At 41.6% G+C, this 144179-nt stretch overlaps 1 protein-coding gene across 4 annotated transcripts; it reads left to right on the top strand.

Moving 5' to 3' along the window:
- The first annotated feature begins 37522 nt into the window (after positions 1-37522).
- On the top strand, positions 37523-137459 carry ADGRF5 (adhesion G protein-coupled receptor F5). Of its 4 annotated transcripts, XM_036024193.1 has the most exons (23): positions 65022-65345; positions 80777-80902; positions 87238-87292; positions 95201-95371; positions 98151-98327; positions 98457-98563; positions 100428-100486; positions 101268-101410; positions 104651-104872; positions 105830-106033; positions 113675-113845; positions 115686-115805; positions 115956-116168; positions 118208-118420; positions 120123-120278; positions 122142-122350; positions 124499-124678; positions 126454-127845; positions 129100-129141; positions 129231-129290; positions 131886-131970; positions 133158-133224; positions 133851-133935. In XM_036024193.1, exons 2-22 carry the CDS (start codon positions 80801-80803, stop codon positions 133220-133222), a joined length of 4146 nt encoding a protein of 1381 aa, XP_035880086.1. In that variant the 5' UTR covers positions 65022-65345; positions 80777-80800; the 3' UTR covers positions 133223-133224; positions 133851-133935. The 4 variants fall into 4 exon arrangements, with proteins under 4 accessions (XP_035880085.1, XP_035880086.1, XP_028365369.1 ...); XM_036024192.1 differs by lacking the exons at positions 65022-65345; positions 133158-133224 and adding an exon at positions 37523-37761 and having other exon boundaries at positions 133851-137459; XM_028509568.2 differs by lacking the exon at positions 133158-133224 and having other exon boundaries at positions 133851-137459.
- The last annotated feature ends 6720 nt before the right edge of the window (positions 137460-144179 follow it).

Below are 144179 nucleotides of genomic sequence, written 5' to 3'. Positions count from 1 at the left end.
AACAAGTTAAAAAAACACAAAACCTTATTGGATGTTGTGCATGGAAAGCATGAGGGCATGAGGGGAAGAAAAAAAGTAAAAATGGAGAGAAAAAAATAATTTATATTTCTACTGTTACTGAAAGCATGTTGTGGAGAAATTACAAAGGGTTTTATATTTCTAGAAGGAAAACAAAGTGCAGACAGTAAGGATTACTGTTGGAAGGCTATTGAGCTTCCTTTTTTCCTGAAGGGCTTATGAGAACACATAAGGGAAAAAGAGATGTGTACTGAGGAGAATCTCTTTAATTTCTTCTATTTGTTTGAAGTAGAACTTCAAGGTAGAAGGGGTGGAAAGCATGAGGGGAGAGTGCCACTTTCAGAAAAAATTGAAATATCACAGTTACCCCTAATTATGGGATAAAGAATAGAACGTATGCTCCTTTTTATTTTTATCATATGAAATGACATCTAGATTCATTCCATTTTTTCTTAGTTGGAACATTTTTTCCTCCTGAATATGTACTAGAATTCCTGGGACAGTTCCTTTCTTTGTTTTAGTTGAAACTAAATCAAGGGTTTGACTAGATTTGAGGCCATTATGCACAATAAACTCTACCACACCTAGTCATCTTCAGAGTGCACAGATGAGGCAGGAAAAATAAATACCTGGCTTGTTTGTAAAGGGCTGAACACATTTGTGACCTTTAACATTGGTAGTCATGCAAACTTTGGAATGAGCGATCACACTTCATGTCTCTATGCCTGGGCAGGGAGCGGTTGGGCTTAGAAAAGCACATTGCCCTCACACACTTCTGAAGGGAAGAAAACATTCCTTGAGTTCTTTCACCTTTACTCTAATGGGGAAATGGGCTTGTATTTTCAGCAAACACCACTGGAGACCAACTCATTCAGGAAAACAAACACAGCATTAGCTCTGCAGGTCTCTGAAATGGTTCTGCTGGGAAGGGTATGAGCCTGGGTCTCACTTGGGGCCTTTCCAAGATTCATTCATCTACCAAACAAAAATCTGTTTGGTGCCTCCCAATGCACCAGGTACTGTTCTAAGTATTGGGGAACAAGGTGCACCAGACAGATGAGATTCCTGCCCATATGGAACCTATGTGTCTCTCACCCATCATGCATGTCCCTGTGGTTACAAACCCATCACAAGTCTACAGCTTTTCAGCTTGCCCAGTCAGTTGCTTTTTCCTCTCTCCTGACCTTTGCTATCTTTTGAGGTGGAATTTTTATTTTTTCGGACTACTTAGGTCCTGTCAATAAATAACTTGGTAGTCATCTACTTTTATTATCTAGTTCACTCCTCCTCCTCCCCCCTCAAAAGAAAACAAACATCATTCACCATGTTGTTTCACTCACCTTGAAAGCCCACCACTCTCTCTTCCCCATTTGCAAATCTCCCTGGTTACTCAAGGTTCAGGTGGCATCTTATGTCCTGCACTAAAGACATTCCTGCTGTTCCTGCCTCCATCAACTCCCTTCTCCTCTGGACCTTGTAGTACTTAAGTAGCCACTAAAGTCATATAGGAAGGTATTTACTGCATACCTATTCTATTGTTTGCTGTTTTTCATCTCCAGTCTTGTTTCACCTACCAGATTATGTATTTCTTGCCAGTGAAGACTGTGCTTTATTCTTTGATGGTAGCTAGCTCATTGGCATTAAACTTGAATAGGAATGTATACATTTGAAATATACCTTTTATTTTTTATTTTTTTCTTATACACCTTCCTTCCTTTCTCTCTTTCTCTCTCCCCCTCTCTCTCCCCCCCCCTCTGTCCCTCTCTCCCTCCCTCTTTCTCTTTCTTTCTTTCTTTCTTTCTTTCTTTCTTTCTTTCTTTCTTTCTTTCTTTCTTTCTTTCTTTCTTTCTTTCTTTCTTTCTCTTGTTGTTCAAAGTACATTTGTTTCCATTTTCACCCCAAAACACCACCCATCTCCACCCCCTACCCTCAAACCCATGCCCTTTGGCTTTGTCCATGTGTCCTTCATACATGTTCCTTGGTGCCCCCCACCCATTTTCCCATGTTATCCCTCTCCCTCCTCCTCTCTGATTACTGTCAGATTGTTCTTTATTTCAATATGTCTGGTTGTATTTTGCTTATTTTTTTTGTTTTGTTTTGTTTTTTGTTTTGTTGATTAGGTTCCACTTATAGGTGAGATCAAATTGTATTTCTCTTTCACCACTTGGTCTGTTTCACTTAGCATAATGCTCTCTGTCTCCACCCATGCTGTTGCAAAGGATAGGAACTTCTTCTTCTTTTCTGCTGTGTTATATTCCATTGTGTAAATGTATTATAGTTTTTTGAGCAACTCATTTACTAATGGGTACTTAGGTTGCTTCCAGCACTTGGCTATTAATTGTGCTGCTATGGATATTGGGATACATAGACTCTTTTGAACTAGTGTTTCAGGATCCTTAGGGTACAATCCCAATAATGGTATTGCTGGGTCAAATGGCAGTTCCATTTTTAGTTTTCTGAGGAAATTCCATATTGTTTTCCATAGTGATTGCACCCATCTGCAATCACACCAACAGTGTACTAGGGTTCCTTTTTCTCCACATCCTCTCCAACACTTGTTGTCTGTTGATTTGTTTATGATGGCCATTCTCACTGGTGTGAAGTGGTATCTCACTGTGGTTTTAATTTGCATCTCTCTGATGGCTAGTGATGTTGAGCATCTTTTCATATGTCTTTGGGCCCTTTGTATGTCCTGCTTGCAGAAGTGTCTGTTCAAATCTTTTGCCCATTTTTCATTGGGTTGTTTCTCTTCTAGAGTGGAGTCATGTGAGTTTATGTATTGTGGAGGTTAGACCCTTGCCTGAGGTAACATTTGCAAATATATTTTCTTATATGGTTGGTTCTCTTTTGATTTTAATGCTGTTTTCTTTAGCTGTGCAGAAGCTTTTTATTTTGATGAGATCCCATTTGTTTATTCTTTCCTTTATGTCTCTTGCTCTATGGGACATATCAGTGAAAATATTGTGGTGTGCAATATATGAGATTTTCTTGCCTGTGTTCTCCTCTATGACTTTTATGGTGTTGTGACATATTTAAGTCTTTATCCATGTTGAATTTATTTTTGTGTATGGTGTAAGTCAGTGGTCAAGATTTATTTTTTTGCATGTAGCTGTCCAGATCTCCCAACGTCATTTGTTGAAGAGGCTATTTTTACTCCATTTTATGCTTCTGTCCCCTTTGTCGAATATTAATTGACCATAAAGACTTGGGTTTATTTCTGGGCTCTCTATTCTGTTCCATTGGTCTCTGTGTTAGTTCTTATGCAAGTACCAGGCTGTTTTGATTATAATGGCCTTGTAATGTAGTTTGATATCAAGTATTGTGATCCCTCTTACTTTGTTCTTTTTTCTCAAAGTTGCTGAGACTATTCAGGGTCATTTATGGCTCCATATAAATTTCTGAAATGTTTCTTCTATATCTGTGAAGTATGTCGTTGGTATTTTAATAAGGATTGCATCAAATCTATAAATTGGTAATATGGACATTTCAGTGATGTTGATTCTTCCAATCCATGAACATGGTATATGCTTCCATTTATTTTTGTCTTCCTTAATTTCTTTCTTCAGTGTTGTGTAGTTTTCTGAGTATAGATAGGTCTTTCACCTTCTTGGTAAGGTTTATTCCTAGGTACTTTATTTTTCTTGTTGCTATAGCAAATGGAATTTTTTTCTTGATTTCTGATTCTGATCTTTCATTGTTGATGTATAACAATGCCTTTGATATCTGAATATTGACTTTGAACCTTGCTGTTTTGCCAAATTTGCTTATTAGGTCAACTAGTTTTGGGGTGGAGTCTATAGGGTTTTCTATGCATACTATCATATCATCTGCAAACAGTGACAGTTTTACTCCCTCTTTTCCAATTTGAAATACACCTTTTCATATGTTACTTTAAAAACTTTTAATCATTGAATTATGTTCTGAGTCATTCATATATTCATTTAACATATTCTGAGTTCTTATTATGTCCAAAACAATGTGGTGCTGTGGGGGATAGAAAGGAAGCTGAAAACACAACATATGCCCTTGAGGGGTTCATTTTCTCTTACATGAACCAAGAAAAGCCAAAAATGATCAATAATTTCGATGTTAAAAATAACACCATGTTGTAATTCTTGGCTTCAGTTATTATAAATTGCTTGTGTGAATATATGTTTGTGGATGTGCACTCGTTAATATGTATGGTGTGTATTAAATTTGGTTTATGAGAGGAAAGTTCAGTTATGCAATATTTTAGAGAACTTTTATATTATGCTAAAATTGTCCACAGGAGAGCTAGACATCTGAGTAAAAGCTAAAAAAGATTCAGTTGATCATCCAGTTGTTGAAAATGTGGATAGGAAACCACCAGAAGATTCACCTTTATTTTCTTAAGAGTTACCAATTAATTTTTGAACTACTTCTAAGTCATCACTTGTTAACAGACATTTTCCTCTTCATGCAATTTGAAACATGGGTATGGCTCTGCTCAAAACAGCCTTCTATATCATTCATTTGTATTCTTGGTATAAGATAAAAGTAGCTCTGGATGTGATAGAGAAAATGTGGTTGGAGGCAATGAGGACATTAAGGCCCATTCATTTAATATGATTTTGAACATGGTCTGTCCATAAAAAGACCCGCCATTGTTAATATAATGAGAACATTTGTGTGATATCGATATAATCTGGTAGCCAAGGAGAGTAGATTGGAATGTGCATGTGTGAACAATGACAACTTCACTATACTAGTCAGTGGGGACAGTAGACCTGCAGGGTGAGTATGTATACCATGTGGCTGTCACATTCAAAATGACTGAGAAAGTAGAGCAACAAATCTGCATCAAATTTTGTGTTAAGCTTGATGTTCCCCTGCAGGAACTGTTCAGATGATTCAGAAGGCTGCAGCTATGGGCAAGTGGTGACTGGCAGCTTCATCACAACAACGTGCTCACTCATGTATCAGGCCTCATCCAGTGTTTTTTTGCAAAACATCAAATCACCCAGGTGATTCAGCCTCCTGTGACTCCTGGATTTTCCCAAAACTAAAATCACCATTGAAAAGGAAGAGATTTCAGATCATTGATGAGATTCAGGGAAATATGATGAAGCAGCTGATGGTGTTTGGGAGAACTGTGTGAGGTCCCAAGGTGCCCACTTTGAAGAGAACTGAGGCATCATTGTCCTGCATCTTTTTCAGTGAATGTCTCTATTTTTCATATTACATGACTAGATACCTTCTGGACAGAACTTGTATAGACCTCAACACACCATGATCCAGAGCCACTCACAATCTCCCTGTTTTTCTTTTAAACAGATTAATGAGCACTTCGAGTAGCTTTTTGGTATTTCCTCTTCTCATTTCTCTCCATTGTTCTCCAAGCCCTTTAGGATAAGCCAAAATAAAATGCATTTCCTTCTTGGGGGTTGTTTGGTCTGTGAGACCTGCATGTGTGTACACTACCTGGCTTGAAAGTAGACAGATCTCCTCCATGCCCCTGGGCTTTGAATGGAGCAAAAAGGTGGGGTTTGTTTTTTCACTTAGTAATAACAATGCTGACTTATGGAGAACTTGAGAAAATACTTAAAGCTGCATCAACAACATCTGACTTACATGTTATACAGAGCAGCTGTGAGTGTTATTAAAATGAAGCCAAAGTCAACTTTTATGGGTCCTAGGACCAAATAACATTGGGGGTTGAGACAGATTCAGAGTCCAAGGGGATGGGGAGTAACATTTTATTTCCCTGAGATATGCTGCTGATTTGTTTCTGTGTTTTTATAATCTTTTTTTCTGATGTTACAGGATTTTCCATTTTGCATGTATACCTGCACATATTTAAAATATTTATAATGTATTCTTTCATTCAATCAATCATTTATTTTGATGGAAAAGAGATCATGTTTTATTTTGTCCTTGTTCGTTTTGCTTTAACAACAATTGGCAAAGCCAGAAATGGTTCCAGGTAAATACTGCAAAATCACTGAAGTTTAAGTGTGGAAACGTTGGAATTGCCTTAGATGTTTCCTTTAGATGTCTGTCCTGACATCCTAATATCTTGAATAGCAATGTAATGTGCCTTTTGAGTATGAGAGTTGAAAGGGGAGCAAGTGCTCAAATTCCAAAGTAAATAAAAGGGAAAAAAGGTAACTAGGATTTTGAGTTCATAAAGTGACAGATACCTGAGTCCAAATCCTAGTACCACACCCTGGGATCTATCTGTGGCCTGGAAGGACCCAAGGAGAAAGGAGAGTCCTGTGGTGAATGCCCTGTCCTATGGCTCCAGCTACAGTAAAACTCTCCATTGATTTTCTAAGTTTCTAGGTAGGAACATGCCGGAACACTTTCGATTTTCATGGGTGAGAGGGCACCTTTGTCATATATGGTAGCTTACCCTTTATATGTTTCTGTCACCAGATTCCCAGTGCTCTGAGTATAAGATCACATGGCTCACTCATCTGTATGGCTCTATTTCTACTCTTTCTAGCACAAATTCCATTAGGTTTGTTCAATGAAATTAGGAATGAAAGAATACATTTAATAAGCAGAGAAACAAGAGGATTCTTACTGAGAAACTATTCTTTCTACAACTGACTTTCGAAGGTGAATTTTAATTATTTAATGTTAACCCTTACTACAAGCCTACTTTAGGGATAAAGGTGATAGGAAGGAAGGAGAAGCCTCTGTTTTTCTGTAAGAAAATGCAGAACCTGAATGAGAATAAAAAATGCACTTCATAGAAAATAATCTGGACAATTGAGAACATCATTAAAGCAGAAGAATGTAAATATATCACTTGTTAGCTAAAACATGTCACACACACATGCATACACTCATAATTTAAAAGGTATATATAAAACTTCATTCTATTGTACAAATTTTCCCGTGACATAAGTCGGTTTCAAAACAATTTTAGTGAGCTTCATGCTCTTCCATCACTGTATTGTAATAAATATATTTAACCCATCTCTCACTTGGGGAGCTCTGTAGTAAAGAATTAATCTTACTCAAAGAGAAATTTGGCCCTTACCTTTGGCTACTGGAAAGTTATTCTCTTGGCTTTGGGGACATCCTGCCTGATAAAGTGTCTTTATTTACCTTAGGGTCTTGTGCCACACTAGACAGTCAGACAATGGGATTGACAGAGGGGCTTTGGGCCACACAGCATCTACTCTACGTCCAGAGGGGTGTAGGATGTGACATACAGGCACACAGTCAACCATATCTGTGTGATTGAACCTCAGTGAAAATCTGGACACCCAAGAATCCAGTAACCTTCTCAGGTTCGTGATACTCTGTGCATATTGTCACACATTGTTACCAGGGGATTTCATGTTACCCGTGATTCTACTGGGCAAGGACAATGAAAACTCCATGTTTAGAATTTTCTGGGACTCTGCCCTATGCACATCTTCCCTTGCCCCATTTTAACTTGCATTCTTTCATTTAATAAATTATAACCAAAAGTATAAGAGTTCTCAGTGAGCTCTTTGAGTATTTCCAGTGAATTATCAAACCTGGGGGTGTCCTTGCGAATCCCCAAGCTCTACAGTGGGCATTAGAAGTCAGGGTGGTTTTATGAACTGTACTTTCTGACTTCACTGGAGCATTAATTAATTTCCCTTTATTCTCAGTTATAAATGATTTTTAAACAAAAAATAGCATTTAGTAGAATAAAGAACAAACTACATTAAGTATACATTATTCGTAATAAGCATTAAATGTGCTTAAATGTGTTAAAGTATGGCTCATAGGATGAAAAAAATAAGGGAAATTATTTAAATTTTTATAATGTAAATAATATAGTAACAGAGTATTCACATCTGTATGTATCTTTGATCATTTCCTCTTATTAAATTGATTGAAGTAGGGTTAATGAATTAAAAGGTCTGGACATCAAGCTTGAAAGGTGGGCAACATTTGTGTGTGCAGCATGAGACAAGGGCAAGGAGGGAAGAGCCTTCTGGTGGGCCAAAGAGAAGAGGCAAGTGCATGGAGGTGGGGGCATGTAGATACACTTTTCTGGAGGTCAGTGAGAATGATCTGGGATGAACAAAATGAAATCTTGGACACGTAAGTATTTGAGGAAATGGATTATGAAGGTAAATTTCATTATGAAGGTAAAATCATCCAAGATACGTACAGGCCTGCAAAGTAGGAGATATTAAGTTTCTTGAGCTTTCTATAATGCTAGATGCCATTGCACTTCATTCCACAGAGGATCTGAAAGAGGTGAAACCCCTATACAAGTTTGAATTTAAAAGTCAGTCATTCCAGAGCATCCAGAGCACAGGTGGCAAACACAAGGCCTGAGGGCCAAATCCAGCCCTGCACCTTGTTTAATCCAGCCTGGCACCTTGTTTCTACCTGGCAGTGGTACTGAGCTCTCGCTTAACTGTTAAGGAGTAGCTACGTTTATACAGTCCTAAAATTACATTCAGCTTTTTGAAGGCAGCCACAGGGCTGATGTGGCCCCCAATGAAAATGAGTTTGACACCCCTGATCCAGAGGAAATAGGTGGCAAGCAGATCATGTGTCATATGGGCAGAGTCTTAACTCAGAGACTTCTTAATATAAGAGTACTAAGAATTAAAAAAAATTTATAATTCTTACACACAATTTGAAACAATGCTAGGCTTTCTTCTGAAAAATGATATGAGGTATATTAACACCTTTATCCTCACCTGAGGACATTTTTTTCATTGCTTTTAGAAAGAAAGGAAGAAAGAGGGAAAGGGAGAGAAACATCGATGCAAGAGAGAAACATTGATTGGTTGCTTCTCAAATGTGCTTGGACCAGGGATCATAAGTGTCTGAACCTGGGTCGCATGTGCCTGTGCCTGGACTGGGGATCGAACTCCACAGCCTTTCAGTTATGGGACAACTGTCCAACCAACTGGGCCACACCTGCCAGGGCTGTGTTAACACTTTTAATGGAAACTTCCAGCTAGCTCCCCAGCTCCCAGGATAGGCTTTTGCACATAGTGAATACCTGATAAATGCTATATCACTTAATAAATGGAGGTGGATGGGTGGATGGATGGAAACTATTACCCAGCTTGTAGACCTAGTATCAGGGAGAAAATATTCACCTTCTGAAAGTACAGCTTTCAAATACTGTGAGATTTCCAAAGATTCTTTTCTAGATACTTTGGAAAGATTGATAAAATTACTACTGCATTTGAAAGAAATTGCTCAATGGGCCTGGAAAAAAAAAGGAAAAAGGTGTGTGGCTTTCCAACAATTTTGGTTCATCCTCAGGGGTGATATAGGCCTGTTCACTGCCAGTGTAGCTCATGAGACAATTCTGCTGAGTACCCCTATCAGGGCTGGCTTCACAGGTGTGTGAACTGTGAGGTGCCCAGGGTCCTACATTCCGAAGAACCCATGCTTCATTTAATGCTCTGCCATCACTGTCTTGAAGTCTTTGAACAAGGAGCCCTGTTTGGATTTTGCACTGGGCTCTGCACCAGGTCCTGGCTTCTACTCAGAGGTGATCTTCCAAAAGCTTTATTGATAAAAGCAATTGAAAAGCTGTCAATAGTGGCTAAATTGTTAATAAGCACTTCAAAATTTCTATAATCATCTGGAGAAATAGGATCTTACCAGAGCAGTTTTCTTTACTCAGATTAACACTTCAAAACCCTCTAAAGGTTTGTTTTATTTGTTTGTTTTGGTCTCTTCCCTGCCTTCTCTCTTAGTATCTGAATGACTTTCACTGTGTTCTTATCTAGGTCTGCCTTTCCCTTTCTTCCTTCTTAGCTCTTTTACTTTTCTTTTTTTCAAATATATTTCATTGATTATGCTATTACAGTTGTCCCATTTTTCCTCCCCTTTATTTACCCTCTGCCCTGTACCCCCCTCCCACCAGCATTCCCGTCCCTTATTTCATGTCCTTGGCCGTACATATAAGTTCTTTAGCTTCTCCATTTCCCATACTATTCTCAACCTCCCCCTGTCTACTTTGTACCTACCATTTATGCTTGTTATACCCTGTACCTTTTCCCATATTCTCCCTCTCCCCACTGATAACCTTCCATATTTTCTCTATTTCTGTGAATCTGCTACTATACTAGTTGTGTGCTTAGTTCATTTTTGTTTTTGTTTTTTTAGGTTTGGTTCTTGATAGCTGTGAGTTTGTCATTTTACTGTTCACGTTTTTGATCTTCAATAAGACCTTTAACATTTCATATAATAAGGACTTGATGATGATGAAGTCCTTTAACTTAACCTTATCTGGGAAGCACTTTATCTGCCCTTCCATTCTACATGATAGTTTTGCTGGAGAGAGTAATCTTGGATGTAGGTCCTTGCCTTTCATGACTTTGAATACCTTTTTCCAGGCCCTTCTTGCCTGCAAGATTTCTTTTGAGAAATCAGCTGATAGTCTTAGGGGAACTCCTTTGCATGTAACTGTCTCATTTTTTTCTTGGTGCTTTTAAGATTCTCTCCTTATCTTTCATCTTGGCTAATGTAATTATGATATGCCGTGGTGTATGCTTCCTTGGATCCATCTTTTTTGGGACTCTCTGAGCTTACTGGACTTCCTGGAAGTCTATTTCCTTTGCCAGATTGGGGAAGTTCTCCTTCATTATTTTTTCAAATAAGTTTTCCATTTCTTGCTCTTCCTCTTCTCCTTCTGGCCATCCCTATGATTCAGATATTGGAACATTTAAAGTTGTCCTTAAGGTTCCTAAGCCTCTCTTCATTTTTTGAATTTTTGTTTCTTCATTTTCTTCTGTTTGAATGTTTCTTTCTTCCTTCTGGTCCAACTGTTGATTTGAGTCCCAGTTTTCTTCCTTCACCGTTGGTTCCCTGTGCATTTTCCTTTATTTCACTTTTTATGGCCTTCATTTCTTCCTTCATTTTGCTACCAAACTCAATCATTCCTGTGAACATCCTGATTACCAGTGTTTTGAACTGTGCATCTGACAGGTTGGCTATCTCTTCATCACTTAGTTGTCTTTTTTTCTGGAGCTTTGATCTCTTCTTTCCCTTGGTCCATATATATTTATTTTTTGTCTTGTCATGCCAGTTATGTAGTAAGGGTGGAGCCTTAGGTATTGCCTGGGTGGGGCAACCCAGGTCACTGAGTTATGGCCTCATATGTGGGGAAGGGGTCAGAGAGGGATCAATGCTGATTGCTCAGCTCTCAGCTGGCTTTCAGATACTTCCTCTGTTACCCACAAGCAAATTGAGTCCTTCTGGTGCTGATTCCTGGGTGGGTGGGTTTGTGTATGTTCTAGGACCCTGTGGGTCTCTCCAATGAACTCTTCTGTGAGGCTAGGAGTTTCTCCTACTGACTCAATTCCCACAGGATTTTTCAGTCAGAGGTTTTGAGGCTTTATTTCCCTGCAAGTTTTCTTTTGAGAAATCAGCTAAGAGTCTTAGGGGAACTTCTTTGTATGTAACTGTCTCCTGTTCTCTTGCTGCTGCACTGGAACCCTGAGCTGGAACCCTGGGTTGCAGTGTCTGTCTTGCTCCCCAGTTGTTCCTCCCAGTTTACCTGCACTCAAATGTTGGACCACCCACTCTACCAGCTGCCACCTCTCCTGGTCTGCCAGCCACCACCTTGCCACGAGTCCTCTCCACCCAGCTGCCCATCTCCAGCCCTCCTACTGGTCTGAATGAATGTTTCTTCTTTAATACCTTGGTTGTCGGACTTCCATACAGTTCAATTTTCTGGTAGTTCTCATTGTTTTTTGTTTTTAAATTTGTTGTCCTTCTTTAGGTTGTGCAAAGAGGCAAAGTATATCTACCTACACCTACATCTTGGCCAGAAGTCCTTAGCTCCTTTACTTTTCTTTTTCTCTTCTCTATCTTTATGCTTTCAGAGTTCATTCTTCTCTTTACTATAGTGATAAAAGTACTTAATTATAACTTTGAATTTATTAAAAGAAAGTATTAATGTTTATTTATTCCTCACTTAAGGATGATTTTATTAATTTTAGAAGTAAAGAGAGAGATAGAAGCATCAATTGGTTGTCTCCCATATGCATTCCAACTGGGGATTGAACTGACAACCTACATATGTGCCCTGGCTGAGGATTGAACCTCAAACTTTTGGTGTACAGGATGATGCTCCAACCAACTGGCCCACCCAGCCAGTGTTCTCATTTTATTTTTTAAATAAGTAAGTTAGTATTCTATATTTTTATGATTCCACAAAAACTTTAATTATAATATTTTATCATATGACATTCAGCTAAATTTTTTCCCCTTAAATTTGGGACCTGAACTAAAAGAAAAGGAAAACAAAAACAAGCAAATATAACAACAATAAATATTGAAAACAAGCTAAACAATCTCATAATTCTTGAAAAAGATGTTTCATTTTAGACCCCCAAATACAGACTTTTCTAGAGGAATATATTTGTTAGGGGAAACATGCATATTGTCTCTTTGTATATTGGTTCATATCTTACCTCTTTTGGAAAGAAAAATATGTAATGAATGTGTTATTAGATACATATCAGTATTCTATCACTTCATAACACAGTACCACAAATTTAGCAGATCAAACCAATACCCATTTATTAACTCATATTTTCAATGTCTGAAGTCTGGCTTCACAATGCAGGTTTCTCTACTCAGGCTGATACCAAGATCAAGGTGTCAGCTGGATGCAGCCTCATGTTCTTTGAAGGAAAAGTTGCTATTTTCCTGCTGTCTGGTGTCTGGGGACTACTCAATACCAGAAGCTATTTTAATTCCTTGCTGGCCAGGCTCCCTCCACTCACATTCAGCTCTGATTTTATCTTCTCTTCCAAGCTGAAGAAAACTCTCTGTTTTTAAGGAATTCATGCATTAGGTTAGGTGCACTGGAAAATCTTTCTATCTTAAGGTTGGCCTGTGTTAAATAACCTAATCACAGGAGTTAACACGAGGGAGTAGAGATCATAGTGGCCACCTTAGAATTTAGTCTACCACAGGACAGACCAGGACCTGTTGAGAGAAGGACCCCAGAGACAAACGTACAAGGGCTGGCAGCGTAAACCAGAGACTCTCAAAGCACAGTCCAGTTATCAGAGTTCCTGAGAAGTCTGTAAGGCCCAAATCAAAATAACATTAAGATGTAAGTTGCCTTTTTTATTCTTGTTTTTGCACATGTGCACAGTGAGGCTTTCTAGTGAGGCTGCATGGCATGTGTGAGAGCAGCTCAGATGGAATATGGAAGCAACTATGAGGCCTAGCTGTCTAGCTGTCTTCTGTTACAGATAATACAGAGTTTGCAAAAATGTAAAATGATGCCACCTTGGCCACTCAATTTGTTTTTGTTTTGTAAAGCATAATTATTTTTTTACAAAAATGTTATTTTATTAACATGTAATAGGTTTATTATTGCCATTTAGAATAAATTATTAAATATAGTTTTAAAAATGTCTAACTTAATTCCTAATATGGCTAATACTGTATTTATAAATGTTAACAGTATAATAATATAACATAAACACAAAGAATAAAGAGTTCCTGAGACGAACACATGTGAGAAACACTAGTGTTAACAAAAGAAATGTTCTGAGCAAAACTTAGTAGGAAAAAATGCATTTTATCACATCGTAGTATTTGGATTGATAGACTTTTTTTTTGCACTGTTAGCACTATGGAGAAAAATGCTCATTCAATTGAGTTTTCCAGAACAGTGACTTATTAAATACTTCCCCACCTGATGGGACAGACAATAAAAATGTCATCAGCAAACTATACTCTTCCTGGAAGTTGAAACCCTGAGATCCAAGAAGACATGGCTGGGAGCACATTTCAAATGCAGATCAAGTTTAAAATGCTTCTTCTTTGTGCTCCTAAGTAACCAGGGTGAAACACATCCTTTTCTCAAGCATGGTGTCCCTAACAAAGATCTCAGTCTCCTCTCTTGTTTTCATGATCAGCTGTCTCTCACTTGAATTTATTTCAAAGGATTTGAGTAGTGATAGCCAAATGAGTGCTAGGTGCAGATTACAACTGCCTTGTATAAAAAGTTTCATAGCCTCATGGTTCCCAGTTTCCATTAAGAATAACAGCATGGTTCAAACACCAGTTCTGTCGCTTACTAACTGCACGTGTTGACTTTGGGCAGTATTTGACTTCTCTAAGATGCAATTAAAATATGCACATTCACACCCGTCTTAAAAAGCCATTATGAACACAAAATAAGAAAATGTATGTGAAGTACTTAACACAGTGGCTGGTACATACTATATTAGAACCATTAAATCATAACAATTAATATTAAAAGAATACACAGAGCAACATTTTTCAGTTTTTGTTCAAAAGTATGTCATTCCAACCTGCAGGAAACATACTCTTAGCATGTTTCAAAAAAACAAAACTAAGTATTATGCCTCTAAATCTCTTTAAAAACTAAATAATAAATATAACAATAATACTAAAAATATAGAGCACTTACTATGTGCTAAAAAGTGATCTAAGCACTTTACATATATTAACTCATTTAACCCTCACAATAGTTCCACAGGGAGGTGTACAATTCTTATCCTCATTTTATAGAAGAGGAAACCGAGGCAAGGAGAGGTTGAGAAACTTGCCCAATAGATCACATGCAGAAGTGGGTTTCACCTGGTAGGCCTCCTTCTTTGTTTCTGCCTATAGAATTCAGTCTACAATCTTGGTTTTACTTTCTTCCCAGGTAGAAAAGACTTTCTGAGGTCAAGGCCTGTGCCTTACATGAAGGTGTAGTGGACACTATTTGTTCTTGAATAATTGGCTTTATCTTGATGCTACATTTAGATTTTAGTTTAGGATAAAATTTTGACTTCTGAAGAAATATACTTACTAGTCCCAATAAATGATTATGTAGCCTAAGTTTGAAAATCTTTTAAGTTTCCCCTCATGCTTTGTCCATATGTTTCCCATGACCCTCACCACTCTACTGTACTTCAAGTTTATTCCACCTTGGAAGTTACTTACCATCATGAGGCACAGTCCTCTCTTTTTCAATGATCTTTTTCATGGTCTCATTTCCCATTAACTTTGGTTTTTCTATGTCTGTTGAACCAGACAATCACCAGCACCCAAACAACAGCTGACATTTCTTCTGAAATAAAAGCATCTGAATCTATCCTTCAGACAGAAAACACGGTTCTTATGTTTTCAATTGCATGTGACTAGTCTTAAAATGAAGGCCTAGTTCTCTTTGTTTGCTGCCCTATTTCTTTTCAAATATCCCCCAGAAAATCTGAATGACTGGTCATGGCCTCCTTAAAGTAATTTTGCTTTTCCTAGTCCTTGAAAATTAGGCCATGAGATTTGGTGACACTAGCTTCCTCTAACAGCAAGGTCCCAGGATGCTGGCCCATGAAGCATTGGAATAATCCAGTTTCATCCGAAGTGGCATAGCCTCCTATGGAAGCCTTGATCTGGGGCACAGGGGCTGTATTGCTGAGGTTAAGGCTGAGTACGAAGGTTCTTTTGTGACTTTTTAACCAAACAGCAGAAGGCCCAGTTTTTATAATGGGATTTTAGGACTTGGCTTTTTGTTGTGTTTTCTTCCCTTTCTCTGTAAATAGCGTTATTTATCCTGGGCTCAAAGCACTTGCTTGTTTGCTCTAATCAATCAATTTGAAATTAGGTAAATGAGAGAGTTGATGTGGGATGCCTTTGTCATTCTCAAAAGAGTGTGTTACCAGCCGACTTGTCTTTAGGCAGGCAAAGGAGTAAAATGTCTAAATTACCCCTTGTCTTTTATTTTTCTTCCAATTGAAATCATACTAAAGTCATCTCACTTGCATTTTTCCCCTTCACGGTTCAATGGCTAGCAGGAGGACTACCTTCACCAGAATGCCAGCCATTTGTATCAACATGTACACGTGAGTACAGTGAAAATAAATAATAGTCAAAATTAACTTTGAAAAATCCCTTAGTAAGGTATAGATAGCTATGTAAGTACCATACTGACAGGTCAGACTTGAGACAGACATGACATATTGTCACTTAATAAGTCCAACATGATCCATGGTTTCTCGGGGTTGGAAGTGTCCTGGTTGGTATCAGATGACAAAGCTGACTTGCATCTAGGGGCTATGTAATAGGAGTCTTGTGTATCTCAATCCTAAAAACATACCTGGTGTGGCAAGAGTCACTGTCAATGTGAGAGGAACATGGGCACTAAGCCCATGTGAGGAAATAATGGACTCAAATCTCCCTTCTCCAGCAGTACCCTGAATATTTGTGGAAACTGGGACAAAATACAAATAAAGCCTTACATAGTCTATAAATTTTGAAATTATAAGTCAAGTAAGTAAACTGTTAAATAAAATGCATTTCATCCTTTTTTTCTTAATCAATAGACTTTCACAGTGGCCTGGAAGAGCAATTTCAGATCATGAATTTTTCAGACTCCTTGTAATTTTGTGCCAGAATGTGGCAGTGCCAAGAGGTTACTCTCCAGCTACACCTCTCCTCAGAGGGCCAAAGGGACAGCTCCATTCAGAGCCCATGCCCCCTCCTCTAGACTTCACCTAACAACTCCCTGCTAGAGGCTCCAATCTGGTTTTCTAGGACTGTGTAGGCATTGTCCTTGGAATGGACTGTACCACTGGTATGCACACCTCTAACCCCAAAGGATGACCCAGTGGTGGTTGTTTGTAGGCCCTGTGGGTAGAATTTAGATGGACTGACCCTCCCATAAAGATGTCCATACCCCTATGCATGAGACCCCTTGTGGTGCAGGTGGGGCCAGGAGTGGATGCATCTAATGTGGGAGGTTGGACAAGGCTCATTTCACTCAGATCCAGCTGTGGTCCTGCCCATCTCTGACTTAGTAGGAGAACTATGTTGGTTGAGTAAGGTGGCAGGCAGAATCCCCTCAACTGTTTTTCTCTAGCTTAATTCCTCTGCTGACGGTGTATAGTTGAATCAGCTTAACTTTAGCAGTTAAGTGTGTTATGACTAGGTTGAGAGCAAAAGAAGTGGTGTAGGTGGAGTCTGGGGTATATGGAAAGGGGGAGAATTCAACTTATTTCCAGATTCTGAGGATGGAATGTTTTCCACCCTCACACCCTATGGAGGAAAATTTAGTAGTGAATGGAGGCATCTGTGATTCCTTTCTGGTATTAAACACCAAACAGGATCCCCCTTTTATATTCACTGTCTCAGCAAATGTTCCCATCATTGGCCTTTTCAGGCCCTCTAGACAACTCTGGCATTATCTTCAACTCCTTCCTCTTCTACACATGCTTTCTCCCAACTAGTCTACTAGCAAATCTTTTTTACTGCCTAAATATTTCTTATATCTCCCCTCCTTATCCCCAGTTCAGAGAAGAACACTGGAGGTTAGTGGTATAAAGCCTGCCATGATTTAAGGCCAGGGTTCTCGCACCTAGGGCTAGTGGTTACCAGTAATTCCCAAGGTGGTCAAAGAGTGTAGAACAGTTCAAGGTTATAATGTTCTTGCTTTGTTCCATTGCTTTTTACAGGTGTGTTATACTGTTGTTTCTGCAAATATTTTGTATTATGTCAGAACTGTGTGTGATGTGGTCAAGTATAATTCACACAAGATAATAATTGACTGTAGACATTTTAGCTTTTCATTTTATACTTAAAATTATACACAATGCTGTTTGAAAACCTCCTTCCCTCAAACTAAGAATGGTGAATAAGAAAAAATAATTTTCCTTTCCAAATTTTTAGAGATCCCAATGTACCCATGAATTTACTCCTTCACAGCTTTCCTTTCTGAGACTGATGCATACATGAAAGATCAATTTTGCGTAGGTCACATTCATTTTTCCCAAAGGCTTGAGTAAATATTTGCCTTAATGTTTCAGAAGAATAGGAACAAAGTGTTGAAATAAATGTATCATTTATCTTCAATGTGAATTGTCCTAGTAAATCTCAAAATGTTTGCTTTCTTGAGGCAGGTACTTCTCAGTTTTGTCAGGTAATCCACACCTTATCAGGAGGTGTCTGTACTTTGGGGGGAAATAAAAGCAATGGAGGAAATACCTACATTGGTGAAATAAGAATGATATTATGAGGAATTAATTATCTCCCAATAACATGTCATATTTATGGATTGGCAAGAAGATTAGCTTTAGGGGAAAAGCTACTCCCACTTTTCCCAGGCTCAAGCTTTGTGCTTTCCTTTCTCCTTCCAGGGGACAGAATGTCCCTCAGCATGGAAACAAGCAGACCAGGTAGCCAAGTATCTGAGAACATCCTCATTTGAACAAACAGGAACAAACATGTTTAGAGAGAGTTTCTCCTGTTTGGTGCTGTGGTTCTGGTTGAGATTTTTCAAATAGAAGGTTTGCAAACAGATATGTTCCACAATCCCCCACCCCTGAAATGGCAGGAGCCATTCATTTTTCTGCAGGTGTTTTTCACTCATGAAAACTGAAAGACCTGTTCCCGAATCAGCAGTCAGATTGTTACCCCTGTGTGTACTCGTCCAGAGTCGTTGTCTCCCCAAACTGGCCCCAGGCATAACTGTGTATATCACTATGAGATCCTTGAAGTAGACATGGAACTTGTCTATATATCTAAAGTTGTGAATTATTGTGCAATTTCCATCCTCAGTGAGCTATGTGTCTTAAAACCAGTCATTCCCACTTTCTGAGGTCCAGTTTCCCTACCTATGAGGCAAGAAAAGTTGAACTAGATTAGGCTCATCAAGTATATTGTACACGTGCTGTCCTTTCTTCTTCCATATGCTTGGCAGACACAGCTAATCAGTCCATTGCTGATCTCACTCTTAGTTATGCTTGAATTTTTATTACAACCTGTCTCAATTAAATTGTTTAGGCAGCTATTGCCAACTGAGATAATTGAGTAGACTTGGTATGTTTAACCTATTGGTTATGTAACCAATTTATTGGTTACATGGTATGTAACCTATTTATTACTTCAATACTAATTATTGTCTAAGGATCTTTTCCAGTCCAGGATTCTTTGTTGTTGTTGTTAACAGAATGAATCTTTGGAAAATTTTTAGTGTATTCTCTAAGATTCTTAGTGTATTCCTTAAATAAAAGAAATAGTACAAAAAGTACAGACAATAAAAAATGTTAGCTTTGCCCCAGCTGGTGTGGCTCTGTGGACTGAGTGCTGGCTTGCAAACTAAAGGGCCAGTTGATTCCCAGTCAGGGCACATGCCTGGGTTGTGGGCCAGGTCCCCAGTAGGGGGCACTTGAGAGGCAACCACACACTGATGTTTCATTCTCTTTCTCCCTCCTTTCCCCGCTCTGAAAATAAATAAATGAAACACTAAAAAAACTGTTAACTCAGTAGATAGATGGATAGAATTCCCACTTTTCCATCTACCAAGCAATTTTGTTCTCTGAAAATTAGTTTAATAATACCTGACTTGATTAACATACAGACACTCTGAGTGTCACAGGTGGCCACAGGTAACCAGGTTCTTGGTGATCAGGACAAAGAATTGAACCAAACACCCACAGTTTATAGTACAGAACATGGGAGCATGCCAGCTCCAAGCAGAGATTGACTTCATGGGCTGGAGGGACTGTATTCTTATAGGGCAGAACCTTCCTGGCTAGTTTTGGTGGGCTTTTACTGCACATGTACAAGTAGTTGTATTACTTTAAAGCTACTGCACATATGGTCTCTCATGATTTTCCCTGATTGGCTGCCAGGGAAGGGGGTCCCACAATGTTACCCCTTTCTCCTGGGGTCCCCCTGTACTAGGTTTGCCTTTCCCATCACCAGAGAATTATAGTTCTCCATGTTGGAGATTGGTGAAAAGGAAATGAATTATTTATTCAAGTTATACAGACTTAAGAGTAATGACAATGTATTCATCAAAATCCCAAAGTCTCTTAAAACACCCACAAACACACACAGTCCTTCCTTCCCCCTTTGCCCAGTCTGGGGTAGTGTATCTTAGGAAAAGAAATAGAAGTCCATGGCTCAGGCAGCTCCTGGTTTTTCCCAGTAATCTGTGCTCAGCTGGTAGACCTCCCTCGGTTCCTGGCACTATCAGCTGTATTGCTGGGATCTCCAGTTCTTATTCCAAAACCATATGGCACCTTTTTTTGGCCCACCAGCAAGCGTCCTTTCACCCCTTTCCTTCCTGCAGCATCTCTCCTGCATTCTTCCGAACTGCTAAGAGAGAGCTCTGCATCACTGCTACATCTTGCTTTCCAGCTTCCTAAGCTGTGTGGTAAAAGGAGGCCCAAAGCCATGTGATTCTCCCCTGCCAAAGCTGCTTGGTGGTTCTCTGCCAAAGCCGTGTGGTGATTCTTTGCTAAAGCTGCATGGTGAGTGTTGTCATGGCTGCTGCACCTGGGTTTAAATCCCAGTGCTAATCTTCCTCTGCAGCCCCATTTCGGACTCCTCACCCAATCAGCTATACTTGCCAGCACTCCTGTAGTTTCCAGCTTTTCTGGGATGCCATAGTAAGTCCGGGCAGGCATGGCCCCATGGCATGGAGCCAATCATGTCCAAGCCCTTACACAAGCTCTGTAACCAGGGGGAGTTGCCTGCCAGTTACATCTTGGGTGGAAGTCACTCCCTTCTCCCTGGTTCAAAGCATGGCCACAGCTATTTAACATATCCATGAAAACAGTTAAAGGTTATAGATATGTTAAGTGACTGTTCTAGAGGTTATCTGCAAAACTGTTGCTATGAAAAACAACTCAATGGCCCTGTTCTATGTATCCCATCCCCCAGCTTAGACTTGTGGGGGTAAGCACATCCCATATTTTTAATATTTCCTGGACACCCTGAGTTCTGAACCCCATTACAAATCCTTCTTTTGGGGGTCTCCTGGCTGTACCCTCTTACATGAGCATCCTATGTATATTGAAATATTTGGGAGCTGTTAAATGAGATAGAATTATAAGGTATTACTGTTATCTTGTCAATGTCCTTAGGTATGGAAGACTGATAAACCCTGTCAGGGCAAATCAGGAATATGTTATTTGTTTCTTTTCCCTTTTTGTAATGCTGAAGGAAAGACAATTCAGGTTATATCTGCTATATGATGCTTCCTAACCCTTACTACCACCATGCTACATTTGGGTAAAAAGAGTTTGTGCACAGATCTACAATCTGAGTCATTACTCATACAATGGGAAGCTGTACAAAAAGATTGCCTTTAATTCCTCAAAGGAAGTTCTATTGGAGCCATAAATGGCTGGATAGTCAAGACAAAGAAAACTTTTAATGAAAAGCTCAATCTGCATAGGTATTCAAGTTTGCTTATTTAGAGAGGAGGTGTCCACACATCCTTGTTTAATATAGTTCGGCAAACGTTTAGTGATACTGTCTGTGTGTATGGTATCATGTTAGGGATAAAAGGGAGATGAAGAATAGAGAGAACAAAACAGCCTACAAGAAGCTCAGTTTAGTAAAGGGAATAAGAGAAGTAATTGGACAACAACAAAGCAAGAATATTCTTCCCAGAGCAACTAGAAGATTCAAAGAGGAAGATATCTTCTGGTTGGGAGGTTTAGGTGAGCTTCACGGAAGAGGAAGTGACTGAGCTTGACTTTGAAGAGAGTGTAGGATACCCACAAATGAAAATCAGACGGAGATTTGGGAAAATGAATGTGGTACCAGTGAGTGGTTTGACTTGAGCAGGAGAGAACCTGAGAGAAGGGTGTTTAATTTGGAAACCTATTTAAAAGTCAAGGCATGAAGTAGCGAGGGCCCAAACTAGGGCAGTGTAGTAGATACTGAAAAGCAGAGGACAAATGGGAGAGACACTGCTGGGGGAAGACTGTCAGGGACTTGGCAGCTGACACCTCTCATAAGGTGAAGGAGAAGAATGAGTCAGAGAGCTCACCAGGTATGCCGCCCGAGGGACCAAAGAAATGGCCGTGCAGTTAGCCAAAGGGCTAAACCCAGAAAAGGGGGCTTCGTTTACACATTTGAAATAGGCTGAAATTCCAGCATCTCGGGCAAAATAATTTTTAAAAAGGAGCTCTGATCTTTGTAAATAAGCAGAACTGCCATTGTAAAAACTTGTAACTTTTGCCTTAGTCCATGATAATTTGAATGGTATGATAAAGGGCTTTTATCTTCCAAATATAGTTCTTTGCATATCTAAACATTGGGCCGGATCCCAACATACCCAATTAGAAATGCTCTTTAAATTTTTATTTACAGCCATCTTTGCATGAATGTTTCTGGATATTTAAAAAAATAAAATAAAACCTTTGCCTTCTATCTAATTGTTTTTTATATCATAAGTTCAAAGACAAAGTGTCTTGATATTGCTAATGTGTGTTTTATTGTACAACCTATTTTCAAGATCAACTTTGGTTAATGAAGATGTGTGTAACTGGAAACCCTTAGGCGCTCAATAAAAAGAGCATAAATGATGTGCCGAAAAAGGAAGTAATAAATAGTAGTTATTAGAACTGAAAAAAAGGCTGAGTAAATGGAAAATATTTGATAATATTTAATCACAGAAATAGAACATTGGACATTGGGTGATATTATTAAAAGAACAATATTGTATCCAATAATTATCTGAGCATAATAATGTTGTAGCAATAACAGAACAATATTTATAGAAAACAATGGAAAATTTCTAGGTTAAGAAGAAAGGATTTTGAAATTTGGTGCTCAAGTGGCCTAGTATATTAAAAAACACAGATAAAAATAATGAAACAAATGATCACTATCTAGAATGGAAACATTTAAAAGGGGTTTTAAATTATGAGTAACAAAATAAGAATATTTAATACATAATATCTTTAAATGTGCATATTTTAGGTCACCTGGATTATGCTAGTGATAAATGTGTCCTTGTAAACCTGCATTTATCACACAAATTATTAAAAACTATTAGATGAAGAAAGAAGTCAAAATTTATAAATGTGTTATAATTTTTAACATCTTTTACAAAAAGTAAGAGTTTTTAATTTTATGAAAAGCTGAAGAACAATCTCCAATTTTAAGGACTGATTTAAAATTTTGTTGAGAATTGTGCTCAGGTTAAAACACACACACACACACACATACAAGCCAGACAACTCAACACATAGGGTCTGGCAGAAGTAACGTCTGTGCGAGTGTGGTTTGTAGGGTAATGATATGGGTGTAATAATTTACAGTTTTAATTTGAATAATATTTCACTTAACATGTCATATGGTGTGCTTGAGTGTGATATTGTTATGTTACAGAATTACATACTTATGATTTTGTAATAAAAGGTTTTGTAATAAAAAAGGAATGTTATTTGTGCCAGACCCCGTAGTTTGATTTTCTTAGCAGGTGACAAGGCACAAACTTGTGAAAAACAATGGCATTCTATGGACCAGTTTAAAGGTTATGTTATTGTTCATCTCTATTAAAAGATGGAAAGCTGAAGACACCAACATCAAATTTGGCCATGTGGGCATTCCTGTACATGTCACAGCAATGCTGACTGAATGCTGTTTAAAGCAGCAGGATTCCTTTCAGACAAGACAAGGAGAGTTAAGTGAAACAACAGAAGAGCTTCAAAAACCAGCAAACTGGCGTTCAGCAGAGAAATTAAATTTGAACATGAGTTGCCCATGTTATTTTGCTATTTGGAATGCACATTGTTTATTTGATATAAACAGGCAAAATATAAAAAGAAAAGATCAGAGTTTGGCCATTTCACTTATAAATGGTCACAAATGTTTTTAGAATTTTTTTAAAAGTGTTTTTGTAAATCAAAAGAAACTTCATGTGACCTGTATAGCAAAGTGACATTCCAGAAAAATATAAATTAATTAGGACAAGGAAACAAAAATGTGTGCATAATATAAATAAGATTCATGTACAAATAATTCCAGAATACATTTCTTTCAGGGTGATCTTCTGGTGATTATGAATCATGGTATGTTCTCTGTTAAAGAGAGATTTGAAAAATACAGCAACATGGTGCTATTTTCAATTTTCTTTATACACTGTCAGCTTTGAAAAACTTAAAAGAAAATTTAAAAATATATGGTTCTAAATTTTGCTTTAAGTTAAAAGATGTAATTTTTAACATCTTTTTCAAAAAGTAAGAGTTAAAAAATCTCAATATATAGCATATAGACATGATTAAAATATCATAGTATTTTCTATGATACATTTAATTTATCATGTCATTGTATTATAATATTTGAGCAAGATATGGAAAATATATGCTTATTTCTCAGTCTAAATATTTCTTTAAACATTTATTGATAATTGTAGTCGCTACTTTACCACTACAGAGCAAAATTTCTCCTAATTTAAATTAATTTATGACATGGATAGGGAACTGAAAAATTAAAGATTTTATCTTCAGTTGGTAGGGTTAAGTGATTAATACCTGTGGAAAGATGTTATTTCAGGAACTGGAGTGAATAATCACGTGACTCCAGGAGGTTGACAAGCAATTCAATGTTTGTGCCCCAGGGAGTCTGCAAGCCCTGGAGATGGTATCTAAAGCATTGTGTTCCAGAGAGGAAACACTGGTGATGCAGATAAAGAATTGTTGATCAGCAGATAAAGAAATATCAAGAAAACTGCAGGACTGCAACTCTTATCCAATTACTTTCCTTCCAAACTCCTTACCTACCCTTTCCTTCTCCTTAAAAAAAGGTCAGCTTGAGATGAGATGTTAAGATGCTTTTTGACATGACAAAACCAGTCTTCTCAGATCGCTGGCGTCTGAATAAAGCACCTGTAAAGATTCAATCCTTTTCTGTCCTTGGTTCCTGTAGTGACAGGCAGCATGAACGTTGAGTCAGGAAGGTTGTCTAAGTTGACAATATATCAACAGAACTAATCTTGATTATAACAACATAATTAGTAATTTTGTAGAAATTAAGGCAAGAAAAAAGATTTTATGAAATATAAAATTTACAAAATACATATTTCTTTATTTTTTTAATCATCTGAACTTCACTGACTGGTCAAGAGAACACCAGAAATGGGCAATAATAACTACTTTAAGTCAGTTTGTTCTATATGGCAGATGAAAGTTATCATGATGGTAAAAATAAAAGTAGTGAAGAGAACTACTACTACCCAGGAATAGTGAAGCCAAAAGTTTTCGAGTAAAATTGCAAAGTGACTGTGAAACCGGAAAGGTGACATTACTGCTGCCTGTCACTGCCCAGCCAATAAGTAGAGAAAAGGATTGAATCTTTGTGGGTGCTTTATTTAGATGCTGGTGATGTGAGATGATGGTGCATTATGTACCCTAAAACCTGTTTTAACCTTTTATTTCAAGCTGACATTGTTATAAGGAGAAGAAAAGGGTAAGTAAAGGATTTGGGAAAAGTTTAATCAGATAAGAGTTCCAGTATGGTGGTTTTCCCAGTACTTTTTTATCTGCTGATCAACAATTATTTATCTGCCTCAAGGACATCCCTTCCTTGGAACACAATGGGGCACAAAGATTGAATTGCATGTTGACCTCCTGGAGTCACACAGGTCATGCATTCCAGTTCCTGGAATAACATCTTTCCACATACATTAATCACTGAAGTCACAGGTGGCAAATATTAGGCACATGCAGGATGAATCTGACCCTCCACCTTATTTTATCTGGCCTGGCACCTTGTTTCTACCTGGTGGCAGTGCTGAGCTCTCACTTAACTGTTAAGGAGTAGTTACATTTATACAGCCCTGAAATTACATTCAGCCCTTTGAAACAACAGCAAGGCTAATGTAGCCCCTGGTGAAATTGCGTTTGACACCTCTGACTTAAGCTTATCAACTGTTACTAAGGCTAAAAGCTTTACCTCTTTATTTTTATTTTTTAATTGTATTTTATTGATTATGCTATTACAGTTGTTCTGATCTTATCCCCCGTTATTTCCCCTATACCCAGCAAACCCCACTCCCTCAGACAATGCCCCCACCATTGTTCATGTCCATGGGTCAGGCATCTAAATTCTTTGGCTACTCCCTTTCTTATATTGTACTTTACAACCTCATGGCTATTCTGTAACTACCTATTTGTACTTTTTAATCCCCTCACCTCTTCACCCATTCCTCCACACTTCCCTCCCACCTGGCAACCACCAAAACACTCTCTGTATCCATTATTCAGTCTCTGTTCTTCTTGTTTGCTAAGTTTGTTTTTTAGATTCAATTGCTGATAGGTATGTCTTACTGCCATTTTATTGTTCATAGTTTTGATCTTCTTTTCTTAAATAAGTCCCTTTAACATTTCTTATAATAATGGTTTTCTAATAATGAATTTCTTTAGGTTTCTCTTGTCTAGGAAGCTCTCTATCTGCCCTTTCATTCTAAATGATAGCTTTGCTGGGTAGAGCAATCTTGGCTGTAGGTCTCTGCTTTTCATGACTTTGAATATTTCTTGCTAATCTCTTGTAGCCTGAAAAGTTTCTTCTGAGAAACGACTGACAGTCTGATGAAAACTCCCCTGTAGGTAACTTACTGCTTTCCTCTTGCTGTTTTTAAGATTCTGTCTTTATCTTTAACCTTTGGCATTTGAATTATGATGTGTCTTGCAGTGGGCCTCTTCATACCCATCTTGTTTGGGACTCTCTGTGCTTCCTGGACTTGTATGTCTTATTTCCTTCACCAAATTAGGGAAGTTCTCTTTCATTATTTTTTCTTTCTCAAATTCTTGTTCTTTCTTTTTCAAATTTCTTGTTCTTTCTTTTCTCCTTCTGGCATCCCTATGATGCAAATGTTGGGCTTCTTGAAGTTGTCCCTGAAGCTGCTTATACTACCCTCATGTTTTTTATTCTTTTTTCTTATTGTTCTCATTGGCTGGTTTTTGCTTCCTTATGTTCTATAGCTTTGATTTGACTCTTGGCTTCGTCTACTGTACTGTTAATTCCTTGTAAATTGTTCTTTATTTCAATTAGTATATCCTTCATTTCTGACTGGATCTTTTTATGCTGTTGAAGTCCTCACTAAGTTCCTTGAGCATCCTTATAACCAGTGTTTTGAACTTTGCATCTGACAGATTGCTTATCTCCATTTCATTTAAGTCTTTTTCTGGAGTTTGATCAGTTTTTTCATCTGGGCCATGTTTCTTTGTCTCCTCCTTTTGGAGCCTCCCTGTGCTTGTTTCTATGTATTAGGTAGAGCTTCTATAACTCCATGTCTTGGTAGTGTGGCTTAATGTTAGTATGTATCCTGTAGGGTCTAGGGGCACGGCCTTCCTTATCACCCAAGCTATGTACTCAAGGTGTGCCCTCCATGTGGGCTGTGTACTCCTTCCTCTTGTAGATGAGCCTTAGTTGCTGTTGGTAGATTAATGGGAGGTATTTACCTAGGCCTGTCAGCTGCAAGGATTGGCTGTGACCACTGACCACCAACTTCCATCATACAGGGAGGATCAGCTATGCAGGGGCAGGATGGTGGGGCTCTGACATGGTCTGTATCTGTCAATTGGATTTGCTGGCCCTGGGGTTTCCTGGGTGTTTGAGACCAAGGTCAGCCCTCACCTATGTTTTTCCCAGGGCCACCTTGCCTGAGCTATAAAGCAGTCTGAGATAGCTACTACTTGTTCTGGGCTGGAGATTCCTAGGCAAAGCCAAATTGTGAATCTAGGCTGGCTGTTGCTAGAGTGGGCCTGGGGCACACTGTGGCCAGCTGTTGCTTGTTTGATAGGTTTTAGGAAATTGTGAAGCATGAACCAAGATCAGCCATTCATATGGAAAAGCCAGTTGGGTGGGCCCATAAGTTGGGTGGAGCAGAGTCTCTGAGGAGCTCCAAAGCAAGTCAAATAGTGTTAGCCAGATTTATAGAGTCTCAGTAATGGCACCAGCTTGCTGAGTCTGGGTGCAGTGTTTAGGAGAGGGACAATGGCCTCTGTTTGCCTTGATGCCAGACACTTCAGTTTCTCCCTGTATACTACTGGTGCCTTTTCAAGCTGCTACCCTGGTTCTGGAACTCAGAGGCGGTGAGTCTGAGTAGGTGAGTCTGTATGTGGGTTCTTTAGGAGGAACTGCTTGGGGGTCCAAAAGTTCCTTCCACTGACTCAATCCCCACTGATTTTTATAGCTAGAAGTTGTGGGGACTTATCTTCCTGGCACTGGAACCCTGGACTGGGGGGCCTGGTGTGGGGCTGGAGTCCTTACTCTCGTGGTATCCATCTCCAATTTTTATCTACCACATGTGGGTGAGGCACCAACCCATTTATACTGGTATCCCTCCTACCAGTCTGGGTGGATGTGGTTTCTTTAATTCCATAGTTGTCAGACTTCCATTCAAGTCTATTTCTGATGGTTCTGAGTGATGGTTGTTCTATATTTTAGTTGTAATTTTGACATGGTTGTGCAAATTGGTGAGCCATGTCTGCCTCTACCACCATCTTGATGGAAACCTCTCAATTTTTAGCTCTTGAGTTCCCCTATCAACTAGATTTATCTCCCCAGAATATTCATACCATCCCTCTGTTTAAACCAAATATCAGACTTCAGTGTAAAAAACTTTTTTAATCCAAAATTATTGAATTTTCTTCATAATTTTTATGGATTATAATTATTTTTTGTGCTTTTCTTTGCATCTGAACAAATTATGTAGGCAGTGTGGATTGTTTCAGGAAGCTACTGGTTCATATATTTAGTAACTGTTTCTGTAATTCATTTATTCAGTATTTATTATGAGAGCCAAAAAGTGGCTTTATATTTTGAAAACACAGGTAAGTGACCATGACAAAGTTATATAACCTCTCTGAACTTTAGTTCAGTATTTTTTAATGAAAGATAGAAGTCCTCATACTCACCTTTCGAATTGAGTGAAATGCCATTCAACTTAGCATTGTATCTAGTACATGCCGAGTCCTCCATAAAGGATAGCAAATATTGTTATTATTTTAGGAATTTTGTTTTTCTTAAAAAAATACTGCATTCTCAAATAAATGACTATGTTTTGGAATAGCGTTTTATTGTGATTTCTGCCTAATCCTCACATCTATCCTATTTCTATCCGATATGGCAGTATGGGGAGGACAGTTGAGATAACAGTAGGTAGTAATTCTTTTCAAATTACATTAAACTTGTATTCAAACTCTCAAGGAGGTCAACATTCTGAGTGTTTCTAAACTTAAATAGTTATGAAATTATGAAGTGCTGAAACTGTGGGCTGCTTGGGTCTCAGTGCTGGGAACAAACCTGAGATGCCACCTGGCAGAGGACTGTCACGTCATGGGTGGTGTTGGCAGATTTGCTTCCTGAGGTGGCTGTGGATGGTTAGGAATAAAGCATGGCAAATGCAGAAGTTTCTTTGTGATTGTCAGTGAGGAATAAAGAACATGTTTTTATTAATAAATTCCAGTTGATTGGTAGAATTAATAGCTGGGAAAATTACTGTTTCTGAGAGAAGAAGTGACAGCTTATTGACACAGAGAGAATGGAAGTCATCTCCTGGGAACGAACAATGATAAACCAGAGGAAGTGGTTTCAACTAAGTGCTGCCCACGCCCTGGTGTAAGGATTCAGTCCAGGGAGACCTCGATGGCAGCTTATTTTTCCTACATTTCTCATTCTAGAAAAAAGGAGTTGGGAGAGAATACCTCACGTCATTTCCTAAGATGTTAATTTTTACATAATACATTTTGTAATCTAGGTCTTAGTAACAGGCAATGCATTTTGGAAATGCTAGTACAGAGCTTTCAAGATCTTGCTTAATTTCACTGCTGTGCCCTTTTCTATCTCCCAGCTTGAGGTCATCTGCAACTATGAGTTACAGGCTGTCTAAGTTTTCCCAGTCATTGACAGAAATCAGTCTTCCCTTCTTTTTATCCACCCTAAAAGTCCTTGTCCTCATGCCTTTTATCATTCTTTCATTAATTTATTTATTCAATAAGTATGTGGCAAAGAGAGATACAAAGCTGAGATGCTTAGAACATAGTATGAAAGTAAAATGTGCTTCTATCAGGAAGCTAAGATATACACATATGAAGAAGAAAAATAAAATATTGCTATTTAAAGGGAGTAGCACAAAGATAGATGCTTATTTAAAAAGATATCTCACTTGGGTCATTTTGGAGGTAGAAGATGAAACCTCCTGGCCATTTGGATGAGTGAGTACAAAACAAGAAAAGAGATGAATTTTTCTGCATCCGGAAGTGAGAAGAATTAGGAATTTACACAGCAGTGAGAAGATGGGACCCAGAAGTGAGGGAGAGGGACAAATGGGGCTCTGGGAAGGAAGCAGAGACCAAGCATGTGATGTAGGTGGAAGCTTCAAGAGAACAGTGGCTGGAAAACTTCCCTGTGGAGTGGTGGCAGGGAGACATAACGAGAATGATTTCAGTGATCAATATAAATTGTTTTTTGAGCTTTAATGCAATTACCTTCTTCCTTTTCTCAGATTCAAAAGAAAGTCCATTTCCCCCACCCTGGATGGCCTTTGTTTAATCACTTTTCCATGTGAGATATTGAATGGCAAGGCTGGGAGTCAGTCTGAGTTAATAAAAAGCCAGGTCAGAGAAATTTAGCACATTTCTATCAAACCACAGCTTCTTCCTCTATCTCTACTATAACAAAAACAGACAAACAACCCAAAATGTCCGTCAGTGTATTCTCAGCCTACACTCCTTTGTCACTAAAACTCTACCAACCAAACAAAACAAGGTTGATACTCAGATGCCTAACTTTAATTTTTAAAAACAAGTTCCTCTTTACATCATCTAAATAAATGATTTTTCGAATTTATTTTTCAAATTTCTGAAAAGACACACATTTTTAAAGCAAGTTGTCTTTGGGAAATGTTTAGCTATATTCAGTAGGGTTTTACAACTTCTCTCATGAAATGTCTCAGTGAACATGAGGAGCAGAGGATGCAGGACGGCGGGTACACATGCCGACGTGGTGAGAAGTACTGCCTCTGAATGGGCCTGCGGACCCAGGCTTCACTGCACTTGGAAGAAGTGAGCACATCTGAGATTGAGCCAAAAATAGTACTGCTAGTTTATCAAGGATTGAAGATACTTAGGATTTTTCCTACAGTTCTTTTCCTGATAACTATTTTTTCTACCAGCATTGCAGGTGGAGAATGGGAAAAGAATGTGTTTAATCTCTGACTCAAAATGTCTCTATTTTTTTAAATAATATTTTCATGACTTTGCTTTTTTAAAAAAAACTATAGAGTTATAAAAGCACCTGTATTACGTGCCATACAAAATTGAAGTATTGATATTTTGCCTTTTTATTTTATTTTTAAATACCACAGACCTAGAATAAAATGGAAAATCTCTTTTATTCTCTGCTTAGTCCTATTTCATGTCTTCCCCTGGACTGCACTGTGTATTTTTTTCATTGTGTATCATTGTGTATATATTTTTCTGCACCTGTCATTCCTCGCTCTGGCTTTTTTTCCACCAAAAAATATTGTCCATCCATGTTGATACAGTTAGATCTAGTTCACTGTTCCTGCAATAATACTATATTCTTTTATTCACTTTCCTACTAATTCATATGCATGTCCTTCAGGTTCTAGACAATAACAAAGTGAAGCATTTGAACATGTTTGTATTTTCTCATTGTATATGTAGGCAAGAGTTTCTCTAGAGTATATACAATGACCAGACTTTAAACTATCCTGGATGCTGCTAAATGGCTCTCCAATGTGATTAAACAAGTAACACTCGCTCAGCAGTGTGACTTCCTAATTCCCCTCAAATTACTTACCCATGTATGAGAACTCCTAGTTCCCCAAATACTTGGACTTTGGTCTTTCTTTCTCTTTTTTTTTCCTTCCTCCCTCCTTTTCTTACCTCCATTCTTTCTCTCTCTCTCCTTCTCCCTCTCTCTCTCTCTCTCTCTCTCTCTCTCTCTCTCCTTCTTTCTAATTTTTTCTAACACCATTTTCCAAGGAAGCTTGTGATAGTGGTCTTACTTAATGTGAACATTTCTTTCCAAGAACAACCCCACTGACATTTCTTGCACATACTTCCTCTTTGACGAATTTGATATTACAGAATACACATTTTCTTTATCTCTCAATAAAATAAGGAAAGTCTTAGACCTCTTTAGCAGTCCCCTCTTACTGTTCTCTGTCTAGAGACTAATGTGACATTAGTAGTTGGTAAAGACAAAAGTGGCTAAAGGAACAAGACTAGCCTCACCTCTGATGTAGGTGGAGCCAGGCTGGTGAGACTGACTCTCCCTCCCTGAGGCACTGCCCACTCATGCAGCAGGGCTCCATGTTTGCAGTAAGTGCTGCATGTCTGTGCTAAGTACTACATGTGTATGCTAAGTGATCTCTGAGCATCAACAGATCACATTTGTTTTGTTACTCACCATGATCATTTATACTTCTCACAATTCCTTCAAAATCAGGAATTATTCTTCTTGGGAAAACATCTGAATTCCACATTGAACTGTTAGGTATGTTATTTTTCTCCTTCTAATGGAATTAATTACAAATTTTATTTCAAAAGCAGAAAAGCAAACAAACAAAAAAAATTTTTTTCTTGTCTGGTACAAAGAACTTTAGGGAACATATTACATTGGTTGACCAGACCACACCTTAAAGATAAATTATTTTATGTTTTTGATATTTAAAAAATTACTGAAGGTCACATCAATTAAAAATAGAATATATTGACATTAAAGAGAAACCAATGGTCAAGTTGGTGGCATAGTTAAACACGGCTTGCCTCCAAAAACACAACCACATCAGAATTATAATCAAATTCTAGGACAACCATCACTCAGAGCCAGCAGAAATTGAATGGAATGGAAGTCTGACAACCGCCAAATTAAAGAAACCACATTCATCCAGGCTGGTAGAAGGAATGCAGACGCTGAATGGGCTGGCCCCTCATTCATTCATGTGTGGTAGATAAAAATTTGAGAGGGATATCTCAGGAGTGAGGGGTCCCAGCCCCACACCAGGCTGCTCAGCCTAGGGTTCCAATGTCAGGAGGATTAAGTCCCCACAGCTTCTGGCTGTAAAAACCAGCAAAGATTGGGTCAGTAGAAGAAACTTCTAGAGTTCCAAGCTGTTTCTCTTAAAGAACTCACACACAAACTTACTCAGACTCACTCCTTCTGAGCTCTAACACTGAGGTAGCAGCTTGAAAGGCACCAGTGGCATATGGGGAGGAACTGAAGTGTTTGGCATCAGGGCAAGAGCTGGAAGACAGCTTTCTCTTAGACAGCTGTCTGAGAGACAGGTAGGCAGAGCCACAGAGCTGGCAGGTAGGTGCCATATCTGAGACTCCATCAACTTGGTTGACACTGTTTGCCTGGCTCTGGAGATCCCCTAAGACTCCATCCCACCCAACCTATAGTTGTTAATAGTAGCTTTTTCATATGAATGGCTGGTCTTGACTCAAGCTTCACAACTTCCTAAATCCTTTCAAGCAAGCAACAGCTGTCCCAGTGACCACTGAGATAGCTGTCTCCAGCTCCAGTGAGCTGTCCCCAGCCTCCTTACCACTTGCTAATTGACCCAGGCATAGCACTAGCAGCAGCCAGCTGAGATTCAAACCTTGGCTTCACATGGAAATCTCCAAACCCAGCACAAGAAACAGTCATCTCAGATTGCTCTATGTCTCTGGCAGGCTGGCCCTGGGCAAAACACAGGTGGGGACTGGCCTTGGCCTGAACCACCTAGGAAACCTCAGGGCCTGTATACCCAGTTACATAGTTACAGACATAGCAGACAGCTACAGACCATGCTGGCAGATCACCACCCTGCCCCTACACTGTTGATCCTCCAAGGAGATCTGAGGTTAGTGGTTGGTGGTCACAGTCAATCCTTGCAGCTGACTGGCCTGGGTCAGTCTGGTCAGTCATTTGATCTACCAACAGCAACCGAAGCTCAATTATAAGAGGAGAGTATACTCAGATCACATGCAGGGTACCTCAAGTACCCAGCTTGGGTGATAAGGGAGGCTGTCCCACTAGACTCTGAGGATACCTATTATACCAGGCCACATTCCCAAAACACAGAGTGAAAGCAGAACTACCTACTACATAGAAACAAACACAGGGAGGCTCTAAAAGGAGGAGACAAAGAAACACAGCCCAGATGAAAGAACAGATTAAAACTCCAGAAAAAGACTTAAATGAAATGGAGATAAGCAATCTGCCAGATGCAGAGTTCAAAACACTGGTTAAAAGGATGCTCAAGAAACTTAGTGAGGACTTCAACAGCATAAAAAGATCCAGTCAGAAATGAAGGATATACTAATTGAAATAAAGAACAATTTACAAGGAATCAACAGTACAGTAGACGAAGCCAAGAGTCAAATCAAAGCTATAGAATATAAGGAAGCAAAAACCAGCCAACGAGGACAACAAGAAAAGAAGAATAAAAAACATGAGGGTAGTATAAGCAGCTTCAGGGACAACTTCAAGAAGCCCAACATTTGCATCATAGGGATGCCAGAAGGAGAAAAGAAAGAACAAGAAATTTGAGAAAGAAAAAATAATGAAAGAGAACTTCCCTAATTTGGTGAAGGAAATAAGACATACAAGTCCAGGAAGCACAGAGAGTCCCAAACAAGATGGGTATGAAGAGGCCCACTGCAAGACACATCATAATTCAAATGCCAAAGGTTAAAGATAAAGACAGAATCTTAAAAACAGCAAGAGGAAAGCAGTAAGTTACCTACAGGGGAGTTTTCATCAGACTGTCAGTTGTTTCTCAGAAGAAACTTTTCAGGCTACAAGAGATTAGCAAGAAATATTCAAAGTCATGAAAAGCAGAGACCTACAGCCAAGATTGCTCTACCCAGCAAAGCTATCATTTAGAATGGAAGGGCAGATAGAGAGCTTTTCCTGGACAAGCAAAAACTAAAGGAATTCATTATCAGAAAACCATTATTATAAGAAATGTTAAAGGGACTTATTTAAGAAAAGAAGATCAAAACTATGAACAATAAAATGGCAGTAAGACATACCTATCAGCAATTGAATCTAAAAAACAAACTTAGCAAACAAGAAGAACAGAGACTGAATAGTGGATACAGAGAGTGTTTTGATGGTTGCCAGGTGGGAGGGGAGTGTGGGGAATGGGTGAAGAGGTGAGGGGATTAAGAAGTACCAAATAGTTAGTTATAGAATAGCCATGAGGATGTAAAGTACAGTATAAGACATGGAATAGCCAAAGAACTTATATGCATGACCCACGGATATGACAATGGTCGGGATATTGCCTGAGGGAATGGAGTGTACTGGGTGGAGGGGTGCCAAAGGGGAAAAATTGGGACCGCTGTAATAGCATAACCTATAATATAGAATTAAAAAAAGAAAAAAGAGATAAACAGATCTATACAAATATATTGCTACAATCTGGGTTTTTCTTGACAAAGTGTCACTGTCCCCTTTGTAGAAGGGTTCACTATTGCTGATTGATAGTAAGATATTTCCAGAAGGCTATCTGTGCCACTGGGATTCCCAAAAATGCTGTTTGAAAGAAACATTGAACACCTGAAATATGTGCCTTCTGCTTACCAAGGTCTTCTCACCTCCCAGGTGCCTCTGTCAGTGAGTGCGAGCCTTGGCATTTGCTCAGCTGGTAACTACCTGTCCAGCTATGGTTTTGTACACTTTAGGTTTGCCTGTGCTTCTGCATGATTGAAACCTGTACCCTCCTAATTGTACAGCACAGGCAGTTTTGTCATTTACTTTGATAATCACCATGCTTCATTTATTTCCTGTTTTTACTTTGCATACTCAGGGAACTTAAAAAAACTAAACAAAATATTGAAGACAACAATTCTGCCCCTGCAAATTCCTACCAGAACTTTCTATATTCACTGCTTATCACCTGGCTTCTGTTTAAAAATCATTTTGGAAATGTGAAATTATCACTCTCATAAAAATATAAAATGAACAAGGATGAAGACCTTATTTAACTCATTAATGAATGAAGGGACAGTGAGACATTAAAGCTAATGCAAAGGAAAATCTCAAGAGTAGACATTTAGACAGGCAATAAGGAATGCTGATTTGAATTTGTTAATGTGCAAATATGTATATCATATAGAGCACTGAAATGTAACATTTGGGGTAATCGTTTCTACAGGGTGGAAATCAATTGTGTATCTCTACTAAGGAAAATTAATTTGTATTACTGTGGATAAGAATCATTTGCAATATTGCCTGTGTAATTGCTCCACTCTGTCTGCCAGAGTTTAAACTGTAAAACTGTAACAACAATCTTATGTTTTTCTCTGAGTCATATGTTTTCCCTTTCCCAAAAAGGGAATAACTGTCATTAGTGCTCCTACTCCTAACACTAACCTTACACAAATCACACCCTCCTGGGTCCGAGACCAAGGGACGTCATGTGGAAACAGACACAGTCCATGCCTTTTCAGAGTCTATAGCCTGGCGGAAGACCAGGACAAGTGGACTGGTGTCCACTGCCTTGAGTTAATGAGTGTTAGAGATATGATAAACATGGTTTGTTAAGGGGAAACACCAAAGGGACCTGGGAATCTGAAAAATGTTTTCTGGAGGATTTGAGATTTGAAGGAGTGGGAGTTGAAGGAGGGCACTGTTCACAGAGTGATTCGCAGGAGTGAGAAAGATGGGGAAGGAAGGAAGGAGAAGGGGTGAGGAGACAGCAGGTGGAGGTGGGCTTTGAGGTCAGGTGGGAGAGGGAAGCCAGTGTCAGGTCCTGAAGGGGCTGGAAGCCATGTCAAAGTTTTTGGCTTTTATTCTTACGTTACTGGAAGATTTTAAGCATGTGACTCATATCACGATGGTTGCATTTAACAACAATTGCCCTGACTGTGGGGATGAGAATGAACCAGAGATGAGCGGAAGATCGGCAAGGAGACCTCTGGTGGGATTTTCAGTCAGTGATACCCTTGTGGTCTGTGCCTGCTTACACCAGCCAAGCCAGCATTACCCCCTCTTGCACCAGCATCAGAGTGCATTGCTGTTCAAGGGCAGACTGTCACCCAGCAGAACAGAATGGTGATAGTCTAACACATCCACAGTTCCATCCTTCTTCCTCTAGCCAGGACTGGCTTCAGGGAGGTATAAATTGGACTGTTGCATATAGTCCCATAAGGAAGGAAGAAGGAACCCCATTCTTGATTTAATGTTCATTTGTCCCCATCTTGAAGTCCTTAATGTTTGAATGAGTGGTCTTGTATTTTTCATTTCACACCTTTAAGTAATTCTTTAAACTCTAGGGCAAAATGGATGGAGGACTTTAGAAGCTGTTCCAAGATCAGACCCAGAATGTCATCAGTGGTTCCAAAGACAGAACCTAGAGGGTCTTGCCCAAGGCTGGCAAACCAACTTTTCTCAGACCTGTTCTGACTTGCCTCTCACCAGCAGGACATCTGGACAGTGGCCAGACAGTCCTTCAGTTCAGTGGAAGAGGGTGAGGGTGTTCTTGACTTTCGCAGAGTTAAACACTTGGAGAAACTTCAGGAAGAAAGTACTTGGTAAAAGGTAAAGCTAGCTGGCGGGTCAGCTCCCTGTCTGCTGCACCGTTCATTCTCATTTTCATGGTTCTTAGCATGTTTATTCTCTTCTTTCCAGTGGTTAAAGGACAAGTTTAAATTTCTTATTTCCTCTAGGGAGCCTGGAGAGAGGCAACAGGCACCAAATACAGGAAATCATGTGGAGAGGATCTCTTATTTATTACAGTTCCCATATTACTTCCCTTCCCCCAGCCTCCGCCCCCACCTCCAGCCACACTGTGTCTCCCAGCATTTTCCTGCAGCAGAGAACAGAAGGCAGTTCACCTCTGCTCCCTGACGTTTGTGGAAACCCTGAGGACCTGAAGTCTGGTTTTATGAAACCCTACCCTCCTGTGGCTGTGTGACTGAATGGGGGCCCTTAAATTTCATCACACATAAGAGGGTCTTAGGAAGGTCTCCAGAACAGAGTTCAATTTCAGGAGACTGCAAACCACAAAAGAGAAAGGTAGGTCCCTGCTTTAGTGTGTTTTGTCTTGTTGACTGTGATTTGGGCTGTTCTGAAGTAGATGTGTCTGTCCACATGGCTCTTTGAGTTGGCTGCATGTTTTCAACCTGTGTCATACCAAGACTTACTGATTTACAGGACTGTGAGGAAAACAGTGAGGGGGAGATGACATTTGGGTGGTTTGAATTTCTACATCTTTGGATAAAGAAATGCCAACCATTGAATATAGAACACGAAGCTTATTATTATCCTCTTTGAAGGACAAATTTCATTAAAGGTTGCTTTTTTTTTTTTTTTGCTTCTGTATAAGGGAAAGAAGTTACCTCCTACCTTTTCTTTTCAACAATGTAGACCTCTCCCTTGATTTTTGTTTTTACTCCTTCCTGAGTTTTTTCCTTTGAGTTAAAGGTATATTCGAGCTGACAGGATTTTCTAATAGGGATAGAAATGGTGTTTCTAATTTAGGGTGCCTGTGAGTTTTAAATAAATGAACAAGCACTTTGCTCAGGATCCAGTGGGCTTCCATGTGGCTTTCCAGAATTTGCTATGAAACAATTGCTCTTTCTGAAGTTTCCTGAAATCAAATGCAAGTAGTGGCAACATATATCAAGTGGTGTCTGAGGAGAATGGTTTTATTTATTGCTGTGATCATTGTCTGCAGGCAGTGTGTTCACGCCTTAGCTGGCTGCTTCTTAGGGTCACTATTGGGGCTCAAGATAATGTGTTGACTGAGACCTGGAGCAGGGTCAAGACATTCAAATGGTATTACAGATTTTCCCAGGATTCTTTTCTTTTCTCTCTTAAGTGTTTTGGCTTGTTTGTTTAATTTTTGTCCTCACAATCAGTCTTCCCTTTGGGAGTAACATTTTATAGCAACTTCATAGAATATTAGCCAATTTACACCTGCTTACTAAACATAGACTATTCTTCTCCAGCTTATGTCAGTCAGGTGTTTAAAAGGTCTTGCCACTGATGTATTTTACCTCAACACCACCTCCCTTCATTTCATCCTCCATATCCTGTGGCAGGGTTCTTGGGAAAATGCAATTCTGATAACATCACTCTCCTCAGTGAACTCTTTGCATCACATCACAGGCCATTGTTACAGCCTCACTGACTACAGGGAAGTCTGGAATCAGCTGCACCAGGCATCACTTGGGAGTGGTGAGAGGTGCAGATTCTCCATGCCCTCCTCAGACTTCACAAATCTGCATTTTAACCTGGTCCCTGGGTGATTTACCTGCACATTAAGCTTTGAGAAGCCCCCACTTAAGGAAGGTAAACAAGACCTTCAAAGTCTTCTCCATATCACCCTACACAACCCTACCACTCCCCAGCTGGAATTTCCAGCTCTACTGAATCCCTTTATTTCCCCAGGACCTGGGAACTCTATGCCTACCTATGTCCATGAGTGCTGTTCTCCCTGCCTGGGATAATTCTGGTCATCTTTTCCACCCAACTACTCACTGTGGCATGATTTCTTCCTCCACCTTCCCCTCATCCATTCCGCCTCATACTAAGTGTCCCTCTGGTCTGTGATTTAACAGCACTTCGAGAAATACTTTGTTATAGTCCTTAGCACGTTAAGTGATGGTTACTATGTTTATCTTCATCCTTGAGGAGTTATCAGTCTTTGATTTCTGAATCCATAGCATTTGAAACAATACCAGGTACACAGGTTGTACTCAATGTTTATTGAATTTATGAACAAATGAATGGATCCATCATCTGAAAAATCCAAATTTATTACCAGATTTGAACTACAGTTTGAAGCTTTCCAAGGACATTGCCAATCCCCATGACATTTTCCCATGCTCTCCTTTATGAGGCTTGGATAGATTCATTGTTTGCACCAAATATTTTGAGTACTTACCATGTGTCATACCTTTTATTTGTTTATTTTTAGAGAGAAGGGAGGGAAAGAGGGAGAGATACATCAATCTGCAGTTGCCTCTTGAGCACCCCCTACTGGGGAACTGGCCTGCAACCCAGGCATGTGCCCTGACTGGGAATCAAACCGGCAACCCTTTGATTTGCAGGCCAGCACTCAATCCGCTGAGCCACAGTAATGTTGTCATACCTTTTAGAATCAATTTCTTTATGTGTCTGGGGATAACCTTTCCTATTAGGTGTTTCTCTATCAGTGCCCCTCATGTTCTACCCCTCCAAGTCAGAGACTTATGCATTTTTTAGGTGAATACATACTGAGCATGTTCCACACACCAACTTCTGTGCTACATGCTAGGGATACAATGGCAAACAACATGAATGTGAGTCCTGCCTCCATGCAAGTCCCCATAGAGAGGATGTACCCTTTTTCATCCTCTGTCCTGCTTCTTCCTAAAAAGCATTAAAGAAAACTGAAGGAAGTGTGATCTCTAATACATGTTGGCAAATCTAAGTACTGATATCAGGTACTTGAAGTGTGATTTAGTGAAAAACAAGTTGGGCCGTGCTTTGGGGCTCTGTCTTAGTCCTGCACCTGTCATTCATTTACCCTGTGAACTTGGGTGAACCTACATCCATCCTCTAAACTTTGATTTCTCTTAAGTGGTAGGCAAGACAGAGAGCACAAGGAAGAGGAGCCTTTGCCTCCATAAATGCACAGAGAGGGCAATATCCAGGGAGCCTCTGCAAGTCACCATCTTTCATGCTGCATGATTATTTGAAGGACATCATTCTGCAGTTTTTTGACTCAAACTGGCAAAGACATCTTAGGGGAGTCATTTTATTACTGTGCCCGTGTGCTCAGCCATAGGCATTAATGTTGTCCTTCGGTACCTTCCGAAGGACAGTGTGGCAGTGGCTCATAGGGAGCAGTGCCCTACAGCTCACTTCAGTCCACTTGGTGTTAGTTGTTGGGTATAAAGCTGCTTTGAAGTGGGACAGGTGAGGATGAAGGCTGTGTCATACTCAGGTAATCTCTGCTGTTGGAAAGCAGCCAGGAGGAAAGAAGGAAGTAGCTGTACCAAGTGACGCAGGGAAAATTTAGAAGCCTATAGACATGTAGTCAATCCCTGACCCTCACTGTGATAGAGTTGCAAGGACTCTGTTTCTGACTCCACGGTGGCTTTTTCTTTTCCCACCTAAAGATGGATGGCTTAACTAGATTTCACCTGGAATCAGGTATTGGGGCAGGGCACAGCACCCTTTGTCCCCACACTTCGCACTCTCATGGCGTGCATAGTCAGTTGGGAGAAAACCAATATTTTCCATTTATTCTATAGACATGACCACAGGGCTCAGGCTAAAGCCAACTGTTCGGGCACTCTTATACAGCCACTTTCCCCTCTCCGAACACCACTGTCTTGATCCCCTATTACCTGAAGTTTCCATAACAAGATGGTCCTAGGTCTCCTGAGTTCCTTCTTGCTTCCTGTTGCTTATGTGTCTCTTGACCTCCATACCTTTGGCACACCCACATTGTCTATAGCTGCCCTTCAGCAGCCAAAGTAGTTTTTTTCTGGTCACTTCCTAACCACTCAAATTAACATTTATTTCTAGTTTTTATCAAAGAGACAAAAAATTACAAGTGTTGGTGAGGATGTGGAGGAAAGGAAACCCTTGTGTACTATTGGTGGGAATGTAAATTGGTGCAGCCACTGTGGAAACAGTATGGAGTTTCCTTAAACAACTAAAAATTAAATTACCATGTGACCTGGCAATTCTACTATTAGATGTTTATCCTGAGACAAGAAAAACACTTCTTAAAAAATGCACCCCTATGTTCATTGCAGCATAATTTATCATAGCCAAGATATGGAAGCAACCTAGGTGTTCATCAATCAAAGAATGGATAAAGAATATGTGGTACACATATACAATGGAATATTACTCAACCATAAAAAAGAATGACATCTCGCCCTGGCTGGGTGGCTCAGTTGGTTAGAGTATCATCCTATACCCTTCATTTGATTCTCAGTCAGGGCATGTACGGGAGGCAACAGAATGATGTTTTTCTCTCACACAGATGTATCTTTCCCTCTCTCTCTTTCTAAAAATCAATGAACACATCCTTGGGTGAGGATTTTAAAAAAAGAATGAAATCTTGCCATTTGGGACAACATGGACAGACCTTGAGGGAATTAAGCTAAGTGAACTAAGGCAGACAGAGACAGACAAATACCATATGATTTCACTTATTTGTGGAATCTAAAAAAAATTTAGATAGAGAGAACAGAAGAGTGGTTGCTAGAGGGGAGGGGATTTCAGGGCTGGGCGAAATGGGTGAGGGCAGTCAAGAGGTGTAAACTTCCAATTATAAAACAAATAAGTTCTGGAGATGTAATGTACAGCACAGTGACTATAGTCATTAATGTTATAATTAAAGTTCCAGCAAGTAAATCTAAAAATTCTCAACACAAGAAGAAAAAAGAATTTTGTAATTTTGTGTGGTAATGACAATAACTAGCCTTACTGAGGTGATCAAGTCTCAGCACATTCAAATATCAAATCATTATGTTGTACACTTGAGACTGATACAATGTTATATGTCATTTATACCTCATAAAAATGACAAAATCTATGAGTCTCTATTAGTAAGCACAAGTAGTAGCAAAAAAAGGGATGTTAACAGGCATGGGAGGTTTCTAGCAGCCACAGATCTCAGGATGTATCTGAGATCAACCTGACTATACCTGGTTCGACATTTCTTTTTTAATCAGAGGGGTGTGGTGGGCTAGAAAGAGGCAGACCTGGCTTTGAATGCCCCATCTGCCACATCTTTGAATAAGTAACTGTATCTTGCCAAGTCTTAGTTTTGTTTCTGCAAATGCAGATATTATTGAATTTACAAGGTTATGGAGAAAATTAATTGGCTAAAGTACTTAATATGTTGCCTCAAGAAATACATCAGATCTTAAAAGAGAAGGCTGGCCAAGATGGTGAAAGTAAGAAAATTGTCCTTTGCAGAAGAGTTGAAGGAACCAGAGGACATTTGAAGTAAGAAGTAGGTCTTGTGGCACATGAAGGCTACCCTCAAATATGCAAAGATTGTTCTATGTGAGAAAAGTGGTCAACAATGGATCAATGAGTGGAAAGTATAGGGTAACGGGTTTTAGCCCAATGCGTGGGACAGATTTACCCACTGTCAGAATTGTCCGAAACTGCCTTGCAGTGTGGTGAACGTCCTGTCCTGGGCAGCGAGCCAGCGCCCTGGACGAGTGTGGCCCGGGTGTTCCTAAAGGAATGCCCGCACTGGGTGGGGTTCGGGTGACGACCTCAAGGTCCTTCCTGCTCAAAGCCACCAAGAGTCTTGTGATGTCAGGCCCCCAATCCAAGCCACCAAATGGAGGTCTGCAAAAAAAATCATCAGGCTAGAGAGCGACTGTAGCTGCCTTTTTACTAACTAGCCCTGCCTATTTGCTTAGACCATTTTAAAATTGGGGTCTTTGCAATGACAATAGAGTTAGGTTGGACTTCCAGGAAAAAGCAAAGAAGAAACTAGAACAATGAGGCAGGAAAAGTTCACTCCAAACCACTCTTCTTAGGTTACTCTTTAACTAGATTGTGGGTTACTTGTTGTGCTGCAAACACATTCCTATTTGATGGAAAATTGCCACAATTTGGCACATTTTCAGCCAAACCAGGGTCAGGCCAGTAACAGCAAGACTCAGAGCTATGTCCCTGATTTCTGTTCTATTTATAAAATGGAAACATTACTGTATGGATATGCATTCCTAGCCATTCAAAAATCCAGTTTTAAAAAGTGCAAAATAAATGGTTCTATCATCTTATACATTGCAAGGACTGTGAGTGAGATATTTGATTTTGGGGGAGAGAAGAGAGCTGACTGGAGCTGTCTGCCTGCTCTGAGTCAAGTTCATCAGCCACTGTTCACTCCCTTTTCCTTTTCTGTTAAGTGAGCCACATTAATAACAGCCTCTCTGCCAGCTAAGGGTGGCAGAATTTAGGGAAGGGAGAATTCTCTGACAGTGGGTCACACACATGTCACCCAGTGCTCTGGGCTGCCCCAGGGTTCTTTGCTAATACTTTACCTTCCTGCACTGGGAAGAGCTGGCTGGTCTTGTGGTTTTGGATGCTCACATCTTTCTTCAGTTTCTTGGGCAACATCTCAGCGTGGCTTTGTTTTCTTGAATCCTGTTTTGAAATCCTAAGGCAAAAAAGAAAAAAACAGTGCTCTTTCAAAGAAATGGGTATTAGCAAATGGTACATTTTGTCAGATTGAAACAAAACCATGATATAGTTTATTCTTCACATTTACCTAGACTTGCTTTCTTAAAAACATTAAAAAAACTTCCTTTGAAATATAATTCACTGTGCAGGGCAAATTCATAGAACCCCATGCAGACCTGCGTGTTTATTTTTAGGTGCACATCAGCCTGCCCAGCAGAGCAAAGCTGCTCCTAACATCCAAACCACGGCCCTGGGAATTTCCTCTAACAAGCCTGCGTTTCCGTGCATTGTTACAGTACAAAGAGCAGAAAGAGGGCTGAGTGGAAGGCTCATGGTAACCCCGCCTAGAGTGAAATCTGGAACCTGTCATTCCCTCAGCCTACAGGGTCCTGAATGCTGGGGTCAAGATGGAGGTCACCCACCAGCTCTGGGCAGATGCAAATGAGTTGACATGTATGATGATTTCATCTAAAAATATCCCAGAGACCTGTGATGGCATTTCAGAAATAAAGGCTCGGCTTTCTATTGATAGTTGAGGATCTAACCCTCACCCATGCTGTGAAGTGGATTCTGGTCTAGCCTAGAAATAGGAATGTGATTTGAAGATCCTGAGTTAGACTGCAATTAGTAAAGGGTCGTGAAGCATGTTATAGTAATAAAAGCATACATGTACATGTATAAAGCCCCTATACACACATCACACACCACACACACCATCCACCAGGCACTCACCACACACACCACACTCACCATGCAATGTGCACACACCATACTACACACAAACACACAGCACACGCATAACCACAAGCAGCCAGCAGACACCTGAATCATCCAGATCTTCACTATTAACATTTCCTAGGCCAATTTTTGATGCTTGATTTTTTTCATCTACAGAAGAGATGTAACAAACCTCACATCCCATTAGTTTGGGCATAAGTAAGGTACATTATTACCAAGAAATTGACCCACACTCGATTTTTTATTAAGATTTTGCATTGTGGTTCTAGAATGCTTTAAATTCCTTATGAGAAATTACTGTAAAAGTATTTAGCAAGACTCCAGAGATTTCTGTTGTTGTTTGGGTTTGCTGTTTTGTTTTTGTTTTGGGGTGTGTGTGTATGTGTTTGCCACTGCAGAGAAAGAGGCCTAATTTGTTACTTAATTGGCACACTGTATTAGCAGAGCTTTTCCTATCATTGTCAAGCCCTCCCACTCCTGGGGAACACCAATGCCTTATTGCTTTAGGTTGCAAAGCTCAAGGTTGTGTCTGGCAGTCACTTCCAAAGGTGCACATGTGGGCCTCAGGTCTGCATACCACTGGCGGTTCACTTCCCCTCCCTTCACCCCCATAAAGGACCTGCAATCTACATTCCTGCAGCCCCACGTGAGCACGGGGCCCCTGCACAATCAAAGACCTGAGAGGCAAGGGGACCTTGCATGCACATACCCCAGCCAGCCCTGCGCTGGGACAGGATTGTGGGGCTCTGCCAGCAGGTGGACGTTCAGGCCCCCTCCAGGTCTGCAGATGCAGAAAAATGTGCTCTAGCCCTTTGGTGAAAACGCAAGAATGTTAGTAAAAATGCCTTTATGGATTGTTATGTTTGCATGTGTTTATCATCAGAAACTCCTCAGGGGTTCACAGGGCAGGTTGCAAATGTCCGAAATGGGGCCTGGGAATTTCCTTCCACAAAGGCTGTGCTTCCTCTCTTTGTTACTCCTCGGAGATCAAGTGGAAGCATTACTAGGGATCCTTAGTTAACCCTTTCTCCTGGCCAGTGCTCCTGTGTACACACATCACAGAAAAATCCTGCTTCTGGCCTTCTTAGAAGTAGAAAGATTTCAGACGTGGGTGGTATGTGCACCACAAAGTTTGTGTGTGTGTGTGTGTGTGAGTGTGTGTGTGTGAGTGGAGAGGAAATAGGTAATAAAGCGTAAGTTAAATATCATAACATGTGCCCAGTCACTGTTCAGACCAGGTAAAATTTCTGCATTCTTTAGCACACTATGCTTTCCTACTCCAAATGCTGGTCCAGTGTCAGTGTCCTGTCCCCAGGGCAGGACATACCTACAATGATAGTTGTTTTTCCCCACTGAAGTCTGCTTTTATTAGCTAAGCAGGGCACAATAAATTGAAAGATCTTTCAGTCAGTGAATTTCTTTATTGAGCATATGCTATATATGGTCTACTAGGCACCAAGGGAAAGCCTGCAAGAAACTTTAAGAACAGATGATATATTTATAAACACAAACACACACTCATTCATTGTAAATGAGAGTGCAAAGGAACCAGACAACATTGTGCTTTAATTCCATGAAGATCAGAAGAGGCACATGAACACTCACCCAGCCAGAGACTAATCATACCCAGAGATATTTCCATGTAGTCTCCACCGTCCTTAAAGGTCCAAGTACTAGTGTGGCCAAGTGCATGTGTGCACATGAACATATACATGTACACATGTGCACACATACCTCATCTCAGGGGATAGCTTTGCCTTCTCAGAGGAAGTAGCTCTCTTGGCCTCTCACCACCAACTCCATAAAAGCACATGCTTCAACAATCACCTCTCTCCTCTCTTCCTGTCTCTGAGGAAGAGATGGCCCTTCCCTGCATCCAGAGCTCAGCTCTCACCTCCTCCCTCCCCCCCAACTGTCTCCTTACACTCCTGTCTGATTGGCTCTTTCCCATTATTGTTTAATTTGGCATAGGTCCTTCTCATCTCAAACAACAGGAGGGGCAGCTCTTCCCCAACCCCACAGCTCCCCTTCCTCCTCACCAAGAAATTCTTGAAATAATTATGGATGTTCACCAGCCATTTACCCTGCAAACCACTCTGCTTTGTCTCGCTGTCTGTCCTACCTCACAGTGCACCTGAGTGAATGTTCTTGACAAATTTCTCGGTAACTTCTATGTGTTTAAATCCATCTCACTTCACTGTCTACAGCATTGGATATTGTTGACTTCTTACCTCTAGCCTTCTCTCTGCCTCCTGGGACACCAAACTTTCCAGGTTTTTCACCTATTCTCTTTCTGCACCTTCTCAGTTTTCTTTGCAGGCTCCTTTCCCTCTGCTCTTCCCTTACCTTTCTGATGGCTATCACCTGGGTGACCTCTTCCTCTCCATCTGCAGCATCTCCCTGCTGCAGGTCATTCCTCTGAGTAGAGTCCTTTTTTCTCCCTTCTCTGCCAAGTAAACTATTGATTTTCCAAAGCCCATTTTAAATGCCCCCAGAAGACTTCCTTTTTACATGTCTCCTCAGCCTGGTGCAGAGCTGATCTCTCAGCTAGGTCCTCACAGTGCTTTTTCCAGCCTCTGCTGTAGTGCCTTTTATATTTATAGTCTCAGTAATTGTTCACATGCACGTCTTTCCTAGGATATGGGGATGCCGTCTTATTCTTCTTTGTATTTCTAGCCCCTAGCTTAGCATTTGCAGTATTCTGTACAAAAGGAGCTCAAAAACATTTGTCCAGTAAATGAATATGTTGTAATTGATTGGTAAAAATAGAATTTTAAAAATGTAAACATGTAAGCAAACTGCTAATGTACTAGACCTGTGACTAGAGACCAAACACTTGATAAAACCTGAATAATTTTGTGCAAAAATAAATCTGCTTTTATAAATTCTTCTTAATTTACCAGGCAATTATGCCTATTGCTTGTATATTTAAGTTTCATATCTGCTATAAATGAGTAAATCTGTTTTTTTCTCTTTCTACTTGAGATCCATCTTAAGTCAATAATTTCATAAATGACAACTTTCAAGAAGAGCATGTGGATTTTATTTATTGTTATAAATTACCCTTCAAAAATAAGACCTTTAATTTTGAGATTGGCTAATCCTTATTTGCTATTTCCTGACATGCCTTAATCCTGTTTATATAAAACTCCAGAGACAAAACCAATGAACTACATCTACACATACCCACGTGTGCGCTTCCAAGGGTTATAAATATGGAGTGATTTTATAGACTTATGAAGTACTGTATTGAAAAAAAGAGGAGAAAGGAGAAAGAAATACTGTCAGCCTAGAGAAAAAAATGAGGACATTTGGAGAAAGAAGGGGGGTGTTCCTTTCTAAATACAGAAGTACCTTGGGGCCATCTTTGATCCTTTTTGTTGCTAGTATTGAAGCACTGAGGCTTTCATACTCATCAAGTCCTGCTCTAAGCATTTGAAATAACAATTCTGTGAGATAATTGTACCACTATCTCAATTTTATACATGAGAAAATTGAAGAGCAGAGATCGAGTAACTTGCCCACACATACAAAGCTAGTAAATGGTAGACCTAAGACTTGAAGCCAGGTAATCTGGTGCCATAGCCCATGCCCTTCACCTCTTATAGAAGCTCTAATGATGTGCCACCTCCAGGGTTTATTCATAACTAACATTGATTGAGCATCTATGCCTGACGTGGGGCTAGGCACAGGGCACAGAAGCGCACGCAAACAAGGTCCTGCCTGGGGGGTGAGGGTGGAGAGCGGGGGATCATAGGATGGCAGAAGAGCTCACAAATAGACCACTATAATATAGTTCAGTAAATGCTTTGGCAGAGGGAAGTGAGGGGTGGAAGTATACACACAACTAGGGTGAGTTAAAGGCAGGTTTGACCTTGACTTGGACCCTGAAGGACAATGGGAATTAGGGTCCAAGTCAACCTGAGTAGGGAACCTGTGTGACAGGTTCCCTCTCACGCAGAGGCCAGAGAACCTGGTGCTTGCAGGGCACTAGGGGATTCAGAGAGGGAAGAGAAAGATGAGAAGAAAGTGGGAGACAGAAGTGAAGCTGAATGTCTAGGCAGAAGCCCTAATGATTAAGGGTTTTAGCTTAGATAACTGCGCCATTTTGGAGGGAGGACGGACTCCCGGTGGACTAACCCAGCAGCTTGTCTATCTGCCAGTGTTCTTCTAAATGTATGCAGAGCTTCTGATTCAGCTGGTGGTTTTTCAGAGTGAGAGCCTTATGTTAAAAAATAATCATGCTGTATTATTTTGCTCAGTGGCTATTAAACTTTTGTGTGCATCATAATCACCTCTGAGACAGCTTATTTAAACATAGATTAATGGGCTCAACCTCCAGAATTTTTGAATCTTGAGGTCTGCGTGGGCTCAAGATTTTGTATTTTCAGGAAGTTCCCAGGTGGTGCTAGTGCCAGTCTGCAGCCCTCTACAGAGCAGGATCTCTGAGTGTGAAGCCAGGAACTAGCCAAAATCACTTAGGTGATTCTTGGGCTGCACTGCAATTTGAAAATTCTTGGGAAGAAGAATGACTAAATCTCTTGCCTTCTTTTCTGTAACCCTCCTTCAATTTTTAAATATTTATGTAGCTTAAGAAACTCTAACCCAAATATTCCTGATATTCTGTTTCATTTTGGCCTATAACATGTCAAAACATGGACTTGTGAGGTTCTTTGGAATTTTAAAAATCAGCCATTTGAAATTTTTGTTTGTGAAGCAGGAAGTCACTTGTTACCCAGAGCAAACACTTGAGTCAAGGGTTTGCCCCTTTGGAGGGCATGAGAGCTGTGGCTTTTGAGCAAGTTTCTCTCCATTTTGGAACAATTTGAGTATGAGCCTTTAGAGAATGGACTGTGAATGTGGAAATATGAGATCGGTGTTTTGAGCGTGACCAAGTGGTGAAGGCCAAATTGTATCCCTAGGGTTGTTTTTTCCTCTTTGACAGATAAAGCAGGGAGAAGCTGGAAATCCAAAGGCACCCTGAAGGAGGGAGGAATGAAAGGATGGATGGGAAGAAAAGAAAAGATCCTGGGTACTTAATGTTTCTTTTTGCTTTAAAAAAACTACCTTTTTACTGTCATGATCACAAATTAGGTTTCTCACAACAAAGATTCAGAAGAAAAAACATATGTGAAACACAGCAAGTGGCCAAATTAACATTCTTTCACACAGTAAGTGGTGAATGGAAGTGAGGCTTCTAGGAGCAGAAATAATCACAAAAACAAAAGTTCCTGTGAGGGAAACTTAAACTCCTGTGTCTGTAGCACTGAAATGTAAATGCCATTCTGAATATCCAAATGAACCTGGAAACCCTCATTCATCTAAAGTAGATTCAATTCTACCAACTATCTGTTTCATATAGAAGAAATGAGCTAAATATATGTTTTAGGAATTTTGATACTACACAATTTTTCACCTTACTTTATCAGTGAAATTAATTATTGGAGCTCCCCATTCTGTATCCTCATAACAAAATTCAACCTTTACTGAAAGTGACTTGAGTTTTGAAACAATGAGTTCGAAGGGAAGTTACTAAAAATAATTGGAAGTAACAGTGATTGTATAAAAAGGAAATAAGCAGAAAACTACTTTCATTGAGCACAAGAAACAATCCACTTTTATTAACTTGCTCTTTCCCCTCATTTGCTTAATTTTCACATGGGGATTTTAGTTGAAGTCCTCCATTACACTCAAAGGTTTGCTGAAACGGTGTCGGCTGTCAAGTCAACAGGAGATTGGCAGCATTCAGAAGCCCTTGATCACCTTCTCTAGGGTAGAACAGGGCAAAAAGTGTGAATGGAATGTCAGAGGAGCCTGGGACGGCCTGTGGATGTGAGAGAGGGGGCTCCCCAGAGTCTGTGGCTGAGGGTGGAGGAACACAGTCATTGCCCAGACTATAGCCTGGCAAAGAGGAATGGGGGTGTAAATGCCAGGTCCCCCTTTCCTTCATCCTTGTCTCTTGCTGGGATCTTCCACCTGCCCTTTCTTCCCAATTGCCTCCCAGGTGACAAGGATGTGGGGTGTGGGGTTGACCTCCCGGGGCACAGAGCCGGGCAGATGGGGGCAGAGATGGACGTGGAGGCCAGCCTAGAATGTAAACGTCTGGGGAGTTGTTTTCATTCCTGCTTATCTCCAGGGTCTAGATTAGTGCCTGCTACATAGATTTTCAATAAATATTTGGTGAATAAAACAAATGACACATGACTAGGATGAACAGACATATTAAAAGAGGATTTCAGCAGTTAGGTAGGTGATGATGCAAACCCACCCCCTGTCCCTGTTTGTTATATTTAACTAAATTCATCCTTCTCATAATGCTTTTATGACTAGGGATTATTTCAAAGGGCAGGCACAGCAGGCAGAACTGGGTGAAAGCAATGAGGAGATACCTGGACCTGACTACTCCCATTTTACACATATAAGTTATCTAGACATTCACCTTCCCTACAGCCAGGGGTGTCCAAGCTTTTGGTGTTTCTGGGCCACACTGAAAGAAGAAGAGTTGTCCTGGGTCATATATGAAATACATTGCAACATGTAATCACAAAAACGTCTCAAAATGTTTTAAGTAAATTTATGATTTTGTGTTAGGCTACATTCATAGCCACGCTGAGCTGCTTGTCGCCCTTGGGCCACAGGTTGGACACCCAGTTTACACATTTCTGATTCTTGCTCTATGAGCAGCTAGACTTGCTTAGCAATAGGTGGACCCCAATGCTGGGTATCCAACAGTGTGACAACAGTGGTCTGAAGGTTAACGCTCAGAGTATCTATAGGTGCTGCAGTCACGGGAGGACTCAACCTCCAGGCACTCCCACCCCAGGCAGGACAGAAGGCCTCAGATATGAGGCAGTCCTGGGTTCCATCCTCCTCACATCAGCCACTCCACAACAGAGTTTCCTGTCTATAAGGTGAAGGTGACAGTGTTTCTCCCCTTAGCTGGGAGGAGGCTCAATTGGGACTGACCCATAGCCTGGTGCAGTGTAAACACAGTAGTAGCCATCAGGACTGTTTCTTGTCCAAGACGAGGTCTCTAATCTTGAGAGAGGTGTGGAAAGTGCTGCAGAGGCCCCGCTTTCTGCCATCCGCTCTGTGTTCTCAATTAGAGAGAGGGTCAGGAGGTAATAGCACAGCCCGTCCCCAAGCAGGGCTTCCTGCTTCCTTCCTTGAGGGTCAAGCGGAGGGAAAGCTGGTTTCCCTTGTAATCCCCGGTCAGCACCACACACCACACTTGCTATTTTTCTTTCAGGTGGTCTGATGGGCCTAGAAGCATCCAGAGGGCGGGGGGGAGCAGTGCAGTAATTCCTTCCTCTGGTCAGGGGGATGTTTCCAAAGAAGCCTGAATGAGAAGCAGATGGGAACCCGGGGAAGGGGAGGGCAAGATTAGCTTCCCTTGGTGAAGATGGGAGATGCATTAGTGAGGCTTGGCATTCACGTGGCTGCCTTTTCCAAAGGCTCACCTGCACTTCAATGTGCCAGTGGCAAGTCCTTCCTCCCTGCTGTTTGGTCTGTACCCCTAAAGGACTGTTCTTAGAGAAATGGGGTGACCCTCCAACACAAAGTTATCCTGTGCTTGAATGACAAGCTTATCAGAGACACTCGAGAATTGGTGGCACCAAGGGAGGTGTGTGAGGAGAGGCCCCCCTGGGTGCAGGCAATAAGTTGTACTTGTCTGTAGAGAACTTAAAATCAATAATAAAAACAACTAAAAGTCTTTTTTTTTTCTAATTATCATGCCGTGGCAATTCCAAACAATGTTGATGATAACATACTCTTCCTGAAAATAGTTTTGTTGATCTAAGTTCTAAACAATTGTTGCACTCACTGGTGAATTTCAGTAATACAACATAAGTTCATAATTAATATTTTTATTACTTATCTTTTAATGAATATGTACTCTACACAGATGTTAAATTACAAAACTCATTTGTACACTGATTCCTGACACAGAGGGACTCAGCTATCTGTGCTGACTTCAAGAATAAGTTCCTACTGGCTTGCAAATATTTGAGCTTGCTTTAAGTGTCTCTGGCCTCTGGGGTATGATGACATGTCCTTGGCCTTGAGCAGGAGATTAATAATAAGCAATGTTAGCACATGACTGTAAAGAAAAAAAGCTAAAAAAGAGTTGCTTCAATTCTGTCATTCTATGGGACCACATAGAGATTTTATTTGTGTTTAAAATATAAAATAGTGCAGTACACTTCACTGTGTACTCTTTTTACTTGGCAAGTACACATTTTAGTTTACAATTAAATGTTTTACTGAATTTTAATAATATTAATAAGAGAAATATTTTATTTTTTAGTTGTTTTAAAGGTAAAGACTAATTAAGAAAATAAGGATTATTACTGAAAATAGTATTCTCATATAGAAGAGAAGGAAGCTAATAAAAGATGTGGTCCAGATGTCAAAAATGCTACATGCTTTGGGGTCCAGAGTTATGTGTGTGGTTGCTGCATTCTTTACTCCTCTAATTTTGAATGCAGAGAAATATGAGTATGTGTGTGTGTGCATTGACGAGGACCCTGGCTCGTGTGGCCCGAGGCATTGTGGATGAGGCATAAGACAAATTCACACAGACTACTAAGTCCTGTGGAGGAAATGGTCAGTGTGGCTTCTCTCTCAGGAGGAGAAAAAGCCTTAGAACACCTCAACCACTCTCTCAAGGGAAGAGTGCCCTGACTCTTGCCTTGATAAGCTTTTACTGCTTTTTCTGGGCATATTTCGTGATGGTCCTCATTTACTATGCAGAGGTTCACTTTAGGTGGTTACCTTTTACAGAAAACAAAGGAGAGGATGCCCCTAATCACATCACAGAAGAAGGCTATTTGCAAGTGCAAAGGGAAAAGTGGTTGAACTGGTTCCACTCATCCTTGGAAAGTTTAACATAGATTTTAGGAAGTTACTTTAAAGATATGCAGTAAATATTTGCTGCCTCAATTCAGGGTGAGAGAGTTTTAGCAAAAGCAAGTCTCATAGCAGCCTAGGTACAATGCAGGCCTGATTCCCTATGGAAGAACCTATCCATGGGCATGGGTCCTGTGCATCTCCAAGTGGGAGCTGGGCCCACGCCATGCAGAACAGTCTCCTATAGTGCATGTGTTATAGCATACACGTGTGTGTGTTAGTGGGTTTAAGAAACCAGTTTCCTCTTTTTAGCATCTGTCATGGCAAAGTGACCACTTGAGCTAAAGTCAACCTGGTTTTCTCTCTTTATGATATTACACAATTTCTAGAAAATTTGATGATTTTAAGCATAGAAGTACACTTACATATTGTTCATGTTAGTTCATATAAATAATCCTTAGGCACCTGATGTGTAAGGTGATTGTGGCACTTAAGAAGGGATGATATGAGAGCATTTTAAATTTGGACTAGTAAGTAATCCAAGGGCCAGAGGTCATTCATAAGGGTGCCCATATATAGTGAGAGCCCTGCAGGTTCAAATAAAGGGTCCTAGGCAGAGGTACATACCAAGAGTGTGCCCATACTGCCATGTAAAACACAAAAGCGAGATCATAACAGCCCTAAGTAAAATGGAAAATGGAATGACATTTGAGGAATTCAAAGTTTCAAAGCAAGAGACTAAAAATATATGTGGTTTTCCTCTCAGTGTTTCAGGTCAGATGAGGCGAACTCAAGGGGCGTGGGCCTGGAATAATCATGTATTGTTGATACGTTGCTGTGTTTTGTGTACTATGTCTCAGGTCTAAAAATAGTTTCGAGGTCCTGGGAGGCAAACTTTGAATTATAGGAGGCAATGTCATTTGAAATGGCCTTGAACTTGAAAAATGGGACCTGTCATTGTCCTGGGATAGGCCATTGGAGGGAGCTGTGGGGGGCTGGGCAACTCCCACGCACTGAGGCACAGACTTCACAATGCTGCACTCTTTCAAAGGGCAGCAGTGGCCACTGTGAACATGCTTCCCTTCCTCTCTCACTCCACTTCTGAAAAACTTAAAAAGTACAGAACCCAGGGCAGCTAGCCTTTGGGCTTACCAGTGTGATCACCAGGCTGACTAGCTGGTCTGACAGACTCTCAGAGCTGTCCATCATGTATGAAACAGGACAGACCAATAAGTAAAGAGGGTGCCAGGGCAATGGTTTATCCACTGCCCAGATTTGGGGCAATGGGGAACCAATAAACCTACAGGTAAGCCATTTGAAGTGAAAAAGTAATGCCTGTCCCCAGTAATAAAACAGGCAAGTTGTTTTGAACAGGAGCTAGTTTACCAAGTAATATGTGTAGTATTCAGAAATTTTGTGCCCTTCTATTTTCTTTAGAAGTGACTGACTACAGGTAAAATGTAAAGTGGTGTTTATGGTCTAACAAGATCTTGCTGTCAAATATTTAATTTCCCCAAAGCTAAGTTACAAGCTCTGTTGTTTTTCAACATTCCATATCTCTATGCTTTTAAAAGGCACATTCTTCCTTGTCCCCAAGGAGTTGAACTTCAGAAATTCCGATTAATTTTCACTTGTGCTTCATTTTCCATTCCCACCACCACAGCCCCCAACTTTATGCTCGTTCTCAAAGAGCTAACTTCAGGCGCCTCCTTGGAGCTAAATTTCAGAGCCGTTGTTGTTCCTCATAGACGCAGTTGTCAGCCAGCCTTTTTCTGATTTCTTTCTCAAGCAGACATTATCATTGTGCCTGACATATTGTATGTTTTTGAAGGGGCATTTAAAAAAGACTACATCATTCCTCCAAAGAACTGAGGCCAGTGGTAGTACAGGGCAGTAACTGTTAGACATACAGCAGAAACCAAAGAGCAGTGACTCTGGAGGGAGGTGGGATGCATACTTGGGGGTGGCAATTTTAACCACAGCAATGGCCTGCTCTGGGTGACCAGCAAGTGATATTGACCTATGAGTACTACCTTCACATTGTAGGTCTTGGAAAATTATTGAACATCTATTATGTCCTGGGGATATCAAGCTCTACCTCAGAAATCACTTCCACTCTTTGGCTAAGACGATGGAGTACCTCCCCATACATGTAGGGGGGCTTCTGTAACCTTATTATTAACAAGAGTGCAGGGGAAATTCATGTGCATAGTGTGTCAGCAGTCAAAACTATGATGTGACTGTGTTGTTGGAAATACTGGACTCATCTGAGGATGTATATACCTCAGCCAGCTGAAAACTATATGAAAGGAAAAAGCAATCTCCCTTCAATTCACTTATTCATTTAAAAAGTATTCATTGGCCTGACTGGTATGGCTCAGTTGTTTGGGCGTCATCCCGCCAAACGCAAGGTTGCTGGTTCAGTTCCCAGTCAAGACACAGGCTTGGGTAGCAGGTTTATGCCCAGTTGGGGCACATATGAGAAGCAACCAATCAATGTTTCTCTCCCACATGGATGTTTCTCTCTCTCTCTTTCTCCCTCCTTTCCCCTCTCTCTAAAAATAAATGAGTAAAATATTTTTCAAAAAGTATTCATTCAACAACTACTATGTTCCTATTCAGAGTTACTTAGTATTTTAGTTCATATTTTCTTTTATAATTATACCTCCAAATTAGTCATTTTAACAAATAATTTTAAAAACTGATAATCTAAAAATTAATAGTTAACTAGTGGTTTTTAAATGGTTAGTTCTCAAGTGTTCAGTTTCCTTCTTTTTTTTATTTTTTTAAAGATTTTATTTATTTATTTTTAGAGAGGGAAGGGAGGGAGAAAGAGAGAGAGAGAGAGAGAGAGAGAGAGAAACATCAATGTGCAGTTGCTGGGGGTCATGGCCTGCAACCCAGGCATGTACCCTGACTGGGAATCGAACCTGTGACACTTTGGTTCACAGCCCACACTCAATCCACTGAACTACACCAGCCAGGGCTAGTTTTCTTCTCTTTAAAATATGCTTTTCACCAGGTTATTGGCCACCATATGAATAAAATTCAGTGGGCTCATGAATTTTAATAGGAAAAAATACACCTTTATTTCAGTAAGACCTAAGTGAACTGTTGAATTTCCTTTAGTTAGGAACAGAGGTAATGAACCACACAGTGTTAGCAGTACCTATGCTTTGTTACCAAGAGAAATCACAGATGTTTTTCTACCACATTACTATGTTGCAGATCCTCAAAAATCTAGTTTATTTCCATCATTTCTTAAAACTTGTGATAATTATTAAACCTGCCTCATTAAATCTTTTAGTAGAATAGATTGATACAGAAGCAAATACTAAATCATATCATGTTTTAATATTTCAGTAACTATATTTCAATGGAGTGCAATCCTATGTAATTTGTTTTATGCATTTAAAATGCTATTCTGAGTAGTCAATAGGCTCCACCAGATGGCCAATGAAGTTCATGGCACAAAAGCCAGGGCCAGTGAGATACAAGACTTCTCAGTCTTTATATGTCTAAAAACACCTTTGTTTTGCTCCCATCCATGAATGTTCTTCCAAGTGTGGAACCAGATGAGGTCACCCTGGAATAAAACAAGTGAAAAAGGACAGTGGGACCACTGGTCAAGCTTGGACAGTGGACCAAGCTTGAGGCACACCAACCTGTAGAGATCAAGTAGAGGGAGAAAGGTCATGGAGAAGCCTAGGAGGAGGGGCTGGTGGGGAAGGAGGGACAACAGAGGAGTGGGTGCCACAGAATCAGAAGAATATAAGGTTTTAGGAAGGAGAGAGTGGCCACCTCTGTCCAATGGTGCTGCAGGATCAAGGAAGACAAGAACTGAAAATGCACCACAGGTGAAGGTCGCATGGAAACCATGGTGACCACAGGGGAGCCGTTTTGTGCAATACTAGGGAAGGAACACCGATCTGACTGACTCGAACCAGAGAGGAAGGCTGAGAAAGTGGAGATGAATGTCTTCAGCTCTTTGTTCAAGATTTGTTGTGAAGGGGAGCAGAAGACTGTTGCAGTCAATGGGGAGAGAGAAAGATATTTGTCAAAGAAAGGCTTCTAAAGAGGCATTCTAGAATGTGTTTGTGTGCTGCTGGGACTGATCTAATGCTGAGGAAATTAGAAGGAAAAAGACCCAGAGCCAAGTGGAGGAAGAGGCAAGCCGTCAGGAGCTGCAGGGCCATGCCACCCGCGCAAACTGGAGGGAAGGCAGAAAGGGCAGTGCAGGTGGAAGAGTGTTGGAAGTTCATGTATAGGAGCACGAACGTTCCTGTTGGCTGATTCTGTTTTCTCAATGAAGTATGAGGCAAGGATGCTGCTAAAACTGGGGAGTGAAGAGATGTGAAATGGTCATTCTGAGCAATGAGAAAACTAAAAGGGATTGTCAGGCTGTGTGATTATAGCAATTCCACCAACAATTAGCAGGATGATTTTAATGAATAAGCAGTATGTCCGCCCTCAGACAGAGTTAAGAACTGCTCTCTGCAATACTAACCCCTCTCTACTATTCCCCGCTTCTCTCTAGCCTCACTGCACCCCTGTTATCTCTACTCTCTCCAATAAAAAAGCCTCTTGGATGACTTAAACTAAGTCATGCTTTATGTACATTTCATTGGAAATGGACAATATACCAACATTTCAAAGGTATTTGAGTCAGAATAGAGGCTGTTCCTTCACTTAACTTCTATTTAAAAGTGTAATTTCAGCAAGTAGTGGAAGGTAGACATGTTGTTGTTATTGTTGCTTCTCAAATCCTGCCACAGGGGTGACAGTATGTGCTACTGATGTCACTTGGCACCACATTTTTCAGACCACCATGGTGTCATTCACATGGCTGTATTCTCCTATATTAGAAAGAATTATTTCACATTCTCCCATAAAAAAGTTTAGGTGCTGGAAAAATCAGGCCAATTCATTGAAAGCATCATTTCTGGCACTAATGAAATCATGAACCATACATCATTTTTAAAAAAGACAAGTTTAACACAAGTTTAATGTTGTCTCCTTCTCTACTCAGAAATCGTCACTCCATCTTAGACATTAGGTACAGAGATAAACACTCTGTCTGTACCTGTGGAATTGTCTCAGTTTAGAGGTAAAAGAAAAGTATCCTAACAGTGTCCTGAGGGCCCATGGCAGGGGCCAGGTACCAGAGCATAATGTCAAGAGTGCTGCATGGGAAGACAGAAGATCTAAATTCTAATTCTGCCTCTGACACTAGTGGGTGTGGTGACCTTGGTTAAGCCTTGTAGTTCCCTCTAACACAAGGCAGCTGGAATGAATGAGTAGAGGCCCTCTTCACTCTCTTTGATTCTGATTTCTCCTGGAATGAATCACTCTTCTGCTCATATTTGCCTAGTGGTTTTGGCATCATGGTTGTTCACTAGTTGACTTGCTAAATTCTGATAAAGTTATCTCTATAATCACGAGCAAAAATGGAGGGCTTTCTTTTGAGGTCAAAGGAAATGCCGAGGACCTCAAAATGGTAGAGAACGATGGGATGTAAATGAGAGGTGCCCTCATGGGGACAGGGTTTTGTAGGCCCAAACTAGTATCTGCCAACTGTTTTCAGATCCCACTCCCTTTCACCTGAGGTATACAATACCTGCCATCACAGAGCACCTGCACCCAGGGGGAACAAAAGGGAGCAGAGGTTAGAGTGGGAGTGACTATCCAGAGTTCATGGACAAAAGAACACGTGTACTTTAGAGGAAATGCAGCTTCATTCTAAATAGAGTCCTTCCTAGATGAAGACAAGAATACCCATGTATTCAAATATCCTGCTCTTCTCCATAATACTGATGAGGTAGGGAGTGAAGAAGGAGAAGTCAATGACATATTTTGTTAATCGATAATTTTGACATCATGTGGGTCAGAGCTGCAGCCTGTGGGCAACTTATGTTATACTAAGGGGGCATTAGTGAGCGCTTGTGCTACATGGATGGCATGTCACCTCTAAGAACTAAAGGTGGAACCTGAAGGCTGGGGATTGCTCATGGGCTGCTGATGGTCAGATCTCCTCAATAAAAGATCAACAAAGGTCAAGAAAGAGCTACTGATGAAAACCTTCATGGAACCATGTCCTAAATCTGTCTTCATGTCTCCCCTATACTCTGCTTCCATGTTCCTGGAAAAGACAGGGAAGATGGTGCTAGGAGTAGAGTCCAGACAGGCAGAATTCCACATGGAGGGTGCAAAGCTGCGGCCATCACTGGAGGCATAAGAAGATAGGTAGAATGTGGCTGTCAACTGTATAGAGTTGGTTCAAATGATGGAAGCTTTGGGATCTTCCATAACAAAGTAACATAATTATCTGAAAGATATGTACAGAAAGAAGGTATAATAACTCTGTCTGTGGGTGGAATGAGTTTAGTAACAGCAAATGCAAACAAAACTAGAGAAGTTGCTGCTGAGCATAAGTATGACCAACTCCAATTAGTAGGGACTCTGCCAAGATATACACAGAGAAGATAAGAATAAGACCATTTGTATACTATAAAACTGCCCAATTATTTGTCGGTTCCTTCCTTGCATAAGGACTGGTCAGTGCCAGAGGGTAATTTTGCTGGCCTCTAAATAGAAATACCAAAAGAGAGCTGACCCTGGGCCACATTGGGTCAAAAGGGTTACCAACATCTGGTTGTGGATTGAAAAACAAAACAAAACAAAACAAAACAGGACTTAACCTTCTAATACATGGAGATCAGAGTGCTTTAAAAGTTGAACCGTTATGTACTTTTGCATGTACTTCTGCCGTGTATATGCTAATGCTGTGCATTCATAATTTTGCTGTGTGTTGAACCTCCAAATCCTCTTCATTAGGGAATCAAATAGGCATCTCTGCCCTCAAACAGCTTATATGCTAATGGGGGATGGGAGATGGAGATAGACAATAAACAAAATAAATCAGTACATTATAGCATATTAGAGGTGGTATATGATGTGGGAAAAATAACCAAGGAAAGGGGAGTGGGAAAGCTAAAATGTGAAATATGGCAGTCGGCTAAGTTCTTACTAAGAAAGTGATATTTGGGCAGAGGTGGGAGAGAGATAGAGAGTGAGACACAAGGATATCTAGGAAAAGAGCATTCCAGGCAGAGAGGAAAACGAAGTGCAAAGCCTCTGAGCTGAAACTGTGCTTAGCTTACCAGGTCAGCATGCTGGAGCGATGTGAGTGAGGAGGGAGGAAGTAAGAGAGAAACTAAAGGAAGAAATGGTAGGAGGAGTAGGGATGCCGATGGGATGGTGCGGGGCTTACAGGCTATTGAAAGGGCTTTCACCTTGACTGTGTGAGATGGGAGTGCTGGAGGACTGAGCACAGGTGGTGGACATTATATAACATATATTTTATGAGGACCATCCAGCTGCAGTCTTGCCCAAAGACCAAGTAGAGGCAACATTAATAACCCAGCCTAGAGATCATCACGGCTTGAATGAGAATGATGGCAGAGGAAGAGGTGAGAGATGCCCAAATATGCATATATTTTGAACTAATTCAATTTTATGGAAAATTAGCCATAAAGTATACAAGAGAACACTAAGAATGACTCTTAGGGTTTGGTCTGAGTAACCTGGAAGGATGAATATACCCTTTACTAAGATGGGAGAGACTGTTGGAATAGTTTGAGAGGGAAAATTAGAGGTTTAGTTTTGGACATGATCGCTGTGAGATCATATTGAGCATCTAAGTGGAGATATTAAGTAGGCCACTGGCCACATGGGTCAGGAATTCAGGTCCATGATAGAGATATATATTTGGGAGTCATCAACCCTGGGTTTAAACCATGAAACTCATGGAGATCACCCGGGGAATAAGTGTCAATAGAGAAGAGTTCCAATGACTGAGCTATGGGGCATTCTGACTTTGAGAGGAGGAACAAGCAGTATAGTAAGATGGATCAATTTAATTTTGTCTGCTTTTATTGATGACCTGCCATATGCCAGCACTAGGCTAGGAGCTGGGCTTACAACTAATGAGACTAGTCCAGGCCCTCAAGGAGCTCACAGTCAGTGCATTAAAAGTCACTTGAATGCAGTGTGGTAACTGCGAAAAGATGTGCACCTGGTAATATGGAACTAGGGAGAAGGAACTCCCAGGCTGGGAGGGCTACAAGGGTCCTTGGAAGAAATAACACTTGTAATTTAAGGAGTCACCAAAAGTTAGCTAGTCAAAGAAGGGGGTAGGACAGAAGGGTAAAACAGTCTGGAACATGCTGAGAAATACACATTTATTTGGTGCCAACATCTCTGCCTATGAAAATAACTCTGCCCTCAAGTCCTGAGAGACACTTCATACTAACACAAACATAGATAACACAGTTGACAAATTAGTTGCTCTGGCTACACTACTGCAGTCTGGTTGAAGAAGTTTGGGGTCAACTTGCTACCAACCTCAATATCTTAAAATACCAGGGAAGTGCCTCTGTCGCAGACCATGCATCTGTAGCTGTGACAGTACAAAGTCTCCCCATCAGCAGTTAATTCTGGGTTGCAGCCGAGACCATATGGTGGTTCCATTTTTTATTGGTCTTTGTTTTCATTGTAAAGTGAGTGTGACAAGTACAGGGTGTTCCTAGCAACAAATTGGACTGTGGCTGAGAGGAATTGCTCCTCAGGGAAGCAGAGGGGCAGCCACCTTGACAACACCCCTTTCCATGTCAAAGAGCCAACTGCACTAGACAACCCAAAGCAAGACAGAAAAAAAGTGCAGTTGCAAAAGGCTTTACCCAGGAGCTCATTCTACAACAGGGTGTTTCTTTTCTTTTATTTTTTCTTTAAAGATTTTATTTATTCATTTTTAGAGAGGGGAAGGGAGGGAGAAAGAGAGGGACAGAAACATCAATGTGTGGTTGTCTCTTGCGCGCCCTCTGCTGAGGACCTGGCCCACAAGCTAGGCATGTGTCCTGAGTGGGAATCAAACAAGTGACCCTTTGGTTCATAGGCCAGTACTCAATCCACTGAGGCATACCAGCCAGGGCCAGCAGGGTGTTTCTTAAGGACAGATGTGTCCAAGTCAAGTTCCCCCACTTGTTTATCTTTTTGTAAGTATCAAGGTCTGCAGCTTCCCTTGCTCCACTTGTGGGCTAACTCTACCTCCAGGCATTTACTTCCCAAAGCTGTCAGTCTGCAAACTTCTTTTTGTGTCCTTGACCATCATGCTAATTAATGCCAGTATCTTCCTACATTTTCTTCATTCCTCCCCGACAGAGCTACCATTGCTTATCCACATTTGTGCCAATCCACTGAAGGTACCCTCAAAGGAACCAAATCTCACAACAGAGACAATAAGGTATATTTTGGGAGCATCTGCAAAGTGCCAGTCAATTCATGCTGTACCTAAGGCAAAGCTAGCACACACACACACACAAAAGCAAAAATAATACCAAAACCATATGCAGCTATTATTACAACAGAAGTGTCTTTGCAAACAACAATAGCTAACACACATGCTTACTATGGGCCAAGCACTGTTCTAAGCATTTTTACATCTATTTAACACATTTAATCTTTAAGACAACCTTGAGTTAGGTATTATTATTATTTTATGGATAAGGAAACTGAGGTCCAGAAAGATTAAATAATCTAAGTTTCCATGGAGCTACCATTTACATTTGGAATCTATAGCTACTCTTAACCCCCAGGCTACTCTGGGTTTTCAGGACCCAGGTGCTTTTCCAGTACTTATATTTAATATTATGGATTTTTAGTGTAAGAAAGTATCTGGAGTATCTTAGTCCATGTCCTATAGAACAAGTCAATACCACACATATTTAGCATAAGAAATTAATTTGGAATATTTTAGAATATGATTTCAGTTATTTGGCTCTGTGTATATGTGTTTTGATTTTTTTCCTATTTTTTTAGACCAAGGGTAGTATCTTACATAGAAAAAATGTATTTTTTATAGTGATTCACCACTTTATTATAGTTCTTTTTGCTACAAATAACAGAAAACCCAACTGGAGCTGGAATAATAACAAGAACTTTTATGGCGCCACTAACAGTAAATCCAGAGGTAGTGTGTGTCCACAATCAGCCACATGTCTAAAGTCACCCCAGTTTCCCCCAAGGAGAATGAGACCACCATGCTTTAGACCAACCTGCATTCATCCCCTCAGCTCACAGACTAGTTCCACGTGAGTTCCCCAGCCACACCTGGGTCAACAGCAAAGAGGGTCAACTGTGGGTGGACAACAACCATTGTCTCCCTCCCAGAAAGTGCATGGAGTAGTAGGCCATGCCACTGCACTGCAGCTCAGTTTTTTCTTTCATAAAGGCATAGTCAGTACCAAGAAGTAAAAGAAGGTTCATCTTCTTTTTACCAAAATACTTAACTTTTGTCTCAAGCCTGAGTTCTATTGGTGGTTGCTGACATGTCCAAGGGTGATAGCTTTAGTCAGAAGGGAAGACAGGGAGGGAGAGAGGGAGACGGGTGGAACAGGGAAAACTCATGAGCTTAGAGGAGCCAAGCCCAGGTCCCTAGGCAGGAACACACAGACCTTTCGCTCTTCCTCTGCGTCAGGCTCTCACTGGTGCCTACAAGTTCAACGGTATTATTATCCACTTTCATACATAGTAAAACTGAGCCTCAGTGAGGGAAGTTGGTATGACTATGGTTTGAATCCCCACAGTGTGATTCTGGTGTCCTTGCTTTGTCACTATGATGGTTTCTCTAAATGTAATACTATCCACATCAGACCTATCTGGAACACTTACTTACAATGCAATTCCCAGCTCCAGGTCAGACCTCATTCATCGAACTTTCTGTGGACAAGGCTCAAGGGCAGGCAATTGAAGAGCATTCCTCATACTAAAGTTAAAGAACAAGTGGATGACAATCTATTACTTCCCATCTGTGTTCTTGTTTTGGATAAGCCCTTGTTTCTCCTTGGGCCTCAGTTCCATCACTTGCAAAATGAGAATGGTTAGGTGACTTCCAGTTCAAAAAGTTCAATTAGAATTCATCCTTAATCCCAAATACCTGACTGCACCCTACCAACTGGCCCTTTTCCATGGATCTTCTTATCTTTATATATTAATATTATCAAGATGGTATTTTAAGTGTCACACAATTTATAATTTGATGCACAAATTTTCATAGAGCTCCCCTGGAAATCTGGAAAAATTAGTGTCCTTTCAAGTGGCACATTGGAAGGTCAGCCATCCCTAAAGCCCTGGGCTGGGACTAAACCACTTCTTTCGGTCTTCCTGTATTCTTGGGAGTTTTTCACTCTCTGACTTTTAGGCACTTCCAGGGATAAAGAACTCATTGATCATTTTAATTTTCTTCCCCCCCTGAAATCACAGTCTAATTAAGCAGACATCTTTCCAAGGTTTCAACCCAGCATCCTACATCCGTCATTAGCTCTAGCCCATTTGGGATTGCTTTGGTTTCAGTTTTCTGATGTTTTTCTTTGGAGAAAGGAAAGCAAGAACTAGGGGCATTGGCCAAACAAGTCTGACCACTCAGTGGAGAGGTTTCCAGATAAGAAGGATCTGAAGGACTTCCCATGGGCGTGAGGGAAATCACACACGCCATCCGGCTAAGAAGACCAGGAAACCACTTCTTGTTTTCCAGACAGCAGCAGGCCCTCAGGAATGGCTCTGTGAAGCTCAGTGGACCTGGGCAGGGAGGCACCAGTCAGAAGGGAGGTTGAGCTTGGAGGGGAGCTGCCCACGCCTCACAATGAGTCCTGCTCGGCTGTTTCTTCAGCGGGTATGAGGCCTTAGAGGAAACTGAAGGGCAAATGGCCTCATAACGGAAACCTGGAAGCTTTTAGGTGTCTGGTTACAGCAGAAGCCCGTCTGGGGACAGCAGGAGCCCGTCTGGAGACTTCGGTGCTGGACAGGTAACAGGCATTTCTCCTCCTGTGGTCAGTCTCCTTTGTCAGCAAGACCTCAGTCGCTTTGACACTCTTTTTTAAGGCATCTTTCTAAAGTCATTTACCTCTTTGATTTTCTGTTTTATAGTATATATGCAGCTGTGCCATGAATGTTGAGTGTATAAATCATGTGTGGTCAAGAGCATTGCACAGCCCATTGGTTAAGTTGAGACTGTGGTTAGGGAGATTGAGTATCAGGTGTTAACTGGGATCTTTTTAGATAATAGAGTTTTCTCCTTTCCCCTTTTTTAAATGAATTTTCCCATCTCTGGGCCAGAAAATAGCAGAGACCAGAGCATTCATGAATCACTCCGTGAGAGTCTCCATAGCCAGGCGGCCATGTTTCAGTGGTGCTGATGAAGGGGGCGCCAGCGCCGGTGTTACAGCCAGAGCTGGGGTATTCTGTCCGCTCATCCCAGGGCAAGGGATGATCTCTGAAAGGTAAAATGTCTTCGATTGCCTCCCACCCTTGCCTGAGGGGACAGGAGTTCACAGTGGACATGGGGAAGAAAGTCAGGAGGAGTGTGGGGGTTAAGAGCTGGGCAGACCTGCCTCCAGCATTCTAGAAGGGAGGAGAAGAGGAGAAGGTCTCTTATGTGTGGCTTGCTGAAACCATGTTCTCTTACACATTGTTGAAAGCCGTGCTGTGCCACTTCACTGCAGCTGTTTTTCTTTTCATAAACAGCTTATGTTTTGGGTCTTTCATTTTTGAGTTATACAAGTAGTACTACACGAATGTATGTTCTCTAACAGAATATCTCCAACAGTTTCTCAAGCACCCCCCCCCATTGCATTGTTTTTTCCCAGCCCCCGAATTAGTCCATCAGTAGCTTGCTGTGTATCTTACCAGTTAAATGGCTTTCTTGCTCTCTTCCCAGTTTTTAGGACAAGCTAGGGCACAAAGGAGCACAATGAATTTTCATTGTCAAATTTATGTATTGATCTGTGACAACACCTTTTCACCGGAAAGATAAACTGAAACATGGGGAGTATGAACAACTCTTTTAATACTTAAAAAAGCCTGAAAGAGTTTTATTCATTCTTACCATTATTATTTTGTGTTAAATTTGGCTTTGGCAATTAATAATGTCCATAACAACTTCCCAGAATTAAACTCTAGATTTGGCAACTTGAGGTTTGGGCTTCTCTCTTGAAGGCTATCAAAGGCAGCCTTGTTCTGAAAAAAAAAAGGTGGGGGGAAGAAAAGAAAATTAAATGGATAGATAGATTGGTACATAGATCCTTAGACTAAATGGTTGGCCCAGGGAAGATAAGGTGAGGGTGGAAGACACTCCTTTTTCATTTAATGGATAATAAATGTGTTTAACAGATGGGTTTATTTTTATCTCTTTTAGTCTTCTGTAAAAAGGTAGCCTTTTATCCCTCTTTGCCCCATACATTGTTATGAGACAAGTAAATAAAAAAATCACTATTAACAAGTTGCTGTGCCTCATGGAAAGAAGTACAACTAAGCAATGCCAAATCCAAGAATAATTACAAAATACTTTCAGTTGCTATTTGGTATTTTCTTGTCCTTATCAAGGACCCCAAACTCAAGGGTCACCTGTCCCTGCTGATTTTGGACAATTGGTGGTGATTTCTTAACCATCCTGTTAAACTTGCCTGCCCAATGCTTCTCCCAGCCCCTGGCTAATGTGATTCATCACTTCACCTTACTGCAGAGGTCTGGCCCCAGACAGGGACTTCTTGTTCTTTCACCATGCCACAGGTATAGAAGGCATCTTATTCCCGTTTTATGCAATAAAAACATGAGAGATTCAGAGATTATTTGCCCAGTAACATACAAGGAATCCTTCTGGGGCACTTGAGATGAGAAGAAACCCAGATCTCTGACTTCGCAGCACCATTCTTGGCCAGCAGTATGAGGATAAAAGCCCTGTGGAATAGAAAATTAACATGATTGGCTGGATTCTGGCAGCTTTGTAGCAACACAGAATCCAGTTTTGCTGGGAAACTGTGCCTAGATCAAGCTATTGCCTGGTCCACATTGTAGCAGATTTTAACACCTGCTGTCTATACACATCACTGCAGAAACCTAACACCCCAAAAGAACAATGCCCAGACACTTTCCTGGAGCAACTGAATCAGACTATCGGGGGAAGGGGCATGGGAAGGGACTTACTCATTTTAATCTCTGAACAGGTTCTTTTATGCAGCTAGGGTTGAGAACCACTGAGTCCTAACTGCAGGAGATAAAATAGCTCAGCTGAGAAGCAGAAACAGTACCCGTTCATGCAGCTTACAGTTAGGGCCAGAAGTGCCAGCAGCTGTGAGCACATGTAATAGGTTCTGGCTGCTGTTGTTTATAAAAGGAGTAGATACTCCTCACAACTGCATGTGACAATGAATTTTCCAGCTCCCCGACCATGGATGGTCCTGCCTTTCGAGTTTAAATGGGAACAATCGCACTGACCACTGCAGATGCTTTGGCTCCTGCTACTTGTGTATTTTACAAAATCAGATTAAATGTTCTAGGTAAACAGGATGTGCTTTTCTAGTGCCAAGTGACTATGGAGGTTATAGATTTTACTCAATGTCACTTTAACATGTTTTGTCCCAATTCCAAGAAAAAGGGGCAGAAGAAATACTAATTATGCTTTGCTGATCTGCCACTTTCTGGATTGATCTAAATATGGGCAATCAATCAGGGCTGTTTTTAATCATAAAATGTGCCCCTAGAATCTTTCCACCCCAACATTTCTTGATAAAGTTTGTTAGTAGGGTTCATCGGTGTAATTTTTCCTCCTTTGTAGAAGTACCAGGAGGGACTCTCTCGGCCTCTCCAAGTTTCCTTCTGCGCCTATGAGTTTTGGCACAGAATAGGTGTTGCAAGAGAGGCTTGTTGCGTTAAATATCTGTGTTGCTGTGGCTACTTTATGAATTCACAGGTCATTTACAAGCTCAGCATTTCAGCCCACATTGTATGACTCTGGCCGTAATGGTTAAAATAATTAGAATCTTGCCTATTTCCTAAAAGATAAATACAACAGTGAAACCTTTAAAATCATAGCGTAGTGGAGGTACCGTCACTGGAGAGACTTGCTAGGGGCTGTAGAATTAAAAGGGCAAAGCCTTTTCCTTTCCTTTAATTAGCTTATACTCTTAACAGGAGGCAAGGCATGGGCATTGAACATTCTAATAACAGGTAATAATTATTGAGTGCTTACTCTGTGCTCAGTGCTCTACAAAGGTTAACTCATTTAATTATTCCAGTCATCTTATGTCTCAGGTGCTGTTACAATCCCCATTTTATAGATGCAGGGGCACTATTTTAAGTTGCCTAAGACACACAATGCTAGCAAATAGTAGAGTCAGGATTCCAGCTCAGTCTGATTTGAGTCCATGCACCTAATTACCATCCTGTGTTATAAAAGCCACAACAGTACTACAGAGAGACCCACATGGCAGGGCTGGAGCTGCATCTGAGGAGAGAAATGCAGTATATTCAGGGGAAGGATGTATCCCTGGGGAAGACAGGAAAAGAGGCAGCATGCTATAAAGGTGGAGGGTTCAGGCTTTGGCAGCAGACTCAGCTACTTACGGTGTGACCTGCGTATCTTATTTAATTTACCCAAATTTCAGTTTCTTCCTCTGTAAAGTGGGGATGATAGCTCTAACAATATAGGATTGTAAGGATTAAATGAGCCATTAGGCTCAGCACTTTGCCTGCTGAGCCTAATGCTCTACACACAGCAAGGGCTTGATAAATAATAGTAATTGTTGTTACTGAGTGAGCAGAACCTGAAATGATAAGTCAGGTGAGGCTCAACAGGGAGGAACAGAGCATTCCAGCTGCCAAGAAGAGTATGAGAAGAAGCTGAGATTTACCAATTTATTCACCATTATTTATTATTAGAATTTGTGATGTATTTTGCAAAGGAAGGTACAATGTAAACTTGTGAGCAGGTGAGACTGCTTTGTATCCCAGCGTTATGCAAGAAACATGTGGCACACCTGGGTGTACATTAGGTTGTGGTGGTCATGCTTGCCAGGTGAATTAGCCCAAATATTCTCTGGCCATTTGAGAAGTGCTAAAGTATCTGAATGTGGTATAGTAGCAATCTATGAAAAATAGTGGCCTAGACAAACTAATCAGCTGGTAGTATGTTGGGTTATCAGGCAGGAAAGAAAGGAAGGAGAGAGTCCATTGAGGAGATCACTGCAATCGTCCAGGCGTGAGATGATCATGTCCAAGCCAATGTGGTAGCTGAGGAAAAAAACACGTCAGCAGTGGAGTCATGAACAGGGCTTAGTGACTGGGGGACTGACTGTCCCCACTTGTGCCCCAGTTCTTGTGTCCAAGAACACCTGTGGGGTTGTGAGCCAGGAAACTGGAGAGTGAAGCCAACTGTTGGTGAATCCGAGAAGAGCTGGGTTCGGAGATCACAGTGGAAGAGAATGAGACATGCTTAGTGCTAGATGAACTGAATTTAGGCCCAGCTGGAAATAGCACAGTTGGAGAGAAGCTCCTAATATTTAGCAAGGAGATCAGGGTGGAAATACAGTTTTGGGAATTGTCACAGAAATTGATAATTAAAATAGCAGCAGTAGGCAAGCTCCCTGAGAGAAAGGGTGTCAGGAGAGATAAATCAAGGGTCCAGGACAGGTCTTGGCAGGCTCACAGTGAAGCGCGGTAGAATGAGGAAGATGGAATCACAGAAGGAAGGGGGTAAGGAGCAAAAAGTGGAGCGATGAGAGACCCAGGAAAGGGCAAGCGAGATAACACGAAGGAGGAGGTGCTAAATGGCGTCAGAAATCCAGGAGGCTGAGGATTTCTTGGTGAAGAATTTTATTTGGTTTGTCTTTATAAAATACTTTCCATAATGTGGTGAGGACTAAAGTCAGACTGTCCAGATTAAGGAAATCTTGGAATGGCCATGACTCTCCAGGTACTATATTTTGGGGAGGGAAGAAGTGGTAATTTTCATTCTGAGTACTACACACACATCATTCTCAAAGTAAAACAATGTCCCTAGAGAGGGGAATGAAAATGTCAGAGAAGTGAGGTCAGTGGCCAGGACACCCATGCCTGGTCCCCGGGGGATGAAAGGGGTGAGAGCTGTGAAAGGGAGAAGCAAAGGGCTCAGAAGGCCCTGCATTATCAAAATGCTGGAATATTTTCAACCACATGGCAACTGCTGTCATGAGCGCCTGGAGGGCCCAGAGTGCCCTCCACACCTGTTTCAGCCACCGCAGACTCTCCCACTGACCTCCCCACTATCTAACAATGAAGGTCTCCAGGCCCCTGCTCCTGCACAGCAATGGTTCTGACTGGTCCATTGTGATTATTATAAAAATAGTCCAGTGCTGTTTTGAATCTCACCTAATAAAGGATAAAGCATGGATGGAACTGTAAGCCTCGGACTCACACCCAAGCCCGTGTTCTCTGCAGCAGTGCAGCCAACCATGGGGCTCCCCTCCACAGCAGTTGGAATGCACCCCAGCATTGTTTCACCAGGGCTCAGGGAGACCCCTCCGAGTGGTAAATGAAAGTACCAAGATAGATGAGATAAGAGCAGAGGTAGGAACTTAATGTTTTCATAAAGATGGCAATCTCTTGCTTAAAGGTTAAAATCTTCCAGAAATTTACAACAAGGAAAGTAGGATGAAAGGTTATCAACGCTGTGCACATGTGCAGTGTGTTTTGGAATACTTGACCCCATTGTGTACAAACAAATGTTCCTCTGTGATCTGATAGCACTGAAGCCAGGACACAATGCTGCTGCAGGACCTTATTTCAAGGCAAAGGAAAATGAAATAGAAAAAAGGTTTCAAGGCAGGTCTTTAATTGGTATTGTGTTTCGTGTTTGTGTTAAGTAAATATTTAATTTATAATTCTGCATGTGTGAGGGATGAATCATCTAATTAAATAAGGCCGGCAAAGATAAGTCTTATCACTTCTGCAGCTGAAAATACAGACCTTTGAAGGCAGGCTCTTAAAGTTATACTTGAGGATTTTTGATCTGCACATATACAATTCAGAAGAGGGGCTACTGATGACATTCTATCCTTATTGCAACTCTATGTCTCATGGAGACGAGCAAAGGGTAAAAATCACACTAAAATTTGCAGTGAAAGTTCTCTGAAATTCAGTGTTAATATCTACCATTTGCCATCAAGAGGATCTCTGCTTTGAATTACTCTCTAGTGATAGAATGGTATATGTGCATATCTATTTTCAGTCTCTCCACTAATCTCTATTTTGATTCACTCATATATGTTTCAGATGTAGCCACTTGAGTATACCCTAGCACATGAAGAGTTGGAAATATGCCCTTAGCCTGTTTCAAAGAATACAATAACTTGTCTAGTTAGCCAGCCACAGGCCAAGGTTCAGCAAGAGGCATGGCTTCTTTTGGTATTGTCCTAGCATGCAATGAAGTTAGTTCTTCTCTTAAAAAGCCATGCATATAACTGTGTGACATCAAAGTTAAGCAGTTTACATGTAGCATGAATCCTCGCTCTCTCTCTTTCACCTTGCAACCAAATTCCTTAAGTTTTATGTGCTCACCATCTTTAAATTCTCACTTCCCATACTATACAACTCTTCCCAGTATCATTTCCTTCCCCATCACCCCAAAGAGGTCCCCCTTGCTGAGAACATATCATGTCTCCAGATGCACAGTCTCAACCCTCCCCTCAGCAGAACCTCTCAGGACTTTGGACAAAGTTGACCACACTCTGCTCCTTGAAACTTGGCCTTCCTTGGTCCCAGACTTTTACCCTTGTTTCCCTCCTGCCTCTCTGGTGTCGCATTCCCAAATATCTTGGCTCAATTGTCTTTCCATTAAAAAAAAGATTTTATTTGTTTATTTTTAGAGAGAGGGGAAGGAAGGGAGAGAAACATTAATGTGTAAGAGAAACTGATCAGATGCCTCTCCCACACCCCAAACTGGGAGTCTGACCTGCAACCCAGGCATGTGCCCTGACCAGGAATTGAATTGATGATCTTTTGGTCTGTGGGATGATGCCCAGTCCACTGAGCTACACCCCTCAGGGCTCTATTGTCTTTTTTGAATAGACCTTTGATTTTTGAAATTCTCTGGGCCTTGGTTGTCGGTCTTCCCTGCTCTTTATGCTGTCTTCCTAATCCATCTTACCCACTCCTGTGATTACAATTACAAGGCTTGTCTGTCTGGTTTCTGCTTCCCTCAGCAGCCCCATCTCTTACTGTGTCCTGCTTCCTTTAGGTGTCCTAGACACTCTGGCTTGCTTGCAGCTCCTTGATTGAGCCATGTGTTTTCCCGCCTCAGGGCCTTTGCACACGATCTTCTTTCTGCTTCCTCCTTTCCCACCTACCTTCTCTTTTGTTTTTAGCTAATTCCAACTCTTGCTTCAGATTCCAGCTCAATGAAATATTAATACTTCCTCCAGGACTCCTTCCACAAATTCCCTAGACTATGTCATATTTTTCTCTTAATGGGCATTATTAGGCAGTTCAGCACAGTGGGTAAAATGATGGCTTCTTGAGTTACATTTCCAAGTTTCAAATTCTGGCTTTGCCACTTACCAGCTGTGAGATTTGGGGCCAGCTATTCAACCACTCTGTAGCTCAGTTAATTTGGTATTATGCTATTAGTTAGGTATCATCCTAGAACCACTTCCTTGGAATTCTGAGGATTAAAACTTTTAATACAGTCAGTGCTTAGATGGGTGCCTGGCACATAGTAAATGTGAAACAAATAATTAGTATTATGATTTTTCTCCTTGGTAGCACTTTCACAATCATAGTTAAATAGTAAATTGAGTCATGGATAGTGTGGCTCTCTGGTCTCTAATAAAGCCACTGTGACACTGAACAATCATCTCGTCTACTCCATTAGACTCTAAGCTCCATGGGGACAGGGACCATTCTCTTGTTTTCTGCTATTTCCCATGCACTTAGCAGGGCACACTGGCACTCAGTGGGACTTGATAAATGTTTATGCAGTGAATGAGTCACAAATGAAAACTTGGGTAAGGGGACAAATAGATTTGCTTCATATAATACTTGCAACAATAAATATAAGGAAGAAGGCTAAGAGCCTAGATTAAGTGTGGGTGCGTAGAGGAAGTGAGTACTGTTTATGGCTGAGCAGATCAGAGAACCTTTAGCCTGGGCATTGAAGGGTGGATAGAATTTGAATATGCAGTAGTTATCCTGGGGCTCAGGGGCAGGAAAAGGTGGAGACTAACAAATCATGTAAATGGCAGAATTGTTTTGGTTTTGCCATACTGAAAAATAGTTTAGCAATAATAATTACTCCCTGTCCACTCTAACCAAAATAATTCTTAAGTATTATCTTTTATATTTTTAGTTTTACATGAACACTGGAAAATCTCTTGCACTATTTTATTTTATTTTATTATTGTATTTTTTTCCATTACCATTCGTCTCCATTATACCCTCTTCCACCTCCACCCACCTCCTCTCCCCCATAATCACCACACTGTTGTCTATGTCCATGAGTCTGTTTTATTTTCGGCTCAATCCTTCTGCCTGCAGCCCCCACCCCCAGAGTTGTTAGCCTGCTCTCCATCTATGAGTCTGTCTCTATTTTTCTTGTTAGTTTAGTTTGTTCATTAGATTCCACATATGAGTTTTTTCATTAGATTCCACATATGATATTTGTCTTTCTCTGACTGACTTATTTCACTTAGCATAATGTTCTCCAGGTCCATCTAAGCTATTGCAAAGGGTGAATTTTCTTCTTTTTCTTGCCTTATTTTAAATTATGAAGAAGCAAGCAGCTTCAGTAATGAAAATAATATAGATGCTTATTAAATATCCCAGCTCTGAAAAATAAAATTCAGGTCATTCGGGGCCTTGAGTATCAGTGACTGCCTTTATTCTGAAAGCAGAAGATAAACATGTGAGAAGAGTGTTCCTGGAAGATCAGCCTTGCGTGCATGTAGACAATGGGGCAGAGAGGAAAAGAATGGAAGCCAATGCAATGGTGCATGTGACAGGCAGTGAAGGCCTGAACTGTGTAGTAAGCGATAGGTGGGCTGTCACAGGTGGGTTGGATAAATGCAATCGATAGTTATAATTAGACTCAGAAACCTAAGTGAAGTTACATTGGATTTGAAAAATTGTGAGGGATTTTAGACTCTTCCAACAGTAATGGGGCCCTCAGAGGCCAACTGCTACACCCTAATTTTGAAATCACTGAGTACAGTCTGGCTTTGCACATAAGAAAACAGACTCAGAGAGGTAAAGTCATTTGCCCTAAGTCACACAGCTAATTAGTGGCAAGAAATCATATTTCCAGTTGCCTGGTCTAGTGTCTACTCAAAGAAAGTTTTCCTTTATTCTTATTAATATCCCTCCAAGAAGATCTCATAGCCCAAATGGTACATTAACCACAGTAAAATAGACTGCTTGCTTTAGAATTTTGCCACTACCAGGTATCAGCTGTGTGGCCTTGAAGACTTATTCTTTCTTCTAACCTTTTGTTTTCATATCTGAAGAGTAGTGATAATTTAGTGGTAACATATGGTCATTAAATGACATAAACCTTGGAGAGAGCTTAGCATCATGAAGTACAGTGAGCACCCAGTAAATGACAGGGACCATCATCATCATCATTATCATCCATCATTATTATCATTCTCATCGTTGTCATCATCATCATCATTATCATCCATCATCATCATCATCATCATCATCATCACTGACAATTACTATGCACAAGCCTATCATAAATGGCTTGCCTGACTGTAGGGTAATATTATTGTCTAGAATTTTAAGAACCCTTGGTTGATCTCTTGAGTCCTGACTAACTCAATCCCCAGCTGTGTTTGAGAGGCAAAACCCTTGCTAGGCATTAGTTTTCCCATCTGAAAAGCTAAAGTGTATATGTGAGTCAGGGGGTTGGGGAGCTTGAACTAGAGATGAATTCCAGCTTGTCTTCCAACTCAGACTGTATGTTTTTATGCTCTATCCAGATGTAACAAAAATTCATTTTTCAATTTTCATAAAACATACCCAGAATAAATAATAAATATTGAGCAGCTGACCAGAAGGCCCCATTTAGCCCTTATAAATGATAAAATGTTAAAGTAGGTAATATTTTTAAAAATTCTATATGAGTTTGCTAGACTGCCATAACAAAGTCTCATAGGTTGGGTGGCTTAGACAGCAGAAATTAATTTTCACACCATTCTGGAGGTTAGAATTCTAAAATCAAGGTGTTGGCAGGGTTGGCTTCTCCGGAGGCCTCTGTCTTTGGCCTGTAGATGGTCATCTTCCTCTGGTGTCTTCACACGGTCCCCCCTCTGTGCATGTCTGTGTCTTAATCTCCTCATCTTAAAAGGTCACTGGTCATATTGGATTAGGGTCTATCTTAATGATGTAATTATAACTTAATTACCTCTTTAAATATCTTGTTACTAAATAGGGTCACATTCTGAGGTATTGGGGGTTAGGATTTCAACGTATCAACTTTGGGCAGACACAACTCAGCCCATAACAAATTCTAGCTGTGACCAAGCTGTGCTTCCTGGGCATGACCTCTAATCTTTATGACAATGCTGCAAGATGGGTACTGCAACCCTCGTTATTCATGGCAGGAAACTGAGGCTCAGCAGTGTTAAATGTCTTGTTCATTGTTATTAGTGGTAGAGTTGGAATCAGAACACAAGCCTGTTTTGCTTCAAAGTTGCTGTCCTTTCTTCTACAGGAAGGAGGGAATCACCTGAGCCTAAGGCCATCACATTCATTTTCTTTCCAAATTAGAGTTAAAATAGCTCTGTCTTTTTTGGTGACAGTGACTGTTCAGGAGAACAATGTCCTCCCAAGCACCATGGCTGAGCCAGTATCACAGTGGCTGGACAAGTTCCTGAAGGGACCTTCCACAGGTGGCTCACAGGACTGCTTCCACAAAGCACGCTGTGGAGGTCTTTACTCCCTTTGAAACAGAGATAGCTTCCTTTGCTTACACTGCCTCCTTTTCCCGAAACTCTCTTTTCTTTCTCCATTAGACATCAAGACATTGCCCATCATCCTTCAGGGCCTGGACAGTGATGCCTGTTACTCCAAAGCTCACCCAAATTCTCCCTCTTCTCAACTCTGTCATGCTTATTGCTTTAACATTCCAAGTCACTTTGGCCACAGGGCAACTTGGAGGCAGATCTGACCTGGCTACCTACTGGCTGGGTGGCCTGAGTAAGTTCTATAACCTCTATGGGCCTTTATTTTCTCATCTATGAATTAGGATTAAAATACCTACCTCACAGAGTTACTGCGAGAGGTAAATAAGTGAATTAACATTTATTGTACTTAGCACTGTCTGGTACATACCAGGCATTTAGTGTGTCTTTCCAGCTTACATTCTCCTTGTAGTCTATACTTCCTAAATGTATGTTTCATGCCTTCCCAACAAGATCGAGAGCTTTTTAGGCACAAGGGCCATGACTCATTTCAATTTGTGAATGCATAGCACAATTTTGGGCCAGTAAAAAGTAGCCTATATTTGTTGGCCTGTAAGTGCACATTTGATACTATCTGAGGTAATATATCACACAATCTCACAAAACAGAATTTCAGGCAAAGGAGAGCAGCATATGCAGAGGCAGCTGCCTCTGTTTCAAAGGACACAAAGCAGCCCAAAGGGTGATGTTTCGCAGTTTCACGAGCCACTTGTGGCTTCTGTTGTATATCTCATGTTGGCTATTGAATTGCATCAAAACCATTGAATTGATCACCTCTGAGTCTATACTCCCATTCATTCATCCACCATTGATTGATTGCCTCCTAAATGCATCCCCTCGAAGACTAGTTTTATATAGTTTCTTTAGTAGAAGGAGAGCTATAGGCTGGTGATGGGAAGGACTGGGTGTATGCGGGGCAATACCAAAAGTGCAATGGAATGCTAAAGATGGGGATCTGGAGACCTCAACCCTGCTGTGCATCAGAAGCAGCTGGGGTGGATATAGATTCTCAGCTCCTATCCCCCAGAAATTCTGCCTTAATTGCTCTGGGATGATATTGCAACAATAAACAAACAAAAGAAACTCCCTGGGTGATGGTTCTGAGGCACAGCCAGGGATAAAAACCACTGAAACAGATGTTACACAAATGCTCCAGGAAACTGCCTTAGGTGACAGTCCCTGGAAATGCTGGCAGGGGCTGGGTGCTAGGCTAGAGCCAGGAGCAGAGCCCCAGGCTGGAGGAAGGAGAAGACACCTGGCCAGAGGCAGATCAAATGCGGGCTCACTTTCACCTCTCACTTTCCTGGTCCCCAAGAGGAGCCAAGGAGAGTATCAGGCTGGGCTCCCCAGGGGAGAGGGGCCAAGGATTCCAGGAGAGCACAGGAAGGCAGAGCTGTGTATAGTTTAGGAAATAAATTATTTCCAGAAACAATCCTACTAGTGCCCTATTTCAAAAGAGCTTGGAATCACAATTTGATGATGACCTCACAGATGTAGTCATTTGATGAACATGCTTTGAACTTGCAAGGTATACATAAGCCCATTTATTCTCTTGCCTACTGCAAGCCTGGGTAGGTCAAGGTTGATGAAGTATTTCTGAAAGAGCAGCTGATCTTAAGCCCTGCTTATTTCTAAGACTGGGGAGAACAGTTTCCTGATGTGTTTCAGGTCTTTTTCACAATAATGCTCCTGACACATTACCACTCTGTAGGAGAACGTCATCATACACTGTTTCAAGGAACCTAGACCCTCCCTCATCCTCCAAATGCCGTTCTTCTGAGAATCCTGACAGCCTATTCTTGGCAAATGATGTCAGGCGGCTAAACTTCCCTCTCCCTCTCCTCTAACTTCGCAGACAGGAAAATAGAGTCAGAGGAGACCAGGAAGTCAGTAGTCACCACAGGGTTAGGACTGGTCATGAGATCACATTTCCCAGCTTTTTCTAAGATACAGCTGGCTCTCACAGGTTGGTATGTTTTAGTACAGAGTGTTCAGGACTTATCATTTTAAAAGAGAAAGAAATTGGGAATGACATCGGATCATCTTCTCTCTCTCTCTCTCTCTCTCTCTCTCCCTCTCTCTCTCTGCCTGTTTGTCTGTGTCTCTTAGCAATTGTCTGTCCTTTACTCCAGGAATTTGTAATAAAAATGAACTTCTAGGGGATTTATGATTAAGGGAACCCTACTGAAGACACATGGCCTTGAATGTGGAGTAATGCTCTTTGCTTTTAACTGGATAAATTAGCATTTTTGCCTCCATTAGCCAAGTTAAACAGTTTCTACTGGCTTCTTCATGCACAAGAACAGCTATGAGCTGGAGGGTTAGGTGAGAAAAGTTTGTGTTCAGGTCTCCCCCTAAATGTAATAGCAACCTCAAAAGCTATACTGATCTTCAACTGGTATCACTGTCCAAATTGGTCAGGTTCATGACGTATTTGTTGTAAGATATTTTGAAATTACCTCTCTCTCAAGGTAGTGGCATTCTCCTTTCAGGTGGCAAACCCCTCACCCTTGTGTGTGACTGATGACCATACGTAACTGTTGTCACTATTCTGCATCCAGAGAACCTTCTCCCACAGTGGGGGGCTCCCTCTTCCCTATTTCTATTGACTTGTGATTTTGTAGTCACCAAATACATCCATTGAGAAAAAGAATGTTGATTTAATCAGGAATTGTCCTGGGGGAGACTGGAGGAAGGAAAATGGGGATAGTGGACATGGCTGGTGGCCTTTACAAAAGGACCAGGCACAACCATTTAGGGACATTATAGTTCTTGCTCACTCAACAAAAGGCCAACACTGGGAGATGGTGGAAAGCTATGGAGTCAGCCTGAGTCCCTCTAATACCTGAGTTCTTTCCTGGGAGTCACATACTAAAGGAGGTTTACTAACTAGTCAGTTAATAAATCTCATCCCCTGATTAACTGCCTCACCATGGAACCAGCTAACACAGTGCATGAAGTTGGGGCCTGAAAAAAATTAGGTTGCCTCCTACATGCTTGATCCATCCCAGGAACAGCTGCTATCACAGGCTAAATCAATCTGCCCAGTATCCACAAAAGCCCACTCCCTTTCAACAAGGGAGAAAAATCCTCTAACAGTGAACTAAGCCATGAGTTGCTATGATTTCCCTATAGTAAATGCATCTGATGTTAAATATATGTTCCTGTAACCTAAATTGCAAAGCATTTTCTAAAAAAATGAGTTGCAGAATTTTAAAAGTGTATTTGATTGCCAGGTTTGCCAATTGGGTCAGTTTTCCAGGGCCTTATATTTTCCTCTTTTCAATGGAGAAGAGGAAAAGGAGGTGGCTGGCAGCTGGTGATTGAAACACAATTCTCCCCAGCATGTAAGTCTTGGCTGTCATTTCTGTGTTATCCTGGCCACGGTCCTCAGGCCCTCTCTGCAGTGCCTGGGCCAAGGACTGCCCTTCCTGGTGGTTGCCCTCTGGATTCCACTAACAATCGGGGTGAGAACCATAGCAGACTGCACCTCTGGAGCTCTTCACAGCTTTGAATTATGGCTGAGTCTCAGAAAAGTCTGTAAGAAAATTAGAGGAGATACTATATAATTATCCCCATTTCACAGATTGGGGAACTTGGACTCAGAGAAGTGACTTATTCAAGGAAACACAGATTATAGTGATCCTGGGTCCTAACCCCTATCTGACATGGAAAAGTGAGTAAGGAAAGGAGTTTCTACAAGATAGTTTGTCATGGTCCCCAGACCCGTGAGGGTTGGGATTCTTCCAACTGATTCTCTGCTTCTTAAATGCCACATGATAAAAAAGATAGCTATCAAAGATCAATACATAGGATGAAATACATTATATTAATGTTCTACATTATATAATACAAATTAACACCTTTTTAACTATAAAAAGAATACAAAATACAACTTACAATTTTATGATTTAAGTCCAGGATTTTCCATACTTATGGGTTGTAGCCCATTGATATGAGTCATGGAATCAATTTAACGGGTTGCTACCAGAATTAAAAAATATATCGGCTAAGATAGGGTAGACTAGAATTGAAAATATCATAGAGTGTTCTATGTAGCAAAGGTAAGTGTTAATCTATAAATCCTTTTGTCCATAATTATGTGTTCTGGATCCCAATGTTAAAAGTATTTCTTACTGAATACTCTTTCCCCTTTTCTTGCTTTCCTTCTCTTTCCTCTTTCTCGTTTCTGATTCCTTCTCTCTCTCCTTCTCCATGTAAATAGGAAATGAACCTCAAAGTCAGCCACCTTTCTTCTATTTACAGGGACCATCCCCCATCTCTCCTGACGTTTCCTCACCCATGGGTCTGGAGCAGGGACTCTAGAGTCAATACATTTATGCTCCTTATTTTCCCTGTGGAAAAGGTCCTTTTGCAGTGTGGCTTTCAAGATAGGGTTTTGCAAGTTCTCTCCACATTTTATAAATAACTTGTTCTATATCTAAACCATCATATTTCCATTTCAGGCAAAACAACTCAAACTTGAAGAAATGAAATATCTAAGGAGAACCACGTTGTGCTTCATGATCATTGTGATTTATTCTTCCCAAGTTACAAAGACCTTGAATTCAGAGTCTATTGTTCATCCTTTGGTGAGTAAATCTACATGTGCGATATTTTTCCCTGTCACATTTTTCTGATTTCCTGGGAATGTCACAGACGGAAATTGCATAAAAAACTTTTGAGGGTCTTTGAGAAAATGTTACAGATGGGGGTAGGAGTGGTAACCATAAATGGATATTAGTGTATCTACTGGGTCACAGCTTGTCTGAAACCAGGGGAACACCCCCCAGGCTTCCCTCCTTAACTACGACTCCACGCCTGAGGCTCTACTCCGTGAAACTGACAACAGTGACTCTATGGCAGATTTTGAAGATTGAGAAGGACAGATATTCTCCAAGGATTCATTTTAACTTGAGCATCAGACAGGAACACATTTCAAAAGGTGTTAATCATGTGGGTGATAATAGACTGATAGAGCTGAAGGAGTCTCAGATGTCATCTAAGCTTTTTGCTGACAAATTATCCAGGTCATTTTGCCTTTGGTAAGCTAATAGGAGTTCCTCTTAACTACAGGGGTGATAAGTACTCCATTATTTTTATTTTATTATTTTAATTTTTATTTTTTTTATATATTATGGAGTTATTTCTTCCTTAGCCTATTCCATGTAGCAGAGACAAAGTATGTCAGAGGTTATGAAATCTTGGGAGACTGATGTAATAATTCTCTCTGTGTCTCAGTTTCTTCCTCTCTAAAACAATGATTATAATAGTACTGATTTCCTATGACTGCTATGATAACTAAATTAGTTAATATTATACACAGCCTTAGAACAGGCCCTGGCATCTATTAAATGTTGTATCACTGTTTGCTATTATTATTTCTCCTCCTGTAATGTTTTTTTTTTCTGATTTTTTAAAAAGTATTTCAGTGCTACGTTATTTAGTGTATCACCATTGTTACAGCTTCATTTATTCATTTTAGCATTGTAACATGTCTCTTTTTGCCATGCTCAGTACTTTTTAATTTTAATTCATTGTCTTCTATTCCAATTCTCAACCCTGTTTTTGATCTGTGTTCTCCTATCTTTCTTTGTCTTTTATTTTTTGTTTAGCCTTTCATATATCGCTTTGCTTTAATAGTTTGTATATAAACAACATGTGTTTAAAGCCTTTTTTCCCTTTGAAATCAAATCTGAGTAAACCTGACTGATTGTGGAGTATAATTTATTCATACTTAATGTCATATTTAAAATGTTTGATCCTACTTTCAGGATTTTGTTTTATGACTTTATGCACTTCCTATTTTCTGTTTTTGTGTCTTTCGCAGTTTCACCTCGGTTTCCTTTGTCTTTTTTGTTATACCTCCCATGACTTGGGCTGTGCACTCTGTGTGTCTCCCAAACTCCAGTGTGCAGGTGTAACCCATACAATCAGGTGCAGCAGCTTGCTCATCTATACCTGGAGGAGGCAGATGCTCACATTTCCTATGGATTCACAGGGTCAGAGCAGAGCTCTAGTTACCCCTGGCACGTGGGGAGGAAGCCAGAGCATGAGGTGATCTCAGCACTGGGGTTAGCTTTACCTGTGCTCCAGAGTGTCCTAGTATCATGGTTGCAGCCGTTCTCTCCTGCTGCACCAGGCTGGCCCTCAGCACAATGACCCTAACCAATCCTCTCCGTCTGCCTGGTGGCACAGACTGTCAGGAGATAAGCCACTCGCCTCCTAGAACTGCTAGCAGAATTTGAACTTGATCCTTCTGGAAGGTCCCACCACCACCCCCAAAGGGCCCTCTTTTCCTCCCTAGATTTGCATTCAAGATATAATATCTACATACAGCCCGAAGGCCAAAGACCCCCTCAGAGCAGTGCGCTTGAGCCTGCCTGATCAGCTTACACTGCTCTAAGCTGCCTCCCAGCTCCCATGGCTCACTTTCTTCCATGTTAAATACAATACATGGTGATGAAATTTTTTTAACAGTAGTTTTTTAAATAAAATTTACCATTTTGACAATTTCTAAGTAGTGTTAAATGTATTCAGGATCATTCAACCAATCTGCAGAATTTTTCATCTTGTAAAACTGAAAATCCATATCTATTAAATAGCAACGTCCCCTTGCCCCCTCCCCCAGCACCTGGCAACCACCGTTCTACTTCCTGTCTCTCTAATTTTGACTATTCTAAGTACTTCACATAAATGAAATCACACGGTATTTGCCTTTTGGTGACTGGCTTCTTTCACTTAGCATAATGTCCTAAAAATAAATCTATGTGGTAATATGCATCAGAATTTCCTTCCTTTCTTAAGACTAAATAATGACCCATTGTATGCATATCCTACATTTTCTATACTCATTAATCCATCGATGGCCTCTTGCGTTGTTTTTACCTCTTGGTTATTGTGAATAATGCTGCTATGAACATGGGTGTGCAAATAGGGAACGATAGGCTTTTGAAGTCTGATGATGCAGCTTCTCAACCTTCAGTGTGTTTATGAATCCCCCCGGGGACCTTCTCAAAATGCAGATTTCAACTCAGGAAGTCTGGGGTGGGCCCCAATGCTGCATTTCTGACAAGCTGCCTTTACCCCCGTTCCAAAGACCACACTTTCAGCAGCAAGACTACCGACTCCACTTTGGCCTCAGTCCTGAGTCTGAAGCCCAACTCTGACCCTCGCTAGCTTTGGGAACTTCGTTACATTTCATTATCTCCCTTTCCCTCTTCCCTCTACATAACATGAGAATAAACAGTATCTCCTCATTAGTTTATCGGGAGGAGGAAACGTCCTGATATACACATGCCCCAGCACAATGTCTAGCACAGAGCATGTACTTAAGATTTGGTAGTTATTTGTGCTATTCTAGTACAAATAAACCTATGTTAGTTAACATGCCTATGTGAGGAGACGTTCTAACAGGACCCTTGCTGAGACAATTATTTAATGTAAAGGCAAAGATCTTAAATCCGGGATTCCAGGTCAAGACAGAGAGGAGTGAGTACAGGACCTCCACAAGGAGGTGTGGGGTCTGGTGACAGCTGGGACGTGTGAGGACCACCTTGCAGTCAGGTTCCACGGCAGTTTTCTTTTCTCCATGTGAAATACCAGCTCTCATTCCTGATTGATTTTCCAGGCTCACTTCAGGCCACTGCCCCCACCTCCGTGGTTATTTGTAAAGTCATCTTGTCCAACAGGTGGGGCGTTTCCTGGAATTAGTGACCTTGTGTCTTCCGGCTGAAGCCTGGCCATCAGGAAATTCCTTGTGGACGGAGCTGCCCATTGTCACTCAGACACCCATCTGGGCACTTCTACATGGGCACGCTGAGGGAGGCCCAGTAGGAGGTTCTGTTATCTTGTCCAAAGTAAATATTTAGCTGAGTATTGAGAGCCCTTGGCAGGATCTGTGTTCCCTCCTGAGTTCTCCCAAGCACCCAAAGTTTAAGAAAAAAAGGCAAGTTCTGAAGTCTCAGAGATGCCAGAACTAGTTAACATGAGGACACAGGAGGGCAAAGCTAGCCCCCCATGAGCCCCAGGCCAGTTGGACACACAGACACATTCCACTGCTAGAGAATGCACAAGCATTTGGTGTGTCTTGGCATGTTATTTTTCACAATGTAAGAAACTGAGGCTCAGAGTGAGTATATGACTTTTCCAACCAGGAAGAGCCAGAGGTGGTGGGATTCGGTTCTTGGTGTGACTCTGGCATTTGCCTTACTGAAGTTCAGGCCCCATGATTTGGCTCCTCGTCCTTTCTCAATTCTGTGAGTCATGCCGTCACTGGGGAACTTCTCAGAGGTCTCACTGCTCTCAGTATGTTTTCTGTTCATTCTCACCAATGATTTCAAGGCTAAAAATAAAACGTAGGTTATTCTCACAAAAAGCCCTGAATCTTCATTGGATAATAGAGAGGCAGACAGTAGGTGACGGTTGTAGAAGCAGCCCTTTGCAAAGACGATCCCTGAAAGTTCCAGATAATCACCGTCAAGACTGAGGACAGAGATAAGAAACAGTATTACTCAACATGTGGCTTCACGTTAAGGGAAGTGCTAGTTCAAAAGGCAGTTTTCTTCACACAGACCCCCACCCAGACCTGCTAAATCAGATTGCGGGGAGGAGAGGCAGTTACCCTTACGGTCACTGAAGATTTCAAATATAACGCTTTACATGACAGATTTGTAATGTATCTTAATTTCAGTGTACAACTGCCAGCAGCAAGTCCTCAATTCTTTAGGCCCACTGGGAAATGGAGAAAATAAAACTGGACCTGGGAGAGCTGACCACAGGTAACTGCCAGTGGTCACCTTCTCCTGGGGTGAGTCCCCCAAACGCAGTCCATGAAGAGTGGACAGAGAAGGCTGCCAGTGGCTCCCCACTCCCCACCACCCACCCTCAAGCCCCAGGGAGGATGGAGGTAGGAATGTAGCAGAAGACTCTTCCCCTCCACCTGGTGCTGAACCAAAGCAGGCCCCTGGGGAAGCTGGACAGGAACCAGCTCTGTGTGTTGACTCCACTCCTTCTTGGTTTGGTTCCTGCATATTTCAGTATGGCTGACATAGCCTCACTGCACATGAAGTAGCAACTTTGAGATTTCAATCATCATCCATCACTGCTCTATTCATTTCTTCAAGAACATTTATGAACCATCAGATGCATAGTTTCTCCTCAGTTCCTATGGATACGAATACTAGTCATAGAAAAGGAGGGGATAGAAGGCACTAGAGAAAGAAAAAGTACAAGATGGAGACTGGGTCCCTGAGACAAACCACAGTTTCCTGGGGTATCTCCTGATTAAATGATGCAACACTATGTGGACAACTGCAGACTTTGGTGCCAGGCAAGCTGGGTTCAAATCCTGGCTCTGCTATTTAAAGGCTGTGTGACCTTCACCAAGTTTTTGACCTCATTGTGTCTGTGTTTTCTCATCAGTGAAATGTGGATAATAGCAGTATCCACATCTTAGGCTGCCATGAGAACTAAATAAGTTAGCACATATCAGATACTTAACAGTGTCTGACACAGGGTATTGAATACATCTTAATAATTATTGTTTTGTTTTCATTACGATGTGAGATAACTAGAAAATAATAGTTGACACCACAGATAGCAGAATGAGCTTTGCCTTGGGTGAGGTTCATGGGTACATAGAGTTCATGGTAAAAGACACTCCTCTGTGGGGAGGAGTATCTGGGGAGACTTCATAAAGATCAGGCTCTTCTACTGAACCTTGAAGGGAATCTGGACTGGGAAGTACTGCAGAGGAAAGCCTACCTGGAGGTAGGGATGAGCTAGGAGGCTTGTTTCAGATCAAGGTGTGGTTACCAGCTGTGGAGCTGGCAGTGCTGCCAACGGCAAAGCCAAACAATACCAGTTCTTAAACAAGAAGCCACGTGATGATGGCCGATAAAGCTTTACACAGATGAAGCAAGAGTGTGCCGAAAGGGGGGCCCATGTGAAGGGTGCTCCCAGAACAATGTGAAGCCCTGTCTCGTCCCCAAAACTAGTCTCAGGGCTTTACATTTATTAAGCATGTGACACCCCCCCGAGGCAAACTGTTTTTGTTCCTGTATTCTAAGTGAGTGCTGAGACAGAGAGAGATTCAGTAACTTGCTCAAAGTCACAGCCATTTCACGGCAGAACTCAAATTTGAATTCAATGTCTGCAGAGTCCTTGTTATTAACTATCATTCTACATGATATAACTGACATTTGGTAAGAGCATACTATGTGCCACAATGAGTTTGCTTAATTCTCAAAACAATTTTGTAAGGTCAATACCATTATTATTCCATTTTAGAGAAAAGAACACTGAGGCTCAGAGAGGATAAAAAAATTCCTCAAGGTCACATTGCTACTGAGTGGTGCAGACTTGTACCCAGGCAGTCTGACTCCAGAGCTGGCTGTCAAGATCCCTGCCACAGGTAGCAACCACCCTGGAGAGAAAGGACCAGGGAAAGAGAAAATAATTCCTAAGCCTGGACAATCTGAATCACCCTAATGCCGCAGAAATATTGGTGTGGGTTCAGGCTGAGTGCCAAGAGCAGGTCGTGAGACTTGTCGGAAAGGTCACTGGACTGACTCAGGGTTCAAGTCTTAGGCAGAGTGCACAAGTTGAGAACACCATAATTTATACTTCTTGGCAGGACTCAAACTGCAGGAACTCTGAGAAACTCAGATACGGTGAGAGCTCTTCCACTCCCGGATCTTGAGACCGGTCTGTAAAAAGTGAATTCCCGGGTCACAGCACAGAGTCAACTTCATGCCATTTTCGCCATCGCTGAGTTGCTGCTTGCCTGGCCCCCACTGGGCACAAGGTGCTAATGCCAAATCTGCAGCCCTAAACTCAGTTCTAACATTTGGGGTGTGTGATCAGAAAGTCATAGTGAAAAGACATCTCTACCACTAACTGACAATTTTCTAACATGTTCTTTCAGAATCTCCGTGAACGTGAACTAGCAGGGGAGGAGCCATTAAGGCAAAAACGAGCAGGTATGTAAACTCTTTACTTGGCAATCACTTCTAGTGAGTCTGATTAAAAGACACGTGCCCTGGCTTTTCAGAACACTGAGATCCACATAGTTCAGTCTCCAAACACATCAGGGTTCAATATCTGGAAGTAATTACAAAGGATCTCCATTCTCTACTCTGACAAATGGCATTAAATGAATCTCAGCAACGTTGTAATCCCCTTTCCTCTCCCATAGCCTGTGCCTGTCTCCTCCGCTGCCCTCTACCCACCACTGTCAATGCAGCAGCCTTTCTTTTGGCTCTTTTGACCTCTTCTGTTCTCACTTATCACTTTATACGGCACATCAACTTAACCACTAGACTCTAGTCCTTCTCCTATGTCTCCCCCTTTGATTTTCCCAATAAATTTCAACAGATGGTCTGAAAAATATAGGACTCTGACCTTTGGAGGGTTGAGGGCAGCAGAGAGCTGTGGACACTCACGTGCACAATGACCCTTGGTGCCCTGGCCCACGTGCAGGGCCTGGCCAGGTGCCAGTGTACCTCTGCTGGCTGGTTTTTCCCAGGACCAGATTCTCCTACTTCCCTCAAAAGAATCTTTCAAAAGCATCAGCCTGATGCTTTTATTTCCCTGAATAACATCCATGTGCTTTCAATTGTCTTGAAAATGAAATCTAATCACCTGCTTGAGTCTTACCGGACCCTGCCTGTTTTTCCCTCCTGTTCTCTTCCCGTTTACCTTCACACGGCCAGTGCCCCGCCTGCCACCTCCCACCCTTTGATTGTCTAAGGGACTTTGACTTAAGTCTCAATTCACATGGGCTCCTGCCCATGTAAGGCCTTCCATCAAATCCCCAGACAGGGTGGGGCAGCTTTTCTGGGTTCTCATTGCCCTTGACACATTCCCATGGCACAAGAGTGTCCCAATACATTGTAATTATTTTGCTTCCTGTTTGTCATCCCCAGTAGACATGAGCTCCCTTGAACTCTCTTCCTCTCTCTAGCCTGGCTTCTGGCCCAGTTTCTCAATAAGTGAGTGAGCAAATGAAGAGAGTGCATGTCTCTGTCGTAGCCACCCCTTTGTGAGCTCAGAGGATGTGTTCCTATTGTTGCGTCTGCTGGCCTTGTGGCTGTACCAGCTGTGTAGAAGGTAAAACTTTTCAACTATAGCATTGTGAATCCTTTTCCAGACGTGCTATGACTTGGTCTACTCTGTCTTGTGGTCTGAAAGAGACGCTGGGCTGCCAAAGGGAGTGGGCTTGCCCTGAGGTCCGGGAGCGGCACCTGTTAGAGCTCCTCACAGTGCAGCAACCAGACTCGCTGTTGGGAAATGAGAACTTGACCACATTTTATCAAGCTCTCGAAATCCTCATTGGGAGGTCCTACCACTGATTGTTTTCTTTTCCTTTCCTTCCTTTTCCCCTTTCCTTTCTCATCTCTCTCTGCTTCTGTTTTAGCCTCGTTTTCTATCACCAAAGGGCTCTCACTCCCCTCTGCTCCCCTCCTTGTTTGAAGTGGTCTGGAGTATGGATGGCATTTTCTGCACTTCAAAATAAGCACCATTGTTTCTTCCCCATCCCTTCCCTGCACCCTGTGACAGGAGCAGGGCCCAGGCATCCCCATGCAGTATTTTGAAAGACTTTTCTTTTTAAAATCAAGCCATTGGTGGTTGCGTTCTAGCTCTGGGTTTTTACCAGCTTCTTCTAGGGCTCAGGCTGCCCACTTCCTCAGGGGCAGTTGGTGACCAGACGGCCGTAAAAGTACCGTTTTCCTGCACTTCCGAGAGGGCTGTTTGTGACCCATGGTGACAGCAGGGGAGGAAACCTCGTCTACATCTGAGGATTTGATATTCCAAAATTTTTCCAGGCGTGCTTCCATTAAAAACATTCATGATAATGATAAATTGCCATGAAAACCTGCTTTCCATTTATTATACGTGGCCCTCTGTGCTCTTGTGCCTCCAGAGTCATTTTGGATCTGTTAATCACTCAACTCACCATCTACAGGAGATGAATTGGCCTTGGTACTTTTACAAAATGACTGAAGTACGAAATGGCTGTGGAAAGGCCTGGGCACTAGGCCGCAGGGGTACCTGGAATGTGCATTGTAATAAGAGCATCACTCTCCAGGGAAACTATGAGAGGAAGCAATAGGGGGGTGATATGCAACAGAGGCCACACAGAGGGGTCTGTGTTCTGCTTGGTGTGTTAAGTAAGTGGGGTGAAAGCACTGGGCTCTGGTTTTTAGAGTGGTGTTGTCTTTCACGTACTCATGCAGCTCCCTCTCTGGAGTCTTAACAACAGAAAGGGTCAAACAGTGGTTCTGAGAAAAAGAGAATTCTCAAAATGAAGTTTTGAGATACTGGACCAAGTTTTTAACATTTGGGATAGAATTGCCTTTAAAGGTAGGATCAGGAATCATATTTGTTCTCAGAGTACTATGGTCTTCTTCTTAATCTACTTTGCTCCTTGGGCCCTTGACATATATTTATATCTGTAATATATATATATATATTTATATGTATACACACATATCATATATATCACACACAATCACATGTAGGTGTGTACACCACACACAGCCACATATATGCTTGTATATATACACATATATCACATCTATTGCTCACAAACATATGTGTGCGTGTTTATATACACATGCATATCACATCTATCCCACACAACCACATATATACATATAAATATATGTATATACCAAATGTATTACATATATAGTGTATGTGTGTGTGTATCACACATGCCACACATATGTTATTATATTACAGGTTTGTTGGCATGATTAAATAATATGTACATATTACTTTTTTAAATGTTAATGAGGTTTTTTGGGTTTTGTTTGTTTTAATAATTTTTTATTAACAACAAAATTACTTGCATGGTTCACAGAGGTTAATGGTCTGCTCAGGTAAGAACGCAGTCCACCCAGCTCTCCCTGAGTCAAACAAAGTCCGTGCTCACAGTGAAGAGTCGTAGTTTCCAACGTGTGTATCTGGCCTGTGAGCTCGCATCCCGTGACTCTGGAGCAGCTCTGTAGAGCAAGGAGCATGGCTACCACTGTCTTCACTGCACTCAGAAACGAACCTGGTATGAGGCTGACTTTGATACTTTGGGTATATGAAGGGTCAGTAGGACTGACACTTTTCTCCAGACTTCACAGCATAGGTTTCCTGACACAGTGCTTCTGCACTGTCCTCACCCACACCTGCCAGGTAAGCCCCAGCCAGGGGTTCTGGTGCTTACCCCTGTGTGAGCAAACCTTTTAAAAACCTAACGGAAGAACAGGATCCTTTGACTATGATGTTGCCAATTTGCTACCAACTAGAACATGCCAACAAAACAGAAAAACGAGCATAAAAACAGCCTTAATATTTACCTGCTACAGAACTATGGGGGAGAAATGAAAGCCAAGTCCAGTGATAAAGAAGCTTTGTCCCGTTTGGTCAAGGGAAAGCCACACCCCATCTCATTTCTCCTGGATGAAGTTAGCAGCTTTCATTCTTTTGCAGGTGGGAAGTTAATTATGGGTCTACTTAGGCTCTGAGTTTGAGAGGCCATAATTCCTATTAGAGTTGTTGGGCAAAATGGTATCATTTGCTTTAACAGCTGTGATTAAGACAGAACTGCTTGTTGCAGTTTGTGTCCAGCTTTCCACAAATGTCTCTTTAAGACGAGTGCTGTGTGGTGGCAGTGATTTATGAGAAAGGAGAGGGGAAATCCTGGTTGGCTTGTGCCTCCTGGGCCTGCCGATAGGCCTCTGTCTGTGACACCATGACACCTGGAATGTGCTACCTTCCACTGGGGCATTGGTGAGTCAGAAAAATTCAGACAAACACCAGCACAAAGGAGCCCAAGACAAAGAAAATACATTAAACTGAAATCAGATGGTCCAGAGGCAGCAGAGGAGTGTGGAAGGCCTCTGAAATACTCACTCACAGAGGTGGGAACAGTCCTCTGTTCCTCCTGGGCCCCTTGCCACCCGAGGCAGGACAGGAGTACCACCTTCCTGAGCTCCGAAGTCCTCAGGTTTGAGAGAGATGACGGGGTAGGTTTGGCATTTTTACCGCAACTGTACGCCTGTCTGAGGCTGTGAGCACAGTTTGCCCTGTGTCCTAGCACTGAGGACAGTGCCTGGGAAGTAGGCACTCAATAAATAACAAGGTTACTTATACATCAATAAACCAAGGAACAATCTCAGCAAAGGTTGGTGTCAAAATCCATGAGTGTCGATGGCAATGGGTCATTGTGTGTTTCCTCACTATGGATTTCTACATCATTTATTATGTCAAATCAAACTGGACAAACTTTTAGATAATGCTCCCATTTATTATTAATAATTTTGCCTTTTGATTTAATTTCATTTTAAAATGTACTTTAAGAATTGCACACCATGTTCCAAAGACACATCTAACAATAATACCATATATTTTCACAGTACTTTAGGATTTATAGAGTGGTCACTTCCATTATCCTCTATTTGAGTCACCGTAGGGTATGATTAAAATATAATGAACTTTGGAGTCAGAAAAATGTGGTTTCAAATCTTAGTTCTGATGTTTGCTGTCCATGTGGCTTTAACCCTTTAGACCTCAGTTTTGTCGTCTGCAAAATGGGTGTCTGTATACTGTCCTCATGGCCCTGGAACTGACCAGGTAATGGATAAATGGAAGTTGCTCTTATTGCTGTTACTTTCATTATGACCACCTGTGATCCATTCAGTGTCCCTGAAGAAAGAGGTGAGCAAGTAGCAGCTCCTTTAAGGCAAAAGAGGAAAGTTAAGAGGAAGCAAATATGCTTGGAGACTGCATGATTGTTTGCCCCCATAGGAGCACCAGCAGATGGCGCTGCAAGCAAAACACAAAGCTAAAGCCAAAAACAAGGGTAGGAGCTAATCTTGGTTCGCCAAGATTACCGTCTCAGTTTCCTCATTTGGATTAGAATGTTAGACCCCAAATGTGCTTGATGACCAGAAGCACCAGCGGGAACTGAAAAAAATACAGATTTCTGGGCCTAACCCATGAAGATTCTACTTTGGCCCAGGTCAGCTGAAGTTCTAAAATACCTGTGTGTGTAAATTCCCTAGGTGTGCATAATCATCAGTCAGGTGTGGGCACCCCTGAAGTAGGTGATTCCCTATTGCAAGTCCATAGCCTTCTGAGTTACTATGGTGTTGTTTTGTTGTTGTTGTGTGTGTTTTGAGCCTGTTTGGAAGGGCCATTTTTAAGAAGACGTTCCCTTCTCTATTAGAGATTCCCACATACTTCCCCGTCTTTAGGGAGAACTGACACTAGGATGAGGGTTACTTTGGAACTCCTATAGAAGTTATTGAGGAACAGAAAAGGTGGATAAGGGACAGAGAGTCTTGGATGCTGGTGCTTTTATTAATAGTTGCACAAATCCCATAGACTGGAACTCACTAAATTCACAGGAACTTCCCTCTTAGTGTTTTAAGCTTTTGGCTCAACTCCTTGGAAGACCTCAGCAGAGGAGATCTTCCTAACTGCCTTGGTTGTAGTGGGGAATGATGACGCCCACGAGTCACTGTGTGTTTTGCAGGCACAGGCTTGTGCTACAGTTACATCTGTAAAGAGCGCAGAGTCGGGGGCTCAGGGACAGGTGGCAGACATGGCCCTCAGGCAGGCTTCAGTAGTATGTTGCTATCAGACGCTGGGGTGATATTCGATTATTATAGACCTCACTGATCTCAAAAACTGCTCACGTCCAGGAAATCCTGTTTACATTCATGGGAGGAGAGTAGACTAATGCAGCAAAGAGGAATCCTCTGGAGAGTATAAACATTACTTTTCAGGAAAAAGAATGTGCTCTAAGGCAGACCTTGTAAACATCAGGCCGCTGCCCCCCTGCAGATGTACCCAGTGGGCAAGTACTGTGTTCAGACTTTGGATCACACTTCATTTGGATCACACAAATTAAGTTAAGCAGTTCCACCTCCTCCCCCCAGGCAGCTTGCTTTCATCACGAAACCATTTGAGAATCAGGGGTAAAAACAAAGAAACAAGAAATTTAAGGTAATGGCATAATATCATAGCAGGCTGAGATTCCACATTGAGTCTTGAAAGTCACTTGTTCTACAGTAAATATGTTTTTATGAGGAGAAAATATACATTAAGTGCATTCTTAATTATAAGAAAATCTCCACAGACTTTTTTACAGTTCACATTAAGTTGAATGATGCCAAAAATGAAACAATTCTCAACAAGGTAAATGAGTTAAACCAACATCCTAAGACAAACATAGTTTGCAACTCTAAGTGAACAAACATCACAGTTTTCTACCACAAGAATTTATCAATTGGAATTTCCCATAGTAAACTTACTCTATTTTAGTGTTTCACATAAATAATCCTTGGAACATTTAAAACAAATCTTGCAATATTATGGGAGACATTCTTTGTCCTTTTCGAAAATAGACCTAGAATTTTAATTGTTTGATAAAATAGGCATCATAGGTCCAGATTTTACTTAAATTTTAAGGTGATAATTTTGTAGGTATTCACTTATCTTTTGTGTATGTAACTGACAATATAAAATAGGCCACAACTTGCCTTCTCAATGTGTCTCCATAAAACATTTTCCTAATTTTTTAAGGCTGTCCATGGCTTCTGCTCCAGTTATTTATTTCAGCCAAGAATGAGCCAAAATTTTTGGCAGTGGCAGAGAGGTGAATCTGTGACTCAATTCAGAGAGTCACAGGTTTACCAAGAATTGATTGGACACCCATTTACTATGTGGTGTGAGCTCCATGCCAGATGGCGTGAGCAAGGCCATGAGAAATGAAAGAAACAGTTCCTGCCCTTGAGAAACTTACAGCTAGTGGGCCAGACATGATGTAATATATGAAACCATAAAAGAACATTTAAAAAGATATTTTTAAAATACATATATATTCATATATTTTAAATATATATTTATATATAAATATATTCATGTGTAATAAATTATATATTTTTATAATATGTAATGAATCACATACTTATATACAATGAATTATATATAAATAAGTTATAATAAATGTGTTTATTATAAAATCGATTATTAGATATATATTTATACAAAATATATTTATATATGAATATATATGTATATATTTAATATGGTCTGCCCTGCCTGCAGTGGGCATGGGTTGGGGAGCAGATTCATCTAGAATGATAGCCAGACAGCCAGACTGAAGACATTTTGGAAAAGCAATGAAGAGCTAAAGATCTCTTTTATTTTACTTTCCAACTTGCCAGTTCACTTTTGTTGAGTGCCTATCATGTTCTGGACACTGGAGATACAGAGTAAAAATAAATAGCCTGCTGTGTGCACAGACTAGGAGCAAAGGGGATTAACTAGATGACTTTTCCCAGATGTCTTCCAATTTAAATAGTCTGGCTCTCAAAGTACATGCATGTCAGTTGAATGGTGTTTGAAACATATTGGTCATCCTGCTGAGTCAAGACATTTATTGGTGTTTATTGTCTAGACTGTTGCCAGAACCTTCCTACTAGTTCTCTCTGCTTCTGTTCTTGTCCCATTATAGTCCATTCTCCACATGGAGGTTCTTGGCCTTGGACATCAAGAAGAGTGTGGGAATGGAGAGGACAAGTCCTGAGCTTAGCCTCTGAGTCTCTCAAATAGCCAACAACCACTGCGAGGAGACCAGGCAGATCAGTTGCCTTGCTCCTTTAAACAGTAAAATCATAGAGAGGAAGCATCATGAAGGGGGATGTGGTGGTGGTCAGTGCGCAAACTCTTTTTTCTCTCAAAAGTTTCATTGGAAACTCTTAAGGAATGGTGTGTCCAGCATCCACATATTCCTGTCATTACCTTTAAGTACTTTAAATGTCTGTCATGTTCTCCCTCCAGCACTGATGGTAAGTTCTCACAGCCTTCATATGCTTTCATTTCAGTTGCTACGAGTCATCCTGCAGCTAAAGAGTACACTGTGGACATTGAGATCAGTTTGGAAAATGCCTCCTTCCTGGAGCCTATCAAAGCTTACTTGAACAGCCTCAGTTTTCCAATTCAAGGCAATGACACTGACCTAGCTGCCAACATTTTGAGCATTGAGTTGACAACAGGTGAGTAAAAGACCCTTTGCTTTAGAATGGAGGATTGGGCATATCAGGAGAAAGGCTGTCTGAGCTCCTTACATGTAAAAAAAAAAAAGTATACCTAGTAGGCTAGTGAAAAGACCCAATGGGCCTGATACATGATTTTACAACTTCATAACCTTCTAGATGAAGTCCCTATTGGTAAACTCTGCAGCCAGTTTGCTTATTTTAAATGGCGACTAAATATTTATTTGGTGGTTTGTTTGTTGGTTGTTACAAAGTGGTTCCAAGATATGGCCAAGACAAACTACTGGATTCTCTTCCCTTAGGCAATCAGTAGATATAGAAAGTACTGGTTCAGGATGTTAATAGGTAGCAAGTTCCCCCTTTTTTTTTTGAATCATGGGTCAGAAAATAGGAACCAGCTATATGCCTGAATCAGAAGCAAGGCATGAAGAAGAGCCTCCCAGACTTTGGGATTAGGCTTTCTGGTCACTGGCTCCTTTTCAAGGTCATGCTGGCTAGTTCTCCTATGTCTCAGGGGACCATCACCTCTATGCCATAGCAGCTATAAGATGGGACAATCCCTTGTCTTATTAAAAAGTTACTTCTTTGTAAATTGCAAAGCACTAGGATATTAGGCTTTACTATTCTAAAATGGTGACAAGAATAAAATTTTTATTTTTCAAAATCCTTTTAAATTCTCATATTTTAAATAGTCTACACAATGTCAGACTATGCATCTTCATTTTTAGCTCTTAAGATAGTACTTTAGTTCTGCTTGAATCTGAAATCACTGCCTTATAGCTCCCTTTGGATTCCATTCCCTGCCAAATTCTACATTAGCCTTAATCTCCTTAAGTTACCATGAGCTTCTCTGATCAAATGCCAATGTGCATTGTGAGTCATCCACAATGTTCCTCAAATGATCTGTGCACAGGACTCTTCTGTAGGATGTTTCATGAAACAGTTATGTTGGAACAACATAGGAAACACCTTTCTATGCCTCCACTCAGCATAGATCTGCATCTAAAATTATTTCCCCTATTTTTGGGAAAAAGCTAATAATTTGATAGATTTTTAGTCAATTTTGTTTTGTTTTCCAATATTCTTAATGGAAAACTTTGGTATCTACTTGGATACTAGAAAGTAAATCTAATAAACAAAATAGACCAGTAAGTGTCACATAAATAAGTTTTGTTTTTGTTGAAGAGCATGTGAGTTAACATGAGCTTTAGTTATGAACTAATAATGTTATGTACATTCAATATAGAGTATGAACACATTCTCCCCGGTTTATTTTGTTCTACTGAAGGAGGTGTGATTTTAGGGGCTCCACTGTTTATGCCATTTCTCTTTTAAGATGCAAATGCCCTAGTAAAGTTTAATTTATCTTGCCGGCAAGACTGGCCATTCTCACGTTGAAGGAGTGAAACCTTCCTGATAGCAAACTGAGAAAACCTCAGGCTTATAGATCTCAGAACTAGCAGGCAAGGCTGGGGAGAGCTGACCTGGCAAAGGAATGGGTGAGATGTGGTAGGTGGGTAATGAAGATTAGACTTTTTGACCATGATACTAATGTCTAAGTACCCCCAAATTTTCTCCATTCCCTTCTTCCCATGCCTCTCCCTGCCCACTATTCAACAGCTTACCTTATGATCCTCTCAATTTTTTTTTTAATAACAGCAAACAAAACTAAGAGCCAGGCAGTGTATGTAAAGCACCAAATATACCTGGAATGCAATAGGTGGTCTGGTGAACATAGCTTTGGTCACCCTGTTAAAGCACCCGCTTATTTTACATGGGAGTTAAAAGTTCTTCAAATACTACCTCCACTCCTCTCTCAAAAAATGAACAAATGAAAGCAAAACAAAACAAAACATGTGTTACCGATGTGACTTCAGGTCAATAGGTGATTTTGACAAATCACCTATTTAGGGGGTCTTATTGGCTCCCTTCAAATTCCCCTGCCAATTCACCACCGTCACCAGCAGCCTGCTTTTCTTCTGTTCCTTAAGCCTCTGCTCAGCTCCCACAACTTTCGGAACACAGGATTGCATCCATGTCCAAGAGTTCACTGGAACTCAGCTGCTACTCCTACTTCAGGAACAATTACTGGGTGGCTTTCCTTTGGGTAGTCACTCTGTTGAGCCTTTGCCCAGGTGCCCATGTTCAGAACAAACAGCATCCAGCGATATTACTTTGGTCGAGTTTTAGAAATAAATCCAAAGCTCTCTGTTTTCAGAGCATTTTTCAATGTCCCTGTGGGAGCGGAGTCTGTCTGGGCTGCTCACATTTGACATGAAATGTGAAAGGCACAATTTTACTTGTACTGTATATTTGTTATCTGTTGCTGTGTAACAAATGACCCCAAAACTTAGCATTTGAACGACAGACATTTATTACACCACACAGTTTCTGAGGGCCTGAAATCACTTCTGTTATAGTCTACTGGTCACACAAACCAACCCTGGTACAATAGGAGAGGGTGCTACAAAAGGGTGTGAAAACCTCCAGAGCCAGGGGTGGACAGGGGCCTTCTTGGAGGCTGGCTATTATACACTGTATGCCCAGAAATCTGTTTATCACAGTATCATTTTGGACATCCATGGGTAAGTTGGAGGAGTCATCTTTTAGATGCCCATGCCTAATAGCATGATGATGCGTATAGGAATCATGGGAATCTCATGCAGTACTGTTGACTTTCCAGAGGGCAATATGGAATCAAGTTAGCCTATAAATAATACTTGTGAAATGCACACATGGTGACCACCTTCTCTTTCCTCACTGTTCGGGTTGGTGCTAGTCTGCAGCCCTACTGGAAATGAAATCCGGTGCGCCTGCGAGACAGGCTACAGGTGGCCTCAAGAACAGTGCCTTCCCAGTCTCACTTGTCAAGACCATGACAACTCCCCTGCAGGGCATCATTGCAATTGCCTTAAAGGACTGCCCCCCAAAGGACCTTTTTGCCAGCTCCAGGGAGGTAAGTAACTGCTCATTAAATGTTCATTTTTTCAGTGGTTATTTCATATCAGATCAAGTAAATGTTTCTCTGTCCTGTGTGTGCTTAAATGCTAACATGAGATTTTAAAATATTGCCTCCTTTTTTCAGCCATAACCCTGAGTATGTCAGTCAGACTCAATGTGGGCTTTCAAGAAGAGCTCAGGAACACTTCCTCTGCCCTCTACAGGTCCTACAAGACCGACTTGGAAACAGCGGTAGGTTTTGGCCTCAGGAGCCTCCTAACCAAACACTTTGGGCTGAACTAAATCTGTTGCATTAACTATGGACAGTTTGCTGGGATCAGTCAGAATTTGTGAATGTGGATGTCAAAATTAGTCCTACACTTCTGAGAGGATGACTTAAAAAGTGCTCAAATCAAACAGTGTTCATGGGATGATATGACATCATCTTGACCTATAGGTGGGACTTCTTCCCAGGATAGAATTGATTCAGGTAAGATTTGGTGATATAAACTCACTGAAACCTATTCAGAGGCCCAAGAAGTTGATCTAGAAGTACCAGATGTACACTTCTATTTGTCTTGACACAGCACATGGATGAAGCCCTTAGCATCTTCTGGGTGGACCAGCCCAAGGGTGGCACAGAGGGTTCCAAATCACTCTACACTAGTGGTCCCCAGGTGTTCACACTAGGGCAGGTTTAAATTTACTTATGTAAAAATGGAGAATATTCTCTGAGTGGTAGTTAACTGTGTGCCAGACACTATCGTAAGTGCTTTACATTGGATTGATTCACCTAAACCGAACTGTTTTCCTTGAAGTGACCTATTTGGAATAGACTTTCCCAACTGGTGTGCACCTATTACAGGTAGACTGAGATAATGACTTCCTTAGCTCTCTGGGCAGGAGCAGGCTAGAAGCTTCCCTGAGTGTGCCACACGACATTAACATTTTCCATGGGTGCCACGGTAAAGTGCTGACTCAGCAGGGCTCTTGGACATCTGATTTACATATCTGGCATGTAACAGGTTCTGCACAGCATGAGAACCTTCCTCATACACACAACCACACACAAAATCATGTACTTTTGAGGAAATAGAATGACATACTACCGTATTTTGCCATGTGTAATGCATACCCACCTTTTGGCCCAAACTTTCAGGAAAAAAACTTTTGTTTTAATTTTTTAATTCAATTATTTATTTATACATATTTAGATACTTGTTTCTGTATTACAAAAGAACTTTAGCATTTATTTTTGAACATATTATAACACAAGAAATTTTATGTAACAAATAGTACAAGAAAAGTACCAGGTATTTCACGCACTACCCATGTATAATGTACATCCTTATTTTTCCCTCAAAAATTTGGGTAAAAAAGTATACATTATACACAGCAAAATATGGTAATCTTTGGATCCTGTCCATCCAGGTACCTGGTGCACAGTGCTTTCTTTGCATGTGATACCTGCCCTATAAATGTGACTTGAATCAAATTGAATTTCTCATACAGTTGGTATTCAGAGAAACAAACTGGAGTAAAAACATCATCAAAAACCAATGCCGCATTATGTTAAGTGCAATGTGTTAGGCAATGTGGTGGCCATAAGAGTGTACCAATGTATCTCCAGACACAGGGGCAGGAATTGACCGAGGGCCCCAGTTGTGTGCCTCTGAGAGCCCTGACAGTGATTGCTGCTGGCTGCCAATGAATGAGCTCGACAGATCTGTGTATGGCAGACATGAGACCCCTTTGAAGGCCTTACTGAAGCTTCCCAGGCTCAGTCTAGTCTAGGATGATCTCATCCAACCTCATTCCTGCTCTCTTCCACTTGGGGTCAGATGGCTTCCTGCAGCCTCCTCCATATTCTTTCCTAGCTATTTCCCTGAGTAAGTTTTTTACACATTTAATCTGGTGTTTGCTTTTTAGACAACCCAGATTTTCATAGATAGGAATGACTTCTTCAAAGATATGCTGATGCCAATGCTAACAAAATATGCAGGACGAAATTTTACTCAGGGTGATAAGTAATACGTGCTTTTTACTCAGTTTCTAATCTTTGTCATCTCTCTCACTGGACCTTGATTCATGACACTTGTCTTGCTTTATTTTCTAGTTCTGGAAAGGTTACAGTACTTTACCAGGCTTCGTATTGGTGACTGTGACAGGGTTGAGGTAAGAATGCCATAATTGGGTCATTTCTATCTAATGGCACAGACCAGCACACTAGTGAAGGAGAAAAAGCCTATCAGAGAGGTGACGTCTGGGATGCTCAGTGGGGGCAGATTGCTGGGGCTTAAAGCAGCTCAAATACTGAGAATTGTAGCTCACTCCTTACCGAGGTACCCACTCAGAAGGAAAGTGAGAAAAAGATTTGTGTTCATTCTACACACACAAGGATTTTGCAAAGATATTAGATAAGTTTGTAGTTTAGGGCATTCAGAAACAGAAAAGTGAAACGATGGAATGCAATGATGCCTTTATTCAAGTTGCAGAAGCCAGCTGCAATGTGGGGGGGGCTCTCCTGGAAGCTGGGCACCCTGGCAGGCAGGCATGAGTTGGTTTGCACAGCTTTTCAGAAAGCTGGCTGCCAATGTTAAAAATTAAGAATATTTACAGAAATAGTCAGGATTTTGGCTTCCCTTGATATTAAGCTTCTCTGGTAACACTGGGCCAGCCCAGTTGTTTGACAAGTCTCTGCATTGTGGCTGCCACCCTATGGCCGGCTCATGTGATTCATTCCCTCATCCCTGTCTGGCTATTTTGTCCATTTATGTTAGCTGTCTGCATACATTTGAGTGTGCAAGCCCTGCCTCAGGCTTTCAACTAGAGTTTGAAAACACGTTGATTGCAGTGAACCCTTCCTGCCATTTGTTTTCCCACACAAATAAACCATAAGGATCTAGACTCTTCCAGGTCAGTTACTGCTTTACTGAACTGAGTGGTCCCTGTCCAGGCCCGGCAGTGTGGTTGTGACATACGCAGTCAAGACTACAACACCATCGCCTACATTAATGCGGAAAGCGAATGATGTAGTAACACAGAGCCTCAATCAGACCTACAAAATGGACTACAATTCCTTTCAAGCAGTTGTTAGTAGTAAGTAGAACATTGCTACATTTTTCCTATGCAGAGATTCCATTTAGATATGGCAGTGGTGTTTATGGTTATGCTTAAACCTAAGAAATTCCATTACCATGTCCCTGGTGGAGAGCCTCCAGTCCCCAGCATGGGGTTTTGTGCCATCTCCCCGTCTTAGGCTGCTGCAGAGCCTCCCCACAGAACTAATGTCACTGTGGTTGGGGGAGTGGTCATAAGGGGGGAGAATTTGCAAGGGGGCCACATCTGGGTTTACAGATTTTAAAAAAATTAATGGGACCAAAATATCCAAAAAAGCAAAGCCAAAGTTGTGGTTTGGGTGGGGACCACAACTTTGTGGAATGCACTGAAATTAAACAGGGGGCTGCTGTTATTTTAGAGAAATCGTTCTCAAAGGGTGCCCCCCACCAACAGCATCATTACCACCTGGGGACTGTTAGAAATGCTAATTCTTGGGGCCTCCCTAGACCAAATGGGGGCCAATTTGTGTTTTAACAAGCCCTACATGTGACGTGATGCACAGGAAAGTTTGAGAACCACTGCTTTGGATCACATCAAACAGTTGTAAGAATCCTGGGGTTTTAGAAGTTCTCCCCCATTTTATAAGTGGGGTACAGGGCTGGGCTCTGTTGTGTTAGTAGGTGGGTGGACTTATAATGCTGCCTGTAGAATATGTGAGGACCCAGCAGGGCAGAGATTTGGTGGGCTGGAGTTTGGCCGGCAGGTGTCTGGGTAACTCAGCCCTGTGGTTCCCACGTAAAGATGGTTCCTCTTTAGAGCAACATGGTCACAGTGGGGGAGGACAGGACACAGACTGTCCTGGGCACGATTGGAAAAAGGGCACCCTTCTCAGCAGCTGGGCCATCCTCACAGTGGATGTTTGCTCTTTCCCTTCACAGTCTCTGCTGGTATTTTTAGACAGCAGATCTTTTTAAAAATAAAATATTGAAAGAGAGATACACAATGGTAAGAAAGTTCTACAACAAAATCAAGATGAAAGAGTAAAATAAAAATTCAGAGTAAATTAGGTAACAACAAACTGATGAAAACTGTAAGGAAGGGAGAATAAGTGGCCTAAAAATGTAGACTCACACAGAAGCAATTTTAGCAACGCCACACCACCCTGACAGCGCCCCACCAACCAACAAGGCTTTGCCGTGAAAAATTCTTTCTTCTTTTAAAAATCGTTCTGAGGGCACAGGAGAGTAGTGGTTTCTAGCACAGGTAAGCTTCCATTACGATTCCTCTTTCTCCAAAATTTCAGTTCAGCTGAGGAAAGTCGGACAGTGAAACGAGTAAGTGTCCACAGTTTTACTGACCACTGGCTGTCAGTCAAGAAATGATGGTGCTGACACTATAGTTCACAAAAGTGCTTTAGTGTCTGTTGCTTATTCTTCCAAAGTCATTATGAATGGCTGCCAACCCCCTTTCTGCAGAGGACCTACACTCTTCTCCATCCTCCTTCGAAGACCAGAGTGTGCTTCTGTGATATCCTCAGGCTTAGAGCACCAAACGTGAACTTATGTCTTGTGCAGCTCCACAGGAAACTCAGGCACCACCCTGCTCTCCGTGGTGTTGTCAGTGTTTGTCCAGAATACAGATATTCAAAAAATTCAACTGACTGAGTGTTTATTATATTTGAAGGGCAGGAGACAAGAAGGGAACAAGGAAGAAAAATGCTGAATGAATGAGTTAGTATCAGGAACTCATTTTTAAACCCTTCTTTATGAAACACAAGGGCACATGGCACTCTTCAGAACAGGTGCACTGATTTTGTCATATGTTAATCCTCTGGTGATGCTTGATCAGTCAGCAGGGCCCCTTAACTAGAACACCCTTTCTTTAATCACTGCCAATAAGTTCATGGTCACTTCCATACAACCCTACGAGACTGACAGTTTTGCTAGTCATAGTTATTAGCAACAATAGTAATGAAAAGAGGGTGCTTATTAAGGTATCTTTCTATGTTAAGCCCAGTGTCTTCCTCATACTTCATCTTCATATCATCTGGAAGGTGGATATAATCTTCATTTTACAGGTGAGGAAATGAAGGCTTAGGGAGGGTCAGTAGTGTGTTCAAGAACACATAGTAAGTAACACAAATTTGTGTGAACTCAAGCCAGTTCACTATATTAACTACTCATGAGTGGCCTTGATTCCTAACTGCTGAATGTGATTTTTAAAAATCTTAGTTTACTCAGGAACCTAATAAAAGTGATAAGAAATATATAGACACCTTGATATTTTGACCAGAACTTCATCATCCCAAATTAATTTTATGGTGTTTCAGTCCCACGTTGATCACATGGAGAGGGCTGGGCTGACCATGAAGCCCCACACAAAAGAGGCCACCTAGTCCCCTCACCCAGCTCCCAGATCCCCTCACCACAGGGACCTCATGAAGGACGTAGCACAAGTCACAGCCAAGAGGGGGAAAACTGCCTGTTATGTAAGCAAAGAACAACCTTAAAAAGACATACAAAAATAACAAATATTGTGTTTTTATTTCTATCTGTGAGATTACTCAATGCAGTGGTTCTTCAGAATTTTACTGTGAAAACAATAATAACAGCTACTCTTCCCATAAATCACCTCCCAAGGTAGCTTGCACTGCTTTCCAGAAAAGGAAGCTGAGGCTCAGAGCAGCCCAGGGCCACACAGCTGCCTGAGGCACAGAACTCTGGGTGTCTATAAAGCTCCCACACTTAAGGACCCATGGGTATTAGGTGTTAAGAAAATATTTCCCAGACTTGATTCTTTAAAACAATCATTTTCCAATTTCTAACTCATCAAAGACATAGAACAGAGCTTCCAGTCAGCATGAGATATTAGTTATCAGTGAGAAGCAGGTGATGTTATCTGAGTGGACAATAAGGAAACTTGATGTTTAAGTTGGCTGGTGTGGCTTTTTCATAGACAAATGTGCAATTTTCTGCCAGACTATTAGAAACATTAAGAATAGCTTTGGGATCCAGATTACTACCATTGAGGACAGTTAAGTGTGCAAAGATCCCAGACTGGAAACCATGTCCCTAGTACCTGGCTGGCCCTGACTCTGGGCCCCAGACACCAAGTACCCAGGGATGGAGGGAGGAGGATGGGTTGCCCTGTTCTTGAGAGCACCACAGATGCTGTGGTGACCGTGGGACGACCCCTGTGATCACAGCATCTGGTGAGTAGCATCGGTTGCGTTTATTTCCTTCAGAATCCCAATAATTCTTTTTTTTTTTGGGTTTCCAGATGAAACTAAGTTCTCTGTCATACCAGAAATCATCTTTGAAGGGGATACGGTCACTCTGGTGTGTGAAACTGAAGTTTCATCCTCCAACGTGTCCTGGCACCATGTGGGAAGGCGCTCTGACATCCAGAACGGCAGCAGATTCTGGATTGACACCGTCGTGCTCAACAACTTGACCTCAGTGTCTCGCCTCACCATTTACAACATCACTCAGAGGGAGGCCGGTAGGTTTCTAGGCAATAACCAATGGGAGGAAAGGAATGAAGAACTCATAGAGAAGCAGAGTACAGGAAGTGTATATAGCATTTCATCTTCAAAGAGAAGTCACTAGGCTCAATTTTTCCAAGTTGAAAATTAGTCCCATGGCATGTCAGCCAAACAAATTAGTCTTGGGAGACAAATATGTTTTTCCACATTTACTGAAGCTTATGAGTTGTAACCTGAGACAAAGAGCAATTTATGCTTTTAACTATTTTTTAATTTTAAAACAGCTTTGCTGAGATAGAATAGTCATGTAAAAGCTGTGCATGTTTACAACGTACAGTTCAATAAGTTTAGGTATATGTCTGAAACTACCGCCTTAATCAATCAGGATAGTAAACATTTCCATCCCCTTCCCCCAATTTTCTTGGACTCCACTGTAATCCCTTCTCCCTGCCCCTCCTTGCCCCTCTCCCCCAACAACTACAGAAGCTAAGTCTGAAACCTGACATTTTAGAATTTAATAACCCCATTATAATCCCGAGGTCAACAGAGGCATCTTTTTCTCGGAATGAAGTTGGATTGCAAAAACATAGGTCCTATCGCATCTTTGTTGATTCTGATTTTGCCCCAGGGTTAAGTAGAATGCTAAAATTATCCACACTCTTCTAATTCTCCAAGGCTTTACATTTTTTCCTTCTCCCTCTTTCATCTTTATACATTTTACTTACCAGCCAAGACTCTGAGATTTCTGCTATTTCCTTAGAACATTTGTCTACTCTTTACCTTGTGTCTTTAGACATATCTGCATTGATCATCCCACTCTCTGAATGTTCCTTTAGGGCTGTTTAGACCAAGTCTCAGATGCTTTTGAAAATGATGTTTCTTGAAGCACTGTGAGATCACAAGACGAGGCTATCACTCTTCTCAGGTGATAGACACATGTAGTAATAATAAATGCTTTTGTGTGTTCTATACAGGTGAATATATTTGCAAACTGACATTAGATATTTTTGAATATGAGTCCAGAAAAAAAATTATTGTCACACCCATCCAAATTTTCTCAAGTGAAGAAATGAAGGTGACGTGTGACAACAATCCTGTGTCTTTGAACTGCTGCAGTGAGATTAATGTTAACTGGAGTCGAGTGGAGTGGAAGCACAAGGGAGAAATAAGCATTCCAGGTAAGAATGTTAGATGTCCTTTCACAAGCTGGTTTTTTGTCCCATGCCCAAGTAAATATGGGAGATGCTGTGGGTGGAAGACAGAATGTCAGATGACTGTTTTTTTCTAGACTTCAGACTATGAAAAAGTACAGGTTTGATGCCAGCTCCAGCTTAGCCATTCTAGAAAAAAATTCCAAAAATGTATGCATGCAAACATCACACTTGGATTGTAGACAAGATCCTAGCAGAGAAGATCCAAGAGGGAGTGACCTGTTGACTTAGGTCCCTAGTGTCTTCAGCCCACAGAAAAGCTCATCTGCAACTTCCTGTCCTTTCCATCCTCAGCACCTCAGAGTTAAGGATGAAGTCATCGCCTTTGCTTTGGAGTCTGACTTGGAGCTTCTCATTTCTGTGTCTCTTCTCTTGCTGTCTGTCTTTCTCACTTCTGTGCCTTTGTATCCACACTTTCTTCCGTGTTATCTAATTCTGTGTCTCTGACCTTTTTTTTAATCTCCCTGAGTAGACCTGTTTATTTCTCAGTTCTCTCAGCTCAATCTCTGATCCAATTTGCTTTTGTTTTAGAACTGAGATCTCACTTGAAGTTTCCTGCCCCCCAGTTTATACTGATGAATGGTAACAATAATAACAACAATAATATAAAATTAAAATAGCAATACTAACTTTGTTGGGTATAACAGTTTGTGATTAACTAATTTTTTAAAAAAACATGTTATTACTTTTAATCACATTTAAACTTGACCCCAAGTTTGAAGCTGGTGGTTTTTTCCATCTAATTTTCAAAAAGAAATTGAAGTCCAAATTAAATGACTTATTCAAGGTTGTCACAATAGGAAAAGAAAGAGAATTGGGACTCAGTTCAAGCCTTATATCCTAAAACCAGTGTTTATCTTGGCCAAACTCCCTCACCATGCCTGGGAGGCCAGCACTGGAATGAGCTGATCTGGCAGAGTTTATACAGAAGCAAAAGACTGTTTTCTGCGAGAACCCTCATATAAGAACATCCAATCCTTCCCTTAAAAAGTAACAGTATTATGTTTATCTTTACCTTAAAAAAACCATTAAAATAAAACATGGCTTTACCCATGAAATACCTTGGGACACTTTATTTTACAAAGCCTTTCCTACCAGAATATGTTAAATTATAAAAAACAAAATACTGAACACTTTGCACACACCTTTTCCTGAGCACATCTATTTTGCAAAGCACATTTCAGCTGCAGCGTTTGAATTTGACTTTAAAGCACTCAGGAGAATGGGAAAGGCATGTGGTAATTGCTGAATGTGTTGACACATGGCACATTTAGTCACTTCCTTGATTTTTAAGGAAGAGGAGGTGTAGGCATCCTGAAGGAACTGCCAGATGGGAGAAAGACCTTGCAAAGTTCCCGTGAAAGCCCTTAAGCTTTCAACTCCGAGAGGTGAAAAAGCTGGCCCTGTGGCAGAGGAACCAGGAAGTTTGCGGCGCAGATGCTCAGAGACCTCTGTGGCCACCGCTTCTGCAGACAGGCCTGATGCCCCGTGCAGGCTGGACCTTCCTCAGAACAATGGGTTTCCTGTCACAGGGCTGGCCTCCTGCAGAAATCAGTTCTCTGATGAATTTAGCCTCTGCTCTGGGCACCCTGCCCTTTCTCCCCCTCCCTTGCTGCTCCCTCTCTGTAGCAGTCTTTCTCCAAACTCCACAGGTGTTTCAGCACCCATTTTTCTAGGTCAGTAAGAAACGATCTAGCTAAATAATTCACCAAAACAGGTGGAACTGAATATGTTACCTCACCTCAGAGACAGATGCATTTCATTTGCGAAACACTGTGGCAAGAGGTAAGACAGAAAGAAGTAATCAGCAATAATGAAATTTCTAGCTTTAAGGGGTGGGGAACATCTCTTGCATAAAGTAGGACTTCTTCAGTTTTTCAAATCAACAGGCACTAACTATGATATTAATGATAATGGCAGCAGAAGTAATACAGGAGTCCCCCCTTATCCACAGGGTACACATTCCAAGACCCGGTGGATGTCTGAAACCGTGGGTAGTACCAAATCCTAGACATACTGCTTTTTCCTATATATACATATTTATGATAAAGTTTGATTTATAAATTAGGCACAGTAAGAGATTAGCAATAATAACGAATAATAAAATAGAACAATTATAACACTATATTGCAATAAAAGGTATGTGAATGTGGTCTCTCAAAATATCAAATTTTTGTACTGTACATGCAGTGGAGATGTGCTGGATGAGAGGATGACTCACATCCAGGGTGGGACAGAGAGAGATGGCATAAGAGGTCATCGCGCTATTGAGAATGACATGCAATTCAAAACTTATGAATTATTTCCAGAATTTTCTTTTAATATTTTCAGGCCGCAGTTGACTGTGGGTAACTGAAATAGCTGGAAGCAAAACTGTGGCTAATGCTACTACTGTAGCATTAATGCTACTACTAGTAGTAGTAACAGCAGAGGGACCAATTATTATTACTACTGGTGCAGTTTCTCATTTTTCCGTATCTAATATTAGCTTTGACTGTGTAGGGACATGCTGACAAGTGGGGGAATTTAAAGGCTACAGAGTTTCTAGTGTCACCATAGCCCTTCTGACGTGGCATGATGATAAAAAATAATGAAGTCTCCATCCCCTTCCTGCCCACAAGCTAGAACAGTTCCCTAATGAGTTTGTAAAGTTCGTATTTCCTTGCCTGTTGTCATGCAGGTTATTCACAAAACCATCGAAACTTTACAAGAGGGTGTGAGCCCCTTCTGTGTGTATCTTTTGTTCTGAGGTGGGTCTCTTATAGATAGCATATATATGGTTCTTTTTTTCTTATCCATTCAGGTACACTTTATAAAGTCTTACTAGAAAACAACTTGCCTCAGGGACTGAGGGAGAAGAAAGTAGAAAAGCAACTGGCAGCAGCAAGCAGCATTGCTGGATCAACACTGTCCATTCTGGCTGCCCATGAGGGTCACACTTTTTGTTTTTTAAAAAACAACAGATGTCAGGGCTTCACTCTTGCAACTAAATCAGAATGTCCAGGTTTGGGCTCTAGGCAGTGGCATAGGTCCTAAATGTCACAGGAGACCTTATTGGGCAGAAGGGAGTGAGAGCCCTGGATTTAGTCCAGTTGCTCATTTACACGTGAGGACATGCCTCTGTGACTATGGCAAAGGGCTCCCCTCCACAGCCCTGATCTTCCTCCTCCCCCATATCTCTCTCTGGGTTCCCAGTGATGCCATAAACAAATTTGATTTTAAAAAGTGAGTCCTCTACTTGAAGGAATGCTCACAAAATTGGATTAAAAAAAAAAGGAAAGGAAAGAACTTGAGCCAAGTCCTCTGTCCTGGAAGAATTAGCCGCACACCCTGTGCTTTTCAGTAAGACGGTGTCTATTCCTGGAGACCTGTCATCCTAGCCCAGCCATGCACCCTTGTCCTGACACAGAGCAAGATGAGTCACTCCATTGACTCCCAGAACTTCATCAATTAAATAGTGATAATGGTACCTCTTTTGCAAGACTTTGTGGGGATAAACACTGAGATGATAAGTTATAAATATTTAAAAGACCTGAATACATTGAATCTGCCACAATAACTATTTTCTGATAGAGGCAATAGCTTTAAAAGCCAGCCCCTCCCTTTTCCTCACTGTGGTTGGTGGAAAATTTTCATTGGATGTAATCTAACCTTGAGCAGTAAACTTTTAATTGCACAGCATCTCTTCTCCAGAGAACACAGCACCAGCTTATTAGCTGCATTCAGTAGCATCTGGGCAAGACCTTGAGGAGCACAGCCCAAGGGGTGCTGTATGAAATACAGTGTGAACACTGCCAATTCACTTTCTACTTTCACTTTCTGACTTTGACATCTCTTTGGAGCCTCATCTCCATTCTTTCCCTGTAGGTTGCAGCCTCACAGAACTGCTGGTTCCCCCCTAGACATGACCAGCATGCAGCTGCTTGTGTACTGTGGCTTCCACCAGTGGTTTCTGATTTACCTGTAGAATTTTTCCTTCAAGCACAACCCATGTGTTTGCCTAATGTGGGGTCTCCCAACCTTGGCACTAGTGACACTTTGGACCAAATTATTCTCTGCTGAGGGGAGCTGTCCTGTGCATTGCAGGATGTTTATCAGCATCCCTTGTCTCTACTCACTAGATGTCAGTAGCACCTCCTAGTTATGACAGTGAAAAATGTCCCCAAATATCACCAAATGTCCCCCAAAGAGGCAAAATTGCCCCCATTTGAGAACCATGTCTGATGTATAAAGCAGATCAGAGTGGAGCTGCTTAAGTTAGAAAAAGGATGGGGAGGTTAGAGCTCACATGGCTTAGTGCTCTTCCATCCCCCAGCTGAGCCCCAGTTCCTGAAGCAGGTTTGTAGAACACCATGTTCTCCAAAGAGTACTGATCCACACACACACACAACCCAACCACAACTGCATGCCAGAACACCACAGCCACCTTTTCTGTCTATGTCTTTCAAGGCACAGAGCAAATCTTCCCTCTTCCCTGAAGTCTTCTAACTAAAACTTTCCTCCTTTAACCTCCACACTATATTTTTTCCTCTCTTATGAAACTTATCTACTGTATATTATAATTATTTCTGTACATGTCTTTATATACCCCATCCTGCATAGCTCATTGTCTTACACATTAGTTTGGTGAGAAATCTGGGCTTGAAGAATGAGTAAGAGTCAATAGGAGGAGGGAAGGAGACCTATTCCAGGTGTGAAAACAGGCATACAGCATGAAGCTACAATGTATGTTGAAGGACTTGACCTAGTTTTTAAGAATTATATAGAATGAGTTAAAGGCTATAGAGGCAGGTTGAAATAATATTGTGAATAAACACATATGTGCCACTAAGGAGATTTTAGTTTATTTTGAAGGCAAGGGTAAGATTTAATTTTATTATTTTTTTATTTAAAAAAATATTTTATTGCTAATGCTATTACAATTATCCCAATTTCCCCCTTTACCCTCCTCCACCAGCCTGCCCCCAACTTCCATAGTCAGTCTCCACACCATTGTCCATATCTGTGGGCCCTTCATATATGTTTTTTCACTAGTCCTTTCACTTTCTTTCAATCAGTTTCCAGCTGCCCCCCTCCCCTCTTACAGCTGTCAGTCTATTCCACAAGTCGATGCCTCTGGTTCTGTTTTGCTTGTTAGTTTATTTTGTTCATTAGATTCCACTTATAAGTGAGATCATATAGGATTTGTCTTTAACTGACTGGCTTCTTTCACTTAGCATAATAGTCTCCAGTTCCATCCATGCTGTAGCAAAAGATAGGAATTCCTTCTCTTTTACTGCTGCATAGTATTCCATTTGTGTAAATGTATTACAGTATTTTTATTCACTCCTCTACTGATGGGCACTAATTCAAAAGAATTTATGTGCCCCTATATTCATAGCAGCACTATTTATAGTAGCTAATATTTGGAAACAGCATGGGTAAGATTTAAAGATAAAAGGAGAGAGAAGTCAGATCATCAGAACTGAAATTTAGAAAAATAAATTTTAAAAACTAAAAATAAATTAAAAAAATAAATTTTAAGGTAGTGTAGCCAATAGATTGAAGGGCCAAATAACCAAAACAAAGACCCAGTTACAACAATATGCAACTGGCAGATGACAGGTAATGGGTGGGGCCCGGGCTACTGACCAGGGTTGGAATGGATAAGATAATTGTGAGATGTTTCAGAAGTATAACCTAAAAATTTTTACAACTGATTGAAATGGAATGTGAGGAAATGTAAGTAATTAAAAATGAACTTAAGATTTTTAATTTCATGGACTGCCAGTGTCAAGAAAAAGAAACATTGGAAGCTACACAGATTTGTCTGGGAAGAAGAAAGATAAGGTCCAGTAGGACATGTTGAGTTGGAAGTACCTCAAACGTTGAATTGGCAGTTGGGAATTTGCTTCTAGAATTTCTAACAAGATTGTTTCTCTTAGAGTGGAGACTCATCCAAATATAGGATTTAATAGGAGCCATGGTGCAGATGACATTGTCCTGTGAGACACTAGAGAAAAAGAGGAAAGGGCCAACATCAGAGTGCTTGGGACAAGGCCAATGTCCTGGAGAACACCAGTATTTATGAAGGGGACAAAAGGAAAGGAGCCTGGGAAGCAGACCCTAAAGGAAGGATGAAGAGAGAAGTGAAGCAGGAGAGACCTGTGGAATTCAGTAGGCCAGGTCACAGAGAAGGTGGTCAGCAGAATGGGCTGCTGCAGTCCAGGCAGCAGGACAAGAAGCCACTGGATCTGGGAAAGAGGAAACGCACTTCAAGTGCAGTTCAGGGGAAAGAAGGTGAATGGCAGTGATTTGATAAAAAGTTGGAGTAAAAGACTAAAGGTGGCAAATGCAGAAGCATTGTGGTATGAAGGGTGGAAGTGGAAGAAAACTCAGTGATGGCTAAAGAACCTTCCAGATTAGGAGGATTATTTTAGGAAGGGAAGAGAAGTATACCTGGTGGTTAGCCTGAAAGAGTCTGAGGACAGATTAAAGATACAAGGTAGAGGAAAGATAAAGACTAGAATATGGCCTGGGGGAATTGGGAAAAGTGGGTTTGCAAAAATTAAGTGTGCCATAGAAATAAGTAGGGACACTTGTGCCTTTGAGCTAGAAGGTCATTGAGCCAAGTGGGTGAAGATAGAAATCAGTTTTATGTATGAACAGTCATTTTGGGGACTGGGAAAAAAGCTGGTTACCTACCAATCAAAATATTTCAAACATCACCAATTATCCAGCCAAGGCTGAAAAGGATGCATTCCTGTTGGAGCTAAATAGGTTCTTTTTCTTTAATTTTTGGAAAATTGACAGTGTTTGGAGGATGCCTTAAGAGTTTATGGCAGTGTTAGAGGAAAGAGGGACTGGAGTAGGAAACATTCAGCAAGAAGGTGGTACAGAGTCATAGGCAAGAGGTAAAGATGGCTTGGAGGGCATGGCATTTGGGAACTGAAAAGCAAGGTGTTCAAGAGGAGCTATTTTGAAGGGTAAACAGTGATAGCCCAAGAAAGCATGAAGCTGAAGCTTCCAATAAAACATATGGGCTAATAAGAGGGAACAAGTTATGCAAACATTTCTCAGATGACATGAATATCAGATGTTCCAGTCTTCTTTCTTTCTCCTTTCAATAATAATAATAATAGTCTAAACCTATAGTCTACATAGAAAATAACCTAAATAGAAAAACCTGACAGTTTTTCCTTTCTAGTGGAAATCATGTCCAAAGACCTTGCTTCTCTTTATTTTTCACGTTCTAGTGACCATCCTTAATGGGGCAGGGCCCAGACAGGTGCTGTTTTAAGTGTTTTTATGTAGTAACCCGTTTTGCCTGACTACAGTCCTGGATTGTAGTTACTGTTCTTTCTCCTTATTTTACATCTGGAGAAACTGAAGCACAGAGCAGTTTAGTGACTTTCTCAACAATGCCCTACCAGTTTTTGTTTGAGTTTGTGGCCACAAAACCTGGCTCCTTAGTCCACAGACCTAACCAGTACACATTCTGCCACCTCTTCATTCAAAGAGAAGAAAACTAATTTAATTAGTAACTCTTTTTCAATAATTTGGTGTCTCTGCTACTAACTCAGAGAGTCAGTCAACTGTGAAAGCAAAAGAACTGTTATGTCTCTGCAGGAAACTCTGAAACAGAATCAGATTCCAGCTGCAGCAGGTACACCCTCAAGGCCGATGGAACTCAGTGTCCCAGTGGGTCAGCTGGAAAGACAGTTGTCTACACATGTGAGTTCATCAGCGCCCATGGAGCTCGAGGCAGTGCGGACATAGAAGTGACATTCACATCTATGGGTAAGGACTCTTACTAGGATTGTCAGCATTGCACCTCAAACCAAGGGCTGCGAGTCAATTGGGAATATCCATGAGCCAATTAAGCAGGGCCTTCCCTGGTGGTGGGAGTGTGGTTGGGGTGAGTCACAAAATGGGAAACAGTAGAGAATTTCCCTCTGTGCCATTTAAGTTCAGATGAAGTCTTTAAAATAGGGGAGGGGTGGGATGGGAACCTGACTGCAGGGAAGGAAAGCCTGCCTGTGCTGGTAAGGCAGGAAGTGGATGGGAGATGTTTCACACTCAGATTAGTCCTATTTAATCTTGAGTTTACAATGAGGGCAATGCTCCTAATTTTCCCCCTTTCCTCCCATAATTTCATGCTTTCTCCCTTGAATTACAATAGCCTGGCTCAGTCCCCAACACCCTTCACCTCTCCCTGTCATCCCTCCTCTCCCATTTCACCTGCTCTAGGAAGAGTGCTGCAGAAAGCTTTAGCAATCCTATACTTTGTAGTTATTTTACAGTTATAACAAGTTTTTTAAATATTTCAATTCATTCAACTTATTTATGCCCCTTAAAAATAGCATTTCTTCTCATATCATAAAGCGTTGTAGCTTCAGCTCTATCTGCAAAAATAGAGCAAACTTATTTTTCCACGGATCTTACAAAAATGAACTATTACAATAAATCATAAGAACCCCCCTCGCCTAAACAATTTTGAGAAAGGACTAATATAAATATGCTCGTTACACTTACTCACATTTCCTGTTCTTGTGACTTGGCATTTTTACAAAGAGCAAGATTAGGTTTATCTGAAAACATTCTCATCATAGGATCACAGATCTTTTGAGCAATTCACAGTTGTCTGTAGTGGCTGCAGTTGTACATAGCAAGTTTTAACTCAAGACTTGTGTCCTTTATGGGCCTTTGGTTGGCTGACATGTGCAGCCTTTGCTGAAAACCACTGGGTTGGTAGTTTGGACCTCATCTGAGAACCAAAAGAGCCCAGGAAGCTTTTCCTTTTCTCTCTCAGAATCCACTAATCCTTCAATCGCCATCTCAAGGTTCCTATAGCCAGTAAGGGTGATGCTAGGGGCGCTGTAATCCATGCTTATGTGACTTCAGAGCTGTATGTGAACATTTGAATCCCAGCTTCTGCCCTCCCAGGGCACTATAGGAAACCCTGATTTTTTCTGATTATGACCAGAGATAAGATTTTACACTGATTAGAGGAGCAGGCCAGCCTCAGTGGCTCAAGTCAGGAACTTGTTCACTGATAGAAGACACAAGTGAATGGCATTTTGAAATGTCAACTATGTGAAAGACATGCTCCAAGATCTAGAGGCAAAAATAGTGGCATGTTCAGTGGCACGTTTTTATATTTGTAGAGGTCTTGTTGAAATTCTCGGTGAATACATTCTCATGAACCTAGGTGGAAATTCTCAGAAAGATGAGTAAACGTATAGAGACATAGTTAGGGTGCCTCTATGGCCCAGTTCATATTTGATCAGTAAACTCTGTGATCCCCCTACTTTAAATGTAGCTGCAGACAGCACTCCTGTTTAGTAAGCACTGACTGAGTTCTAGACTCAGGTGCTAAGTTTTGGGGATGCAAAGACACAGAAGAAAGAGCCCTGCTCTTAAGGGGCTCACATTTTTATGGAGGAGACATATAGGAAGAAAGAAATTAAAATACAATGCAGCATAATTTTTAAAAAGTATTTTCAAAAACTAAAGAACGAAGTGTTCTAAGAACTGAGCCATTTAGTGTCCTCCTGAGGTGTCACAGAAGAGGTTGGAGGGGAGCTTGGGTTAAGTCAACATCCCTAAGTTTGCAACCTTTCACTCTGCTGATCATCAGGAGATAAATCCAGCCACAAAGGGGAAGTGCACGAGTTCCTAAGGCATGTGATGGAAATGAGTACAGTTCAGAGCACCACCGGGAACAGCCTAGAAACAAGTAAAGCCCAGGAGCAGCAAGGTACCAATCCCGCGTTGACACAAGTAGTCAGGACGGTCCACGCTTTCTGTCTCTATCTTAAATTTCGCTTGTGTGTCGATGGCACCAGAAAGACTAAACATTGTACTTGTTGTCGGTTTTCTTTTGTCTGTTTTGTTTGCATTCTTTCAGCCAACCTAACAATAACCCCGGACAAAACTGTTTCTGTTTCTGAGGGACAAAACTTTTCTATAAAGTGCATCAGTGATGTGAGTAACTATGATGAGGTGTATTGGAAAACTTCTGCTGGAATTAAAATATACGAAAGGTTTTACACCACGAGGAGCCATCCTGATGGAGCAGAGTCGGTGCTGACAGTGAGGACCTCGACGAGGGAGTGGAATGGTGAGTGAGAGGCCACTACCCTACTCTGCTGCCCAGAGCCCTGGAAACACAGTGCAATAGTTACCGTCCACGGAGGGCCTGTCCTGGGACCTGTCTGTGCCAGCCACTTTACATTAAATATGTCATCATATTTCATGCAACAGCCCTTTCGGGCAAGAGGTCATTATACCCATTTTGTATATGTGGAAACTGAGACTCAGAGAGTATAATAAATATACCTAAGCTTCTACACCTTAAGTTGCAGAGCCAGGACTGGAACTTGTCTCTCTCATTCTAGAGCCTGTGTTCTTGCCAGGAATTTAAGAGGATTTTTATTAAAGATACTTTTACCAGACTCTTGGGAGTGTTTTACCCAATTGTGGTATCAAAATAATCTAGGTAAAGGGTTTATATGTCTGGTTCCAAAGAAAGAAATATTTTTATTTACTATTTATTTCTATATTTTAGCCATGTTTGGAAGAAACACAAATCTTTGGGGGCGGGAGGAAGAGAGAATTTGATTGAACCACTGCAATAATAGGTGACATTTCTTGAGCTCTTCCTATGTGACAGACACTGTTATGTATTGTGTGTTAATTTATTTTAAAAAATAAACTGAAAGGATAGCGCTATTGTTATCCCCATTTTGCAGATGAGGAAGCTGAGGCTTGGGGAGGTTAAGTACATTTCCCAAGATTGCAAATCTTGTAAATGACAGTGCGGGGTGAGACTGGGCCTCCCTGGCTCTGTGGACACCTCTGAACTGCTTCACCCTGAGGTTTCTCATTAACTGTAAGGTTAATCAGTCCAGATTCAGGTCTTCTCCCCTTTTTTGTGAGAAGACCAGGCAACTTTGTAGAAATAACTAGTTACTGTTTGGCTGGACTTGGTAGTAAAAAATCAAGAAATGAGAGTATTTTTCTCCCAGGCTGAAGTCACACCTAGCTCTGTCCAAATTGCTCTTTCCTTCCACTGGGCAGTACTTAGGAGGAACCACAGCCTTTCCCATCACATTCACCTGTTAAACATTCTCATACTCAAGGACTAAAATAACCTCATCTAAATCAACTACACTTTGATTTTTATATTAAATTTAAATTTTTCTTCCCTCCCAACAGAATTGAAAGGAGTCTCTTCTTTGTTTTTGTTCTTCCTGATTTTCCTTTGTCTAGCTGCTGCTCTGGCTTGTTCAGAATTGGGGCAAAGAGAAGAAAAGTAAAAAAAAAAAGTCAAAGTGTCTTACTAAATTGTAGATACTGCTATCATCTTCCTACACTGTCCCCATGTCAGGAACTCAAATGGTGGCTCACTCTCTGAGGGGCCCTGGCATATAATACTCATTCGGAAAAAGTCCTTTCAGGAAGCTCAACCCAAGGACTTTCCACAGTCCACTCCACCTCACCCAGTGCTGGGCACGTGGGCTACTCCTGCTGCTGCCTTCCCTCTTACTCCAGCAAGATCAGGCAGCCTCTTTAGACTTTTCTAGATAAGAGTGAGACATCAGACATCTAATTCCAGGGTCCACAGGTTGAGCTCTCCCAAGAATCCACCCCCCCCCATCTCTCCCTCCCCACACAAACTCTTTTCTGGTGCCATGGTGTCCTGGGAACTGAGGAGTCTATTCACTTAGAGATGGAAAGAGGGGACATCACAACATTACAGAGTTCCACCTGAGTGACAACTCTCTTCAAAGAACTTCCCTTCCTAGCACACACTGAGTTTCCCATTTCTACCCTGGTTAATGAAAGGGCCTTAGAGTAGGTATTGGAAAACTATTTTGGAACCTGATTCCACCCTAACAGACTGTATGACTTTGGATAAGCCACTTAATTTTATCTGAAAGTAAGTGAGTCTGTAGGTGGCTCTTGGTTAATCTTTTTAATACAGAGCACTTGGGAGGGGAATCTATCAAGCATTATCTTACCCACTGTCCAGGAAGATGTTGTGTGCCCTTGTGAAAGCTTGACAGGGACACCTAAGTCTCTTCTTAACCTTCCCAGCAAATGCCTTTGTGGCATGATGATTTAATTCCATTTCATTTTTTGCTTCCTTCCACTCAGGAACCTATCACTGCGTGTTTAGATACAAGAATTCATACAGTATCGCAACCAAAGATGTCACTGTTCACCCGCTGCCTCTAGAGCCAAACATCATGGTAGATCCTTTGGAAGCTGCAATTCCATGCAAAGGTTCCCATCCCCTCAAATGCTGTGTGGAGGAAGATGAAGACTACAGAGTAACTTTCCAAGTGGATTCCCTGTCCTTTCCTGCTGGTAAGATGCCAGTTGCTGAACTGTTAGGATATTGTATTTCCTACGTGTGGAAATACTGTGAGTCTAAAAATTTACTCTTAAAATAGACATAGGGATTTAATCAGAGACAGAACATAACGTTGTGAATCCCATAAGCCATTATTACTTTCCATTTTACTTTATTTGGCTTGTGGCAAAATCTTGAGAGTCTGTGAGGGTGGAGCCCTTTGGTTTTGGTGGGCACTGATGAAGACAGTGTTAAGATACCTTCACAGGTCTTCCACTTCTTCAGTGTAGTTGACGAGATATTCTGATAGGCCCTCCCTCCAAGCTATGAATCAACATACTATGAAAGTACTACAAAAATCCTCTTAAATGAACAGCTGAACATGCAAGAAAGAAAAATAGCCAAACACCAAACATAGAGGAAAAGAAAAATAGACATAATGTTTTAGCTAGTACTAGGGCTTCCTTGAGGCCATCTGCCAATATAAGGAACCCAGAGCCTTGGGTTTTAAGGTGATGAAGGCCATGGAAGTAAATTTCTCACTCCCTATGCAGTAGCTAAGGAAACGCCACCCCACCAGCACAATGTCGGGATCCTTGAAAGGTGGAATGCTCATTTTAAAAACAGGCCAGAAAAGCAAAATTCACCTGCCTGGGTTAGGAGCTTGGCCTTGCCTCTGGGTGGGCAAAAATTTTCCCTGAAAATTGTAACTATCCTGTCCTCACTCAGGTTTGGGGTTTGAATTTATACTAGCTATGTGGTCCAGGAACTTCAAGCTGAGAGGTAAAGTGATCCATTGGTAGCACCCTATGGCACTTGGTGAAAAAAAAATCAACTCCTCTCTGGTAGAATGTACCCTCAGTCCAGATTCTTCAGGTTGCTGCAGAATAAGGTCAACCAAACATGAGCTCACATCCCCAAATGTCAAGACACAGACACAGTCATAAGCAATTTGCATGCTCATTCATTTTTTCATGAACTATTCTTAAAGACCTACTCAATGCAAAACACCAAAAGTAGGTAATGAAAAGGAGAAAAAGGAATTAGGTCACATATATTAATATGTAGATGGGCTTGTATCATAAAAGATAATGCATATAACATTAAATATTCAAAATGAGCAGTACAGTTCAAAAGAACACTGGAAGTTAGAAAAGTAAGGACCCAGGAAGTCTGGAAAGTTTAGAGAGAATTGCATGGTATCAGTCTGGATATTGAAACACTCAAACCTTTCAACATACTGTATTCAGCATGCATACATTCAGTGCTCTTTTGATGTGCCAAACACTGTGTTAGACACTGGGTGATGGAAAGATAAATGAGACAAGGTACCTTCTCTCCAAGACTTTATGATCTAGTGGAGGGACAGACCCATAACAAGGTGACTCGAAACCAATGCCGTGAAGGCAATATAGGATAAATGCACATGACCTCATGAGACTTAGTAAGGCAGAGGGCATTCTGAAAGGCTTTCCGACTGTTCAAACCTGTGTGGGCAAAGATTTGGAGTCATGAATGGTGACATTTTGGCTAGCATATATGCAAATGTGGGCTTACTACTAGGTTGGAAGCAGTTTTAAAACCACGTTTAAAAAATGAGTGTGGCATATTCCTGGGAAAAGTTTGGACAAAGGTATTCATTGTGGATCATTTTAACAAAATCTGTGCTTCAGATACTCATGTTGTGATTCAATTCTTCCAACAATTTTGTTTTAGCCAAAGAAGTTAATGGAAAGCAAGTGTGCTACAAATTCCATTTCACAGCAAACTCAGCTTCCTGGTGTCCAAAAAATGTTGATGTGTCCTGCCGCTTTACCAATGCCGCTGATAATTCAGTCTACAGTCCATCTATGAAGCTTCATCTGGTGCCTGGTGAGAGTGTTTTCAATCATTTAAAAATGTTGTAATCATGAGCAGGAATTTATTTATTCATTCACTCCCTCATTCATCTATTCAATAATATATATTCAGCACCTTCATGTGGTATACATTAGGCTGAACATGGGAATTTGAAAAGAAATAAGCCATGTTTTCTGTCCCCAAGTGAGGGGAGAGATAGGTATGATAAAGAATGTTATCACATATAATGGTGAAGTGCTAAACTTTGTGGGTGGCCAGAAGAGGCTGCCTGGTTTAACCCTGAGGGTTATAGATAGGTGGGGAGGAAGTGACCAAGAAAGCCTTGTGGATGAAGTCGTAATTCAACTGAGTCTGGGAGGCTACACACTGCACCAGGTGGACAAGAATGGGAAGTGTCTGTGTGGAGCTAAGACCCCTTTGAGGCTTCAAAGGAAAAGTGTCCCTACTAGTACTGTCTCCCTCAGACTGGTCTACATGAAAAGAATCAATCTGAAAATAGGTAGGTAACTGTTTTTCCCATCCTTTGTTCTCACTCAGCCAATACCCTTTCACTTAATATTTGCAGTGTAAAAGGTCATGATTTGTGGAAACATTTCATAATAGCCCGTGCTGAAGAGCTCTCCTCTGTAGCAACAGAGGAACAAGTGGATAATTGATGGTCCTGGGCTTCCTGCCTGAGCCATTCCCTTCCCCAGAAATCTCCTCTGTAACAGGACCCCTAATGTAAGGATCCATGTCTCTATTACCAAGCTCATTTGAGTTCCGTGAGTGATTTGTGGTTACCCTCACACAAATGAGCTGAGTTAGGGTTGCTAACTCAGCCCTGGGACCAAAGCAGGAAGCAACTTCGAGTGCCCTATCTCTCTGAGTCACAGTCCCCAACCCTTCTGAGCACACCTCTTGCAGGGGTGGCCAAAGTCTCCTCCTCACTCCCAGATCTCACTCCCAGCTGAGCCCAGACCTCACCCTGGTTTCTTCACTTATCTTCGTTCTTCATCTCTTTCTTCATACCCAGTCTGATATCATTTCCTTTCTTGAGTAGAATGTTACTCATGTATTTCATGATTTTATACAATGGTTGCGAACTCCATTAATGATAAATTTAAAAGTTGGTGGGACAAAGATTTGCTCATTAGAGAATCCAGGTCCTTTGGAGGTGAAAGCTTCTGTGACAAATGCCATTTTCCCAGTCATGCCTGGTCTTGAGTAGAAGTGAAATAGACTCACCTTATGGGAGACCAGAAGAAACAAATCCTCACAAATATTGCCAAAATTTTCAGGCTGTGGGGCCTGGAATATTTACTACTAACTATATCTTTGGATCAAGCACATGCTTCCCAACCTTGGTTGCATGTTGTAATCACTAGGGAAACTTCAAAAACTGCCGATGCCTGAATTCTGGCCTAAGAGGTTCGGATTTACTTGGGCTGGAGTGAGCCTGGACATGGGTCTTGTCCCAGCTCCCCAGGTGATTCTAACAGGCTAGAGTTGAGAATCCCTTAAATGAAGCATTATGTCCCTAAGATTCCTGGAAACCTGAACATCACTTTTTTGGACAAGTGTATATTAAGCTCATTATTTTCCATGGCTTAGATATCCCAGGCAGCAGAGAGAAGATTCCTAGGGTTTGGAGGTGGGATATAAATTCTGTTAGAAAAAGCAAGTCTAGATTGAAGTCAGATATGTATGGAAAGCACTAGGAGGCTTTGGAGAATCAGGGGCAAAAATGACAAAGTTGGCTACCTCCAGAATGGTCACTGAAAATAAAGGGAAAGATGAGTTCAAACATCAAAATTCTACCTAAGCCAGACCCCATTTCCACTGCCTTTTCTCCTCCTTTCACTTATCCCTTTTGTTTCCTTGTTTCCAATGCAGGAGAGAACATCACATGCCAAGATCCAAGCATCGGTTCTGGGGAGCCTGGAAAAGTCATTCAGAAGCTCTGCCAGTTCTCACACCTGCCCAGCAGCCCTGGAAGTCCCATGGGCGGGATCATGACTTACAAATGTGTAGGCTCCCAATGGCAGCTGAAGAGAAATGACTGCATCTCTGCACCAATAAACAATCTTCTCCAGCAGGCCAAGGTGATCCTTAGACCTTTGACTCTGCGCTCTTGGTGGGGTAATCTGTCTAGCTTACCATATTTCTCAGCACTTAGGAAAATGGGCCTTGAGTTGGTTTGTTTTGCTCTCAAAACTACTTTTATTTATTTCCAAAAGAATACATTCCTAGAAATGCTTTAAAAATTGCTCAGATACAAATATGGTGATAACAAAATATGTGTTCTGCTGTAAAATCAGCTGTATACCTTTACTTTGTCTTCTCAGTATCTTGTATCCATTCCTTATAAGGGGCAGGTAGTATCATCCTCTCTACCTGCTTTCCTTTGAATAATTTTCATGTCAAGCATATAGCTCTAATCTTTTCAGAAAGAGAAGCAACATAAAAAATAAAGTTCAGTGCAAAAAAAAAGTTGAGCTTTATGCTTTTACAGTCTGAGATTTCCTCAATCCCTAGAGGTAACCTTACAGCAGAAGGGGCTCGCTGCCTCTCTTAACTGGAATAGAGGTTACTGCCATGTGGTAAGGGAAAATTCCTTTCTTTCCACAAAAATAGATAAATGCTACCTCATACTTAAGCCATGTAAAGTTAGAGGCTCCTAGAATTCCATGAGTTACAATATATAAATACTGATAAGGCAACTAGTGGGGTTATAGCAGCTGGTGACATCTTCCAACTAGTTCCAAATCCTCTTATCCTTGGAGAAAGAACTGAGGAATAGGAGTGATATTGAATTTGTGTCTTATCTAGTTTTCTTCTGTCTCTCCTCTTGTCTCATAGTAAACTCATTAAAAATACCTACTATGTGCAAAGTATTATTTATAATAGGTGTTATCAGGGTAAAGAGGCCAAATCTGATATTATAGAAAATATAGATATTAAATATACATTAATTTTGGCTAGGGTAATCAGGAAGTTCTGCTTGAAAAACATGGCATCTGAGTTGGACCACAATGGACAAAGCATTGAAGATATAAATTATCCTAATTGAGAAAGATAGAAATTATCATTTGAACTCAATGGTGGGTCATGGTCCCAAGTCTAAATACCTATGTACATTTCTTTTAAAATTTTATTTATTTATTTATTTTTAAACAGAGGGGAAGGGAGGGAAACATCAATGTGTGGTTGCCTCCCATGTGCCCCTACTGGGGACCTGGCCCACAACCAAGGCATGTGCCCTGACTGGGAATAGAACCAGTGACCCTTTGGTTCTGTGTGACTCAGTCCACTGAGCCACACAAGCTAGGGCTAGATACCTTTATACATTTTCAATAGAAGAGAGGCATGGTGGCTTATTATGCTTCATTTGATTTATCCATTCAGCATATACTGTTGAACACTTACTATATGCCAAGTTAGATGACTTGTACTATGTTAGATATTATGGGATATGAGAAAATAGAAGGAAATATAACACATGGTTCACATTACTAAGGGACTTATAATTTAATTTGAGACATTTAAATTAGGACACAAGATGACATTGGTAGAAATATTATAGATGTGAAATATATGAAATAAAATGAATACTTAGGCATTCAGAGGAATGAATTCTGTTGGGTTGGAACACTCATCAAAGTTCTTCACAGAGAAGATCAAACTTGAGTTTATTCTTTAATTTTAGCCGTAAGTTAGAAAACACAACTGTGATCATTATAAAGAGGATGACAATATCATTTATCATCAAAACCAGGATACTTTTTGACAATACAATAGGGTACTGTTAATAATTACACAGGGACAGCAGATATATGCCAGAACTGTCCCAGGAAAATTGGGATGGACAGTCACCCTAATGCCCAGCAAAGTAAATAATAATAAAAAGAAAAAAGTAGCAAACATGCTTCCATACAGACCATTCAAGTATCACTTTTACTCAACTCCAATCTAGCAATCACACCTACTTTTCCTTTGTAAAAAAAAAAAAAAGTCATTAGGTTGACATATGTTTTTCTGTTTTCCTATGGCTGAGGTATTATGTAATATTACATTCTGAAGGGCATACACAGTTTAATAGAAAAGTATGTTATTTTATGGGATACACTTATGGAAATGGATAAAGGCAGGAGACTACTGATATGAAAGATTTTGACATGGATGGATCAGCAGGATTTGATGACTGGACTGATCAGCAAGTTTTTTCTTTGTGTTGGCTTTTGTGTTACTAGGCTTTGACCAAGAGCCCCTCTCAGGACAAGAAGCTGCCCACGTACCTGAAGAATCTTTCTGATAGCACAGAGGAAGTGGTACATGAAGTCAGTTCATCTCCTGGGAACCTGGGAGCCATTATTAACATCCTTGATTTGTTCTCAACAATTCCAGGCCAAGTGAATTCAGAAATGATGAAGGTGAGTTTGTTTAAGACTCACAGGAGTTTGGGGGTCTTGTCTTTTCACCCCTCAGGACCTGTGTTCAAGGAAGATAGCACCTCCCCAATATAGCTTCCTCTCTGTCATTTCCAGAGCAATGCCCTAGGTATATGAGTCACATAACATGATTTGCCATCTATGGCTTTTAGGATATCAGGGAGTGTTCCCAGTGGTCATTTTGGGGCCTTAAGGAGGTTTCTTTAGTGAGTCTCTGCTTTAGTTTCTTTATCAAAGTAGAATGAATTGTTATCTTCTTTCTAGGAAAAGTAGAAATTAAAGGTTTCAGAATAGGATTCTCAGTGGTCTGGCACTAAACATGAACTTTGAAGCAGTCAGGGCTCTGGAAGGAAAGAGAATTCGCTTGCAAAAATACTGAAGAAGAGACTTTAATAAAAGGATGTGTAAAGACATAATGCTGGTTTAAAAAAAATAGATGGTGAGACATTCAGAGACCAGAAAATTTAGGAGCCATTACTACCCCTGGGACTAAAGAGAAAAGGAGAGGAAATAGTGCACCTATACCTAACTGGAAGCTGAATCCTTGGAGGAGGGATCATAGCTATTGCCAACAATGTGCACAGAGAGTGTAGATGAGGGAGTGGGGTATGGTGGGTAGCAGAAAAATATATTTCAACTTTTTTCTTCACCCACCATCCCATCTCCTGTCAATGTTTTCCATTGGCCAAACACAACCAGAGGCCAACTGGCAAGCAGTTTGGAGAATAAGAGTCTAAGGATGTTATATAGATTTCCTAGGGCTGCTATAACAAGTTGCCACAGGCTGGGTGGCTGACAATGACAGAAGTTTATTTTCTGTAGCTCTCAAGACTAGAAGTCCAAATTCAAGGTGTCTGCCAGGGCATTTTTCCTCAGGGCTCCAGGGGAGAATCTTTCCTTGCCTCTTCCAGGTTTTGGTAGCTCCAGGCTTTCTTTGGCTTATGGCTGCCTCATTCCAATCTCCAACATTGTCTTCACAAGGCCTTCTCTGCTCTTTTACCTTCTCCTGTTCTGTCTCTTATAAGGATACTTATCATTGGGTTTAGGGCTCACCTAGGTGATCTGGTATGATTTCCCCTCATGATCCTTAATGTAATTACACCTGCAAAGACCCTTCCTCCAAGTAAGGTTACATTCACAGGGTCTTTGCATAGAACATGCCATTTTGGGGAACCACCATTCAAATAACTACAGGGCTCATAGTTTCAGAGAACAAAATAAGGTAAAAAAAGGGTACAGAAATTATGTCAATGGAAGGCACAAATGGAAAATGACAAGCCCAAGTTTGTGAGAGACAGAATCAAAATGTTTAGCAAAAAAGAAAGATGCTTTTGACAATAATGGCATTGCTTATTTGATGTTCAGTATTTGAGAGGGTCTTCTGTAACTAGCTTGTAGATGAAGTACCAGCCACCAAAGAGCTTTACAAGCTTGGGACTAAAAATAAAATAGAACAATTGATGAAGATCTTGGCCAGACTGCTGAATTGGCTTTAGTGAGTGATTATGGGTGGTTCTCACTGTCACTATTGCTAAACATTTAATGAAGTCTCACTGTCTTGGGGACCAACCCATCCTCTGCTAACCCCCTACCATAAGATGGTGGGTCCCAGGTTTTCACAGCCTGGGATGCCTCCTTTTTCTCTTCTCTTTTCTTCTTACCTGTACCCATGCAACCAGTTTCCAGGGAATTGTTATTTTTCTCTTTTATGATCAAAAGAATTTGTTTGGATTGATCCCATGTTATGTCAATTACAGCACGTTCTCTGTACGGTTAATGTCATCCTCAACAAGCCTGTCATGAATACGTGGAAGGTGTTACAACAGCCACAGACCAATCACAGCTCACAGCTACTGGATTCAGTGGAAAGATTTTCCCGAGCATTACAGTCAGAAGACAGCACCATCCTGTCTTTCTCCCAAACTAATGTGCAGATGAGGACCATGGTCATAAAATCTGGCAACCCAAAACCCTACAAGCAGGACTTCATTTTCCCAGATTCTGGCCTCTGGGGTAATGTGGCTATTGATGAGTACCATCTGGGACACCTGCAGCCAGGTGCATCTATTGTCACCATGGCATTCCCAACTCTCAAAACAATACTTGACCAGAATGCTCAGAGAAAGAATTTTGCAAACAGCCTAGTGATGACAACCACTGTCAGCCACAAAATAAACATGCCATTCAGGATTTCAATGACTTTTAAGAACAACAAGCCCTTAGGTGGGAAACCACAATGTGTCTTCTGGAACTTCACCCTTGCCAACTACACAGGGGGGTGGGATAGCAGTGGGTGCTATACAAAAGTTGATGGGGACAGTGTCTTCTGCAGCTGTGACCACATAACATCATTCTCCATCCTCATGTCTCCTGACTCCCCAGACCCTGATTCTCTCCTGAAAATACTGCTGGATATCATTTCCTATATTGGGTTGTGTTTTTCCATCCTGAGCTTGGCAGCCTGTCTAGTTGTGGAAGCTGTGGTGTGGAAATCAGTGACCAAGAATCGGACTTCCTATATGCGTCACATCTGCATAGTGAACATTGCCGCCTCCCTTCTGGTTGCTGACATTTGGTTCATTGTGGCCTCCACCATCCGGGACCATCACTACGTTCTCAATGAGACAGCCTGTGTGGCTGCCACCTTCTTTATCCACTTCTTCTACCTCAGTGTCTTTTTCTGGATGCTGACTCTGGGTCTCATGCTCTTCTACCGGCTGGTTTTCATCCTTCATGATGCAAGCAAGTCCTTTCAGAAGGCCATTGCTTTTTCCCTTGGCTATGGCTGCCCTCTCATCATCTCGGTCATCACAGTGGGGGTCACCCAGCCCCAGGAAGTCTACACACGGAAGAATGCCTGTTGGCTCAACTGGGAGGATACCAAGGCCCTACTAGCCTTCGTCATCCCAGCACTCATCATCGTGGTGGTAAACGTGACCATCACAGTTGTGGTCATCACCAAGATCCTGAGACCTTCCATTGGAGATAAGCCCAATAAGCAGGAGAAGAGCAGCCTATTTCAGATTAGCAAGAGCATCGGGGTCCTCACACCACTCCTGGGGCTCACTTGGGGTTTTGGTCTTGCCACTGTGTTCCAGGGAAGCAATGCTGTGTTCCATATTGTATTTACCCTTCTTAATGCCTTCCAGGTAAGTTCTGTAGTGCCAGTCTCACAGGAAGTTTCTACACAGATGGGACAAATTAATGATAGAAACACAAACAGGAGTGGGAATGGGGAAGGATGTTAGTTCAGAGGAGGACCTAGCCCTAAACAGCAGTAATCACAAGAACTCAGTGAGGTAGAAAGGACACATTCCTCTGCTCCCATGGAATCTCACTCCCCTTATCACCTGCATCATAATTTAGTTGCACAAGCAACTCTCTTCTAAATGCCCTGATAATCCAAGTAGGAGGAAAGTCCCTTCCCAACACAGAATTTTCTATTTACCCAACATTATCTTGATGCCACCTATTAAGCCAACTAATTTTTCCAGTTAATTTCCACAAGCATTAAATGAGCTCTGTCTCTGAGAGGTCAAGGACAGCATCTGTCTTATTCATTACTAGTGCCTAAATGTAACCTTGGCACAAAGTAGGTGCTTAATAACCATTGGATGAATGAAATGAATGCTGTGCACCACATAGTATGTTCTCTGAAAGCATTTGCTGAAGAACGAAAGGATGAATGTCCTATGTAAGGTGTGCATTCTGATGTATTACACTAAAATGGAAAAGGCGCCCTCTTTGCTCTCCTGCAGCACATAACTCATTATAACATAAATCAGTTTCTTAGAAAAGCTTCAGCTGAGGTACAGACAACAAGGCTTTGGAGCACAGGAAGGAAATGCTTAATTTTGATTTAACTGGTGGGTAGGTAGAAAACATGGGCCTCCCCCAGGAGCTGGTGAGGAGGCAGGGGGTCTAGAGCGGAAACTGAGATATTCATAGCCCCCTGGATACTCACAAACATATCATACAAATTCTAATTTCTGCTATTGGGCCCATGGCTCCAAATCATAGGGAGGGCCCATGTCTAATGACATTTTTAATATGCTTTGGCTAAAATGAAGTGATTATTCCAACCCATAGCCCAGGTCCTCATCACAACTATGTGAGGGCTACTGTAGGCATAAGAGGTATGCCTCATAGCATAACCAGCAGGACCTCCACTTCACAACTGGGGGAAAATAAGGAAGTAGAAAATATCCTTATAACATTCAAACATTAAAAGTCATTGGTGTGGACCTACTGCATCCCTTTTAATACTATCATCTGCTGGACTCATTCTATAAACACAGATGTGGGAAGAGGTAGTACAAATTCAATGACAGGTTAACAATACTTCCTTTTTGCTGGACAATAGAATATGACTAAATGTACTTCTTCCCAATTCTTTTTTCCAGGGACTATTCATTTTGCTCTTTGGATGCCTCTGGGATCAGAAGGTAAGAACATGATGGTTTTATGGTCCTAGAAAAGTCTGAAGTGCTTGCAACATGTTGAATTTATAACAGTTTTTTTTTAAACAATGCAGGTACAGGAAGCTTTGCTGAAAAAGTTTTCACTGTCAAGATGGTCCTCACAGCACTCAAAGGTAACTATTCCCCTTGTAGAGACTTTTGAAAAACCTCTCTCTCTACACCAGTTTTAGCTTAGATGATTCCAATGATTTTGCTTCTCATCTGATCTGGCCTATTACACACAGTTAATGGAACTGTTATTAAGATGCTTTCCCTACTTCTGGTCAAGATGGAGGTGTCAGTAGACATGTTTTGCCTCCTTACACAACCACAAAAAGAATTACAGTCAACTCTCAAAACAAATAAAATCCAGAACTGTCAGAAAATCAAACTGTATGAAAGTTCAACAACCAAGGGTTTAAAGAACCTATATTCATCCAGATGGGTATGAGGGGTGGAGATGTGGAGATGGAGCAGAGAGGTGAGGAAATGCAGTGTGATGTGGAGAGGCAGTGGCAGCTGTGGAATGGGCATGGGTGGTCCCACATTCATATGTCGTGGATAAAAATTGGGAGGGATACCTTGGGAGTGAGCAATCTCCAAGCCTCAGGCCAGACCACACCACCCAGGGTTCCAGTGCTAGGAAGATAAATTCCAAAAACTTCTGACTGTAAAAACCAATGGGGGCTGCAGTTATGGAAGAAACTGCTGGATTTTCAGGCAACTCCACTTAAAGGGCCCACACAGTCTTAAAACATGCAAACTGGCCCACACTGAGATTCGACACCAGGGCAATAGCTGGAAGGGTGCCAGTTGCATATGGAGAGTCAGTGAAGTGACTGAAAACAGGGCGAGTGCTGAGCAACCACCCAGAAGGCAGGCAGAAGCACAGTCTCCTCTCTGAGCCACAGAGCCAGAAATTGGTGAAGCAGCTTGCCCTACCTATGAGATTAGCAAGGGCTCTGCCCCACACAATTTACAGGTACCTTTAACACGGAGTCAAAGCAGCTCTACCTAACACACAGAAGCAAATACAGGGAGGCTGTCAAATTGAGGAGACAAACAAATATAGCCCAAATGAAAGACTAGAACAAAACCCAGAAAAAAAAAACTAAATGAAATGGAGATAGCCAACCTATCATATGCAGAGTTCAAAACACTGGTGATCAGGATGTTCAAAGAGCTAACTGAGTATGAGCAACAACATAAAGGAAGAAATGAAGGTTATACTAAGTGAAATAAAGAAAAATCTACAGAGAACCAACAGTGAAGGGAAAGAAGCTGGGATACAAATCAATGATTTGGAACAAAAGGAGGAAATAAACATTTAACCAGAACAGAAAGAAGAAACAGGAATTAAAAAAAATAGGATAGTATAAGAAGTCTCTGGGGCATCTCCAAACATGTCAACCTCTGAATCAAGGATGCCAGAAGGAGAAGAGGAAGAATGAGAAATTGAAAACTTATTTGAAAAAATAATGAAAGAAAACTTTCCTAATTTGGCAAAGGAAATAGACACACAAGTCCAGGAAACACAGATAGTCCCAAACAAGTTGGACCCAAAGAGGAACACACCAAGACACATAATTAAAATGCCAAAGGTTAAAAATAAACCTGATTTCTCAAAAGAAACTTTGCAGGCTAGAAGTGACTAGCAAGAAGTACTCAAGGTGATGAAAAGCAAGGACCTACAACCTAGTTTAACTCTATCAAGCAGAGATACCATTTAGAATGGAAGGGCAGATAAAGTGCTTCCCAGACAAGATAAAGCTAAAGGAGTTCATGACCACCCAGCCATTATTACATGAAATGTTAAAGGGGCTTATTTAAGAAAAAGAAGATCAAAACTATGAACATTAAAAAGGCAACAAATTCATAATGTCAACAACTGAATCTAAAAAAACAAAACAAAACTACACAAAAACCCTAAGCAAACAATCAGAACAGGAACAGAATCATAAATATGGAGATCATTTGGAGGGTTATCAGCTGGGATGGGGAAGGAGGAGAATGGGGGGAAAGGTACAGGGAATAAGAAGCAAAATTTGTAGGTACAAAATAGACAGGGGGAGGTTAAGAATAGTATAGGAAATGAAGAAACCAAAAAACTTATATGTGCAACCCATGCTCATGGACTAAGTGGGGGATTGCTGGAGGGAAACGGGGTACTGGGTGGAGGGGGGCAAAGAGGGAAAATGGAGACAGCTGTAATAACATAATCAATAAAATATATTTTTTTAAAAAAGCAACTGTCCCCACATCTTTAAACAGAGTCAAAAAGCACAAATAATGTCAACTGGAGGTTAAGATAAAATTTCAGTGAGAAATAAACAAAAGTTTTCTGATGAAACACAAGGCAGTAGAGAACACAATTGGAGAAATAACAATGAATAATAGACTTTTCTGTAGTTCATTTTGGAAAATAACTATTGCACTCAAACGTATTTCACTGTTTCCACATGTCGGAAGATACCAAACTCTATAATGGTAAAAAGATATTTGAAAGTTATTTTCCTAATACTGATGATGAGATTCCAGTGTTTCAAGGTGCTCCTCCTTGATTTGTTTGAAGTAGAAATTCATGCTTGTCCAGGCTCTCACCTTGAAGTGTGATGAGAAATAGTCAGGTAGTGACCACTAGCGGGAAGCAAATAAAATTCTACTAGAGATAAAGCAGGGCCTTGTCTAACAGTTTGGCACCTAAATGTCCTTTTTTTTCTCTTTTCTAGTCAACATCCCTAGGTTCATCTACACCCGTATTTTCCATGAGTTCTCCAATATCAAGAAGATTTAACAATTTGTTTGGAAAAACAGGTATGTAGTGACCACTAGGCACTCCCTGTGTTGGCCCAAGCAAATTGCCCCGATGGGGTCTCAAAACCCTACTTTCCCAGTCAGTCCCCACTTGATGGCCTCACTGGGGGAAGAGGTTAAATGCAGGAACTCGCTTACATTTTCCCAAACCACCAAGAGGCTGGTACAGAGGGTAACTGCCTTCCATGGACAACTAATAACTTGTGAAGAAGAAGATTTAGAGAATCTAGAAAAGCCTGCAGTGAGCTGTCTGTCAACCATAAAAATGGAAACTGTACACTTCTGGCCTTGCCACACACAGAGCTCTTTCTGTTCATGTGAAATACGACTCAGTGGGTCATACTTTTGGGTTATGGTGCAGCAAAGAATATGTTTACAAGAGCATACTATAGGAGCCATGCTCTGGGTTGTTTTCCTCCCCATTTTTCTTTCCTTTTTCATTTTTTGGAGAGTGTTTGTTTTACATGTTGACATTTCTAAAATTATGCATACATATATGAGGGATCGCCCAAGTTAGCTATCTATCAGAAACATGGACAGTAAAAATACCCACCTTGGATGTACAAAATAAATAACATTAATGACTTTGGGCAATGAGTCTCAGCCGTTCTGGCAAGTTGAAACCCCACACCCAGGCCACTGTCAGCGCCAGGAAAATAAGCTCCACAGTTCCTTTCAGCCTCTTGGAACCAAACAGATCTCACAAATGTGGAATCTAGAAACATGTCAATGTTCCGGACCAAGGCTTTTAAAAATGCCTCCTTGTTGTCAAAATTCCAGAGGACTTAGCATTTTGGGCTTCAGTCTGAGGCATTACACTGGAGGACATGGCTTTTGATTTTGAAAGTCACTAATTGGACCTGTTGTGAAATGATGAGATCTTCAGGGTGTATTAGATCTATTACACTCGACCATCACTATCACTGGAATGTATTTGCCATATGTGTTAAAGTGAAAATAGTGAAAAATGATTCTATGAAATGATTATACGCACTATGCAAAGCCAAGAAAAGGTGCTCACTGTTTCTGAATCACTCAGATATGAGTTGGAGTTGGGGCTCTGTTTCCTACGTCCCAGGAAATTCCTGGTCATTGCCATTTGGTAGCCTCTCAGGGTCATTAATGCAGCTCCATGCTGGCCTATTTGAGAGTTCCATAATCACTGTAACTTTGGTTTATGTTGTCAGCAGCCCCGCAGGGCCCCCCAGGCAATGACGGAAACCTTGTTAGCAGTGGCAGTTCACCAATCTGATGGTAGGGTTGCCACTGTGTCCCTTCCCTTGCTTGACACATATTCCCTACTGTGCCTGTGCTCAGTCCCCGCCTTCCTTCTGACTTAGCCTGTGTGGTAGCCCCAGGGCTGTCCTCCCTGCTGCCCTAGCTCTCAGCACTTTTGTTGGCATCCCCTGACTTCTGCTTCTGCCTCTTCTTCTCCTGTAGTTTTCTCTTTTCTTTCCAGCTCTCTGTTTCCCTCCTCACCTTTAGCTCAGCTTCCAGGCCCTTCCCAAGAGCTTCCCCAAGTCACCTCAACCCAAGGGGACCAGAGAGGTTCCCTCGTGTGGATGTCCTCAGGCCCATGCATGTGGTGGCATGTGGAGTGCTGTCCATGTTGGATCCCTCTGTCTTTTGTAGAAATCTGGCTGCTGGTTTGATGGGAAGTAGTTAGTGCTTGTCTTGTCGGCTGCCACGCATGCTTGAGGACAGCTTTGTTTGTTCTCCAGCACCTGTGGGTCTCGGGCGGAGGGCAGGCATGGGTTTGACTCTGGGCATGGCAAGCTTACCTGGCTCTTGGACTAGAGCTCCTAGATCTGTAGGAGAGGTTCACACCCCGTGAGCATGCAGGCTGGTGCTTCAGGCTAAGCTGCTCTTCTGTTTTTCAGGCACGTACAATGTTTCCACCCCAGAAACAACCAGCACATCCATGGAAAACACTTCCAGTGCTTATTCGTTACTCAACTAAAAACAGGAAAACCCAACCCCTGTGACTCTTGGGGAGCAGTGGATGTGCTGTGAAGGAGATCCTGTCAAAGCCCTGGGTAAAACACTTCTTCCACAGCCTCTGGGAGTGATGCTGAAGAGACTTTCTCATTAGGAAAGAGGCTTTCTTTTGCAAAGATAGACTAAAAGTTATTGTTCCATTTACTTTGCTGCCCTACCCCCACCCTTTGTGTAATACCAAATGTGTATAGTATTTAAGTGAAACTCCAGTTTTCCAAGGTCCAACTTATCTGTCTATATTGTAAAATAGAATTTCAAAGGGACATTTTCACTTTTCACAGGTTGGGCACAAGGACAAGCTTTGATTAAAATTGTAAGTAAAAGGCTAGTACCTAGGAAATACTTCAGTGAATTTAAGAAGGAAGAAAAAAGGAAGGAAAAGAAGAAATGGAGGAGGAAAGGGAAAAATAGAGGAAAACAGCATTAAGGACCACATTTTAAGATTTCCATGTTCGTGATCTAATTACTCAGATAATGCAACATTGAAATTAAGAAGTGGCTCAAAAATGGAAATGGAAAGTAGACCACGGAGAAAGTTCAATATCTTCCTGGTATTTTCTCAGCAAAGAAAGGGGCGGGGGAATCAGTGAAAAAAAATAGGGAAAAAATTACATCATCAGCATGCTTTAAGGTGGGTAATAATATTTGCAAGAAATGCATGTAAGGAGACGTGGTTCCACTGATGTTACACACACACACACACACACACACACACACACACGTTTTTTGCATTTAAGGTGTGAGCTAAGTAGGATGAATATGCAGAGGAAGTGTGATAACCATCCTTTATCAGATCCAAGCAAATCTAACTGCTGATTATGTTTTGAGGGTTTATCAGAAAAGCCTTATGTTTTGCTTTGTTCCACGTTTGAAAAGCAAAAAGTACATTTTTTTATATCTATTAATTGTCAAATGTGATATATTGCACTGAAAACAGATCCCAACTGTCTCTATTATATGTAACAGCTTTAACCAGGTACTTCTCTGTGCATTATAGAACGGACTTAAATAATTTATGGCATTGTCTATTACTGTTGTTATTACTGTGGAGTTAGTGGGCCTTGGCATGTTGTAGAGCTCTCTGTGTATTAGCTCTTTCCATCTTTAAGTCCCCAGACCAATATACACTTAGAGTTTTGTACAGTCCAACCTGTATTGATTGCAGCCACTTGGAGATCTCCCAGAAGGCAATGCCACAGCTGGCTCATCTCTGCTCACAGTGGTCCTTTCCTCTGGTGAACAGATGGTGGAGGGTTTCCCAAGATTTGATTATTTGTGATTTATGCATTGTGCCTTTCATATAAATACAAATATTTATTAAAATTGCCTCCGTATTAAAGTTGACCAGGCGCTGTAGCTACAGCAGGCATACATTCCAAACCAAAGTCAAAACAAGACAATAAAAATGGGGGGTCACTAGGGAAGTGTGCATGGGGCATGCTTCATAAGGATGGAGAACTGACCAGTCGGGAAAGTAGGACAGAAGAGGCTGAAATTCAACAATCATTAATTTATTGAAGGGGTTTTCTTTTAATATTTTAACTCTAAAAATCTCTTCCTTTTATTTTTAATTCTAAATTCTACCCTGGCTTTCTTTTCTTCATGGGAAGTGGGACAGGTAGAACAGATAGAAATATCGGCAATGCTTAGCATAAATGAACTCTTTATTTCTGCAGTCCGAATGACATAGGCACAGACACTGACACCCATGTTCACCTGAAAGTGGTCACTGCGCTCTTCTAATTGAAAGGGCACTATTTAAAGTCCCTGAAGGAAATGGTTGTCAGGCTCTGAAGTTCTCCAGGGCATGACCACTTTGGGCAGAACTCAGTCCTGGGAACTCGGAGGACCTACTGAAGTAGAACTAGACACCAGGGAAAGACTGGCTGTGCCTGACCTGGTTCTTGGGCTTGTACCGGGGGAGTGGAGGCAGGGCTACAGCACAGTGCTAGCATGGCCAAGGAAAGCAGAGTACTCAGGAGGAGGCTATGGTTCTCATGTTCAAAAACACAATGGGATGAAAAACACTGAACTTCCACTTACTTCTGTAAGGGTCCTTTGGGAATCATTGTGTTTGGCATTGTGAAAGGAACTCCTGCAATGGCAGGGACCTTTGGCAGAGTTCCACAGAGTGTGGACCTGGCCCCCTGCCCATGTTCGTTAATGGAGGCACGTTCCCTCACTACACACACACACACACACACACACACACACACACACGAGGCATGCATGCGCCTCCCACTTTACGAGCCACACCACTGGATGCAAATTCCAGAAAAGCCATGAAAACAAAAAGATTGGAGAAATGCTTGTTGGTTGTCTGCCCACCCACAAGACACATAGTTCAACCTCTGCTCTTTGCCAAGTTTTTCCTCAACTAAGCAATAGAATTCAAAACCATAAGGGAGACCATCCATGAATCTGTAAATGTTATGAGAACAGGAGCCCCTCTTGGCACTGAGGTCATCAGTTCTCAATCAGCCATGGTTACACGGCTGCAGTGACAGATTTCTGAGGGAAGGAGAAGGAAGGGGGAACCTTGGCTCTCGGGTTGGTGCAAAGTGCGATGTGTCATCTACTTCACTTATAAAGTGCCCCGTGCTTTTCCATGGGTCTGACGTCTCTCAGTGTGTAAAATCAGTTCCATTGGATAATATTTTCTTGCATGAAGGGACCATCCATTAAGTCAGTTTCTTGCAAAGCCACCTGTGCTAATACTTCAGAGGTTGTGAGGTTGAAGTGTCCACGAGTGAGCAATTAATATACACTACAGAAATATTCTCTGGGAAGACTCTAAGTCCAGCGGGACATGTCAGTTCTTGAATGGGTCACGTGTCTGCCATCCTCTTCCCTGTTTCTTATTGTTTGCATGGACAAAGAGGCTAATAGAGATTCATGGATTTCTCAGGATGTATGTTACTCAGGCCAAAAAAGGAAAAAACACTGTGGGAAGTCACAGCCTTTGGCAGTTTGTGTAGAAAACTTCAAAGGTGTCTATGTTAGGAAGCTTAAAGAAAGAGTTACATGGAGATGAGAGAGATTATAGCAACCAGTAAGTGCAGAAGCAGGGCAGAGTTACTCTGAGGGGCATGGAATGGAAAGCCACAATCATTGAGGAGACAGAGGAAACGAGGGTGGCCGTAGAATGCTGCAGAGGCGGAAAGCGTTTCACTTGTGACGGGCGATGGTAATGTCAAACAGGGCTGCTGCATCCCGGAAGGCAAGCCGGTGGCTCTGGCCAACAGGAGCTGGATCCCGTGAGTGTGCACAGTAAGAGAGGGGCCTCTGGTGGATATTCCTTTCTTACGTATTTTTAAAAGTCAGTGAAAATAGTGCCTCGTCATTTCAGAGATGTTAGCTTTGAAATGAGATGCTACAGGTTTCTAAAATTAGAATTTAGGATTTAAAATCATGTCTTGGTATGCCAGTATACAACTATGTTTCTTTTCCATGTTTATAACAATAAAATATTTTATAAGATCTGGTAAAATCCATAAACTGTCTGCTCTTTTGCAATCTGCTAATATTGCTGTCTCAGGCTTCCCCCATGTCAACTACAATTTAACTCCATGATCTGAACAGTGAATGACCCCTTCCATTCTCCAGACATGCGATGGGGTGGGGTGGGGGGGTAGGGTGCCAGAAGCTCACAGCCGAACTCAGGTGACCTGTGGCACTGATGCCTCTCTTCACACCATCCACACTCCCACTCAGCACCTGGAGCTCAGAAGCTTACAGAGGGTTTAAACCGGGGTCCTTGAAGTAAAGCTAACTTTCTGGGAAATAAACAAACAAATTTTGTTCTGACAGTGTGCACAGCTTGGCTGGAATTCTTATGGACAGCTGAAAACAGAGCCCCAGCAGTTGTTAGCCATACATACTTCTGCAACACAGCCTCATACCTCCTGTATTCACTTCCTATTGCTGAGTGGCATATCACCGCAAACTCGGAGGCTTAAAACCACACTCACTTGTTGTTGCGCAGTGTCTGAGGGTCAGCAGTCTGGGCACGGTTTAACTGGGTCCTCAGCTCAGGTCAGGGTCTCACCAGGGGGTCCTTCTCTAAGTTCACTGCTTTTTTGGCAGAATTTCACTCCTTGTGGTTGTGGGACTGAGGCCCTCAGCTCCCAGGGGTGTCTTGCTGTCTCCTGCCGTGGGTCCCTCCCATAATATGACAATTTGCTTCTTTCAAGTCTGTAGGAAAACTGAGCCGATTTGAATCCCTCTGACTTCCTCCGTCTCTAATCTCTAGATTCTTTTAATGGACTCAGCTGATTAGGGCAGGTCCTTCCCTTGTGATTAACACAAAGTCAGATAATTAGGGACCTTAATTGCATCTGCAAAATCCCTTCATCTGTGCCATTTAATGTAATCTACTTTTGGGAGTGATCACAAAGTTACAGGTCCTGCCCGCAGTCAAGGGGAGAAGATTATGCAGGACAGTTCATCGGATCATTTAAACAAACTACAGCCCTGGCTGGCATAGCTCAGTGGATTGAGCTCAGGCTTCGGACCAAAGCAGTGCAGGTTCGATTCCCAGTTGGGGCACATGCCTGGGTTGCAGGCCACGGCCCCCAGCAACTGCACATTGATGTTTCTCTCTCACTCTCTTTCTCCCTCCCTTCCCTTTCTAATAAATAAATAAATAAATAAATAAATAAATAAATAAATAAATAAATAAATAAAATCTTTAAAAAAAAAACCCCGCAAATGTAGGGACCCACTTCTGCTCTGCAGAATCTGTGCAAGACATTAGCTGTGGATATGTGGCCAGTAAATATTCCTTTATCCATGGTGGTAATCACACTTAGAAGGGTCTGTCTGGCAGTATCCGTAATAAAGCTCTCATGCTGCGAATATTCTGTCTGCTGAACATGCAAATGGGAAGGACACATCTGTCCTACAGGGATGGCATCCAGCTGCGTGGAAATCCAGGGAGAGGGCGCTGTTTGGAAAAGCTTGATTTACACAGATGAAAAGAGGCACAGCAGCTCCAGAGCTGACAGCTTTCCCCAGGGGGCGTGTGTCTGGAGTGCCAGGGAGAGTGAGCCCAGGGGCTAACGATGTGCCCCTGACCCTGAGGCCAACAGATCAGAGACCTAAGCTCCCACGTGCCAGCCAGGCCTCTGAGCTTTTGTGCATCTGACCTCCCAGTCCTTAAAAATAAAGCCAAGACGCCCCTCTTGGGGCACTTCTCCCCTTCAGACCGCTCCATGAAATGCCGCCCCCTGCTGCCTGCATTTCATGCCCACGACTGCAGAGTTTTCATACCTCAGTAGGCCATGGATCTCTCGTGGGGTTAAACCTCTGCCATGCTGTGTTTACTTGGGCCACAGCTGCCTGTCTAGACTTTTCTGCTCATTTGAGCTGGGTTTTTTTCCCTATGTAATAATGTTATACCATTAAGAAGGAAGATGTGTATTTTTGTTTGGAAGAATTATTTCCCTGAAGTTTACACTTTCTCATATAAACAGGGAGGAAACCATGTTTCCTATGAGTACTTTATATGAAAGTGAACTCAGCTTTCTTTGAGCTATTCGGTAAGGCCTGGGGAGCCGTTACAGTCCTAATAGGACTATAACGCGAGTCACGTGTATTCTAATTTTTTTAGTAGTCACATTTTTAAAAAGTAGGTAAAATTCATTTTAATCATGAATTTTATTTAACCCAGTATATCCAAATCATTATTCCAAGAGGTGATTAACGTAGAATTAACGGGATGTTTTACATGTTTTGTGGTACATCCGGAGTGTACCTCACACTTACAGGGCCCCTCGGCGGTCGCAGCCTCATTCCCACTGCTTCAGAGCCTGACGTGTCCAGAGGCCAGTGCATCAGGCAACACAGCTTAGAGCACAAACCAGACACAAAGGCTTCCTGCCACTCACTTCTGCTGCCTTCTGTGCCCTGACAGCAGGGCAGGAACATAAAATTAAAGCAAGTCCTGTACCACGTCATCCGGGCTGCAATATGCGTGTGCTCTGTATCCAGCAGCCCCGCCCTCTGAGGGGCCTGGGAGCACACGGATAGCAGCACTCCTTGGAGACTGCTGACGAGCATGGGGCACTGGCCCCAGAAAATCACAGCCCCACATCTTCCCCAGGAGGGAGGAAGTGCCGGGGATCCCCGTCAGCTCTCTGTCCTGGAGGACCAGCTGGCTGTGTCATTCGTGTGGCGAGGCAGAAGGAACAAGGCTCCTGGACAGGGCTGTTGCCTTTCCTCACTCATCTGGGCCCTTCACTAAGCTCCTCTGGCCCTCGGTGTGCTCACCTGAAAAATAAGGATCATCTCCTTACCCGTCAAGGTTTTTGTCAAGCTCAGTAAGCAGTTTATACAAACATGTTTTGTAAACTATCAAGTATTGTGCAAATGAAAATTTATTTCCATATCTCTTTGAAAGTAGAGAGGTGACCTCAGCTGGAGCTATGGGGAAGGGGCATTAAGCCCCCATAACTCTAAGGAGATTCCAGGGGTCATTTTAAGCCCCAGTGGCCTCTTTAAGTCTCCAGAAAAGCCTGGGATCAGGGAGAGTGGGACAGCTCATCAGGTATCCATGAGGGAATGAGGTAGTGCTGGAAAAATTGTTGGCTTTGAAGACACTCTTCAAGCTAATTCTGTATGTGACAAGATAACTTTTCTTATAAGGCCCCAAAGCACATCTGTAGATTGACAGAGTGTTAATACTGTTACCCAAAGACTTGCCTTCACCCGACCTTTGGTGCTTCCCAGAAGTTCAGCCCCTTTTCCTTGCCTCAGAATGCTGAGTCATGGGGCATGACTCAGCTTCTAGCTACCCGGCCCCCAGGGCACGTATCAGATCCTGATTGCCCAATGGCATAGGAAGGACTGCCAGAGGCCCAGGCCTGTCACACCGCCCAGGTGCCTTCAGAAGCTCTCTGATAAGGGGAAATCCCTGGAGATCAACTTCTGGCTGGAACTACTTCAGCATCCTTTAAGTTCAGGCCTGGAGACCAGATGGCCCCAAAGGATGAAAGTGTGGGGGAGGAAAAAAGCCTCACAGTTGGGTTTAGTGGGTTTCCAGGGGAGGTCTTCTCTGAGTGATGCCTCCCCAGCACCAAATGGGTCCACATGGCAGACTTCCAGGGGCCCATTTCCCCCAGAGACAGCCAGCAGCAGCAGCATTCACATCCCACCCAGCCCCCCAGGAGACTCATGCCTGCAGATGCCAGGCAGTAAGCCCAAATAAGAGCATGGAATTGGCCCCTGGGCCGGCTGTGATGTACCCACCAGCCCCAGTACCCCTCAGTGGTCCAGAAGGCATGGGACCACCGTGGAGCTCCTGAGACTTCACACTCTCCAGTCTCAAAAGGCTAGGCTTCCACCACCCCTAGTCTTTCCTTCTGTCCTATCTCAGTGGATATCTAAATTTATCCTCAAGCACACTCTGGAGAGGAAACAATTCCCATAAGTTTTTCAGTGCACGTGGAGCAGACAGAAAGAATGGAAGATGGGCACAGTGCCAAAGCCCGCGCTATGGCAGGGCCCTGGAATTTACCTCCAGATACCATTTTCCTGTGTGGGCTAGGCATGGTCTCTTACAATTTAGATACAGTCCTCTTGTGTATTTCAAACATGATTTTCTAGAGTCTGTCCTTTCCCTTTTACCCAAAAACTTTGAGATGAAGAGTTCAAAGATCACAAGCATTCCCTCTGCACAAATGGCCATGGGCAGGGGAGACGTGAGCCCTTTCACACCCCAGGGTTTTTATTCTTTAATACAGAGCCAAGTCCCAAATGACGTATGCCATATGCGGTGACTATTCAAATCTAAACAGACAAAGCCAGGAGTCCAGAAAGAAAAAGGCTTTTTCTCAGCATGAAAAGCAACAGGAACTGATTGGGGAAGTCATGGGAAGGCTGCAGTCACAGCCCACTTCCAACATTCAACAACAGAATCAAGGATGACCTTGGGCCTTTTTTGTAACCAGTTTTGATTAGTCCCATCCTCTGTCCTCCACCCTGCCAACCAGCCCCCATCCCCAGTGGTGGTGGAAAGATGTGTTTGATTTTGATTAATAGAGGAAAATCGAATATGCATTTACTGCTCTTCTGGAACTGCGAGCCTTTCCCACCGTCACAGCCGTCCTAGTCAGAGCGGTCCTGGCCAGGAATCTCCAGCTGGGCTAATGAGTGACAGCTGGCCCCCTGCTCCGAGTCTCCACACCCTCTGGCTTCTCTTGAGGCTTGATCGCCACCTAGTGGTCATCAAGAGGAGGCGCCTCCTGTGGATCACCCTGGTTAGAACCTCAAAGGCACACACTTTTAGAGGCCCATGGATGACTTGCCCAATGGAAAATGTGCAGAGAAGTCATTTCGGGGACACGAACAGAGTGAAGGTGGAATCAAGGCCTGTTAGATGATCAAAACCAGGAATGAAAGAATCACACTCACCCCCCACCTCTTAACCCTTTACATTATGTTCGTGGCAGAAGAAAAAGAAATCGGAAAGGCAGGTTAGCGGTGTGGGTTGGGCGAGCATTCCAGTCAGAGTTCCCCTGAACAAGGTGGATGTCCAGGCACGTGTCCACTTCTGAGGTATACCAGCCAGAAGAGCTCCCTCCTCCTGACTCTTTCCCCTCTCGCTGACTGAGTCTTATTTATGGAACCAAAGGCAAAGCTAAAAGCAGCTGAGGACATCACCTGATCCACTTCCAGACAAGGGTCAGGAAGGTAGTTTGCAGAACCAAATGGATGCCTTCTGTGTTTCACAGAGCTTCAACACTTTTTCCATCCATCAGCGCACCTTCAAAAGGAGGAAGTAGGATGGTTTGCGTCCTTTTCTAATTGGCCCGTGAAGAACTACTGCTGGGCTGGGTTTTCTTTTGCAATCCATGTTGAATCCGCAGCTGTCCCGGGGCCGTCTGACACACCAGCCGGCAGCTGAGGGCAGCGAGTAAGTCTGGCCTCGGGACACACATGCCAATTGAAGTGCGATCCAAGAAGCCCCAGGAGAAGTAAACAGCACCAACTGCAGGAGGGGCCAGCCGTGGCCAGAGGCACAAGCTGACCTTGCCTTGTGTAATGTGGCATACAACCAGCTTCTCACTGTGGGAAAACGTCATGTGCCTCAGGACACTGCTCACAGTCCCGCAAAGTCTCCCTCACACCTTTTGCCATATGCTGGGCATTCTCTAACACAGAGATTTCTGAGGGTGCTGCAAGAGGCACACCAGTGTGCTGCAAGAATTTTTAAAGTGGGCAATACCTGACTGTTTCGCCAGGGGCACTAACATCTTTCCCCTTAGATTGTCAAATAAAAAACAACAACAGCCAACACAACAATAGCCATTTGGTGTGAATGAATCAAAAGTATACCCATTTTTGTCACACCAGCAAAACTATATAAATTTTTTGATGTGCTACAGAACTTTAGTAATGAGGTAATATGGGCCATCAGACAAAAAAAGGTTGAAAATTGCTGCTCAGATAGAAAATAAAAACTCAAAGTGTGATGGGGCTTAACATGCAAAAACTTCTGGGATAGGGACACAGCAAATAAGATGCAATTTACCCTCCAATGAAAGTGGCTGATAACTATTTAACTATGTTTACTACCACTTACAGCGTCCTCACCTCCGGTTTGACATGCCCTCAGCTCTTCACATATGTAATCTCATTTAAGCCTTACAGCAAACCTGCGTTGAGTAAATTTCCCTTTTCTCTTTATTTTACAGATGAATAAACTAAGCGCAGAGTGGTGAATGACTTGTCCAAGGTCACCCAGCTCCAACACGGTAGAGCCAGGTGCTGAATGCAGGGTATCTGACCTGGAACAGGTGCACGTCACCACCTTACTCTACTGCTTCTCCATGCATGATGATGCATGGAGATTCCTGGGAGGAGAGGGAGAGTTCCAAGCACACAAAATCACAGAGGGAGAACAGTGGTGACAGAAAGGGTGGAGAAATTAAGTCATCTCTAATTTTAACCTCACTTTATAATTTCTCCTAGGGCAGCCCAGAACATAATGGTCCGTGTTCTGGACAAACCGTGGAGTCAGCCCACTTCTTTTTTTTTGTCTCTGATGGAGCATGAAAGGACTCCTGCTGTGCCTCTTTATTGAAAGCAGACCTCACATGGCCCACCTACTTGACTCCCCAAATGGAGCAGCTTCATTGTACATGTCATTTCCATCTTTAGTCTTCATCCGAATGAGCTCCCATGAGGTTCTAATCGCTGGTAGTGTTATA

The sequence above is a fragment of the Phyllostomus discolor genome, chromosome 4, assembly GCF_004126475.2.
Source record: "Phyllostomus discolor isolate MPI-MPIP mPhyDis1 chromosome 4, mPhyDis1.pri.v3, whole genome shotgun sequence".
Lineage (NCBI taxonomy): Eukaryota > Metazoa > Chordata > Mammalia > Chiroptera > Phyllostomidae > Phyllostomus > Phyllostomus discolor.
The sequence above is the reverse complement of the archived record's forward strand: the minus strand, read 5'-3'. Positions and strand labels throughout refer to the sequence as shown.

What these genes read in the sequence shown, in the direction of transcription:
- ADGRF5 (XM_036024192.1), top strand. Translation starts at nt 80,801, where the DNA reads ATGAAATATCTAAGGAGAACCACGTTGTGCTTCATGATCATTGTGATT. An exon ending in TAAAGCCCAGGAGCAGCAAG is followed by an intron (nt 115,806 to 115,955) that starts GTACCAATCCCG and finishes GCATTCTTTCAG; the next exon opens with CCAACCTAACAATAACCCCG. An exon ending in TGAATTCAGAAATGATGAAG is followed by an intron (nt 124,679 to 126,453) that starts GTGAGTTTGTTT and finishes TGTCAATTACAG; the next exon opens with CACGTTCTCTGTACGGTTAA.